General features: G+C 40.2%; 14 protein-coding genes across 18 annotated transcripts in view; 10 read left to right on the forward strand and 4 right to left on the reverse strand.

Moving 5' to 3' along the window:
- The first annotated feature begins 17,445 nt into the window (after positions 1 to 17,445).
- ankrd10b (ankyrin repeat domain 10b) lies at positions 17,446 to 32,359 on the forward strand. The gene is made up of 6 exons (XM_029530264.1): positions 17,446 to 17,881; positions 18,749 to 18,901; positions 19,899 to 19,990; positions 28,730 to 28,995; positions 29,311 to 29,418; positions 31,634 to 32,359. The coding sequence occupies exons 1-6, from the start codon at positions 17,684 to 17,686 to the stop codon at positions 31,858 to 31,860; spliced, it is 1,044 nt and encodes a 347-aa protein (XP_029386124.1). The 5' UTR covers positions 17,446 to 17,683; the 3' UTR covers positions 31,861 to 32,359.
- Positions 32,360 to 33,135: 776 nt separating this feature from the next.
- Positions 33,136 to 37,125, forward strand: ube2al (ubiquitin conjugating enzyme E2 A, like). 2 transcript variants are annotated; one of them, XM_029530638.1, is made up of 6 exons: positions 33,136 to 33,289; positions 34,728 to 34,808; positions 34,892 to 34,917; positions 35,286 to 35,375; positions 35,458 to 35,546; positions 36,335 to 37,125. In XM_029530638.1, exons 1-6 carry the CDS (start codon positions 33,246 to 33,248, stop codon positions 36,461 to 36,463), a joined length of 459 nt encoding a protein of 152 aa, XP_029386498.1. In that variant the 5' UTR covers positions 33,136 to 33,245; the 3' UTR covers positions 36,464 to 37,125. The 2 variants fall into 2 exon arrangements, with proteins under 2 accessions (XP_029386498.1, XP_029386499.1); XM_029530639.1 differs by lacking the exon at positions 35,286 to 35,375.
- Positions 37,126 to 37,135: 10 nt separating this feature from the next.
- ing1 (inhibitor of growth family, member 1) lies at positions 37,136 to 40,465 on the reverse strand. Its single transcript, XM_029530637.1, has 4 exons — positions 40,385 to 40,465; positions 39,237 to 39,416; positions 38,996 to 39,144; positions 37,136 to 38,674 (listed from the first exon to the last, which is right to left on the reverse strand). Exons 2-4 carry the CDS (start codon positions 39,373 to 39,375, stop codon positions 38,042 to 38,044), a joined length of 921 nt encoding a protein of 306 aa, XP_029386497.1. The 5' UTR covers positions 39,376 to 39,416; positions 40,385 to 40,465; the 3' UTR covers positions 37,136 to 38,041.
- A 2,570-nt stretch (positions 40,466 to 43,035) lies between these two features.
- On the forward strand, positions 43,036 to 57,273 carry col28a2a (collagen, type XXVIII, alpha 2a). Its single transcript, XM_029530344.1, has 36 exons — positions 43,036 to 43,187; positions 43,403 to 43,547; positions 43,789 to 44,363; positions 44,881 to 44,901; positions 45,031 to 45,090; positions 46,239 to 46,292; positions 46,978 to 47,022; positions 47,106 to 47,132; positions 47,218 to 47,262; positions 47,367 to 47,411; positions 47,765 to 47,818; positions 48,919 to 48,987; positions 49,106 to 49,174; positions 49,328 to 49,396; positions 50,427 to 50,495; positions 51,192 to 51,260; positions 51,390 to 51,458; positions 51,544 to 51,612; positions 51,730 to 51,801; positions 51,960 to 52,028; positions 52,122 to 52,193; positions 52,423 to 52,491; positions 52,620 to 52,688; positions 52,802 to 52,870; positions 52,966 to 53,034; positions 53,130 to 53,198; positions 53,347 to 53,415; positions 53,672 to 53,740; positions 53,829 to 53,909; positions 54,524 to 54,559; positions 54,637 to 54,673; positions 54,959 to 55,516; positions 55,666 to 55,979; positions 56,066 to 56,318; positions 56,659 to 56,847; positions 56,927 to 57,273. Exons 2-35 carry the CDS (start codon positions 43,415 to 43,417, stop codon positions 56,838 to 56,840), a joined length of 3,699 nt encoding a protein of 1,232 aa, XP_029386204.1. The 5' UTR covers positions 43,036 to 43,187; positions 43,403 to 43,414; the 3' UTR covers positions 56,841 to 56,847; positions 56,927 to 57,273.
- Positions 57,274 to 58,769: 1,496 nt separating this feature from the next.
- Positions 58,770 to 62,239, forward strand: bbs5 (Bardet-Biedl syndrome 5). The gene is made up of 12 exons (XM_029530691.1): positions 58,770 to 58,913; positions 59,023 to 59,105; positions 59,182 to 59,247; positions 59,580 to 59,629; positions 59,806 to 59,933; positions 60,015 to 60,150; positions 60,469 to 60,564; positions 60,936 to 60,998; positions 61,104 to 61,238; positions 61,484 to 61,567; positions 61,826 to 61,849; positions 61,926 to 62,239. The coding sequence occupies exons 1-12, from the start codon at positions 58,852 to 58,854 to the stop codon at positions 62,025 to 62,027; spliced, it is 1,029 nt and encodes a 342-aa protein (XP_029386551.1). The 5' UTR covers positions 58,770 to 58,851; the 3' UTR covers positions 62,028 to 62,239.
- A 697-nt stretch (positions 62,240 to 62,936) lies between these two features.
- Positions 62,937 to 65,948, forward strand: klhl41a (kelch-like family member 41a). The gene is made up of 6 exons (XM_029530607.1): positions 62,937 to 64,076; positions 64,163 to 64,320; positions 64,431 to 64,538; positions 64,629 to 64,814; positions 65,120 to 65,266; positions 65,362 to 65,948. The coding sequence occupies exons 1-6, from the start codon at positions 62,991 to 62,993 to the stop codon at positions 65,471 to 65,473; spliced, it is 1,797 nt and encodes a 598-aa protein (XP_029386467.1). The 5' UTR covers positions 62,937 to 62,990; the 3' UTR covers positions 65,474 to 65,948.
- Positions 65,949 to 66,154: 206 nt separating this feature from the next.
- fastkd1 (FAST kinase domains 1) lies at positions 66,155 to 71,373 on the reverse strand. The gene is made up of 15 exons (XM_029530594.1): positions 71,085 to 71,373; positions 70,594 to 70,987; positions 70,439 to 70,507; positions 69,887 to 70,012; positions 69,411 to 69,809; positions 69,212 to 69,322; positions 68,582 to 68,713; positions 68,017 to 68,503; positions 67,819 to 67,933; positions 67,610 to 67,738; positions 67,333 to 67,464; positions 67,148 to 67,261; positions 66,724 to 66,868; positions 66,510 to 66,624; positions 66,155 to 66,392 (listed from the first exon to the last, which is right to left on the reverse strand). The coding sequence occupies exons 2-15, from the start codon at positions 70,929 to 70,931 to the stop codon at positions 66,297 to 66,299; spliced, it is 2,508 nt and encodes an 835-aa protein (XP_029386454.1). The 5' UTR covers positions 70,932 to 70,987; positions 71,085 to 71,373; the 3' UTR covers positions 66,155 to 66,296.
- Positions 71,374 to 71,794: 421 nt separating this feature from the next.
- ppig (peptidylprolyl isomerase G (cyclophilin G)) lies at positions 71,795 to 76,729 on the forward strand. Its single transcript, XM_029530096.1, has 13 exons — positions 71,795 to 71,906; positions 72,383 to 72,468; positions 72,893 to 72,967; positions 73,053 to 73,160; positions 73,267 to 73,311; positions 73,397 to 73,484; positions 73,606 to 73,635; positions 73,740 to 73,879; positions 73,973 to 74,150; positions 74,227 to 74,412; positions 74,491 to 74,575; positions 74,669 to 74,808; positions 74,985 to 76,729. The coding sequence occupies exons 2-13, from the start codon at positions 72,408 to 72,410 to the stop codon at positions 75,979 to 75,981; spliced, it is 2,133 nt and encodes a 710-aa protein (XP_029385956.1). The 5' UTR covers positions 71,795 to 71,906; positions 72,383 to 72,407; the 3' UTR covers positions 75,982 to 76,729.
- A 1,160-nt stretch (positions 76,730 to 77,889) lies between these two features.
- Positions 77,890 to 80,995, reverse strand: cfap210 (cilia and flagella associated protein 210). The gene is made up of 9 exons (XM_029530784.1): positions 80,947 to 80,995; positions 80,110 to 80,318; positions 79,814 to 79,987; positions 79,521 to 79,726; positions 79,180 to 79,336; positions 78,960 to 79,099; positions 78,701 to 78,893; positions 78,353 to 78,517; positions 77,890 to 78,246 (listed from the first exon to the last, which is right to left on the reverse strand). Exons 1-9 carry the CDS (start codon positions 80,993 to 80,995, stop codon positions 77,890 to 77,892), a joined length of 1,650 nt encoding a protein of 549 aa, XP_029386644.1.
- Positions 80,996 to 84,005: 3,010 nt separating this feature from the next.
- On the forward strand, positions 84,006 to 89,564 carry phgdh (phosphoglycerate dehydrogenase). Of its 2 annotated transcripts, none has more exons than XM_029530626.1 (12): positions 84,006 to 84,269; positions 85,209 to 85,360; positions 85,437 to 85,502; positions 85,600 to 85,654; positions 85,842 to 85,940; positions 86,060 to 86,192; positions 86,329 to 86,477; positions 86,614 to 86,766; positions 87,393 to 87,528; positions 87,807 to 87,955; positions 88,047 to 88,242; positions 89,163 to 89,564. In XM_029530626.1, exons 1-12 carry the CDS (start codon positions 84,132 to 84,134, stop codon positions 89,315 to 89,317), a joined length of 1,581 nt encoding a protein of 526 aa, XP_029386486.1. In that variant the 5' UTR covers positions 84,006 to 84,131; the 3' UTR covers positions 89,318 to 89,564. The 2 variants fall into 2 exon arrangements, with proteins under 2 accessions (XP_029386486.1, XP_029386485.1); XM_029530625.1 differs by having other exon boundaries at positions 84,008 to 84,269; positions 87,807 to 87,934; positions 88,020 to 88,242.
- Positions 89,565 to 90,386: 822 nt separating this feature from the next.
- On the forward strand, positions 90,387 to 93,490 carry klhl23 (kelch-like family member 23). The gene is made up of 4 exons (XM_029530913.1): positions 90,387 to 90,513; positions 90,684 to 91,916; positions 92,497 to 92,649; positions 92,729 to 93,490. The coding sequence occupies exons 2-4, from the start codon at positions 90,692 to 90,694 to the stop codon at positions 93,037 to 93,039; spliced, it is 1,689 nt and encodes a 562-aa protein (XP_029386773.1). The 5' UTR covers positions 90,387 to 90,513; positions 90,684 to 90,691; the 3' UTR covers positions 93,040 to 93,490.
- A 356-nt stretch (positions 93,491 to 93,846) lies between these two features.
- On the forward strand, positions 93,847 to 99,209 carry ssb (small RNA binding exonuclease protection factor La). Its single transcript, XM_029530027.1, has 12 exons — positions 93,847 to 93,982; positions 94,850 to 94,916; positions 95,009 to 95,112; positions 96,177 to 96,351; positions 96,676 to 96,783; positions 96,869 to 96,972; positions 97,314 to 97,385; positions 97,465 to 97,507; positions 97,589 to 97,729; positions 97,810 to 97,996; positions 98,091 to 98,213; positions 98,320 to 99,209. The coding sequence occupies exons 2-12, from the start codon at positions 94,857 to 94,859 to the stop codon at positions 98,397 to 98,399; spliced, it is 1,197 nt and encodes a 398-aa protein (XP_029385887.1). The 5' UTR covers positions 93,847 to 93,982; positions 94,850 to 94,856; the 3' UTR covers positions 98,400 to 99,209.
- Positions 98,366 to 101,254, reverse strand: mettl5 (methyltransferase 5, N6-adenosine). The gene is made up of 8 exons (XM_029530028.1): positions 101,181 to 101,254; positions 100,613 to 100,831; positions 100,416 to 100,530; positions 100,158 to 100,342; positions 99,556 to 99,638; positions 99,060 to 99,111; positions 98,940 to 98,989; positions 98,366 to 98,533 (listed from the first exon to the last, which is right to left on the reverse strand). The coding sequence occupies exons 2-8, from the start codon at positions 100,710 to 100,712 to the stop codon at positions 98,492 to 98,494; spliced, it is 627 nt and encodes a 208-aa protein (XP_029385888.1). The 5' UTR covers positions 100,713 to 100,831; positions 101,181 to 101,254; the 3' UTR covers positions 98,366 to 98,491.
- Positions 101,180 to 110,828, forward strand: part of ubr3 (ubiquitin protein ligase E3 component n-recognin 3) — a 33,948-nt gene continuing 24,299 nt past the window's right edge. For 2 of the 3 annotated variants that reach the window (XM_029530024.1, XM_029530025.1), the window contains exons 1-19: positions 101,180 to 101,815; positions 103,008 to 103,147; positions 103,467 to 103,619; positions 103,805 to 103,960; positions 104,078 to 104,118; positions 104,263 to 104,329; positions 104,404 to 104,534; positions 104,710 to 104,938; positions 105,974 to 106,153; positions 107,040 to 107,173; positions 107,299 to 107,385; positions 107,467 to 107,532; positions 107,634 to 107,723; positions 107,818 to 107,946; positions 108,056 to 108,108; positions 108,216 to 108,349; positions 109,490 to 109,575; positions 109,666 to 109,807; positions 110,518 to 110,614. In XM_029530024.1, coding sequence (XP_029385884.1) covers positions 101,382 to 101,815; positions 103,008 to 103,147; positions 103,467 to 103,619; positions 103,805 to 103,960; positions 104,078 to 104,118; positions 104,263 to 104,329; positions 104,404 to 104,534; positions 104,710 to 104,938; positions 105,974 to 106,153; positions 107,040 to 107,173; positions 107,299 to 107,385; positions 107,467 to 107,532; positions 107,634 to 107,723; positions 107,818 to 107,946; positions 108,056 to 108,108; positions 108,216 to 108,349; positions 109,490 to 109,575; positions 109,666 to 109,807; positions 110,518 to 110,614 — 2,549 coding nt within the window. In that variant the 5' untranslated portion in view covers positions 101,180 to 101,381. The remainder of the gene's footprint in view (positions 101,816 to 103,007; positions 103,148 to 103,466; positions 103,620 to 103,804; positions 103,961 to 104,077; positions 104,119 to 104,262; positions 104,330 to 104,403; positions 104,535 to 104,709; positions 104,939 to 105,973; positions 106,154 to 107,039; positions 107,174 to 107,298; positions 107,386 to 107,466; positions 107,533 to 107,633; positions 107,724 to 107,817; positions 107,947 to 108,055; positions 108,109 to 108,215; positions 108,350 to 109,489; positions 109,576 to 109,665; positions 109,808 to 110,517; positions 110,615 to 110,828) is intronic. The other variant, XM_029530026.1, reaches the window with a different exon arrangement.

The raw sequence follows: 110,828 nt of genomic DNA on the forward strand, positions 1-110,828 counted from the left end.
GACTGCAGCTGCAGCCCTCTCTTCTCTGTCTTCCTTTCAGCTACCAAACTCAGCTGTTTCTGTCAAAGATAACGTTTTGTGTCGGGCTTTAATACAAGCTAGGCTAATGGACGTTAGCATTAGAGCTGCCCAGTTAGCTTACGTTACAAGCTAACTGCGCTGTTTCTTTCCTTGCTCCACGTTTTTTCGTCCCAGCTTCACCATCGCCACCTTTTTTAAATAGTTGTTTCGAAAATTTCTCTTCCTTTTCCTTTCTGATCACCGGACTGATGCATACCGGACATTTTCCTACCGAACTACAGACAAATAGAAAACAGCCTGGCATAGCAACAGTAACCAAGGGGGGCGGGGCTTAGTGAAGGATCGGTGGCCTTTTCTATTTTTCCTCCATAAATATCATCTCAGCGGGTGATTCGTTCTGTTTTTTCCTGGTCCATATTCTCTGGTCCGATCTAGATCTTGGTGGTGGGGGAGGGGGGAGGACGATGAAAGGTTTACAAACACAAAATATGCTCAGCAATCGGGAATTATATTGAAATGTGTGTTGATACTTGTTGATACATGAGATATTGTGCTAAAACAGCTGGTTAATATGCACACAGCTCCACTTTAGGGGATCTGACTCCGGGTCTTCTGTCCTCAGTCTGTCTCTCACTTGTCTCATGGCCGCCGCTCAGTGTGACCGTCCTGAGCATTCCCCTTTAAGCAGGTGGGCTTCTGGGTAATGCGTGACGTAGTCAGCACTTGGCCATGTTGTGTTGTGTTTGTCCCTCTCTGCGGTGAACGGTGTGAGAAATAACTCCAGCTGTAGCCGCTGTAAGCTTTATAGTCGGTGTGATGAAACTCATAAAAGTCCTGTGTTGTGTCGAGCTGAATAAAGTCGGTCCGTGTGTCCAACTACTCCGCCTCTCCGCTTAGCCCGTACTGCTAGTTACCATGGTTACCGGCGTCAACGAGCCAAGCTAAGACGAAACACTTAGCTTTGTAGCTAGCTACATTAGCATAAACTGAGCTAGCTAAAGTGCGCAGTGGCGACTCTAACTCACTAATTCTCGCCCCCTTTTTTGCCGTCATCCTGAATCTATGACATGAAGTACTATCATAAAAGGAGGCAGAGGAGGAACTGGACACGGAGCACACAGGACCGTCTATTGATCGCGGTGAGTAACAGAGACAGCAACAGGTAACACAGCACAACCAGCAGAGACCGGACCCCCACAGACCTCCACGAGTTTGAGACTGTTTGTTGTGTCACAGAAAATATGTTTTGTACATACGAGAAAGTAGAAACTTTTACTAAAGTAATTTTTTAAGCAAATACTTTTGTACTTTTACTGAAGTAATATTTTAATGAAACTACTTTCACTTGTATTGGAGTAATATTTGACAAGGAACTTTTACTCGAGTAGTGAAGTGTGTACTCTGTCCACCTCTGCATTTCAGTGATTACTATTTTCTTGCTCATTCCCTTATTACATTTGATTAAATGTATCTTAATCTCAGCGTATATCTGGCATTAACAAAGACACCATTGACAGACAACCTGGATTTTATTTTCCTCTTCATTTCATTTACCATGTAGTTTGTGTCTTTCTTTTAGGATGTCCAACAGCTTGTGAAAAGCTCCTTTGTCTGATCATTTGGTGTCATTGTGTGTTGTGGAGGACAGGGGAACCATTTTTCTTTGGTAATTAACGCTGGTCTGTCTATGCTTGTTGACTTTAGCAGGCAGCAGATGTCCTCGTGAGTTTGTGCGTCAAGCTATCATCCAGGAGGTCCAGCGCCAACCCTCCTCAAACAAACATTTCAGTGATGAGAGCCTTGCAGATCCCTCGTTCCCATTTACCCACTCATTTCTAAAAGATGTTGTAGTATGTGGCTTGGATTCTGTGTAAATGATGTTGGTGATAAGTCAAAGCATTAATATGTTCCAGCGTCATTGTGTTTAATTTAATTTTAACTGGAAAATCAATCCATATTTGACAGAAAGGTTCAGTGTTGTAATTCAAAAAACATTTTGGTCAGTAGCAGCTCAGCAGTAGAGGACAGGGGAAAACAGGAAAAATTCTCATTGCTTCAATTTAGGCACATTCAAACATTGTTCCCACATGATTACCCCGACTGTGATTCACATCAATTAAATCACGTCATTTAGCCACTCTTTTGTTGTGTTACATGTCCGTGGCTGTGTGATAAAGCATTACTAATTTTGCACAGAGCCAGGCTCACTCTTTCCCTGTTTCCAGTTTTCATACTAAGCTAAGAAGACCAGCAGTTTGTGGTAGACTGTTATCAATCTGCTCACCTATCAGCAATAACACAAATGCTATTTCATCAAAACTCCTTGAAAAGACAGAATTGATGGTTTCATGTCAGTTTTTTATTTTAATTCTGTGTTAAAATGGTTGGTTGCTTTTCCTCAGTTTTGCCACAAGTTTGTTGATATTTCGATACTGAGTCAAAAACAATGCAGAATCATAAATGGGCCCTTTGCGTTTTTCCACCTTGTCAATTACACTGTAATTATGTCAGGCGTTATAAAAAAACACAATAATAAACACAACAGAATATCAAAGTGATTTTATATGTAACACCTTCCTTTACTCTTTGTGGCCACACAATAATCTTTTTTTATCACTATTCATAGAAGTAACAATGGCCTTTGTGCTGAAGAATGTGCACTGTATTGTGATATCGGTAGAGCTGTTGATACAGTAATCCTGTGGTATCAGTTATCTCAAGATGTAAATACCTGGCCACTGCCTGTGTCTGCACACCAGGTTGCATGGAGCCTTTATGAATGCTTGTGTGCGCAAAAGCCCCTCTGGAGACGAAGCTATGTGCGTCATACCACAGATCAGCCTATTATCCTGGGTGGAGGGTAGCAGGCGATGAGGGGGACCCAGAAAGGTGACAGTTAGCCTAACAAGGGGAGACAAAATGAAAAATAGATCAAGCCAACCAGTAGACAGATCAAATGAATGGATAAAATCAAAAAGAATAAAAGGAGGAAGTAGAAGAGAGGATTACACCAAAGCACAAAAACATAGAGGGTAGTGAAGAAGACATTAGAGAGAGGTCAGCTCTGAGTGGAGCAGGATGATATGCACCACTCGTAGTTGTTTTTTTTTTTTTTTTTTTAGTGATGTAATGCTATTATTCGACTGCTCCAAATACATGGAGAGTGAATGAATGTTCGGAAAAAAAAAAAGGTCACCTTTATTTGTCTTTCGCTGTCCATCTGCACGCACACACACAGACTTCAAGTGCAGTGCAGACACACGCACGCACACACACAAATAACGGGGGATTTACTGAATTGAGCTGCTCATGATGAAATGGATTGGATATATGGGACAGTGGAAAATCAACAGAAACACAAGACCTGATTAAAGTCATGTCTAAAACAAATAAAGCCATCAAAGCTCCCCCAGACTTCAGCATGTGGAAGGGTATCAAAGGATACAACGATGGGAGACTTGGGGATTGAAAATACTTAATGTCAACAAACAGAATTAATAGACTTCTTCCTTAATCATATTAACGTGCTGCTATCTGCTCGCTAGCATTACAGTCAATGACAACATAAATGTCTGTACCAGATATCATGCCAATCCATCCAAACCACAAAAATGGCCCTCACAGTGGCACTAAAAGGACAGGTAGGGGTCACTAAAGTTAATAGGATTCATCATCTGGGGACAATGAATGTCTCTCCTGAAGGACAACCTCTACTGTGAGGGTAAATAATTGTTTAAATTGTTTAGTCGGTTGGGTTGTTTAATATTGCTTAAAGATGACACAGGGCTAAAAGCTATTTTCTATAACATGATGTTCTGTCTACAATTTAACTCATTCACAGATAAATACAAATACAAGAGTCCAGATGGGAGGAAAGTTGCAAGTTTTATCCCTCCAGGTGTTGCTGCTACTTGTGCTCCTGATCTCACTACTCAGTGCCCATATGGTCTCTCAGCTGGCCCCTAAGTCTGGATAACTGCTCTTAAGAGGAGAGAACAAGAGAGAGAACTAGAAATACATGAGTTTCCAAGGTAATTTAATGGATGGTGTTTGTAAAAGGAAGATTAGTTCCATGATATGATTTGGATACAGGGGACAGAAATGTTTTTGTTTTGCATCATCCATTACTGGTCCATCATGCACGTACTACTCTGACACATGACCACTCATGTAATATGACTAATGAGCTCTTTGTTGAGCCCAGACAACATTGTAACTCACTTTATTAATTTTCTAATTTTCTTTGTCTAACGCCAACAACTTGACCTCCATCGTCCGTGCGTGCAGCCGTGGGTGCAGAGCAGGCTGGCATCAAGCTGAGAGAAACATAATGTGTTTTTGATTCAGTGGTGGAGAGCTTGTGTGAAGTCTGCAAGAGAAAAGAACAGCTAAGCATGGATTAAGAGACTTAAGCTGGGTGAAGGAAGGTGTTTGAGTGGCAGAAATGACATCCAGGACATCTGTGTGTTTGCCTGATCTAGCCATGTGAGCACTGGACCTGCCAGACTAAAGGAGAGAGGGGAGGAGATCCTTCTCTGCACCAAAGCCAAAAAAGGAAAGCTTTAGCTGGGGTCAAGAGGTCAGTCGTCATCGTTTGTAGGTTGAGTCGCAATCTGGTGTGTTTGAAGTTTAGCAGGAACAGCTCTGAAAAATGTACTTTCTAACCTCTGACTACAGCTAAACAGCTAACCCTAACCCAGCCCAGCTAAGCAAAAGAACATGTAGATACACACAACAGTGTTCAAAGGCAGTTCAGGCACCGACTCAGTTTCAAATTATTGCCACTGATTCAGTTTTTTAAATTCACAAATGAATCAATTCGTCTTTTTTGTCATTACTTGTGTAAGTGTAAAACACTGCACAAAACTTAACGTCTTCCTTATCTTCTGCACACACATGCACACACACACACACACCACAATCACACACAGCTAGTGCAGAACATATTGTTTTTCTTCCTCCCATGTATGCCAATGAATCTGATGTACCAGAACAATAAATCCAGAGAATGTGTTCCAGTTTGCAGTTGCAGGACTGTGAGATCGTTCAGTGTCTGACACAGTTTTCTTCTATTTCCTTTTTCTGCACTTGGCTCCATGAGATTCAGCATTAAACAACACATGCTCTGCAGTACAAATAAGGAAGGACACAGCATTCTGAAAACACTAGCGAATGAAGAGTGCATTTGTGAAGCTCTGAGTAATCCCTGCTTTTAAAAGCAGAAGTCAGAATTTTGACACGATGTGGCGAGAGCGTTATGAGACGTTAAACCATCGTCTCATGGAAGCATACCACTTCACATGCACAGGTGTGAACTGTCAAGGATTTTGTCAGAATCAGAATCAGAAATTCTTTATTAGGTCATGGAGGGAAATTCTGCAGGACACGTGGACTGAAGGAAGCATCAGCCAGTGTCATGTCTGAGCCACAGAGTGTTATGAACTGTGTTTGATTTGGTTGCCAGGGCTGCTGTGAGATCAAAGCAGACAGCAGATAGTTTGACACAGTTCCTCCTCTGTTCTTTGTCCACCATGACCTGCTCTCCTCATCCAGCACTTGGACACCCACTGCTCGCTTTAATGATTAACCTCAGATTAACTGCAGCACAAAGACCCCTCTTGTTTCGGTTGCTTTTCAGCCCCCCTCTCGCTCAATTTATCTCCTTGCTCTACAATCTCTGCAGCCAGTAAATGTCAGCCACTTAGGGAAGGAAAATAAATATCCAAAAGAGCAAAGGAGCCACAGGATTCACCTGCCACACTATGCAGCAGCATCTCCTCATCCAAGCTTGTAGCAAACAATGACGCCAGAATTTATACCATTTCTAGCATCAGAGATAAGAGAGCAGCAAGAATCCAATTCAGCACAGTTGTCTCTTTTGTGTTCTCAGTGACAAAATTGTTATTCTAAATCCAATCCTGATACTTTTGCTTGCATTCTCTTTTAGGAACCACCTCCAGCTATAGCATGTAAGTCTCCACAAAAGTTTGCTTTTCCTTTTCCATCATAGCCATGCCTACTCCACTGTGAGTCAAATATCATTATCTCAGTGTGACATTCTCCACGTATAATTAACGTGAGACGCATGGTAAGGTTTCTGCAGGCCTAATGGTGTGTGGAGATATGAGGAAGAAGGTGGTGAAATTATGGTTCTGCAGGAGTGGCAGTATAAATATCCTGGTCATATGGATCAGGTAGGCAACTGCATACCACATACCACCAGTCATTTTCTGCATATAATGCTCCTTTTTCATTTTCAACTATCCCGCATCCACATTTTAATGCTTTTCCGCTGCAATATATTTGATACAATCTCTCTCTTTTCAAATCGAGCCCCTTCTGTCATAGATGTGTGATTCTGTCATTGTTTCCCTCCTTTTCATTCCTCTCCCCTCCTCCGCGGCACTGAGTGGTGGGCACACTGCCTGGTTGAAAAGACGTATGGGCAATGATGTCAGCAGCCTGCGTCAAAGTCTCAGGGGCACGTTTACAATCCCCTTAGCTGAACTGAGCCCTCCATTGAGATCATTACACACTAATCAAATCTGCACTGCTAGCTGTGCACCTTAGTGTATGCACGTCAATTCCTTCTTCCAGCTCAATCCTTCAATTCATAGACAAGCACAAAAGTGACTCTTACTCTGCAAATGTGCAACACCATGAGATGAACACACACAGGTACACATAAGCTGGGGGCATGTGTGGAAGCTGGAGGAAACACACGCACATAGACACGGTCCTTGGGAAAAAAAAACCAATGTGTAACCTTGAATTGGCTCAATATTTTTTTTTCTTTCTGGTTGATCAGTGGAGGTGAATAAATCACTTCAGATGCACGTCAGTCAATCACAGTTGTCCCTGTGGCATGTTCTGAGAAATAAAACAAATTCAGATCAGATATGAGTTACGTTTCCCGCTGAACGCTTCATGTTCAGGGATTGTTACGCTGATGCTGGATGTGTTGGGCTTTCAGTGAACTGAGTCAGCCGGACTGTGGTTTGCATTTATGCTTAACTGCATCATAAAGTGGCACAAAGCCTGAGCTCAGAACAAGGACATAGGTTTGGTTTCAGAGATGAGGGAGGCAAAGGGTGGAGTGGAATACGTCAGTGAGGCAAGTTAAATCAGATGTTATTTTATGGTTAATTTTATAGTCAAGGCACATTCACATCATTGATGATGTTACAAAGGCAGGGCTTATTTACTTTCTGCTGAAATTACTTGCTCTCCCAACCCATTTTTCTTTTCATCATTGTTTAGATTTGGTTGCTAGATAGTTAGCACAAACAATACAAAACTGAGAGCGCTTGCCTTAAACAGTGGACTCAACAGAAGGATAAACCAACAACAAAGTCTTTTCCAAGCTTGTCATTATAAGCCAAGATGTGGTAAGTGTTGGTACTGAGCCAAAGAATCCTACAAGTCAATCAAGGCCAATGTGTCTGTCAGGCATTATCAGGAAAATTTAACTTAAATAAATCTGCGACAAATATGAAAACAACAGCAACAACAAAAAAGCAAATCCAAACATTCAAAATAGAAGAAACAGTGGCTAAGATATCTTATATTCTAGTCCCATGAATCCTCTCATTCATTAGCTCCTATCCTGACTTACTCATGAACCACAAACTACAAACAATCTACCAGCCAATCTACCTATTTTGAGATATTGCCCAGGAAATGAACAATATTTAACCGGCCAGAGGCACTAGAAAAAATTCAGGGTATCACAGAACTCATTATGATACATTGTCTGGAGATACAGAATACATCCAACAGATTTCAACACAATCTATCATGTCAAGATGCTTGTACTTTGTACAAAAAGGATGGACTGACTGACAGAAATGGGAGTCTTAGCGCAATTTAAAGGCATTAAAGCAACAAAATATACAGCGGTTTTCATTGAACATTGAACTTCAGTGGCAAGGTCTGCTCATAATTGAGGTCCTGTCGTGTGTTGGCTCAGCATCATGCATAGTGACTCTGCACAAAAATCTCAACTAACATCATCATAGACAGATGACCGTCTGTCGCTGTTTTCCACTCAGCGTCACTGGCCAGCATCTGCTCAGGGTCGACCGAACCCTCTGTCCCAAGGTTTACACTGAAGGAGTTAGTTGCAGGGAAGAGGAAGGGTGTGTGAGTTAACCCATTAACTGGTTCGAGCTGTCAGAGAGGCTCTGACCGCACAAACAGGGCATCTGTGCTGCATTTACGTCAGACAGCAGCTGTGGTCCCCCCCCCCCCCCCCCCCCCCGCAATACTATGAGACTCAGCCACACAGGCTGTAGGACTGGGAAAGAAAAACACAGCAAGGAGCCATATGTTTGTTTTTGTGGCAAGCTGATATGCTTCACAATGAGCACACGCAGACACACAATTGAGATTGAAGTGGTTGCCCATGGCATCTCCACGGAGGTGACAGAGGAAGATTTATAGATGTACATACATAAAGCTTTCATAATCCATGACATGACATCTGCTATAATCCTCCTTGGCATTTAGTGCAAAGGGCTGAGCGATTATAACAGGTGTCATGTCATGTTTAAGACTGGATTATTCTGGCTTTTTCCTGCATGTGTCTAGCAGCAAACGTAAGCGAGAGGGTGTGAGATCGCTGCTGCAGACTCATAAATGGCTTTTATTGTTTTAATGAGGGAATCTGTGGTGAGATTTTTACACTTTGGGGGTTTAACTGTCCTCCCTATATTTCAGTGAAAACTTAAGTAAAATACAAAAGGAAAATAAAGCAGATTGTACCGGTACAGCACATGGTTAAAGGTTTGGTTTCAAGGACACTCAAAGTCAAATCTATCAACTGCTGTACTTCACATTTCTCACAATAAAATTGTCTTCCCTTCCTCTCATTGAACTCGAACTAGAATGATGTAAGTGCAGAGAATAGAAAGTGCATTGTGTTAGCTGTCAGAGACACTGACGTGTGTGTGTGTCCTCAACAGGCAATGTAAAAGCTGTTTAGTTACTAGGTCAAACTCTCTGAAACAGTGTGTAGCTCTGCGTGGTTACAGCATAAACAGTCCTACTGAGCTGCATCTTTGTGAATGTATGCTTTTGTTTTTGTGACACAATTTTAGTGACACGAACTCAGAAAAATCGGCCTGCAGAATGGGGACATGATCACAGGAGGTTTATTACAGAGAAAACAAAGCCCATAAAGAGAACAAAACAAACATCCATCCTTCTGTGTTTGTCCCCTTCCAGTATGTTCTTTTAAATGGTGTATGTTATATTGTTATCCTGTAAAATAGCGGAGTTTGGGCCGTTTAACATGATAACGTCAAATGATTCAGGGCCTGGGGGCCTTTGATATAGTATATATATTTAATATGTACACTAAAAGGAGATTGGTGCAACAACAACTTGAAGGTTTATTCTTGTGGTTGACCTGATAATCCAGAGTGTAACAATATCAGCGTGTTTTGGTGTAGGAAGTGATTTCTTCGACCAATGCCAGTTAAAAAGTTTTTTCATTTTAGCATTATCTCATGAAAGCGTATATATTATTAAGTTGTGTTTGTGCCTTGCAGCTATAAAGTGTCCTGCCATTAAACATTTTCCCTACTCCTTAATGACTGCGTTCACATTAACCAAACATGTCTGATGTCTTTAGTGTCCACTGATATACATTGATTTCTCATGTCATTTCTGTTTGCTGACGCTCTGACGTGTCTGGCTGCTCATCAGTGCTGTTATTTGTGTTCATGCATCAGTTGCGTTGCTTGAGTGTGTCATTTTAAACATCGCTTCATGTTAGCATTCGTAAGAGTCATCAGACAGATAAACTTCTCTTCTTAATAAGTAATTCATCTTTTTTTTTTTTTTTTTTACATTTTTTTGTGTTATGGATCATATTTTTCTTGATGCCAGCATCAGCGCATGCCATGTTCAAAAATCTGGTCCTTTCTTGTCCTGATGGATGAAATCATGCTGTGACACAGATTAAGTGCCTGTTTCAGTGGCTCTGTCTTACACACAGTAATAGTAAGTGCAAGATAATATAGCATGTTAGCATGTTAATCTGCTCTGATTGGGGAGACACATACTATGAACATATGCCAACCTCATGGTCGCACTAGCAGCAAAACTAGGGCATCATCAGAGTCAGTGAGATCTATCCTGCTGGTATTATGAATATCTGTATGAAATTATCCGTCTATCCATCCTTTGGTCGCTGGCCAAGTGGATGATGCTAACAGATAAATATCATCTTATTTTTGTGCATATGTCAGTAAGTGATTTGATGTGCCTTAGTGTTTTACTTATAAAATATACTTATATTATGCACAGGCTTGTCATATTCCAAAAGGTGAGCAGGCAGAGAAAAATAAATAAGAGATTAAACAATTATGCTTTGAAGCAAAAACGACAATAGCAAAACCTTTTATATGCAAAAACAAATATTTTACATAAAGACAGACAATATTATACATATATCACTGCTTTGGAAATGATGTATAATATTTAATGTCCATGAACTGCTTAAATGAAAATGAAAAGAGAACATGAGGAGAAAAATAAAGGAATAAAAGCAGGTGTTAATTATAATCTCTGTGTAAGAGCTGGTGCAGTGCTGGCGTCAGAAGCAACTGATGTCACTTCCAAAGCCGCCACCCCACCCCCCTCCCTTCCCTTCACCAGCGTGTCCAGAAACACTGCATCACCGCTGGGGCTAGGTGATGATCGCCTTACAACTCCCCGGAGAAGACCTCACTGAGTGCACAAATGACTAATGACCTCCTCCTACAGGTATGTCTCAGAATTTTTGTGGTGGACGGATACAGGTGCACTTCCTGGTGTGTGGTAACTTGAACATATGCTTCAATTCCAGGTGCTCAGTCTATTGTAGACAAAGACCGTTGTAAAAAATAACAATGAAGTGGAAGAAAAAAGGACATTTCATATCCAAACATGGAGCAGAGCAGAGATGGAGCAGTATTATACAGCATGGGGAAGAATACTTTCAATAATAGATGGTATAACAATGTGTGTGTGCGTGTGCAATGATATCACACGCTTCCTCTCTGGCACAAAAGGTGGAAAACATATTAGTGATTGCAATGCAATCCGTTGCATCTCTGTGTGAGGGGATTAAAGTGTGGGAGGAAATAAAAGTCATCAAAAAGAAGAGGAATCATTCTGATTCTCTTGGAGTATGTTGTCGGTCTAACTTTAGTTTGTGCAGCAAAGGAGACAAAAAAATGTCACAGCAATAGTGTGATGAAGGAAAAGCTTGCAGCGTGAGTATTTAGGTAGAAATCACTTTCAAACTTCAAAAGAACCAAAACAAAATATTTGAAGTAATTATGTTGGTATAATATGTAGATATTCTCTGTTACATGACATATTGTCATTGTACTCATTGGCTTCTAAGGCAAGTTCAATTCCAGTATTAATTCACTCCTATTAAATGCAATAAAACAGGGTTCTATAAAGAAACACTGTCTCTGGGCTCTCTGTGTTTTTTCCTGCTTTTTGTTGTGAAGCTTTCCGTGAAATACTGGATGATCTAGTAAGGTGTTCGATAAATAAACCTTTCTTGCACAAACGAGGGGATTTGTTGTCAGTCTGGCACACACTGCATGAGTAATATGTGGTATATATTGCGTATTAAGATAGAATTGAAGGATTTTTACCTAACTTGTAAAATCTTATTATTATCTAAAATCCAAGAGCACAGAGGTGTCCGTAAATTATTTTCATGCATTCTGAAACAAGCATTTTGTTAGCGCACATATTCCACACTTAAATATAACTAAACGTATTACTGTTTGTTGAGATGAACAGAATATAAACTTTTATAAATATATAACAGCTTTAAATGATGAAACTGCTGAAATCTGGAAATCTGTGAGCAATCATGCTCCGCAAGGTCAGATGGTCAGCAGTATTACAGCACTGCAAGTTTCATGGACTTCCTTTTTCACTGTTTTCTTGTTCATCGTCCCATTTGGCTGTGGCTCCTAAACTTCCAGCTCCCGAACAGTAGAAAGACCTCCCCACTTCAGTCCCCAGAGCAAATCCACTGTTTTTTTCTAATATAGTCCAACAGTGATTTTTCAGTTGCCAAATTACACAGCAAAATGTAAAGTTCACAGTAATATTGGATCTTGAATTTGATATATTGTTAAATATAAATTGCATTTGATATATCACGACTAAAAATATTAACTCTTAAACCCTGTTAAAAATGGAACATCATATATTATGATGATATGAGTTTTACTCTTTGGTTTGGTGCTTTTTCACTCCAAGAGGAAGTAACCCACTGAATTTATGTGAGTATAAACAACAGCAGTGACCTGGTGGTTGTCGAAATAGTTGAAATCTACTCTGAGAGTGATGGTGCAAGTAACGTGTGCAAAGTTCAGGATTTAGAAAAACAAAGTCATCTTTAACCTCCTGTATCCCCCATGAAATAAAAGATTTAACCTTTGAGTTCGTTCCGTTTGGAGTATTACTCTTAATGACGCTGTCATGCGATCAGCCTGGCTGATCTGAGGCTGGGAAAAGATTTACAACAGGAGGAAGCTTTGGTCTCAGGGGTAGGATTTTTACCTTTGACCTAAAATAAAGAAAGGCAGGAAGAGGAAAATTTTGGAGAAAAACATGAACTTGTTGCAGCACACATGCAAAAACATTAAATTATAAAAGATGGTCAGCGTATAGAGGAAAAGTATGTTACTCAACAATGACTTATCCATTTAGTATTTTTTTATCTTAGAGTCAAATTTCAATCCTTTGTGTCACAAACATCTACCTTAAGGGACTTCTACATTGGCAAACCCCAGTAATCACTTTCCTAGTGTACGGTCTCAGTCTCTTGGTTTCTTCATCGATGGAGCGTAGTCTTACATTTTTTAAATTATGGTCCCATTTAGAGGCAATCAGGATAGACTACAGAGCAGATCAGCTCCACTTTCTTCTTCAGATATGGTTTTCTCTGGCAAGAAGGGAAAGGCCAAATTACTCACGGTTCCAAAATATCAGTTCACAAACCAATGGTTGATCTTACTGTGGGGTAACAAGCTAACACTTGATCTAAAGCGTAGGTTCTTTGTGTAATGTTCTAGTCTAGTCTGAAAGACCTTGTGTTAGGTCGAAAGGTAATCCTCTATCAGGATTGTGCAAGTGTCAGTTTTTGTCCACTCTTTTCTGCTAAAAAAGGAAGTTTTTATAGATTGTAGAATCTAACAAGGACGCTAAAATGCATCTTTTCATTCGATCTCAGTGACTTGCTATCACGTCTCTGATGTAGAGGAGTTCAGAGTTGACAGTTCTGATTAAATAAAAAGGGATAACAGTTCATCAGTTCATTTTCTGTGTATACTAATGACTGCAACGACATGAATGACTTTGAGGAAATGCTATTATCCTGTTTTAAATTATTAATCTTCTCTTCCATGACAGCAGGCACATTGTTAGTTTGAAGCATGTCCCCTGCCTTCGCCAGAACACTGACTGGTAGTTTACTCTATATGAAAGGCATTGCCCCAAATATAAATAAGCAAATTCTTCTATGAGCAAGTCATTTTTTGAGAAAGTTTGAACTGATGAACTATTGCATCAGTAAAATCCGGTACTATCCAGTCACATCCTCTTATGTATCTTTGAAATGAAGGGAGCATAGATCTCAAATGGAAATGCAGGTTGCTTAAAAAATTAATGAGTCCATTTTTGCATTAAGGCAAAGAGATGAACTTGTTAGCACAAAACATTACTGGGAAATTGAAAATGTCATAATGTGTGTTTTTGTCTGTGTGAGAGAGGGAGAGTTCAGCAGTGATTTCATACATTTCTATGTCAACCTGCCAGTCTCTTTTGTGTTTACCAAAGTGATACCTAACACTTTTGCGTCATTCCTCTTTCGTCCGTGTGGAGTTGACTCAGAGGAGCATTGTCTGATGTCAGTAAACAATCCTTTGTACTCATGTCACTTTTGTGAAGGAATAGGCAAAGGGAAGGCAGGGAAGTCAAATGGAATATGAGCTATCTCTAAAATGATGAAAAGATACGCTCACTGAATGGATTTGTTGCATAGTCTAATGTGGTTGTCAGAGATGCAGCAGTTTCCTAGTTACTTCAGCAGGATCATTAGTCCCAAAGTAAAGACAGGACTAAGTAGGCTGAAGTGAGCTTGAAGACAGGGGTTGAGGTCAGCATGTCCAATCTGAGCAAACAGACAGTAGTCAGGTGGGATATTGACCCAGGCTGATATGCTATCAGTGAACATTCCTGTGTAGCTGTGTAATCAAGGTCAGCCACAGAGAATCAAGAGACTCAAAACCTGGCAGCAGGTCCTTAAATTCACATTGGAGTGACGCATGACCAGAAGACAGCTCATCAGAATACCATGATGTTCATCATGACTGAATGTGATTTGTCCTTTCTTGTTTGCTTTTTTTTTTTTTTTTTTTTACTAACATACCACTCAGCCCCCTTTTAAAGATCAAGCTCTGTTTGCAAATTCTACCCGATTCTCTTGTTTTTGACTCAAACTGTAAGAAATGCAAACCAAATAGTACATTTGCCCAATTGGCTCAACTTGTATCACACTTGCACAAGACACATTAGGAAAGTGTTGTGCAAATTTGGGTACTTATTGCACTGCAGGTTTATATTACGCCGCAAATAGTCAGAAAGTGGTGAAGCAAAAAAGTGACAGTTAAGCGGTGAGCTGCATTGAGGGTAAAGTGTGTGCATTGTGAGGAACAGCATTGTAAGGAAAAAAATATGACATACCTGGCTCTGCTGCAGCTCAATTCATTTGTTTTTAATTGTCCATCTCTTTGACAATTTTATTCTGTAGACATGCAACCGCACATTACTGGAGTGATCCTTAAGGATGAAACTTAACTGTTCAAAAATTACCATTTTCTAAAATATCAGCTGCCACTAGATAATCTGAAAGCACAATTGGCAGTAATTCTACAGCAATGGCTTTCACTCAATTTTACTCAGAGGAATCATTAAGAATTTTGGTTTCTGAAATTTAATACAATATGAGTGGGATTCTTCAACATGGCAATACATGACATACAGTGTCCTATATTTGGAACCTCTGTCAATCCTTTCTATCCATGTTCGTAAATTATCTACGTATCTTACGCAGAGGATTTCACACAATAGGGAGTAAAGACAAGAGAGGAATGTGCACTGATTTCCTCATACAAAGAAAATGTTTGCATTTTATTGTGTTGTCTCATACTAATTAGTGTCCAAATTCAAACAATACTGACCTACATACCACTTGTCCAAAAGAGTTGAAGGGGGTGACATAGTAAAACTGAATAATGAGGCGCCTCCCACAGCATGCTTAATGGTTTGGTAACAGATTAGAGCATGATATCGTTACAGTGACTTCAGAATAATGCACCTCATAGAGGTTCATTAAAATTCACTTGACTCTGAAACCTTTCCCTGATCTGGAGTTCACCCACTGCATTCTGGGATTGGCTTCTTTTCTGGCCAGCTACTGAATGGAGTGTTTGTTGGCTGTGAAATCATAATAAAGTCTATTTTCTTTGTTTGAGTAGCTGAGGAATTTAACCTACTAATGATGACAATAAAACAAATGTAAAACATACATGGGTTCAAACATTGTGTATTCTTCCCACCTGACAATTTCCAGGACTGACTCAAGGTGATCTGAACTTAAGGGACCCAGATAGATTTTGACAAATTTTTGGTTTTGGGACAATACACCATCTCCCTCCAGTGTACAGACATAATATTTCACCACAAAAGCAAAAAAAAAAAAAAAAAAAAAAAAAAAAGGCGACTAAAATTGAATGGCTTAAACTGAAAATGGCTCATGTGTAATGGTGGGGTTGTACACCAAAAACAAACCTTATGAAAATTTCGCATTGCCAGTAACATAATCCTTAATAGCATTTGACTTCTGAAATGCAGATATTTTGGTGTGACCGTGTGTCTCTCCCCAGGTGCCCTTCTCAGATCCTTTTGTGTGTTTCCAGTTGTATGCTCCCATCTTGTGGTAGGAAAGAAAATAGCATAAGAAGTATGAAAGGGTGTGTTTGTCCCCATGTTCAGTTGCATGTTTACTCCAACACTCTGTGTGACTTAGCATGTGCTAGTTCTTTTCTACAGTGTAACTTTTTTAAATTTGACCATAAAAATGATATAAAAAATGTTATTTGTTGTATTGTTGTTGTATTTTTAGGAGTAGTATATGCTTATGATTAACTTCAACTGTCGCAGTGAGTCTTTTAGACTCTATGACACACAAACACAAATCAGGACTGTCCGAAAATGGATTCAGGGCTGGAGGTGAAGGAGCAACGAGTTTGTACGAAGGCTAGAGCCGAGAGCAGCCGAGTCAAGTCGAGAAAAGTCGATTTTAAACGAACTGAACAGACGATGATGGGAAACTCGATTCCTTTCACTGACTCGAGTTTATATTAATCACTCACCAAAGTGATTCGGTCATTTGAGTCATTTGAGTCACTGAATCAGTCCCGGTCCCCGATTTCAAACTGTTAAAACCACCGATCAGACACGGGAAAGTTATCAACTTCAATAACATGTTTATTTAGCATTCTAATTACAACATAATGGAGGAACTAACATAATGTCCGTTTTTAATCTGAGTGTTTGTGTGAGTCGATGTGCATGTGTGTGTGCGTGTGTGTGTGGATGGTGATGTGACATGGGTGGGGGATATTGTCTTGACTGCTTTTATTTTTTAATGTGTAAAGCTCTTTATAAAGCTCTCTATAAATAAAGTTTAATTAGTTGATTGATATGGTGAATACTAACAAAAGGTGTCAGGATTCATGTGGTTGACAAGTTTCACTCCTCACGACAGCAGCCTCCAGTATGTGGTGTGTGTGTTGGACCGGGCTGAGTGCTGTGGCTGACAGCTCATAAACAAATAAACAAACCAGGGCTGATGCAGTGATCACCCTCAGTCCCTGCACTGACACGCTGTCTGGTCTCTTCTTAGCAGCTGGTTTACGGCAGGATGAGTCAGTGAACGAATTACAGATGACGGATCATGAGTCAGTAAAATGACTCGAGTTCTGAACGATTCGTTCAGGAATCGCACATCAGCAGTGGGAATGGTAGAGCTGGGGTTAATCACGGCCTGTTCTGGTTTAGAAAAGCTCATCTTTGTTACATGTATATCGGTTAATTTGTGCAGTTATTCTGACAACACAACAGCAGATACACAATCACACTGAGCTTCGAAAAGCAGGAGTTGTCACTCAATCGATCCGGTCCCGTCAAACTCCCGGTGACCTCTGATGGACCGGACTGGCTCCACACCCGGTCCGCCGCCGCAGCAGCTGAGCCGTTGGGAACGCTGGATCGTGAAATCCAGCCCGTAGTTTCCGGTTCGCCCGGCGGCTCTCAAGTTTCAGTCCGGCGCGTGCAGCGATCCGTCGGCTTTGTGTTGTCAGGCAGAAAGACACAGCTGCCCGGACGGCGTGTGTCCAGCTCCCCGGACGGCGTGTGTCCAGCTCCCCGGACCCCCCAGCAGCGAGCCCAGCCAGACCTCCGCCACCCCCCTCAACTCCCTCCTTTTCTCTTGTCTTCTGTGAACTACTTAGCTGTCGTCTCTAATTTTTTTTTTTTTTGCTCCGTTTTTTCTTTTGTGTGTGTGTATTTCCTCCTCACGATGTCGGTGGGAGTGGAGTCTGGATTCTCGAGCGAGGAGGTCTTAGCCAGCCGCTTCCCGCTCCACCGGGCGTGCAGGGATGGAGACGTCGGCGCCTTGTGCTCCCTCCTCCAGCGCACCTCAAACCCGGCCGACCTCGCCGTGGAGGACACCTTCTACGGCTGGACGCCCATACACTGGGCGGCCCATTTTGGAAAGGTAGGCCGGCAGCTGACCGTGCTTCCATTCGTGAACATTTTATTCTTGTGAAACTGGATCCAGAACGAGCGCCATCGCTCCTCCGACGTGAGCCTCCTCTCGGCCATTTCCTGATGTTAACCGTTCGCTGGTGAGACAAACGGGCAGCCGAGAGACTGTTAACATTAAATCGATGTCTCTGTCCAGCTGCCGTGTCTTCGCGTATCAAACACACTGTGTGCACTGTGTTTTTGGTCCACAAAGTAAGGTCTTAGTAGGAAGGATCGGGTGAACGTCAGCATTAAGTTAATGACCATTTCGGGAGACGCTGACAAAGAGCCGACGGCGTTAACACAAACAGTAAAAGCTTTATGAACTTAATGGCCTTCACCAAAACCACCTCTCTGTTTGTTCTGTTGGCCAATTCAATAAATACATATCCCCGAGCTTTATGAGCAAAGAGCTCAAGTAAAGACCGATTATTACTTTTTTCCATGCATTTACGTAAGCGTTATTTTGAAAAGGCCACTGATTTAAAGGTGCTTCTCAGTCAACTTTGAACATTGACGAGTGATTTTCTTTTTGAGTTCTACTGATGGCTCCCCTGCAGGAGCACATATTCGTGCCGAGATCTGTTTCCCTATCTCCCCCAGGAAAAGAGTGGGCCTTCAGTTTGCACAGAAATTGGGTGCATGCCCAAAGCAAAGAGCCATAAAGGCCCACACTGCCAGACTGAGCAGTGTTGCTTTTTTTGTTGTTGCCTTCACACAGCCAATGTGCTCCACTTGTCTTTACCTGCCCAGTGACTTATTAAAAAGCAATGAATAAATCACTGTAGCTAAGTCCTAATCTGTCTGACTTTCTATGCATTGTTGTTTGTCTGCCTAGTTGGAGTGTGTGATGCGTTTGGTCCAGGTGGGCTGTGGTGTAAACGCTGTAACCTCCAGGTTTGCACAGACGCCTACTCACATTGCTGCATTTGGGGGCCACCCTGAGTGCTTGTTGTGGCTACTCCAAGCTGGTGCAGATATTAACAGACAGGTATAGTATCAGATGCACACTCAACACGTCATCAGAAAATTAGGCAGTGCAGTATGGTGCTTTGAAAATCACCCAACAAGTGAAGAAAAACTCAGACATCTCAGTTTAACTTTCAACAGTATGTCATTTTTATGTGAAAATTTCAAACATTAACCGGCAGTGGTGCTAATGCCTGAGTAAAAAGAGCAGAGCTGTGTTAGAGGTTAAGCTCAGACTGATCCCATCAAGCAGGATCACTTAGGATCACGACCCCTGCAGTGTATTGCTATTGCTTACCCCTCTACTTGACCTACATTCAGGTTGTCTGTCTCATTTTCAGTGTTATTGCTATGCTCATTACCCACTCACATCATTGCCCTTCATGTATATTCATGCCAAGACTCAGGCCCCAGGGCTGTGTTTTATGCAGCACTGCACTCTTGAGAGAAATTAGTTTAGTAGGTCACTATGACATAATGTGCTGTTGTCGTCATGAGACATAACACTAATAGTTGTTTTTAAATTTTCTTAACATTTGTTGAAATACACACCTGAGGGATTTGTGAAATCTTTTTCATAATATTTATTCATTCATATTACTTCAACCTAGTGGCTGCTGTTGGGACAGTAGAACAATATGATATGCGTGCACAGCCATTATTTTGTTGTGGTTAGAGACAGCTTCCCTGTTGTATGGGTTTTTTCTCTCTCTTCTCTATCTGCACTCTAATTAATGTGTTACTGTAAATGTGTGTGGGTGGTGGTGAAGTCTGGGTCAAAAGTTCATGGTCTGGCTTACAGAGCTACACCATCTTATTGTTCCCTGAGTCTGTTTTCTATCCTTGGAAAATGTAGGAGGAGTCAGAAAGGGAGGTTATATTTGTTTAAAAGAGTAATTGTTTATATATAGTAGATGAATCAGAAGTTTTTTGGCTCCTACATCTGTTCTGCACAGCACAGTCATGTTATTCTGTGTTTCTGTGTGTGTGTGTAACTCTAGTCTTATGTCATCACTCAGGACTATGTGGGTGAGACGCCCATCCACAAGGCTGCTCGTGCGGGCAGTCTGGAGTGTATCAACGCTCTCTTGATTCAGGGAGCGAAAGCTGAGTAAGTCCTGTGATCAGCCCTGTATCCACGTTTCTTTTTCCTCTGTGCTATCCAACTATTCAGTTACACCTTTACAAGGGATCACCACCAAACTCAAGTTAGTACATTGATGTAATTCAAACAAGCAGATTCCAAAATATGGTAAATGAGAAAGGTGGAGAATCTGCAAATTCACTTTACAGGGCTACAATAGTAACTGAACAAGACATGTATATTTTTGCTCCAAAGACCATTTGTCTCATACCCAGTTAAAAAGAAGCTGCAATGTAGGGTAACTTAATCATGAATAAATTCAAGCTGTGTGTTTATCAACCCTCTTGATATTATCAGAAATGGAGCACACATATTGTACATAAAGTACAATAAGATCAAACTGAGGTCAGAATTAGTCTTTTACTGATATATACAGTAAACACCATCTTATCCTGTTGTTTAATTGTCTATTGTGGCTGTAAAATGGCACTCCAAAAATGTGCATTTATATTGCTTTAAATAGTATTAAAAATATGGCGATGATGTAACTTGTTTAAGCAACAAACTGTACCCAGAAAGTTGTGTTTCAGTCAGCTTGTGTTGGTCTATAACAGTTAACTGTTAAAAGAACAAATGAGCAGTCTTTGCCAGCCATCAGCTCAAAACAGTTTGATCCTAAGTTGTGCTGTTAGATTGTAAAAGAATCGATGGTGGTCCCTTGAAAATGTGACACATTTTGTTAATCATTGAAATTGTTGTTTATCATTGCAACAATTCACATTAAGTTGCCCTCTGTGTGTAATAATGTTTTTTGCAGACATATTGAGTTAATATAGAATTATTCACAAATGAATTAAATCTACTTTCAGCAGGCACCTTTATTTTAACTTTGATTTAAGGAAATGTTGCAGTTTAATAAAAGTTAATAATTAACCTGCCATGGTGCCTTTAATCTTAACCAGCTCTTGTCAACACAGCATAATTATTACTCAAACATGAGGACAACCTAATGTAAAGGTTGATAAACTGTTTTTAGCCTAGTATACCATACTGCATGTTCTTTGTTAAATCTAGAGTGTGGTTTTCTTTGTTAACTTTTTTTGTTTGTTTGTTTTTGTTTTTTGTTAGTGTCTTACATATACAGCTTGACTGGATGACCAAATGCACATTGTTTCTCTTTGGCCTTTTTTAACGTTAGTATTGAAAAGACTATATTTCTGTTGCATAGAATGAAACTCAACAAATGCAAAACTTGTTAATTAGTCACATGAACTGCAAGATCAAATTGTGCCCCCCCCCAAAAAGTTATTTTTTATACAAATTTTTTTAATTATTATTACATTAAATTTTACTTGGAGATTTGGTCTTGCAGTTGTACAATGATATAAACCTAAGTAAATTGTGAGAACATTTATGTTAGGTTATGAATTTATACAGACTAGAACATCCTATTTCAGATAGATACTTCAGATATTTTAAGATGTGGAAAAATATTTGGCTCAGTCATAATGTTCCGCCACACCTTTCCAGTTGGCAGCTGCTTTGTTCCTTGCCAAGATTATTCCATTTATAGAAAATATTTTGTTACAGTTGTTGCCAATGATGCTTGTCCAACCCATCTTTCCAGCTTTCTAAATTTATACCCAAGACCTACAAGGAGGTGAATCAATTACTTTTGATCTTTTAACACCCCCCGCCCTCCATGATTTAAAAGATTATTTCCTGAGGGTTATGAAAGTGACTGAGTTCAAAGTGCTTAATTTAGTGATTGCCAGAATCCTTACATCCTTATACAAGTATGTAAACATCACTTTTTGTGCTACTTGTTACTTTTAAGCCATTGTACTTGGCTTAATCGGTTTGAGTATAAGCAGGAGTAAGAAATTTGTACAAGTGCAAGCAGCAATGAGAAGACAAATGTCACAGCATATTATTACAATAGATTTCCAAGTGTAGATGGTGGCTTGACCGCTTTAGTTTATCTGTTAATGCTATCGCTTGGAGTTTCATTTTTTTGCAACAAGCTTTGTCTTTTCTTTCTCAACCAAATTGAAGAAGAGAAACCCAAAACAACCAGGGATTCTGCAGATGCACAGTTTATCATGTGTAGATTTCTTTTGTTTTTATGCTAAAAAGGGCTGTTATGCTAACAAAAGAATCTGGTACATTTTTTGATTGTCAATTGTAACAAAAATAGCCATGCTCGCCATATTGAATCTGAGTTGTAGCTATTAAAGGCACGTTAGCATTAGCTGTGAAAGATATTTGTATTTGGCACTATTAAATATAAAATCAGACTAACACTGTTTCATTGGGGTGTCTGGTATTCAAAAGGAATGCAGCGATGGTAACACGACTTTTAAAAGTGTGTTGTAATGCAAATATTTATTGAAAAATGATTTCAGAGTTTGAGACTGCATGTCCCCTACAGACAACCAACACCAATTGAAAATGACTTACAAATGTTAACCCTTGCAGCACTTGAGGCCATTAAATTAGATATTAGACAAAGGTTATTTGCTTTTTACTCTGATTTGCAAAGCAAAAGAACCCCTGGTTGTGTTGGTTGTTTGACAAAATAAAATGCATTGCATTTGTGCAGACATATTTTTCATTAGGCATTTTTATAAATGCTTTACAACTTCTAATGTGCATTTGGTTATCAGCTGATGAGTAATATTAATGATGAAAATGATATGTGACCTTTTTCCCCTGCAGATTATAGATTTTATATTTAGTTTAGTTTATTATAAAGTAATTTTTTTTAAGTTATGACAAAGAAATGTAGGGGGGCACAACTGGGAGGGACACTAGTGGGAATGAGGCTCATGGCAAAAAAAAAAAAACTACTTTAAATAACTTTAAATTTAGATTTAATGGGTGCAACATTTCTGTTACTATTATTTCAAAATTTCCTCTGTTAAAAAAAAGTATAAAATAATTTAAAAACCAAATGTTCCTTTTTATTTTAATTTTTCAGATTAGATAAAATTTATGCATTTACAAATGCACCATTGAATGCAATTTGATGGTAAATATTTTATTGCTTGTGTAATGAACATGTTGCACATATGCACATACACATTTGATCTATCACCAAAAAATGTACACGTAAAAAAAAAATATATTTTAAATAAAGCTTTTTCTTACATATTGAATCATACATGTAAACAAAAGGCAACTCTATATCTTTAATGTTTTAGGATAAACACAGCATAAAATTTATTGTTTAAATGTTGACAGATGAGCTTTGAACTATTGTAACCGTCCTTTAAATTTCTATAATATTTCAACCACTCAACAATAAATATCAGAAATTAAAATTTATTCCAGCTTCATAAATAGTTTACAAGTATACCTTTTTTCCTGGAAAATCCTCCTTCACTCCAGGTTAGAATCTCCATCACTACTGTTGGAATGATCTTTTTCCAAGGTAACATGAAATGCTACATGGACACCTACGAGCTCTTGTTTTCTGGCCATATGCATATGAGGGTTTATATAATCTTTCAACAGATTTAAACTCCATTGTCACATTTATAAAACAAGTTGTCTGCTGCCGTCCACAACTAAAATTTTAAAATGATTAACAGTTTGCAATGAAACCGATGTAAATATAATAAATTAAAGCTGAAAAAGAAACATGGCTCCCTTTGCCAAAGCCTTTCTCTCTGTGGAAGTATGCCAAGCCAAAGAGCATTCTTGCTTATGCTCTGACAAACAGACACAGATCCAATGTGATGGAGCTTTAACTTGTCCAGTAATTAGAAGGTTAATCCAGAGCCTGACTTTATTAGTTGCATTTTCAAATTAAAATCTGAGTCTGACCTTTAACAGTGGAGTTGTTATATATTTTTTCTTCATATGAACAGCATCACATGAATTATGAAGAAGACTACTTTATCATGACTCTCGAACTTCTTGAATTCACCTCTTCGGATGGTTCATCTTGTTGTACCTTCCTGTTCCTTGAGGATTCATGAGTAAGGGGCCATAGTCTTCTAACTCCCTGCTTTATAGTTGGACTACATTTTAGAGCACTTTGCTGCCAGGCCAGGCCTCCCACCTCTTGACAATCTCAGGCCATAGCTCCAAAAGAAATCAAACTTAATTAAGTCATTAGACAAACCATCGAGTCAACCATCTTGAGTATTGTTATAAAAAAAAACAAACAAACTTGCAGGCCACAGATCCAAATAATGAGCCTGGCAACTAACCTTGTTGAGATCAGGAGCCTGAGTCCTCTCTTTTGAAATGTTTTAATGCACTTCAGTCTGCAATATGAGGTGAAGCTTTCATCTTGAGAAGTTTATATATCGACTTCAGTGAATACATTGTTTTGTTTTTGTTTTTTTTTCCTCTGGCCAATCTTTGAAACCCTTCTGAGGAAATCCCGTCCTTGTGTCCTATGCCTGTTTCACTCACTGAACCTTGAACCGTTCAACGCACAGCCCAGATTCTGGACCAATAGTCCTCATTGTCAAGTGGTCCATATCTTTGTCCCATTTAGATTGTAAGCACAGCTTTTCTTTGGGACAGCAATATAATGTTTGTACTGTGAAAAATTTGTCTCATTAGTCAACTTTCTCTCTTCCACTTTAATAAGAAAGTAGTCTATCTTGAAGCTCCTGTCTCTAGTGTTTGAATTGAAATTGTCCAAAAGCTATATAAAACATTTAAATAACTATTAATATCTGCCGGACAAAAATAAAATTTGCTTTACCTCGTGATAATTTGATACAAATCCATGATATTCAATAAAAATAATGTGTGAAAATATAGTCTAATTATGGCTCTGATAATTTTTTTCCTAACTTCCACAGGACCTACCTCCAAATGTAATCTTTACATCAGTTCAAACAATCTTAGATATTAAACCATAACCTATAGGACATTTCCTGAGCTCTCTATAAATTCAAATATTTCTTAAAACAAACTTACTAAAATCAACTTTTTTTTTCTTTTTGTCATGAGCCTCTAACTGTTAAGATGGTCCATTAGAAAGCTAGCAGCAGGGAGGACAGTGTTTAGAGGCTGCCGGTGATCAGAGTAGTGGAGAGACAGAGGCTTAGAGCAGCTGAGTGAGATGGGTTAGAGTTGCATAGCATCATGTACTGAACTATTAACTGTTTAATGCTAACACTCATCCTGTTGCAATGGTTATTCACTGTCATTTCACTGTATCAAATATTTTACTTCATACACAGAAATGTTTTATTTTGTATGTCACAGTATTAACCCTATACAGTATCTTAGTCTGTTTTGACATCTAATCTTTGTCACCTTTTCCTTTATGAAAGTGACAATAAGTTACAAAAAAAAGTTTTCTATACTGTTAACAGAACCAGAACCGTACGTCTTAATGTTTTGCAGCCATTGAATTGGAAATGACTTGGTTTTTTCAAGTAATCCTAGAAAGGGGGAGAATAGACACTGCTGAGTCTGCCCCGTTCCCTGGGATAGCCGCACTGTTGTGGCATTGAGTGTTCTCACTATCGCTTCCTATCTACACACTGGCAAACTGTTGAGGTATTTCTTGCGGTGATTGGTTTTAATGCTAGGTTTTTTATGAATCACAACTAAAGTTTTAGACCTGCATGCTTTGCTTATTATCCATGATTGTTCCTGTATCTAGTTTTTGTTTTTATTTTCTGATTTGTTTTTGATTTTGTGAACTAACCATAGGAGCCTTTTATATGGAAAGGTTTAATCACGTGAGTCCCATGTCAACATGTAGCATGATAATAGGCTGCCTCTGGAAGGTTAGACGATAGTTAGAGAAGATACATATTGTGTGCTTAGGACGGAAAAGCAAAGCATAACAGGCATTTACAAAGAATTAACGCTTCCTTTTTAAATTCCCACAATAAAGCTGGATTAATTAGTGTGGGCCACAGTTATCCATTTTGTTGGGTCAGTGCATACTGTAGATGCCAGGTCTCACTAAAAGGAATGAAAGCTATTTACTTTATTTTTGTATAATGGGGTGTTTGCATTTCACTTGTGCATGAGTCAGTTGACAAGTAATTACAGTAAATGCTCAAAAAAGAAATCAGTAGTGATGCATATTGAAGATGTTATCTGAAGATATTTCTTTGCTCCAGTTTTCATTTGAATTGAAGTCATAAAGTTGTTAGAGGTGATTTAGACATTTTCTATTGTATTTAAATTGTCTTTAATTGGATTCAAAACACCAATAAATCCCATAACATCTGCTGCTGTTACACTGCAGCTGTTGAAAACTGATATTGATATGACTGCTCTGTGAAGTTATTAGTTATTAAGTTATTTCGAGGAGGCTAATTTGTCAATAAACATGACATATTACTCCCTAAAATGAAGGTGTGGAGGAACTTAATGGTTACTTTAAGTATCAAATTTCCAAGTGTTAAATTGAGTTTAAGCAGAAAAGGGAGAGATGGGAAGACTGTGGTGGGATTTAATCTGAAGTCAGAAAACATGTGGTTTAAGAGCCCGCATGCTGAACCATTGGACTCCCTGTGGGCAACATTTACAACAAAAACATTGTGTAGCAAAACATGTTAAGAATTCTATCAAATAAAGCAGACTGTGTCTGAATATTGCAAAAGAATGAAACAACACGGCAAATTCATTAAAATGGATTTTGCTCAAGATTCAGTTTTTTTTTTTGGGGGGGGGGGATTTATTCCTCTCTGGCCTAAGTTTACTTTTTCTGTTCAAGAGGGGAATTTTAGCTTTATGTGAAGTGATTGGAGGATTAAACACAGAAGCTAATAACATTTAATTCCTTTTAGTGAGACCAATCAGTCTACCTTATCACAATATGGTTTCCAGTATAAATGCGATCTCGTGGAAAATTTCCTTGGAAGCGTTAATTTTGAAGGGGACGGGTATGTGCAAGAAGTTATTGTGTGATTTTTACTTTTTTGTTTTTTAATCTTGAATTCTTTATAAAAATGTTTTCATGTGCACTAGTTCTTGAAATGTTTCTTTTTTGCACAACTGTTTAGAGAAAAAAGCAGAAAAGATTCAAAACAAAATGAATGACCAAACAGCAACAGTGTACCTAAAATGCTGCCTAATAGTGTGGAAGTTAATGCCACAAAGTTCATCAGAATGAAGGACTAGATTAGAATAAAACAATGTTTAATCTTTTGCTTCTTAAGTACCCAAGCATTTTAGGAAATTATTCACTTTCAGTAGGACACTGTTGATACTCTAGTTCATTCTGATGCATTTAAAATGGTCTACAGATAGAGAAGTTTCTAAACATTTTCATTATAGGTAAGAGCTTGGATGTGGGCCAGGGGTTCCAGTTCTTTGACAAAGACATGGCTGTTTGCTTTGGGGACTCATTTGGTAGTGTCATGACATTTAGATTCAGAACAAGTGCTGTATTGTTTTGTAACTAGCCAATGGAAAGAAGGGAGTAATCTCGCCATTAAGAGAACAGCCAACTTTTAGACGGTGGGATATTTTCTACGTCCATCTTGACAACTGACCAGGCGTTTCCTTTTGCATGTGTTCCTGCAATGTTATTTCCCAGCAGCAGGAGACACAATTTATTTACTAAATAACTGCAAAAGCAATACAAGTATAAGATATTATTCTCTTGAAATTTGATAGGACTAGTGTTTTTCTCTGGTTTCATTAGCCAGTGACATTACTTCCATACTGTAGTATCGACAACTGTGAACATTGACAACCTGGTACACAACACTGTTTGCTCATTCATTATTTCACTCAGAAAAACACCTTATTCCTGCTGCAAATGGACATGATTAACACAACTTGGCCTGCACAGACTCTTATTTGAGTTATTGTTTACACAGATGCCTCTGACACTAATATAGATCTTTCTCTTATTTTTCATTGTCTTCTTCATTTTTCTTGAAACAAGATGAGGATTCAGTTGATGGTCCCACTTTCTCAGGAGAAGACACCTGGATTTCTGAAGCTTGAAGACGGCATTTGGTTCCTTTTCCATCTTCCTTAACAACCACTCATTCACACATCGTGCTTCATCTGAAGATAGAAGTCTATGACATCTTTGCTTCTTTTACATCAAGAAGTTCTCTTGCTTGGAAGTACTCTACATTCCTGCCTTGCCAGACTTAGTGCCATCACATGTTTAAAAGAAATACACGTGATTCTTCATTTCAACTCTTCCAACTTGACGCACATCACCTCTTCAGATATATCAAGCATTCATAGGCACAGGTGCTCTCACTCTACATGCAGGGCAAATTTGATTCATGTCACAACGGTTGCATGGAATTTTGATGCAGGACTGGAAAAATTCAGTCAACAGTATCAGCGGGGAAGTGCCAGTGACCTACAATACTTGACTGAAGAATCATCCATGATCCAAGTTTGTCAAGCGTCTCACAACGCCTGCAGTTTTGTTTTGTTTTGTTTTGTTTTTCTTCTTCCAGGCATTCGTTCACAACATTAGTGCATACCCACAGATGTCTTAATCATGTCCTTTTGCAGCATACACGTTTCCCTATTCATTTGGAAACTGTTTCAAGAGTTAAGTTCAATGGAAGATCCAAATGATCCAAAAGGGATCAGTCGTCATCTCTCATGAAGATGACGAAGAGGATATGAGGGGGTAGAGCAGTACAGGCTATTTGTGTACATCTGTTTGTCTGTTTGTGTGTGAATGTTTGCTTAATGAGTCTGTATGTGTGCCTGCGTGAGTGCACTTGTCTTATTTTGTTTTTTATTTGTGTAAATCAAATGCACTGTGTGTGTCTAACACTCCCTCTTCCCATTGTGCAGTATGAGGAATGCCAGTGGGCTGACTGCTGCTGACCTGGCCCACGCCCAGGGATTCCAGGAGTGTGCTGAGATTCTCTCCAATGCCCAGAACTTCCAACAAAACATGGCTCTGTCCCATTTCGGGGCTTTTCTGAATGGCATGACCCAGAATGGGGGCCATGCTCACCCCACCATCCAGGGACGCAGCTTCCTGAATGGCGTGCCCAACAGAAAGAGGTCATTTGATGGAATGGAAGCAAACCCAGTCAAGAAGGCTAGACCTAATGGTAGGTCACTCATCTAATCAACGCTGTGTTTAGTTGTTGTCAGATAATTTTTTTTCCCCCAAACCCTTTTTCATTGGAGGGAAAACAGCTAGTATGGTTAACCTCATACTAGCATTGCTAAGATTGCTATGCAACCTGCAATGCTTATCGAAAAACCTGGAAAAAAAAAACGTATCTGTACATCTGATAAAGCAGCACACAAACTTCCATGAAGACAGAGTTTGTGTTCAGCTTGTTTTTGTGAGATATTCTTCAGAAGAGCAGTTTATTGTACTAGTAAATGTTGCTTCATTTTTGTGTGCATCCCTCTCTAAGGTCTGGGCATGCCACCAGAAATGCTGAATGGGAATGGGCCACTGGGTGGAGCTGGAGAGACCGTGATGGAGAGCATGAACATGGAGTTGGCAGCAACTGTAACCTCAGGTGGGCCAGGACCCTTTGCATTTGGGATGAATGGTTTTACACCACCTCAAGGGCCGGGGCCCATGGATCGGTGTGAGGACCAGGGGGGACGGGACAAATCAAGCCCAGCAGCTAAAGAGCTGGAGGTCATCACTGTGGCATCAATGCAGACCCCTTGTCGCTGCACCAACTCTTATGCCTACTTGTAAAAGGCTTGTGTGTCCAGTGACGCACTCTAATGTTTCCATTTGTGCAGTGTAAATCTTTGGCATCGCTTTGCAATTTTTTGCATAATACATGAGTAATGACATTTGTTTGGATTTATCAGTAAGCTGCATTTGAAAGATGTATAGCTGTGTGTGCGTGTGGTATTTTCTACTTTTCCATGTTGCTCATCATACTTGGGTGGACAAAAGTATTTACATTTCTTTTACAGCAATATTTAATGCATCTGTCCGGTTATACAGATAAATGTTGTGTAATCCTCATATTCTAGATTTATAATTAACAGATATGTTTTGTTTTGCACAATTATACAACATCCTATCTAATACAAAATTATTAACATGGTTGCATCACCAGTGCAAATGTAGGTTTTTCTAGCTCCATAGAAAAATATTGGTTAGATGATGGTATTTTCATTAGCCTTGTGCTGAAAAAATAAGATAAAACAGTCATATGCTCGTGTAGCTGTTTTGAGAAGTGTCATGGTTTTTTTTTTTTTTGTTTGTTTTTTTTTTTTGCAACTCTTAAGATAGATGACTACAAAAGAGTGCTATTAGTATGCACATGAAATGTAATATCTCTCTATATCTTAATTGGATTTTCCCCCTGATTTAAAAAAAAAAAAAAAAAAAAAAAAGTTTCGCCTCCAGTTTCACTGAATAAGTCAAATATTCTTTTAAATATTATTCAATGAAGAAATTGCGGAATCAATGGTGTTTGCCTGAGCGCTCTTAAAACACACTGAAGAAATGAATCCATCCGTGTGCTGAGGCTGTTTTATATTCAAGAGTTAGCTAATGCCAAAGCATATCCCAATATGAATGTAGCTTGTAAAACATAAATGTTTTATTGTGCAGCTTTTTTGTCGTCTATAGATGTCACATTAAGACATAGTGGTCCATGGGCTTGAAATGTTGTTCTTTCTCTCCACTTCTTTTGTGTTCATTTTGGCGGTGTGTTAAAATGATTCTCAAGTATGGTGAGTGTTCACTGGGTGCGTGCTAGCAAAGATTTTTTAAAGCAATTAGCAGGGCCCTCACATCTCTGCTATATATTATTACCCAGTCAAATTTTTTTAAATTGATATTTGACCATTTTACAATCAGTGATCATGAATAAATTGTACTGCTCAAGAAAATTTGCATAGATTTCTGCACTGCAAAAAGCCTTATTTCTTGAGCTGTATTGAATAGTTAGAACAACAACTTTATGTATATTATTTTAAACTTTTATAGCTAATGCAAAGGGAATGTCTTTCTGTATTTTGTAGTACTATATCATGTTCAAGGTGGAGTTTGATTATTTTGTTTAACATGCAAGGAGTTTTGAGTGTATAGCCATTGAATTTGGAGCATTTAGTGCTTAGTACTGAGCAAATTTAGCTTTGTACTTGTTTGTGTGAAATCATTAAATGTTGATAAATTTTATAAATGTTACTGTGGTGGCCTTTGTTTTATTCATGTATTCTTATGTATCTGTCAAGCCATGCCTCATGCTGCATTTTTTTAACAAGAGACATAGTTTTCATATTAGTATTTAAGAATGGTAATAAACATGAAAACAATTTCTCTAGGCTCCCCTTATGTAAGTCATCCCTGCTTGCTATGTTGGGTTGTGGATTCTGGCATGCCAAGCTGTCTTAAGATTTTCTTGTGTCAAAGCTTGAATGCAACTGTGGAAACAGTACTAGGTCACTGTGTCAAACACTAACTCAGATCAGGATGTGACCCACTTAAAACAAGGTCTGGGTCAGTACTTGTTGGATTACATATGACTGTGCAGCGTATTTTGAAATGTACTGATAAACTTTGTGTGTTGCAGAAAATGTTATTTCCAGTGTGTTTAATGCAGTCACAATTTTTTTTTAAAGCCTGCTACACTGATGTAGCAGCCTGTTGGCAGTTGTGCAAAACAAAATCTTGACACTTGTGTGTTTTTAAGCTCTTTCTGAAGAGCAGAAATGTGCTGATAAATCATTTACAAGCCATTTGACTGTCTGTCTCGTTCTCAGTCGCAGGTGAGAGACACTGTGAGGATCTTTGCTCAAATGGTCACAATCAGCAGCTTCCATTTGGTTATGACCCAGCCCCAGAAACCTACCATGACCAACACACCTGCAGTGACTCACCTGAGATCAACACGGCAGGCAGCCAGGTGGAGCACCAGAAGTCAGTGAAAGCAGAGCAGTTGTATGACCATGCCCTTCACAGCACCATGCTTCTTTACCATGGATCTTAAAATATCAAGGCTCTGGTCAACAGGCTTCCTCTCTGCCTGAATCTTATGTACGCTTAAGCAAGCATCCATTTGCCTTAATGCCATTGAGTGGTGCTGTTTTTTGTTTACTCGTTTATTTGTCATTATAAAGGGCAGGCCCATTGCTGAGAATGGATCTGAAATGTGTATGGTTAAGGAGTGCATTTTTTCCTTTGTTCCTTTGAAACTTTGTTTTTTTTTTAGTTTAATGAAGCCGAAAATAAGCCTGAACTGTTTCACACTAAACAAGTGGTTTGTAATGAAGCACTGCCAATACTTTCAATTTTGTTTGTTTCAGCTAAAAATGTTAATGAACGTGAAGGCTAGCATATCGCATGTTACTCATTAATTAAAAACATTTCGCAAAAGTTAAAGCTTGGCTCATTCTACGTTTTATTTTCCGCTGTTTCACTTATACATTTTATCTGGGCAATAAACCCGTATCTTGGCTAATCAACTTTGTAAGACAATAAAAGGTGATGTGTCGTTCATTTTGAGCTGATCTTTTGTATGACTCGGGAGTAAGAAGTCATGTCGGTGGGTGGTGTCTGTCGGGGGTTCCGGTCTAGTTTCTGGTCTCGGGGCGGGGGGGGCACACTGCTTCCAGTGAAGGAAATTAAGTAAGGAAAAAAGATTCGTTCATTTTCCTGGCTTTACTGATTTTACTGAAAAAGATCCGAACGTCCCTAATCATTAATAAAATGTCTGTTTGTCTGGCTGAGGTGGAAATCAACGTATTTCCAAAGACTGAGTCTAATCCACTTTTTACTCATGCCAACCACAGTTATTTATTTTTTGGAGGGGGGGCGGGGTGCCAACCCGTGTGGTGGATGAGCCGGTTTTATCCTGCCCACTCCTGTCTCACGTTTAGGGGGCCAGCTGAGACGGTGTACCGGGCCACCGGTCACCTGTCACCGGGGACGACCTTCATCATGGAGGAGCCGCACAAACATTACGTCACTGCCATCACGCCCCGTGATGCACGACGGAGGGGGAGGGGTTGGTAAAAAAAAAACTGATACTATTAAATAAATCAAGATAGTACTGATATATATTGTATTGCCATGTACTTAAATCTCTCCGTGTGGTATGTCGGGGAAGCGGAAGTGTAAGATTGTAATAATTTTCCCGTTTATAGTTTTGTTTTGTGTAACGTGGCACTTAGAAATTCACCCCCCCCCTCACCTCATGTGTAATGGTATCGTCCAGTAAACCTAGCTGGGCTAACCAGAGAGGCAGGATTATCGAAAGAAAGAGTCCGGCTGCTGGAGAGGTGTCAGATAACGTCACACACAGTTTAAGTTGTTCATAAGAGGAAGATCTGTGAACACACAAGTGTTTTCAGGACACCTTTCACGAGTTAGACCATGTCAACCCCAGCCAGAAGGAGACTTATGAGAGATTTTAAACGGTGAGTTTAAAAAAAATGAGCCGGTGATGTTGGTAAGATATGATTTGTCAAAAACAGCTAGCATTAGCTCATCTCGCGTTAGCTTAGTATAGCGAGTCATAATGTCTTTTATAAAATATTATTGAATATATTCACCGACACCCGCGGTTAAATGTATTCTTAACACAAAGACCACCCTGTTAACATTTGTCTCGGCGAACCCGGAACGTTAACGTGTAATAACGTTCATTTAGTAGAAGCGCTTCGTCCGTAGCTAGAAGCTAACAGTGCTAACTAGCATCTAACTCCGGCTCTTTTCAGCCGCTAACTGCTTAAACCGGCTCTCATTTAAATGTTCACGACAAAGTTTGTTCTTGGTGGTACAAATATGTTTGACTGGTTTCACTCTAAATTAAACGCTCCTGTGCGTTTGACGTCGTCTGATTGTGAGCCTTGTTAACCAGCTTTAACGGTAGCCATGTGAAATTGTCACAGTAAATAATTAAAGTTTGGAGGACGGATTGACAGACGCGCCGTGAAACGACGACACGCCGAACAACAGATGCTTTTCGTGGCGTTGAATGTGGAAAGCACAACATGAGAATAACACGGAAATCGGCGGACACTTTTATTTTTCATTTGAAGTTGCAGTCAACTGGCATTGTTTTCACGACAACAGAACAAAGTGTCGACGGGGGGGTTGGCTTTTGACCAGAAGTAAAACTTCATTGTACTCCACATTTAAATGAGTGTTTTACTTCAGCGGGTACTAAGTCTGTAATAGGTTTTATTTAAGGTGTTAACGTTGCTCTGACCTGGAAAACTTTGGACAAGTACAGTGAGCAAGTGCTCTGACGTCACCTTTGGTTTTAGACACAATGGGGAAAGTTTGGAGAATGATCATAATTTTATTTATTGTTAGTAACTCCTTAGTAACCTTTCACAAGCTTTTACAACCCAGAAGAACTATGAAGGGGGTAAAATACCACTGAATGGAGTAGAATTGTGCTCTGAGATTGTTTTGAAGGGTTGCTGAGTTTAGTTTATGTTTCAACTATCAACAAAAGTCTGAACACTTTGGGGTCAGTATGGGGACAATCTTCATTTTACTTATGTTAATGTTGATTGTTGTGCCAAGTTATCCATAAAAGCAAGATGTTATACATATGTGACAATAGTCAGAAACATTTTTTATTTTTCTATCTCACTTAAATCAAAGTTGGACAGGAGGATATTAATGATATCTAAAAGGTTTTTTTATTTTTATTTTTTTATGCGGGAATATTGTTTGTTTATCCAAAGTTCACTGTTCCTGCTGTCAATTATTTTAGCAGGTAGTTGTATTTGGAATTGGACTTTGGATAAATGTTAAAGAGGTCATTCAGTTATGGGATTCACCTGACTTAGTCTGTTGCCTGTTCGTAAGTCCTGTTATAATGGTTTCTTTTTTGTCTTGAAGACTACAAGAGGATCCTCCAGCTGGTGTTAGCGGTGCCCCATCTGAAAACAACATCATGGTGTGGAATGCAGTCATATTTGGGTAAGACATTTCTACACGGTTAAAATGTTATTGCAAATGTATGTATAAAATCAAGTAATTTTTTTTTTTCTTAAACCTCTCAGCCCCGAAGGAACACCCTTTGAAGATGGCAAGTAACTCAGTATTTTTTATCTCATTATTTTTTTGTAGCTAGAAAGACATTCTGTTTGTATTTCAGTCTAGCAATAGTAACTTCACAACATCTAATCCCTCTGTCCCTCCCTGGTTAGGATATACTTACACTGTTGCCAGTTGCAAAATCCCATCATCATTTGTTGACAGCTACCTCTATTTTTTGCCCAGTCAAGCAGTTTTCTCTTTCTACTTTGAAATGATTTTGTTATTAGTTTTGCATTATACATCTTTTCATTTTAGTATAACAGAGGGTGTTTTTTCAGACCTGCCTTAAAATACCGCTCAACAGAAGCAGTAAATCATGTTTAATCTATCATGAAATATTTTTTTTGTCTGTTACAGGTACATTTAAACTAATTGTAGAGTTCACAGAAGAATACCCAAACAAACCCCCCACAGTACGATTTGTGTCAAAGATGTTTCATCCGAATGGTAGGAATACTGTCTTAAACACTGACAATTTAAAGTGTTGTTGATGTTTGTGGTTAGTGCATAAATGTATTTTTCTCTCTAGTTTATGCAGATGGCAGTATATGTTTGGATATCCTACAGAACCGTTGGAGTCCCACCTATGATGTTTCCTCTATTCTTACATCTATCCAGGTAAAAAGGGTCAATTATTAACTACTATTTTCATTTAATAAACTAATGTGAATAAAACACAAAGGTATTCACTGTACAATGATATACAATAGGAAAAAAATGAAGTACATTTTCAGCTATTAAATTCTAAATCCAAAACTGACTAATCAATTTAATGCACAGAAGAAATTGATTAAAGGAAAAAGATTTAATTGCAAAATTTACTGATAAAAATGTGAGACTTCCATGTTAGTGCTAGGGTGTAGCTGTGAGTTTATGTGACAAGTTATTTGTTAAGTCTTGATTAATCAATAAGTCATTTGGTCCACAATATATCAGAGAATGGTCAAAGTGTCCTATGGTCGTGATCTTCAGCTGTAAAAAAAAAAATTTGTGTTAAGACTTTTTCTTCAAAAGAAACTCAAACTGATGAAAAAGATTACCAAAATGCATATTCCAAATGACCTGTCACTGCAGCTCCACTATAGTGTAAAACAAATACTGCATAGATGGTGAGACAGTTGCACACAAATTATTCTGTCTTATATATATTTATTTAGAAATTCTAATGGCAAAAAAAGTAAAATCATAAACTGCATGACTTTGGAAAATGATAATTCAGAGTCAGACTTTGGGACCAGATTTTGGTGGTTGCATAAGTTGGATGACAAAATATTCTACTCTTATTGCATAATGTACCTGAAGGCGTGGTCAAAATGAACTTCCATTAAAGGTGTAGACATGTAACCAAGTAGATGAATACAGATTGGTTATTTTCTGGCATTCTGAATATATTTTCTGTTACACAGTCTCTGCTTGATGAACCAAACCCCAACAGTCCAGCCAACAGTCAGGCAGCCCAGCTCTACCAGGAGAACAAGCGGGAGTATGAGAAGCGTGTGTCTGCCATTGTAGAACAAAGCTGGAGAGACAGTTGACCTGACAATCCTGATAGCTGCTCTCTCCATTGTAAAGCTGTGTGTGCTGCAAGTTTTAGTGGAGTACCTCTTAATTTTTGCCCCACCCCCCAAAAACCCTTTTTGATTTTAAGCTTTTATGCACTTTACCTTCAACTTCTCATTTTTTTCTTAACCACCAGGAGGGATTTATTTTTTCTATATTATCCCCCTTTTCCAGTTCATCAGGGGAAATGTGCTGAATCTTGCCTTGATGTTTTGTTGATATGGACTTGTGGGCCATTACCCAAAATTTCTGGTGTGTTCTAACTTGCTGTGATAACGCCCCGTGACTGATTATGTTAAATGTCTTGGACGGTGTATCAATGAAGTCATGGGCCCTCTTCTGTTGTGCCCCTGATCTGTTCTTCTAAGTTTGTCTGAGCTCCAGTGTGATCACCCCACTTTTCCTCAGGAGAATGAGAAGCCTGAGCATCATCGACTACAACTAAGTCGGACATCTTTATACCGTGTCTTTTGCTGTGTTGTAAACTCTGTTACATGCATGACAGTAAGAGTATATTCACATATTCGTTCAGTACTCATGTATATAAGAAACCTGCAACTGAATTTATGTACAGATTTTGCACTGGTTGTCTCCCATGTCATTTTTTCAGCACTTGTAAATAAAAAAGGCAAATAAATCTGTTTGTGGTAAATTTGTGTTTAATTGCGACAATTGTTTGCAGATTCAACATTTAATCCAAAATTGACTTCTTTGTTTTGATAGAAGTCAATGCTCATGCTCTGTCCCAGTTTTTGTCTACAACTCAATCTGGTGTCAGCCTACAAGATAAACAGTTATTTTTGTATATATGCTGTCGACTGAATAATGCCACCTAAATATAACAAAGGGCTGGTGAAGCCAAAACAATGATACATGGCAGTAGGATGTACTCTCTGTAAACAAACAAGTCTATGTTGAGCAGGAACATTCATTTCTTAACATTTAAGGTAAAGCCCACGAGTTTACATCGCCCATTTTTTTATTTTTAATTTAGAACCTGCATTTGTATTTTTCTTATCTTCTGGATTTTTTCTTTGTTCATATTGTCAACAATGCGCATACAGTGAAGGTGCTAAAGTCTGTTTATCTATGAAAAAAAAAAAAAAAAAAAATATTGCCAGGAAGAGCAAATGATACTTCAACAGTTTCACTGACATTTGCACCTCCTTATGCACCAATATTGTTCACTGAAATACAAATTAAATGTAATTTCATATTAAAAATCAATTGGATTCTTCACTTCGTCCTCTCAGATGGAAGACATCAAACATGTTTGTCTAGAAACGCTTTATTCATTAATTGAGCACGAGGGAGCGGCTGATATTGCATGCACAATGAAAATGGGGAGTAAACATGCAGGTTGTGCTGTAGGGTTAGAGTTAGCGAGATGGAGTGATCTTGTTTCTCAGCTACACTGCAGTTACAAAAATAACTATGTACAAGATCCCTCTTGTCAATTTGTTACTGTTTAAAACAGTGTTATCAGTAAATGGAAACAATGTCATAAAATTACAATTTTATTCAGCAGTCTTCATTAGACCAGGCAAGGTGAGCTACCTGTTGTATGCCCTCTCCTTCTTGGCCCTTTCCAAGGCCTTGTCCATAGTCTTCTCATTCTCACCTCTACACTTGGGGCAGTACCACTTTCCTTTTGGCTTGTGATGGAGCCCCACACAGGAGAAGTGAAACCACTCAATGGGACATTCATCGTTATCACAGCCGATCATCTCGCCATAGGACACCTGCTCACACAGGCAGTATGTTGGCTCGTCTGGATCAATGGGCAGGTCTGGAGGTGATACTTCTCTCTCAGACTTTCCTTTTGATCGCTTCTTCTTTTTAGAAGATGTTTTGGCACGTTTTTCCCGTGAGGCACCCACTCCTATTTCCTCAGCGTGATCCATACCCCCGTAGCTTTCCCGATTTTCCCCATTCTTCTGACGCCGTGAACGTTTCCCACCAGTCTTGTCTGCACCACCTGAGCCAGGGGTGACTTCATCACGCTTCTTATCATGGTGGCCAGGTTTGCCTGGTGTGATGGTGGCTGATGATGAAGACATCATGGATGCTGCAATGGTTGTCATGGACGTTGCTGTGGAAACATGGCTCTCTGGGACTTCTTGAGAGGAAAGGAGAAGCTCTGAATGCCAGTCTATTTGTCGTGTCCGGTTCTCAACTAATTCCACCTGAAACAAAGAATGTTCATTCAAAGTATGAGACTGAAGTTTTACAAAGTGCAAATCTATATGTTGACTGTCCTACAATACATTCGTTTCATACATCCACCAATTTTCTGCAGATAGCTAAATAAAATAATAATAATTAAAAAATGAAAACTAAAAACACAATACTATACATTTTAATATTTCATTTCAACTTTAACATACCAAACGCTTAATAACACTATCATGTAATAAGCCACTGTGCTGTTGACCACAGCAGTTCTTTTTCTGATTTCAGTAAAATGCCAGGTTAAAAATCTACATAAGTGTATAATCTACACATACCATTTGACCAGCAATCTGGATCTTTTCATCTCCGAGCTCTTGACTGCGGATAAGCGCCCTCTGAATTGATAATTGAAGTTTGCGCCTCTGAAGTGAATCAGATTCCCGGCGATATCGCTCGTAAGCATCGTCGAGCTCCTTCAGAACATCTGTCAAAGAGGATGGAAATAAATTCAGCTGAAAGTAGACTACTAAAACTCCACATATAATTACACCCTACGTACCTTACTATTTTCCTTACCTTGATACTTGGCATCAATTTCCTTCATGAGAGACACACTCCTCTGCAGGTCAAAGGGTAGTGATTCCACCAGGTCCAAATACTCCTCCACATAATTCACAACCACGTGACCTGGGTCACCATTGGTCGGATTCAACATTGTTGATTTGTCTTTACCACAAGACACTCCAACACCTGGACCTGTTAAATAGAAGTCCTTGTTAAAAAGAGCGTTGATGATGAAAAGCCATTCTGCTGTTGACACATGCAATGTTCAACAGTAATAATAATAGTGATAATAGCAGGCTTATTGGCAAGTGTAACTTCATCCACATGTATCAGAGAGCTCCGGTTTTACATACACTCTTTTCTAAGATCAAGCATGTTGCAGGACCCACAAAAAAAGGTGTGTCGTGTTTTCCAGAAGGCCGATCTGAGATTAGTCCAGAGACACAGACTGTGTGATCTGAATGTGAAAGGGGGAGGGGGCAACTGATCTGTGGTCAGCCATCCTGAAAGCTGCTACGTGTAATAAAAACACGAGTCCGACGGGAGCAAAAGAAGGAGAATAAACAAAGTGCCGATGACTTCGGCCGAACAACAAAGTACACGGAGCTGTTACTCCGGCGCACCTCAGGTCGGAGAAGACCACGAAGCTCGACAGTTACGGCGGCTGTCTGTGAGCTGAACGTGGAAAGTCCCGTTACAATGTTTATTCCTCCACAAGCAGACCGAGCTCAGGTCACAGTGCTGGCGCTAACAGCGGCTCTCACAGCCTGCCGGCGACTTCACGTTAACCTTCCCCAACTCTCTCCTCGTCGCGAGTTCCGGGGCTGTAAAACCCGCTAAAATTAGACAAAAAAAACGTGATTTAATGTGCGTGTGTCGGTGTGACGGCGCCCAAACGGTTCACCTCTCCATTCGCTTCCAAGGTAAACTATTGCTCCCACACTTAACTTTGATTCATCGTCAACAATACGAACAACCGCTCCGAAAGTGAACGGGGCCGTGTTTGTTTTATGTTTAAATGTTAGCCGAGTTAGCTTCTGTTAGCCTTTAAGGTCCAGCGTTGCTGCACGGACCGTGGCGTTAAACACGACACAACCAGCCTCCGGACAACACGTCTCACTTGTGTAGTTTGTAAGAAAGCAGACCGAAGTGGTACTCGCCTGTGTGTGTTTCAGTCTTTCGGCAGCTAACGTGTAGCTGCCGTTTCTCACTCCGGGATGCTGCTCTTGTTGCTAACGCTCCGGCGCTGAGTGGGACGTGCTAATACGGCTTCAGACTCCTCAGTAAGGAACGCCGCGATTGGCTGTCCTAAAAGCCTCTGCGTGACGTCATCACACACGTTGCATAATTTCCTCGGTTCATTTTATCCACATATTTGTTGATCTAAGTTTTGTGTTGTTTTTTTTTTTTTTTTTTCAAACTGCTTAAAATCTTTCAGATAATTGTTGTAATTAATTCGTTCAGAGTTTCTGACGTAGAGTCAGACAGGCAGAGCCGTGAATGGCTCCAATAAACAAGTTTAATTCATTGAGAGCTTGGAGAGAGCTGGATGTCCCGGCTGTCCTGTCTGATGCTGAGGAGAGACGGACCGCACGCACACGCACACACACGCACACACGAAGCCCTCACTGACCGCAGGAGGGCAGCACCCACCCGTCTGTAGCCCCGCCCCCTGCCCCTCAGCCACCATGCTGCAATACTACAGTTCAATATCACATTCCAAGACATTTCAATACAATCATTAAAACAACAGTCCACACCTCTATGTATACATTGGTAGTATACAAAAACAGCATTGTACAGTGCATCTGCACTTAATTTCTACTTTTGTCAGTGCAGCTTTATGCTAAAATGAAAATGTGTGAGTAAGGATTCACAAGGAAAACTGAAATGTCACATTGGAGTAAGTGTTCAAAGATATTTTTTCAGGATGTTTCTACAGCATGATTAGTTTGTTAGAGCTGACATTGCATATCGATGCAAATGGCTAGCCGTGGCACCACCTTCAGAATTGTACTGAAGTGCAGCTCTTGTATTTACATTTTAGTGCTGAAAAGAAGAGCATCATTCATATGCTCATTTTATCCATCGCTTCTAATTGTGTTCAAGACAAACCTTACACAACAACATTATACCTGGTGACCAAACCTGGTACTAAAATGTCTAACGGCCATGCTGGGGAACATACAGATAACAAGCGGTGCCCAGCCTTGGTGTGTGAGGCCTGGACTCTATATGAGAGAGCTCCCAGTGTCTGGGGAGGATGCTGTGGACGGCACCTGCGAGCAGGAAAACATGGCTGAAAAGCTGAGGGTCACCCTGGGCCAGTTGGGTGCAAAAGACTTATAGGGTTGTCTACTACCAGAGAGTTTAAAGACACAGGATCAGAGGCCAGCTCTAAGGTCAAGCCGTCAAACCCTATCGAGTATCATTGACACCTAGACTCCAAAACAACAGAATGATGTCAAAGTGGGTGAATGCAGGGCACAAAGACCCTCAGGCAGCATTGACCTTCCCATTCACTACAATAAGCTCTTGAGTTATGTGCAAACTAGGGATTGTATTACCCAATCATAAATAGAGTCAAGTTCATAAATCTGCCTGTTTTGCACCTTCTTATTTTATATGGCCTGTAAAACTGTCATTGGTTGGTGAAGTCGCTGGTGTTTGGTGAAACCTCTGCTGCTTTTACACCTCTAAGAGAAGGTGAATAATATGCGAATGTCAACTTTCCAGTCACTTTTACTGCTTAGAAATGTTGCTGTAATATGTAGGAACACTATGATAGGTTGTCATTTATCATCAAACAAAGTAACAGGTTGTATTTTGCCAAGCCATCATTAAATGCAACATTCCTTTGTGTCAGGGAGTCTCCTTTAATCACTTCTTGCCTGGAGCTTTGGAATAGAAAGATTCTTCTCGTCAAATAGGCGAAACACTCCATGAATCTTAAGCCCGTCTGTACAGGACCAGCCATATCTCGTATACACACAGCAGGAGTCAGCTAAAAGGTTATCTCCACTGGTGAACGGTCAGATGGTCATCTTTGAGGGTCTCTGAGATGAAGTACCTTCTGCAGCTTTCAGTAGTATATTTTATGAAAGATTGAATGTCATTTGCCAAGTCAGTGCAAACTTCTTTTTATGAAAATATCATTAAAGGCAAGATATCAGAGAGCTAACACGACCTAAATGATAGTGATGTATTTAGACTCTTCAGAACTGTTGATATGTAATCATATAATTCTGTGGACATTTTAGAGCGTTTATCCTTTTCTAACTGCAGTCAAGTTCAGAGATTGTTCCAGTTGATGTTTGTTGAGAACACTGTGCTCCTTGATCCAATTGTAATTTTCTGGTATCTCTAAAATAGCTGTAAGTTTGGTTATTTGGTTATTGACTTGGAAAATCTTGAAACCTTTAACCTTTTATCCTTAGGCAGTCCTAAAACTGTTGTGGTCAGTCCAAATTCCATGGAGAAGACCAAAGGTGACCAGATGTGTATCATCAGGATCTCTTGTCTTGAAAGCACCATACCTGTGGAATTTATGATGGCATCCACATTTTTTGTGGATGATTCATCCAACTATCAAAGTATGTGTGTCAAAAAAGTACCTTTACTGACCTCTTCAGCCGTTTCTACATGTGTTGATTGAAACACTAAATGCATACACAGTGTTTTTTCACTCTTGCAAACTTATCCCAGCAGCCTTCCCCTGCCCTGAGGGCAGAGCTAAAGTTTTGGCATGACTTTACAGGATCAGCTGCCTTATAAAGGAGGAGTGAGTGTCTCGGGGTCTCTCATTCTTGGCTCCCCAGAATGACTTGCACCACTGCTGCTGCTGTCGAATCCAAGAGCAGACTGAAGCCCACTGTGCACTCTGGTCCTCTGCTGCTCCTGCTGCCTTTTCCAAGTCTGCATTTTTGAAATAATAGATTTGCAGCATTTCTACAGGAAGTCACTGTGAGTCAGGATGACAAACATAGCTCAGTTATTTTGACAATGTGTGCCACTTACAAAGCAAATTAATATTCAGCAATTGAGTTTGGTGTGTTTGATGTTAGAGCATACTGTTATTCAGCTGTTACATACATTTTTTAAACAAGCTAATCAGATGCACAAACTATTTTTGTGAAACATCACGCCGATTAATTTTGAATTGTTATTTTTCTCCATAGCTGGGGCTGAGGATGTTCCCCTACTGGACGTCAGTGCTGCTAGTTATAGCACTAACTGGTGTCTGGACCCAAGACTTCTATGAGGAGAGGAAATCTCACAAGAAAGCGGCCAAACTGCTGGCTGCAAGCATTCAAAGTGGCCAAGGTAAGAATTCCAACTTCTGAAATGATAATATTTTACTCTATTCAGTCATGAAGCGGTTCATGTGTGCACGTTTTCCTTGACTTTTTACATTTGACTTAATAATGTCTAATTGTAAAAATATTTGGAATACATTTTAGCTTTTGATGTCTATCATTTAATCAGTGAAAGACTCGAATGAGACTTATAAAATGTGTTATCATGGCAACTGAGACTCTCTTCATCCTGTTCTGTGTGCACGCAGCCATCATAGATGAGGACTGTAGCTTGGAACTTTCCTTTTTATTGGACAGTTCTGAGAGTGCAAAGGATAATCATGAGGAGGAAAAGCAGTTTGCTATGAACGTGGTGGACAGATTCCAAGGGCTTCGGCTGCAGTCCGGCCGCAGTTTAGGCTTGAGGGTGGCTTTGCTGCAGTACAGCAGCCATGTCATTACAGAACAAACCTTCAATGACTGGAGAGGAGCAGAAAACTTCAAAAACCAGATACGCCCCATTGTCTACATTGGCCACGGGACCTTCACCACCTATGCCATCAGTAACATAACCAAGATCTACCTAGAGGAGTCCTTTCAGGGCGGCATCAGGGTGGCTGTGCTGCTTACTGATGGGACTTCCAACCCAAGGAACCCTGACATTTTTTCTGCTGTTGCTGATGCCAAGAATCAGGGCATCCAATTTTTTGCGGTGGGCATCACCCGTGCAGCCAATGAGCCAACCAAACTAGCCCAGCTCCGTCTACTCGGCAGTTCCCCTTCCAGCAGATTCCTCCATAACTTACAGGATGAAGACATAGTGAAGAAAGTCGTCACTGAGATTGTGAGTCTAATACCCTGTCTTTCAGCAGACAGCCCTGACAAAGAGAACTGATGCATGTGCTTTGAATAAGAAGGTACTCAGAGTTGAAACATGGACAGGCTAGCTCAACTATTTGCATAGAAATGGAATGATGACATTGTGACATCATGACAAATGAAAGAATGTGTGTGACTGATGTGGATTTGCATTGAAGCGTCACATCACATTCCTTTAAGTAGAAACACCTTTAAAGACCAATTTCACTTTCACAATAGTAGGTCATCTGTTGCTAGATGTAACTTGTTCTTCCCATATAAGTTTAAAAGCTGCTCTTATTGTTGAAGTATCTAGGAATGTAATCTGTCATTATCAATTTTCCTTCTTTCGGTTTTACTGCTGTTTTTGTTCTGCTGAATAATCTTGCAATGCCTACATCTCTCAGCAATAAAAAGAGAAACATGATAAGGGTCCTCAATAGCTTGCTGCAATCAATGTCCCGTCAATTACTGATATTTGTTCATTTTTGTTTTCTTTACAGACTGCCTTAGCTGACGAAGGAGTAAGTGTTATTTAATTCAGATGACTCATTTGCAGAATTTTATATTTAATAATGTGTAATTAGGCTTTAACTGTTTAGAATTAAATCCATGACTACCTCACAGAAATATCTCTTCCTTTCTTTTTGAAGTGCCCTCTGGCTCAGAAATGTGGTTGTGAGAAAGGAGAGAGGGGGCTCACTGGGCCTTCGGTGAGTATTTAGCTTCAATCTTTTTAAAATATCTCAAAATCAAAGGAAGTTTCATGTGGGAACAAAGTATCCCAGAAGTCTGTCAGAGGAAGGGGTAACTGAAACCTAGCACACAAACTCTGACGTGAGTTTGTTATTCAAAGTATGGTAAATTTATATTGTTGAGCAATTGGATAATTGTTTGCTTTTTGCCTGTCAGTGCAGCTTGCAGTGATTTGCAAAAGCAAAGTGGATAGGTGGTCCTGTCTCTGTTCGAAAAGCATCCCTACAGCATCAGGGAAAGCAGACGAGAGACTGGTCTGATAATCCCTGAGAGAAATGTCTGTAGTGTGCCCTTTCTCAGCTGGTTACTGTGCCTTTCTCATGCCACACAAGATGTTTCCCATGGAAACCCGAGGCATCGCACTCAGAGCCCTTCACTCTTTAAAACTGGATCTTTGACCACTATAAATCTCACAAATATCCCCTTCTGCTGCCCACATCAATGAGACTGCAGGAGAGAGCATCAGATATTATGTACATCTTCTGTGTGATGCATGAAGATATTCCCAGCCGCTTCTTTTATGTGTCATCAAGCTTTCATTCATTCAATTCTCCATCTCAGACGTCAGGCAGCATAGGCAGTGTGACGCTTTCCAACAACCTGGCAGATTAACATGTTGCTGACGGACAGCTGCATAGTCATTAACCAGGTGCCTTCTCCACAGAGAGATTCTTAAAATTCTTACACTCCAACTAAAAGGCTCTCATAATTACACTCATTAGTTTTAATGGTCAAAAACTAGCATTATCTGGTGGACAGCAACTGCCACACACTGTCCAGGTGCATCTCAAGAAAACAACCCCTGGCTCTTTAGACAAGACACTTCACGCCCATTAATGCTGTCAGTGTTGTGCAGCCCTCGAATCCATAAGCACGCAAGTAAGACATATTGCGACACCCTCCCAGTGTCGCTTTCTTCTCTGTTAGTCTCAAACAATGTCTGTCTAGAGAGGAAAAACTTCCCCTTTGGCATTGCAAAGAAAATGGTAGTTAACCTTTAAAATGCAGGCTTTGAATATAGGCTCATCTGTTTGTCAGGAGAGTCTCAGTGTATGCTGAAACCTCAGGAACAGAAACTAATCAAATCTTTACACTTTGGTTTCAGGGGAAGAAAGGTCGACCCGGAGACGATGGAGCCCCAGGACTTAAAGGGCAAAAGGTGTGTCTTTCTCCCTGGTGTGATCTGTAAAGTGTAAAACTATTAACTTCCAACTTAAAAAAAATGTAATTGATAAATATAATTAGATCAGGTTTTTGTCTATATATATGTGAAACGAACTATTTATGTGTTTTTCTGCCTCAGTTTCTGTGTGTGTTGCATTCTATTTTATATTTGTTGTTCCTAAAATATGCTCCATATGGTCAATATTATTGACTTGCCATGATATAAAAATCTTTTAGTAATTATTAGACTGTGACTAAAAATGATGGACAATCATATTACCTGGTTATAGTTCTGATTATGATGTGTTTATAGTTAGTTACTTATTAGTATTATTATTATTTACTGGCAGAAACTGAATATAATATCCACAATAAAATTTCTGTTAGTGTATAATCACCTGAAAATGGAAATCATTTTGCTTTCATCAGTTAAGAATGAGCACATGAGGCCAGTTTTTCTACACCTCCATTTTTCTACTGTATCCGAGAACATACTAACTTGAAAGTGGCTATAGAGAGATTCTTCCACAAATTTGTTCAGAGATGAGTGACAGGAGTCTTAAGTTGGTTCAGTCTGCAACGTCACCACTAGAGGCCACTCGATTTACACGATCAGCTTTTTACAGTACAATGGATAAAAATTATATTGATAATGAAGCTGTGCAATCCTGCCATATCAGGGTGAAGCAGGATTAAGTGGCCTCCCTGGACAAGAGGGCACTGAGGTAAATACTGCTAAATATGAACCCAAATAAAGAGAACATGCATTATGCTCACATTGTCAACATTTCATTCCTATCAATTGCAGGGAAAGCCAGGTTACAAAGGAGAGAAGGTATGCAGCTAACGTGAATTACTATTAGATATCTTATTTTCCTGGATGGAGTTTGATCCCGTGCATCGCTTTGGTCTCTATACAGGGCGAGAGGGGTGAGTGTGGCACTCCAGGAATCAAAGGAGACAGGGTACGACGGAAAGCCTGCCACTTCAGATCCATGTATCTGTTTACATTATGAGCCCACTTTATTTTGTCTTATTGTCTTTGTCTTTCTTATGCGATGTGCTCCAGGGTCTTGAGGGTGCAGCTGGAGGAAGAGGGCTCAGAGGACTGCAGGCATGTAATAATTCATGAGTTTATAGAGCTTGTTTTTGACAGTTAAGCCTTTATCTATTATATATTTTGCTTATATTTCTTACACAGTTAGACCAGTGAAAGCGATCAGAGCAGAAAGATGTCTTAACTTATCTTCAATTGAGGCTCGAGGAACACTTAAAACCTTTCACTGTATATTAGTGATGCTGTGTGTGCATTCAGAAACTGCAGGAAAATCATATGATAGCTGCAAAACTCCTGACACATTTCCAAATGCTTCCTGCCCCTGACATACCAGCACACATAATATTCACTTAACCATCTGTTCCATCTGGGTGTTTCGGCAATAATGAATGTGTGTTGTCTCTGCCCAGGGGTTACCAGGACCACATGGAGACATTGGACCAGAGGGCCCTCAGGGGAAGCAGGTCAGCCACTTTCCAACAACTCTCACTTTGCTTTGCACATCTGCTGTGACCTTTATATTTTCTCTTAATTATTAGTTTAAACAAGAGGTTGCAGCTTTACCACCCAGTCTTAACCATGCACAAGAATAGTCTGTTTGTCTGGTAATAGACCCCTGTGTGGAGATTTGGCAGTGGCCCAAAAGTCTTCCCCATCATTACTGTAATTTGCTAGCAAAATCTCACTACATATCCTCCTGATGGCTTGTATCCTGTTTCTTAATACAGATTAGGAAGTGCCTACAGCAATATCAGTTTCTCAAATCCTGCAGCTCTTAACATACATGGAAAATTAGAGTCGTCTCAGTGTCTTGACATGTGAAGACATGTAGCTGGCATTTGAAAACACTGACAGGAGTCTTGGTGGTCTCGATGTGGAGTCATTTGGATTAGAGCCCAAAAAAGACATCAAGGGACAAAGACAAAGACAAGGCATTGTATGTCTTCACTGTGTGTTATTTCTTATTTATATCCGTTAAATGGCCAATAGAGATCATGATACTCTGTCTAAATAATGGCATCGCATGTCTTTATGTTGGGCTGTTTACTTTTGTATTCCATTTAATCTATAGCCAAAATTTACTTCAACTCCAAACAAATAGCTCATCCAGACTTTGATGTAGTCGTCAGCTCTTTGTGATTTCGAGGCTCAGTTGTTTGGGGTTTCTTTAACTCTGAGACATTCCTGGAGCTTAGATTGGGCTCATGTTTGTCATGAACTTCTCCCCCACTGCCATCAACGGGAGATGGCACTGGGAGAAGTTACATAACAATGTACTGATTTTCAACATTATCATCACTTTCAGGGGGGCGTCTTCTCTTCTGCATATCTGCATGTCTATTTATGTAACAGTTACTTCTATTTTTGAATTTGATCTTAGAGACTAACCCTAACTCTAACCCTAACCCCTAGTTATGATTAAGAGGCTAAAAACCAAAAAAATTCTAAAGAACAACACAAAATAATGATTTAGGATCAACTTATTTTAATGTTATATCCTGGTTTAAGCTCCCGTGTACAACAGTGATAAGTGCTATTGTGAGTGGTATGTTTGTGCTCACAGGGCGAACGTGGCCTACCCGGCCCTCCAGGAATTCAGGGGGAAACTGGTATTGGACTTCCTGGACCAAAGGTAATTCACATTATAGATAATCCTGTGACTACTTTTGTATTTAGAATTTGTTTTGGCTTTTGTTTGGTCTGCTTCTGTACTTGTCGTTACAATGCTAAGTTACTATATCCATCTGCAGGGTGACATGGGGTTCCAGGGCAGACCGGGTCCTCCAGGTCCGCTGGGAGTGGGTGAACCTGGACTTCCTGTAAGTACTTTTGTCTGTGCCATGGCAAAGTCTGGAGTAGTTTTATAACTCTAACATTTGTGTCAGTGGCAAATCTGATATGTTGAGAGAGTCCTAAAGATACTTCTGAACACCATCTGTGTGGCACATTGTACACCATGGCTCTGTTAACAGGGACCTCAAGGACCACAAGGGGTTCAAGGGGAAAAAGGACCCCATGGTGAAGGATTTCCTGGACCAAAGGTATTATTTTCAGTCTATCATTGAAAAACTTACCAAAGCAACAGAAACCTTATTTCTGGAATAGATAAAAAACTAAAGAAATAAATCATAATCATTCCCCTTCCACTATGAATTACTTCAATATCACAAATATTACATGAATCCGTTCTTTGATACTAATGTCACATAGGATATTAATGAGTGTGGCCAGCATATCATTAAAGCACACTGACCTGCAGGCTTGTGAGAGTTTATGTTTCAGCCTGGTTGAATGTAACAGGGTGTTCTGCAGTTCATGGCCTGCATCCATCAAAAGCAAATCTTACTCCATTTCAACTCACTGACTCACAGCTCAGGTGTTCACTCAAGCGTTACTATTTACGGTGATGTTGATCCTGTAAAAACAGTTTTGTTTTTTTTCTTACGATGCTGCAACATATTGCATGGAAATGCCAATGCTCCATCTTTTGGGTTCAACCGAGGGGTTTAACGTGGCACGCAAGATTGGGAGAACTAGTATATGGCTTTCAGTGAGTGCATGGAGATTATAAATAACAGCAGGATGTCTCACTGGATAGCTACACAGAAAAACAAGATCTGACAACAAGTGAAGTGATTTTTTGGTGTATGTAAGACTCTCACTCCACTGCTGAAATTCAACTTCTCGTAAAAGAAGATGGAGCATAATTCAACCATCACACGCTCCCTCCACTCACATGCAAAGTTAATTTGATCAAGCCTCCTGCTGTGCATTTAATTTCACTTGAATATTGTTCAGCACCTTCCTCATTTCATTATTCCCCGGTCGTGAAAAGGGTTAAAGAATCATGCAGCCATGAGTTGCTATCAAAAAAGGTGAAAAAAAAAAACAACTTCTATACACAACATTCCTTGTGTGTAGGATCATTTTGTATCAAACACAAGAACCCAACAGGACCCAACATGCTCTCCTTCCATGTTAGCTTTACTGAGAACAATGCAGATTTGGCTGTGATACAATCTGTACTGGTTGTGATGTTACTGACAAATATGAATTCATTTTGCTCCTCAGGGTGAACGGGGGCTTCCAGGGCCGAGGGGGCCAAGAGGACAGCAGGGTGCAGGAATCAAAGGAGAAAGGGTAGGCTATAAAGTTTCCATTTAACAAAGAGAATTAAATACACAAGTACTACACCATTGAAATCCACAGTTATACAGAGTGCACTACGTGCGATAAAAAGTGTGCAATAAATTTAGTGCATGAAATATAAAAGTGACTTTGATTATTGTATGTTGGAAAAGTGTGATTAATTCCATTCAAATTTGATATGACAGCTCTCACACATCTTTTAGTAGCTAATTCAAGTTCTTCTGCATTGAATCATGATGGTGATGTATCAGCCATGTCAGGGTCATGTCATTGGTGTTACTACACCTGCTCACTGTCGTCCTTGGTTTTTCTAATCTGCCAAACTGAGTGCCCTCTAAACATAGGTTACTCTTGAGTGAAGCATCTGTATGTGCAATCCTGTTAGAGTAGGAAGGTGCAAAGGCGGTCGACTTGATCGTTTTAAATAAACAAAGTCAGTAGCTAGTAGGTTTTCACTTATGGCAGACCAATCCAAACCCAGCGAGCCGACCAGAAGAAATAAAACAAACTGACAGGCCATTATCAGGTAGGAAGACAGAATGGAGGGTCTAATGTCTGTGGGGCAGACAGGTTGACTTGTATATGGCTAGAGGAGCTAATGTTTTTTTCTGTTCTGAGTCTGTTGACACATATTAAATAAATAGGAAGCATACCTTTACTGACTTTTCAGTGCGGTTTCAATCTTAGGGTGAAATGGGGCCTCCAGGTCTTCCAGGTTTTCCAGGACCAACGGGGTTGGGCATACAGGGAGAAAAGGTCAGCAAAATATCATTGTCTACATGTTAAGAAAGTTGTATATCTCCTTTCTCTATCACACACTTTGTCAGATAAACATGCAATAGTGTGTTCTGTATTGATAGTCCTCTAATCGTACTTATTGAACAGGGAATTGAGGGCCCAAGAGGTCCACCAGGAGTCAGAGGGCTTCCAGGGGAAGGTTTACCTGGACCCAAGGTTTGTTCACACAGCTATAAAGTTGTGCGTCAGAGAGCTGGCACAGTTTGCACTTTGATGAGTAGCAAGTTTCTTCCATTTCTAGGGAGACCAGGGATTACCAGGAGAACAGGGAGCTACAGGAGAGAGGGGCATAGGTGAACCTGGTCCAAAGGTAAATCATCTTTTTTGAACCACATTTAAACACACACAGTTTAAATGATGGAGTATATTATTAGTGCCAATACACTCAATCCACCAACAGTCAAATAAAACTATTGTAATATCACAGGGAGAGCCTGGAGCAGCTGGTCTGGGAGGCTTACCTGGCCTTCCAGGAGAGGATGGAGCTCCAGGGCAGAAGGTACGGTTCATGATGCCATCTCTGCAGAAAACATCCCATTTCTGTTGTCCACTGACTTCCAATAGAAATATATTTGATTATTTACAAAAAAAAATGTTTGTTACTGCAGTGGAATTGAAAGGATTGTTTCTTTGTCTTATTGGACTTTCCTTTCTTAGGGTGAGGCTGGCTTAGCTGGTTTAAGAGGTCCTGAGGGACCACAAGGTATTGGCACACAAGGTGAAAAGGTATGTTTTTGCTTATTTGCTTTTATAGTTCATATTTTTACCAGAAAAATGTTAATCATATGATATATCTTTGTGTTTTGTATTTCCATCCAGGGTGACCAGGGTCTGAGGGGCATCCGTGGATTACATGGACCTCCAGGAATTTCAGGACCCTCAGGACCAAAGGTAAGAACCAAGGCAGTATAACAGTGATTGTTAGATAAGCCCCTCCTGTTCCCTTATTCTATTTATTCTTTAATGACAATTTTACAGTTGAAGATCTATAGCACACTAACCCAGCCTCTGAGCTGAGCCAAAAACAAGTCCTCCACAGTGTTTTGTGGGCCAGAGTATTGTTAGGACAGAAAATACCTTGAAATGGATCTCATGTCTCTTCCTGACTCTTCTTTGCCAGGGTGAACGTGGTGTACCTGGTCAGCAGGGCATGCCAGGGCAGCCAGGACGGTCAATGTCAGGTCCAAAGGTGAATCAATGCTTGCGGACAGACATGTAGTATGAAGCCAGACTTGCTTCGTAGAGCCAAATTCATCGTAACATGTTAAAACCTTGTTGCTGCTCCTAATCCCTGTGACTTCATTGCCCTGTCTCCAGGGGGATGTGGGTCCTGCTGGGCCCCCTGGTCCTGCTGGGGAAACAGGCCATGGATTACCTGGTCCAAAAGTAAACACTGCCATTTTCATTTTTGATTTTTTTTTTTTTTTTTGGGTGTATTTTATTGAATTTATGCAAAGAATCATGTTGTTGCTCTTCATCACTGAATTTTGTTTAACTAGGGTGATCGTGGTCATCCAGGTTTACCAGGTCCATTTGGCCCAAAGGGTGAAGGCATTCCTGGGCCTGTGGTTTGTCTTATCAGTCAATAAGTTACAAATCATAACATTTTGTACCTTCAATAATAAGCACACACACCTTGAACAAATATATGGACCTTTTTTAGGGTCCCCCAGGCATGCCAGGCTTACCCGGAGAACCAGGTCCAGAGGGAATAGGAATTCCTGGTCCTAAGGTTAGCGTCTGCATGTTTCTTTGGAAGTTTCTGTCTGTGTGTGTACACATGTGGTGGAGCCCATAATCCATTTGATAATGTTAAACCTCTGCCAGGGTGACATTGGCTTCAGAGGATTGCCAGGTTTGCCTGGCCCACCCGGAGAGGGCTTACAGGGACCATCGGTAAGGAACATCATCCACCACACAGCTTGATCTAAAAATGAAAATCTGAATCAGAGTTAACTAAGCAATTCAGCCATGAACCATCCACCTTAAAGAAGATTTTTCTCCTAAACTAGTGATCTGATTACTTTGTAAAATTTACTTTAAGGGAAATATTGGGAGACCAGGACCTCCAGGTCCAACTGGACCAGCAGGACAAGGCATTCAAGGCCCAAAGGTAAATGTTACCATAATTTGGACAACATATATTTACTTCCCAAGATCTTCATTGTCATTCATTGTTATTCACATTTGTACTTTTGTCTTCACCAAATAAAGACTGAAGCAATACGACAGCATTAATTGCTGCTGTGCTATTACACTGCACAGGACTGCCTTGCTGCAGGACATATCATAACAATAATTTATGATCTGTCAAGAGTTTGGATGCATCTCCACTGCATGTTTCAAGTAAAAAGAGAGTCTAATTTCAGGGAGAGCCAGGATCTCAAGGTATGACTGGGCCTAGAGGGCCTCAAGGAGATGGCTTTCCTGGTGCTAAGGTGAAGCTTTTAGATTTATTTTCCCAACATTTTATTGACATGTGATCATCTGGTCTCTGAGGGATGATACACTCTCTCCTTGCTGCAGGGTGATCGGGGATTACAGGGTGAGAAGGGAATGAAAGGCTCCAAAGGAGACATGGGAGATACTGGTGTCGCCGGGGAAGCAGTAAGTAAAACTGAGCTCGTTCATCGTGTCCTTCACGTGGATATTGAACCTTCCAATGTCAGTTTGTGATGGTTAAAGCCAGCTTTAATTTTACTGCCTGCACAAAGAACATTCATTTGCAATATAAGATCTCCAATTAATACCAAAATGCGGGAGCTGGTATTTAGTGGAAAGTGGTCTTGACATACTGCCAGGCAGACTTAACTATACTTGAAATAAAATTCTTGAGTAGGCTTAATATTTTTCAATCTGACGATAATAATGTGTATAACATACCCTATATAAGCAAATATATTGCCAAAACAGATTGGCTGTTGGTTACACTAACAATAAAAGGCATTAGGCACTTTATTTATTTATTTACTTTATTTAGTTATACTTACTAGTTACTTCTCTCAAAACATAGCTGATTTACTAATTGTCTTACAGCATTATAAAAAGTATCTAGTTACTGGGGATTTTTTTTACTGTAGCAGTCTTTTTAAAAATTTGTTTTTTTTCCCTTTAATAGAACTTTGAATTATGTTATTGTTAATAACACTGTTTACTTTAATGTTGTTATTCCCATTATTGGAAATAAATAGCGATATTGTTGAACTTTTCTGAAATCCTAGGGGAGGCCAGGAGTAAAAGGAGAACCAGGTCTCACAGTAAGTTTCTTACTTTTACAAAAAATGGTTGATCACTCATAGTATACATACTGATGTAATCGCTCCATATTTTTCAGAGAGAAGACGTAATTAAGTTGATCAAAGAAATCTGTGGTAAGGCCACCAGTCGCATTGAGTTTATTTATTGATTTCATTCTTAACTGCTATGAATGTAAGATTGATCATCTTAGTTGATTAACATGGTTATTGTGAGCGCCTTCGCTTGCTGACATTAGTATTTAGCTCAGTGCATCTCTGTGCCACAAAAGGGCCGTCCTTTTGCCTGTAGATATTCCCTAAACTGGCTACTTACATTGAATGAGTAGCTCCCAGTTGTCCACTGTTTACAAAGAAATGCTCTGTACTAATCCTAAAAACTATATATCTTGTTGTTTTCAGGATGTGGCATCAAGTGCAAGGAAATGCCCATGGAACTTGTGTTTGTCATTGATAGCTCAGAAAGTGTTGGCCCTGAAAACTTTGAAATTGTCAAAGATTTTGTCACACGGTTGGTGGACCGGACCACAGTCGGCCGCAACGCTACCAGAATTGGACTGGTCCTCTACAGTTTGGAAGTCCGTTTGCAGTTCGACTTGACTCAGTACATGAACAAACAGGACGTCAAGCAGACAATCAGAAAAATGCCTTACATGGGTGAGGGCACGTACACTGGCACCGCCATCCGAAAAGCAACTCAGGAGGCTTTTTTCAGTGCTCGGCCTGGAGTCAGAAAAGTAGCCATCGTCATCACTGACGGTCAGACCGACAAACGAGAGCCTGTCAAACTTGACATAGCTGTGAGGGAGGCTCATGCTGCAAACATTGAGATGTATGCCCTGGGGATTGTCAATTCATCCGATCCTACTCAGACTGAGTTCTTGAGGGAGCTCAACCTCATTGCCTCTGACCCTGACAGTGAACACATGTACCTGATTGATGACTTCAACACACTAACAGGTGATAATCTTAGCCAGAAGTTGTAAATTGCAGCGCTTCAGCAGCATATTCCTAGTGTTAGTGGAAATGTAGAGCTAGTAGTTCTCAATTTACAGGCTGTAAAGTTCCTAAAATGAACTGATAGTTTGATTTGATTTGATTTTTTTCAGCACTGGAGTCTAAACTCGTCAGTCAGTTATGTGAAGATGATAACGGCGCCCTTATTTACAATCACCTCAAAAATGGACAATGGAATGGCAACAATGGGCATGGGCATGGAAACAATGGACATAGAGAGAATACCAACCGATATAATGCCTATGGTAATAATGGTTATGCATATGGTTATGGCAACAATGGAAATGAGAACACTGGGAATAGTTACAATTACCAAGAGGAGATCCAAACTCAGAGACACACCAACATTCGAGGCCGTGGAGACACTTTCACTCTTCCCATCAGTGCTGATCCTCTCCCTATTCAGGTCTTTGCTTAAAACCATTTGGTTCATTTATTTTAAATATACGTTTTTCTTTACTCACACCTTTTGATGTTGTTATCTTTTCCCAGGTGGTGGAAGATGACGATGGTGAAGATTTAGACATCAGAGTGCACATTGGGGGCGGTAGCACTCTGGCTGTAGTTAACAAAACAATATCATTATCACCTGTAGGGGTAAACTCTGTCTCCAATGAGGCAGTCTTATTGCCATCATCTTCTTCATCTTCAACTTCATCTGCAACGTCTTCGTCAAACCTCGGTTCAGTTTCCACCTTCAACTCTAATCAGCTACAGCAAGCTGTGAATCCAGTCCTGCGTGAAAGTGAGTGCTAGGCATGTACCAGGATAACCATATGAACAGAAACCTTTCTGAAACCTGTTTCATCACTGTGGACAATTTATGTGAATCTTTCCTCCTTTGTACTTTGCACATTGTATTTAATCCTAAAAACCTGCTTGTCAGTTTATTAGATATTTATTAGAATTAGCTCAAATAAAAGCAGTTTTATGCAGCACTCTTACAGTAAATCGTGCTACTGCTAAAGCTAAAATGATCTTCTGGAGGTTGCAGGTTTGATTCTACGATTTGTTGCCCTTTTTTCATTGACTGTATCCTGCACTTATTATGCAAATGTTCACTTCTCACATCATCTCTCTTTCAGATGCCCCTCTTGAACCTCAATGCAAGCTCAATCTGGACCAAGGCAGCTGCAGAGACTATATTATCCGCTGGTACTATGACAAGGAGGCTAATGCCTGTGCACAGTTTTGGTATGGAGGCTGTGGTGGAAATGAAAACCGTTTTGAAACAGAAGATGAGTGCAAGAAAACTTGTGTTCTATAGAGAAAAGGTAAGTTTGGGAGTTTCTTAAAGCAGATTTTTTCACATTTTATTTTGATCCTCTGATTATTTTATTTTTCCATCCCCAGCCGAATAAAAGAGAAGAAGTGAGGCAGAATGTGGACTTTTCTACTCTATCATGTGCTAATTTGTTATTTAATGTGATACATTCTGTCACTTTTGCTCAGAGAATATCATCACTTTTCTAACTCTTTAATTCTCAGTTAAATAATCACTATAATTGTGTCAGATCTGCCAAAATGTTGCTGTGTAAGTCATCTGAATGACTTATTAACTTCCACAGAACTTGATTACCTCAAAGAAATTGCATTTTGCTTAATTAACTAGTAGGAACCTTTAAACCGTGGCTTGGCTGTCAACTTCAGGGGACTCGTTACAACTAAATAATTAACCTATAAAACCTCTTACCTCTTATACCTCTCTGTGCTATGTGCTTCACATACACTGAATATATTTCTAGCCAGAAAGCAATGAAATGTTTGTTTACATTGTGTTGATGCCATTTACTGAAATATGCTCTGAGTATCTTTGTTTTGGGGTTGTTGTTGTTTTTTTTTTGTTTGTTTGTTTGTTTGTCTGAATTTGTCCTCATAGTTTAACACCATAAGGTGTGTCAACTTTTTATGAGATTGATGCACTTTTAGTCTTTTCCTGCCACCTCACTCAGGACTATGAGAGTCCAGAGAGTTTCTGTGTAGATCTCTGGAGAGAGAGGAGTCCAGATAGGTGATGGTGTCCCAGCAGAAAACTGAGTTCAGGATTGGGTACATCCTGCCCATTTTTGGCAGGATTCATCAGTTTTTCGTGATGTGACCCAACACAAACTGGCAAGTGAAACCACACATGCATTTGGGCATTCCCTAAATAAGAGAGAGACCCTCACAAGGGGCCCAGGCACCCCGGTCCCACCACCCTATGGGCAGGAGCACAAGAGGTGCCAAACCCAGAGAGCCACCACAGCCATACTGTGTGGTGCAGCCCCCAGAGATCCAGGGGCCAACGGTCAGCACCACTGAACCCCCCAAGCCAGCACACATAGGACCATGACAGGAGGGCCCCAGCACCACCCCATCCACCACTGACAGCACACATCCCAAACCACAGCCAAAGAGACCCACCGGGGGGCCTCAACAATGCCCCTGTGGGTGGGCACAGGCCAAGTGCCCATTGGGGGGAAGAGCTGCAGGGGCAGGGGGCTGTGGTGCCCCGAGGTACTCGCCCCACTCCCCAAATACTTCTGTGTGCACCCTGTTATTATCATGTGTCCAGGTTATTCCTGGTTATTCCTGACAGCTGTATTAATGGGCCATGTCGGCTGTGAATGTTACCATGTGATGAAGACTGAAGTATTCTGCAGTCTATCCATGATAGATCCTTATATTGGTGCAGTGTGTGTATATCTGAAAGCATTTTTTAAATGTTTTTTAATAATAAAATACAAAATAACAGTGGTTGTGTTTTGTATTGTATATACTAAGCACAGTGACCAGTATCACTATTATCATTATAGTAATCATCTCTGTCCACAATTTTTACGTCCTTCGTCCTGACATAATATCAGGTTTTAGTGTCATTTTTGATTGATAAAAATTGAGGGTTGCTACCCAACGTTGCACATGTAATAATCATATCAATAATCAATGTAATCATATGATAAAGTATGGTCGCCTAATGAAACGTCACAAATACTGCAGTGAGATATCATTATAAAGTAAATGTTAGCATTCAAAATAACACCAGCTTGTTTATAACAGTCCTTGGTCATTAAAAAGTCGCAATTCTATTTCCTCTTGCGGTTTTATTTCCGAAACAAATAATAAATAAATAAACTTACTTTTGTCCTTTGGATTTGCCGTCCGTTGCCATGGTGATCGTGACGCCAGGCTTCTTCGGATTAGCCAGCGCTGTAGCGCTAAAGCTAAAGCTAGTAGCTAACGCAGCAGCCTGCTGTAAACACTGCGGGACAAACCGGCCGAGCTGACAAACTCAGAGAATGGCGTCTGTTTTAGATGCTCTGTGGGAAGACAGGGACGTGAGGTTCGACATTACAGCCCAGTAAGTGACCGCCGAATGAGGTTATTTCACCGCTAACGAGAATAATGGAGGTCCACTCTGGGTTCATTGGTGTCGATGGTGTGGATCAATGTGACGATGTTTTTTACAGACAGATGAAAACCCGTCCCGGAGAGGTGCTAATAGACTGTCTGGACTCCATAGAAGACACGAAGGGGAACAACGGAGACAGAGGTCAATGTCCTGGAGGTTCACACTATATGTGGCTGGTCACACAGAAAATAACTGGTGTCCGTTTTTCTTTCAATAGGACGACTGTTAGTCACAAACCTGAGGATCATTTGGCACTCTCTTGCCCTGCCAAGAGTCAATCTGTGTGAGTGTACCTGCATGGTTAAATCCATTCCTACTGCCTGCACATGTTCGTCCTGTCTTGGAAAAGTATGGTATTAAATTACCTTGTTAAACGGTATTAAGGGACATATTTAAGGACTCCTCTGATTGAATACTGTGCTGTGCACTTTTACTCTAGTTATTTACATTTAAAACCGCATATTAAGTGATCTGACTTTGGCCTGTTGTAAGGATTGTACTTAAGTGCCAGTAAAACCGGTGAAAGTAAAAAAATAAAAAAAAAACAGTCATGATGACTGCAAGAAGTGTAAACAGAATAAAAAAACACAACTCATCTAATTTCTTATTTTTCAGCTGTGGGTTACAACTCAATCATTAATATTACAACACGGACAGCTAACTCAGTGAGTAAACCTTTTTATTTGTTTGTGCTTATTTAATCTCATTAGGAAATGAAGCCTATCAATGGTGACCTTGGTTCAATGTGCCAACTTAATATCAAACAATATATGAACTTATACTGTAAGTGGTCATAAGACAGATATACATGCTGAAATTGAATTTTAACGTTCTTTTATAGAAATTGCGAGGCCAAACAGAAGCACTCTATATCCTGACAAAGTCCAACAACACAAGATTTGAATTCATTTTCACAAATGTGGTTCCAGGAAGCCCGCGGCTCTTTACTTCTGTCATTGCTGTACACAGGTAAAACAACGTTGAGGGCATATTTTCTTCTTATGTGGCACATAAAATGTGTACCCCAACAGTAAATGTGTTTTGTTGCAGGGCGTATGAGACTTCTAAGATGTACAGGGACTTGAAACTACGAGCAGCTCTTATTCAAAACAAGCAGCTGAGGCTTTTGCCCCGTGAGCAAGTGTATGATAAAATTAATGGAGTGTGGAATCTATCCAGTGACCAGGTACTTTATAAAAATATTTATAGAAAGTCTGTCTGTTTTTTTCAGAATTTCAATGTTTACATAACCTGGAGGTGGTTAAAGATAACATCAAAGTAGTTTTAAAAATGAAAAGCATCTTTACAATTAATGTATATCAGAAAGTCAAAATGTATTGAGGTGTGTGTTTTAGTTGTCATAGCAACAAGTAAAGCAGCATATCAATTTGTCTCAGCAAAGCTATTTTTTTGACACATAATTGCATTTATTTTGATTTGTTGAAATCACTGGAATTTAGTTTAATAATTTGGAGCATTTATTGTTGCTCTTTTTTCTGTGTAGGGCAATCTTGGGACTTTCTTTATCACCAATGTGCGGATTGTGTGGCATGCCAATATGAATGAGAGCTTCAATGTCAGCATTCCTTTCCTCCAGATTGTAAGCCTCTTTCAGTACATAGCACTGAAGATCTAGCCCTCAGACTTTCTACTCAACCTAATTAAAATATTATGTCATAACCGAATTGGCCCTTTTGGTTGGTTATAATTAAACCATTCAGTGTGCTGCTTATTTGTAGCTAAAATATTTTGAAGCAAACAGGGGCCTGGTACTGTAATGTAGGAAAATTTTGTAGTAACCACATATCATAACAAACATAAAACCTTCTGTTATACAATTGTGCACATGTAACAGTTGTTATCAGGTGACATTTATAAATGTGAGGCCCTTTTCATTCAGTCTCAGACACCACTGTCACCACAAGCTTCTACTAATCATGTTTCTTTTTTAAAATACTTTTTCCTCCAAAGTGGTCTATCAGAATAAGAGACTCAAAGTTTGGCTTGGCTTTGGTTATCGAGAGTTCACGTCAGGTAACTCGTTGTTCTCTGAACTGGTTACAGTATAATGTGCAAAGATTTCCTTTTCTCATTTATTTACCGGTAATCCAGAAATACTCTTGATCTTTTGGGTTTTAGAGTGGCGGCTATGTGCTTGGATTTAAGATTGACCCTGTGGATAAGCTTCAAGATGCACTTAAGGAAATCAATTCATTGCATAAGGTGTACTCTGCCAATCCTATCTTCGGAGTGGACTATGAAATGGAAGAAAAGGTATGAATATCAGATTTATTTGTTTATTATTTATTTTATGACTTAGTGAGAATAGATCATCAGTGGGAATTGCAACCAATTAAACCATCTTTAGAAATAGTGCAACATGTAATACTGTCATTGTAAGAGCTGATTCCTGCCACTTAGAGTCCCATTAATGTTTCAGAGCCTCACCACCGCTGTCCTTTCCATCAGTTCATCTGATCCTGTTGTCATAGTACTGTTTGTCCTAACAATGGTTGCAGCCACAGCCGCTGGAAGAACTCACAGTGGAACAGCCTCCTGATGATGTGGAAATTGAGCCCGATGAGCAGACTGATGCTTTCACTGTGAGTATTTCCATTGGCCACACTTCCACTTCTCTGGTGTTAAGGGTTTAGTTTTCAGACTCTCAGAATAGCTGTTGGCTTATAACTTTCAGCATAATGAGCAAACATGAGTTGATGTTGCCTGGTGCTCATGTTTGTGAGGAGAGGTGCTCCTCAAAAACGCAGTCGGTGGCAGTGACGGTGAGTGAAAGTGGTTGCCTTGATTAGCTTGAATAAATGCATCAATTAACTGTCTTGTTTATATTTGCTTGCTTTCAGGCCTACTTTGCTGATGGCAATAAGGTAAATTCTTAAACTAATAATTCAAACCATAAAGTATTTTGAAAATAAATGACACATATTTATTGTTGTTCCAAAGCAACAAGACCGGGAGCCAGTGTTCTCTGAGGAGCTGGGCCTCGCCATTGAAAAACTCAAGGATGGCTTCACGCTTAATGGACTGTGGGAAGTCATGGGCTGAAATAGTGTACATTTATGTGGGATAAATTTTCAGGAAATAATTTATGTATTTATAGCTCAGGTTGAAAATTGTACAGCTTATTATAGATACTTTTCAAGAAAATACTATATTACCTCTGTCACAGAGTAATTTCTATTAGGTTTATTTCCTTCTAGCTGATGGTATTTGAAATATAGTGCAGTTTGTATTGTTACAAGTTGCAAATAAATGTATTAAATGTACCTAATTAAATAGTGCATTTTTTTTTTCAAATAATCAATTTAAATGTAAGTATCTATTTATCAAATCTCTGATAGGCAAAAAAAAAAAGGTGCTGAAGTATGTGAAAAATGTTAAAGGGGGACAAACTGTCACCTGCTGTGACAGCAGCTGTTCACTGACCCTTTCAGCTTGTTAGGTAATTCTCCTTTGAATGTACCAACATGCTAATATATGATACTGAATCACACACTGCGGGGAAATGGTCATTACTATCAGTGTATGGTGAGTCACCAGGCATGTAGATGTCACTAGAAGAGACACAACCGTAGTACATGCCAACAAAATCTGTTAACACAATTTCAGAACCATTTGTTCCATTGTGCGATGCATTATAGTGTGAAGTATTATCAGTTTTCATAATGTGCTTTGTTGGGTTTCTTATAAGAATTTGCTTTCATCATATTAGATAGATTGGAGTCAAAAAAATGAAAAGATCACAAGTTATCTATGGCCATATAACAATGTTGTTACTAATCGCAGGGTGACAAGGCAGTCATAGTTGTTTTTACTCTGTGACAGCTGTGTGAGCTCTCCGACTCGGCCAACCTGAATTCTTCACAGATGGGGTGGATGGCTATATTTAGAGGGACACAGTTATATTGAAGTGGCCTCAACCCTGACTCCCTATAGTTCTCCGTCTTCACCAGCTAGGACAGTCGACCGCGACCTGCCTCACCTTCATTCATTTCCTGTTTGAACAAAATGGATCCCCAAGGTTTGAGAGAAGATCTTCGTCTTTTTCAGAGCACTTTGCTGCAGGATGGACTCAAAGAGCTTCTGAATGAGAATAAGTTAATTGATTGTACCCTCAAGATTGGAGACCGAAGCATCCCTTGCCATCGGCTCATTCTGGCAGCATGCAGCCCTTATTTCCGGGAGATTTACTTCTCAGAGGATGGCAAGGAAGTGAACAAATCAGAGGTTGTTCTGGAGAATCTGGATCCCAATGTTATGGAGCTGATTGTGAATTACATGTACTCAGCTGAGATTGACATCAATGAAGACAATGTGCAGGACATTCTGACTGTCGCCAATCGCTTCCAGATCCCCTCAGTGTTCACAGTTTGTGTGAATTACCTACAGAAACAGCTGTCAAAGAAAAACTGTCTCGCCATCTACAGGCTTGGGCTGATGCTGAACTGTCCCAGACTGGCAATTGCAGCGCGAGATTACATTGCAGACAGATTTGAGATCATAGCCAAGGATGCCGAATTTTTAGAGCTTGCTCCACCTGAACTCTTTGCTATTATTGGAGCGGACGCACTGAATGTAGAGAAAGAAGAGATGGTGTTTGAGACGCTGATGAGGTGGATCAAGAAGGACAAAGAGAAGCGCATAAAATCACTAGAGGAGGCTTTCGAGTGCATTCGCTTCCGTTTGCTCTCAGAGAAGTACTTTAAGGAAAAGGTAGAGAAAGATGACCTCATCAAGGCCAACCCTGAACTCCTCAAGAAACTCAAAGTCATCAAGGATGCCTTTGCAGGGAAGGTGCCAGAGAGGAAAAAGGGACAAGATGGTGAAGAAGGAGAAGAGGGGAAGTTGCCTGGCTTCCTGAATGATAACCGCAGATTTGGCATGTATGCTAAAGACCTGCTGTTGATGATCAATGACACTGCTGCCGTGTCCTATGACGTCCAGGAGAACGAATGTTTTCTTGCTGCAATGGCAGAGCAGATCCCCCGAAACCACGTCAGTCTGATATCAAAGAAGAACAACTTGTTTGTATTGGGAGGACTCTTTGTTGATGAAGAGGACAAAGAAAACCCGTTGCAATGTTATTTCTACCAGGTAGGAAAACTAGTTTAATTTGCAATGAGATTAAATTTCAGAAAATGAATCTTCTCACTTATTTTTTGAACTTCTGTGTCTTTCAGCTGGACAGCATTGGTGCTGAGTGGATTGCTCTGCCACCAATGCCATCCCCAAGGTGTCTCTTTGCTATGGGAGAATTTGAAAATCTTATCTTTGCTATAGCAGGAAAAGACTTACAGTCCGATGAGTCACATGACACTGTTATGTGCTATGACACTGAGTAAGTTCAACCCCTCAGCCTTTGGGATTTTAAATCAGTGACCTCTAATTATAGCATTTATTTGTATTCCCTGCTGAGCATATTCGCTCTAACTTTGTTTGCTGCTGCAGAAAAATGAAGTGGACAGAGGCAAAAAAGTTGCCATTGAAAATCCACGGCCAAAGTGTGGTCTCTGAGAACGGACTGGTCTACTGTATCGGAGGCAAAACGGATGACAAGTAAGACTGAAACCAGAAGACTGATTATGATGATTTTTGTTATTTAAGTGTTAACTCAGCTTGGGAATCATTTTGTCTCATTGGTAAAAGTAAACCAACCAACAAGATGTTTGCGTACAACCACAAGAAGTCAGAGTGGAAGGAGGTGGCATCCATGAAGACTCCCAGATCGATGTTTGGAGCTGTGATACACAAAGGGAAGATTATTGTGGCTGGAGGCGTCAATGAGGACGGTCTCATATCTGCATGTGAGACCTATGACTTTGGAACCAACAAGTATGTGTCTTTTTTTTACTACAACCAGCATAGATCCTTTAAAACTTCTCTGTCTATTGAAGTTTACGTTTTTCACTTTTCCATAGTGACAGTGTATGTCAGACATAGTTTTCTTTCTTTAAAATATTGAGTGACTCCTCTGATTGATGGTGTTTTTTTGCGGTCCTGCTCCCCATAATATGAACTGCTGCTTTAAATCAAAAAATTAAGCCCACTAGTTGAGAAGCTCTTGCTGTGATTTTTTTAAAGACCAGATGAAAAATCTGAGATGTCACGTTAATCGAGCTGAGTGTACTTTGTTGCAGATGGTCACCCTTCACAGAGTTTCCCCAGGAGAGGAGTTCAATCAACCTGGTGAGCTGTGGCGGGCAGCTCTACGCTGTGGGGGGCTTCGCCATGGTGGAGAACGACAACAAAGAGTGTGCACCCAGCGAAATCATTGACATTTGGCAGTATGTGTTAAAACTGGTGCCGCTTTTACAGTTTATTTCCTAACATAAGATCTTGGTGACTTTCTTTTACAATGACAACTCTCTTGCACCTTCAGGTATGAAGATGACAAGAAGCAGTGGAGTGGCATGATCAGAGAGATGCGTTATGCAGCTGGAGCCACCTGTGTGTCCATGCGTCTGAATACAGCCAAAATGCCTAAACTGTAGCTGTGTACAGCCCAGTGGCTGCTAGTCTACTGCTTTAGGAGAGTTTTATATACGCATGCTCTTATTTTGGGGAGCATTGTCGTCATTTATCACATATCACTTTTGCTTGTTGTTTAATAAAATATATCAGAATTTTACATGATCAACAATTTTATTTGGACTAGAAATGATTGTTTCTTTAATTCTGACATATCACATATGCACTGGCAATTGGTAATAACTTGCCTAGCTTTCCTCCTCTAAATCTCAAAATGTTTAATTTCCTCATCACCTAAACTCTGTGGTTTGCAGCTCTTCAGTATAAAAATATAATTGCCCGCAGCTCATAAAATATTAAAATACAATACTAAAGATTGGTGGCCCATTGCATATACCTGAAGAAATGAGTGTGAATTTGTTTCACACCAAAAGAACTATTGCCCTCACACCTTGCATATTGAAAGTCATACCACAAACCTTTAAAAATAATGATATACTACTATTCAAAGGTTTGGACACACTTTCCTATTCAACTGAATTTGAGAGACTGTGTCCAAACTGTTCACTCTATATATATATATATATATATATATAAATATAAATAATCTTCAACAAAATATCAAGTTAATCCACTAACCCTAACACCTGCGGTACAGAGTCTAATAAAATATTTTACAGAAAAATACTTAGTACAAAAGCATATTTATTGCAATATAAACACAGTTAACATGAACATGGGAGATTCATGTCAGTTCTAATGTCAAAATATAAGTAGCACTTGAATTTTTGTTCTTTCCATTCTCCAACATGTAACATTACCTTCTTTATTCAGTAAATCATGCCTTTAGGAGGAAAGATCTCGAAATATTTTCTTCTTTAGATATTCCTTCCAGGCATCCGGTGTTGAAAGCTCCATAGAGTTCCATTCAAAGTGAGGGATCTGTATTAGTTACAACGAGGAAAAAACTAAATTATTTTACTTATTTCATAAAATAAGAATCAGTGCAAGTACTGAAAAATACTACAGACCAGCTCAACTCAAATGGTGTCCTCTTACCTGAATAACACGATATCCCAGAATCTCAAGGTGTCTTTTTCTCATCAGAGCTTCACCTTTCATATGATGAGAATTTTTGCAGAAAGACTTTGAATCAAGAAAGTCCACAGAAACTCTGGTGTACAAAGCAAAAACAAAATGTCAATTATATTTCATCTCTGCACAGTCTAATGGATCATCTTCAGTATTCAGAGGGTTCTTTTTGCATTGTTACCTCTGAGCTCCAGGTGGTAGCTCATCCTTGACTTTTTCCAGCGAGCCTGTGGCCCAGTGTGCCTTCTCTCCATCTGAGATCTGCAGCGAGCTTTGTGTGGCGTAAGCCAGCGGCTGTCGGTGTGAGTCCAGCATGCATTCAAAGTCTGGAATTGCAAAACATGCTCTAGTTACTGTGCTATCCATTTCTCATTCATTTCTACTTAAGTATGAACTGTGTTGCCAAGATTGGACAATTACTGCTAAACAGAAAAGGAATGAAAGCTTCCCACTTATATATTAAAACTGATGCATGTAAATTGACTTCATCCACTGAAAGCATATTCGCTAACCAGAGAATGAGCTTTTTCTTTTCTCAGGTTTGAATGCTTTCAGAATACGAAGACATCATATACATATCATAGACTGGGTTAACTGCTACTCACCCACAGTGTAAAAATATGGCGTGACAACTGAGAGTCTGACAAAGTTGATGCCACCTAGAACTTCCCCCAGCATTTTGTGGATTTGCTGCTGCATGGGACTAATGCTACCATGTCCTGAAAGAAAAATGGGTAGGTCATGAATTGCATGAATTGGGTTGAATTTTAACCAATACCAAAAGACTTACCTTTCTTTTGCAGCTGCTGGCAGTAGCGCTCATGAAACCACGGCACCTGAAACTCAGGACACTCGAGACACACAGCTCGGTTGAGGTCCATGAGGCGCAGTCTGGTCCGCATGTTGAGCGCATCAGGTAAGGCTGTAACAAACAATGTGGGCAGTTCAATTAGTCCTATTCAACGAGTAGGGAGGGCCCACATCTCAAGATGAATATTGTGCTACACATAGAAAGGGACATGCATTCATTTTTTAAAAACACAATTCTAAACATAATGGGAACAGACTTTCAAGTTGCGAATCCAATTTTCCCAGAAAGTCGATGCTGAAGATTCTTCTGACCAGTTCCTCGGGAAAGCAGTCAGCTACAGCCAAGGCATATGCCAGGAGAACCAGCAGGTGTGGGTCAAAGGAGGCTACAAATACATGATGTTATGTATGAATGTGTGTTTGAAATGATAGAGGGGAAAAAAGGGGCTATAAACTATTCACTTACTGATGTGAGGAGTGAAGCGCTGAACACAAGCATCGTACAACTCGTCTGCTTGTGCAGAATCATAATTCAGGACAGAAAAGGGTAGCAGGGTTGCATAAGTTGCGGAGTAGTGAATCTTTAAAATGATGGAGGAAAAGTACAGTTAATATAGAATTCATTATTCCAGACTGGACGGTGTTGAGTTGTCTCCTAAAGCACCTTATCAATGTCTTTAATGGCCACACGGGCAATATGGTCCATTAGAAGAGGGCAGAGGCAATTCATCTTGGTTAAGAAGAGGGACAGCTCTGGCACATTGGTCCAGTTTATTTGGTCCATCATCCTCTGCAGCATGGCCATTGTTTCCTCGAGCAGCATTTCTTCAAACCACTCTCCCGAAACAAACTTTAGCTCCTCAAGCACCAAGTCCAGCCGGTCTGCCGTTTGTAGTCTCTGGTGGCCGCAGCGGTTCAGAGTCTGCAACAGCCGGACATACTTACTGGGAGTGCTGTGGCGGTAGGACGGATCATTCCGTACCCACTTGGCGATGGTGAGGGAAATGGTGTTGAGGTCGTTGAGATTACACTGCATCACCACCGCCTCTACCCGTGAAGTCAAAGCCTCGTCGGGCCGCGGGCAGGGCAGCATGGACAGAACACGGGTCAGCATGATCACCTCGTAGGGGAAGACGCTGTGTTGCAAAAATCTGCATGACAAAGTGGAATTAGTCTGGATTCAAGTTTGGAATGAAAAATGGTCTGGTTGAGCACAAATAAACGCTTACTTCATTAAAATACTTCTTAGTTTGGTGAAGAGTTCAGGGTTCTGGTACTGCAACAGATAAAGGGCTTGGGTGACTCGGGCCACCTCTACTGGTTTATACACATGAAGGTTCCTCTGGATGAGTGACGCAATCCTGTAATGATATATAGGTTACGATATTTGGTAGATTTCTGTGAGTTTTTATGTGATAATTATATATCAGTTTCTTTTGAACTTGTTTTTTTTTTTTTTTTCGGGGGGGGGGGGGGGCGTAAAAGTTTCTCCAATTTCTCCACTTAGATATCAACAAAACAGATCCACCTGTTGAAATCGTGTGGCTCCTAAATGGCCCTGTATCCAAACCCTCACAAATATTTTTCTACTGCAGGTTCTTCAGCTGCCATAAATGTGATTGCTAGTATAACTGAAATTTTTGATACAGTTGTTGGTCTCTGTCTGTCTCTGTGTGTTGGCCCTGTGGTGGATTGGTGACCCGTCCAGGGTGTACCCCGCCCTCACCCAGTGTGAGCTGGGATTGGCTCCAGCACCCCCCGTAACCCGAAAATGGATAAGCGATAGAAGATGACTGAATCAATGAACCAATAAATTGATACAGTAGCACTTCTGCTACATGGCAGAGATACAAACTCACTTGCTCAGTAAACTGAGATTCCTGCTGTTAATCTCTTCGAGTGCTTCTGCTAAAGCCAGAGCCTGGTGTGCACTGAGCTCATCTGCTAACATGAAGGCAGTGTTCTCCAACCTGAAAATAATGACACCACCAGTGAGACTCGTGGACTGCTGCTAGACTTCTACTGGTATTTTCCTCCAGGGATAATAATGATACAAACCGTTCTCTGATGTCTGGGCTGGCCAAGGGAGCCAGAGCAACAAACAGTTTAGTGAAGGAGAAAGGATCAGTGCTTGAATCAATCAGTTCAATCAGCCGCTCTTTAACAGCCAGCCTGAAGTCACAGTTGTTGAACTGCAGGGACTGATACAGCCCCATGATGATGCCGATATTCTCCGCATCCAGCCTCGGCACATTGCACAAGAGGATTTGGTTGCACTTCTCCAGCAGAGGCCGGTGGCTGTACTTCACATTACGCAAAAACTGCACCACTCTCCGAGGGTTGTTGTACTGTGAGGGATCCATGGCGTCCAGAAGGTGATCTGCCCGGCTAATTAAGGCATCGCGCAGCCGAGTAGACACCAGTGATGACATGCTTATCATCAGTGTAGTTAGAATCCTGTGAGAACAACACCAGAGAGTAAATACACACTATATAAAATGTTTAAATGTAATCATATTTAAATGACAACCAACCTGGCATCATCAATACAGGACAGTCTCTGATCCACAATACTGGTGATGCGGCCCATTAGAGGACTGTGCTGGAGGTGCTGATCATTTAGACAAATTGCAAACTTGGAAAGCGACGCCATTGGAAATCTGGGGGGGGAGCAAACACATTTGTATAAAATTTCATTAGTGTTTACACAACTAGATGATTTATCCAGTTATTGATTTCATCTAGTTGACAAAGAGTTTCATGACAGTTTTAGCTCAGTATCATCTGTTCAGTCATCTATCAAGCAAAAATGCTAAACACACACTGGTTCCAGCTTCTGTTGGCAGGATTAGCTGTGTTTATGTGTTAACCAGATCACTGAATGTAATCATTTGGGGTTACCTCTAGCATGTTGAAAGACAGCGAGTGTGTCGCTTTTTCACTTTTTTCTGCCATCTCGTTCATAAAACAATTTCTGACTGGAATGATTTTTCCCTGCATGACTCAATAATGCAGTTGCAGCAGAATCGTAAATTTCAGTACCGAAAACAAGCGAAAAAGAACCCAAAAGAAGTACGTAATCATACCTGTCTATTCTTAGCCATGCTTCTGAAACCAGCTGTTGAACAAGAGAGTCGTGTGGATCCACATTCAGCCTAAAGATGGACAGCCAATATGCACATTCTGTTACAATTTTACAACTCAAACACATTCTGAAGGGGTGTGTCACTTTTTTCTGTACCTGAGAAAACTGTAAAGCATGTCCACCAACATGAGATCATCCATGAGAGAAATTTTATTTTCAGCCAGAACCCGGAGAGTCAGGAACTGAGGGTGACTCCTGATGAGCTCCACAGTCCTGAGCAGCTGAGGCTTCTCCCTCTGAAACTGCCACAGCATCCCCACAGCACAGCCCACATGGCCCACTGTCAGCTTGGCCTTGTTCCTCCCCACCACGTCAAACACCTGATCCTCCGCCGAGCAGACCCGCAGCTGCTCCAGCACCTGGTCTCGGTTCACCGTCCCTCCGTGAAGGAGCCTCCGAAAGCAGACGTTCACACACCGAAGCCGAAGCATCATCACAGACCGGGGGTCGGGTTAAACAGACACCGGGAACTCCATCGTCTCCGCAGGACCTTGATCAACACAAAAAGACACGTTTTTCACACAATCCTGTCCCCTGACAGCTGACCCTGACGTGGTTATGGACGCAGCTCGGTGTGACCTCCTGACCTCGGGTTCTCAGGGTCTCATCTCTCAGGAAAGTTGTGCAGAATCGGCATCACTCAGCTTTCGTGCAGCTCTCCTTCAGTCAGCGGGACAGTTTCCTAACACCAAGCTCACGTGGATGAAGAAAGAGTCACTTTAAAAGGCTGAGGTGACCGGACTATTGCTGTTTGTCCTTTTTTGGGTAGACTTCTGTAGATTAGAACAATCGAAACGTTCCATATATCACGATTATAAAAAACTGTCATTAAAATCGCTCATTCAAAGTCAAAATTGCCTAGCATGTGTGCTATTGTGTTTCACTTCCGCAGCCAGTGACGTAATGAAGGTGTAACCCTGAGTTTAGTTCTTCAGGCAGCGGCTTATTTAAACTGGGGAGTGAAAGCAGCTGGATGGTCTGAGGGGTTCTTGTTTCGTTAACGTAAATACATTTCTAAAAACGTCGTATTAAAAAAAAAAAAAAAAACAAGCTCTGTAGCGTAAAATTGTGTGCTGTAGAGCTGGAAAAAGGCTGTAATTAAGCTATTCAAGACCAGATATTAATAGTTATAGTATCTGTTGCATTTATGTAAATATGAAGAGTTATAATGAGGTTCTTCATATGAATGATGTAGGCTGGGTGGTGAGAAAATTTTTGCCTTTCAGACATAGCTGAGGGATAAACGATCCCAATGCGCCGCTGCGTTCAACGGCGCACGAGCCTCGACAGACGTTGACGTCCTTGCCGCGCCATCTTTGGAAACAGTGAGCTCAACACTGAATGAAACTTAATTTCCGTCGTTTGTTACGAACTGCTCGCTTTATGGAATAAAACCTCCGCCTTTCCAGGTAATGTTGAGTCGCATTATCGGCGTTTTAGCGACGCTTGTTTGTATTTGATGCACGGAAGCGGCTCATGTCGCGCAGGAGGATTCCTCTGTTGTGTTGTGTGACTGAGGCTAGCTGAGCTTGCTAATGCTAACAGCAGGCCCAACGATGAGATTGGTACTGCTGCAGTTTAATCCAGACAGCGGCCGTGTAAACGGAGACAGCTCAGAGCCGTTTAACGTGTTACTGATAAAATACTATTATCTGACATTTAGTTGAATAAACTGGCCTGAGCTCGATTGTTGGTGATCACGCTCGTTTGTATCGGTACGTTCATCTGCGACGATTGATCAACACCACGTTAAACCATTTATTGTTACTTTAAATGCTTTTCAGTTGCTCTTCTAAGGAAGCCTTCAGGTGACAGCTCCGGTTGATTTACATCTCTCTGTGGATACGTCCTTCTGACCTTCATGTTTTATCTCACTAACCTACAGGTGTGTTGGATTGCTTGAGGTTATCATGGGGATCAAGGTTCAGCGACCTCGATGCTTCCTCGACATTGGGATCAGTAATGTGCTCGGTAAGAGTCAAGCTAATCACCCATACCGGATCCCAAAGAATCCCACTGGGAAACTTTTGCTATAGTGGCTAACCTCGCCAACTGTCGTTGTTGTGTGTTGTAGTTTGTGACTTTGTTAAATAGGATATTTTGTGTGTTGTATTGTGGCATGAACATGTTCTTTTAAAATACTGTAAATAAGTAGAACAACCACGACCTTCTATAAATTGGATCAGCAACCTGCTTATAAACCCGATTAATACAATCCCTGTGAAAGTATTTTTAATTTTTTTATTTTTTTTTGAAGAGATATTATATTAGATTACAAATGGTTTAGCTCCATATACCCCATACACTTACAACTTGAGTTGTAAGGAGGTGTTGAGTTTTGTCACAAATGTTCTTAAATATTGAAAAATTATGCTAACTCAGCGTCTCTTCACAGTTGGCAGAATCGTGGTGGAGTTGTTTTCAGACATCTGTCCCAAAACATGTGAAAATTTTAGATGCCTCTGCACAGGTGTGTGATGGATTTCACTCTCAGTAATATGCCAGTAGACTTCTCTTGTATGCACAATCGTGATAATTACTATTGTTTCATCTAGGTGAAAAGGGCATCGGCAAAGGAACTCAGAAACCTCTTCACTACAAAGGGTGTCTGTTCCATCGAATTGTAAAAGACTTTATGATTCAAGGAGGAGACTTCAGTGAGGGTGAGGATATTGAATCTGTTTGCATAACCAGTAGTCAACATGGGTACAATAAAGCCAAGGTCTCTTTTCATGCTGTGACTCTGTTTCTTTTTATTTATTTTCTTAGGCAATGGAAGAGGAGGTGAATCCATCTATGGAGGTTTTTTTGAAGGTAGGGAAGCCAGTGTTAGAAATGTCAATTTTTATCCAAACCGATGTCTCAAAAATGGTATAACAATCTCATCCTTCTCCCCCAGATGAAAGCTTTGCTGTTAAACACAACAAAGAGTACCTTCTGTCTATGGCCAATAGAGGAAAAGATACAAATGGTTCCCAGTTTTTCATGTAAGCAAAACATTTATATGTTCACCTTTTTATTGATTTAGTCTTTGTGTAGTTCTTTTTGTCTTCTTTTTTTATAAATCTATGCTTTTTCCCACTTGAATGCCTTGCTGTGACCCCTCAGAACAACAAAACCTTCACCACATCTGGATGGGTAACTGCTACTTGATTTCATCTGAAAATATATTTGATTCCAGAGCACTCAATGTACTCAATGTGTTTCATGGCTAACGCTTAACCCCCCCTTTATTCTCTCAGTGTCCATGTGGTGTTTGGTCATGTCATCTCTGGCCAAGAGGTTGTTCAAACCATGGAGAGCCAGAAAACAGACCCTAACAGCAGACCATATGCAGACATTAAAGTTTTGAACTGTGGGGAACTGGTTCCTAAATCCAAAGGTTTGTTCATTCAACCCATTTTTTATGTTTTCTTAATTTTTATTTTTATTATTTTATCAATTTGTGATTGTAACAGTCTTAACAAATTTGCAGCAAAGAAGGAAGGAAAAAAGAGAGAGCAGGCCTCCTCCAGTTCCAGCAGTAGCTCCAGCGATTCTGAAAGCTCATCAGATTCCTCTTCTGATTCTGAAGAATCTGAGAAAGAATCCAAGAAGCGAAAAAAGAAGGCAAAAAAGCTGAAAAAGAAACAGAAGAAGAAGGAGAAGAAAAGGTACCTAATGTATTTTCAGTGTCTCCAGTTTCAACAGTATGAAGTGCCTTAATAATGAGCCATAATGCTTTACTAGGTCAGAGCCTGAAAGTGCTGAAGAGAAAGAACAAGAGGAGTTGGTAACATCTACTGTACGTCCTGAAGAAATTCCACCCATCCCAGAGAATCGATTCCTCATGAGGAGAAGCCCCCAGGCTGTCCAGAAGTCAAAGGAGGAGGTTGAGAAGGATCAGAGAAATAAAGATGAAAGGCAGAGAGAGAGGTTGGTCAGTTTCAGAAGCTCTATTTAATTAGCTTTTTGTCAATGTGAATTAATTGTAGCTACTTTTTTGCTCTCCAGCACGACATATAATTCTCAGTCAGCATATCATAGAAGACTGGTGATGACGCGATCTGGCAGGAAAATAAAGGGCAGAGGTCCAAGGGTAGGTGCTGCAATGTGTAGCCCAAATTCTCACTTCAGTTTTATCTTGTCCAATGTGAACAGAAATAAATTGTTTATCATTTCCTCTATCCAGAGGTACCGGACTCCATCACGCTCTCGTTCAAGGTCCAGGGATCGTTTTCGGCGCAGTGAAACTCCTCCACATTGGCGTCAGGAGCTGCAGCGTCAGAGGATGAGGGCTTTCACTGGGGAACGCTGGATTAAGGGTGACAAGTAAGATACCTCAATTTACCAAAATACAATTGTACTTTAATTTTCATTTCTTAATCACAATGCAATTTAATAGAAATACATAATACAAGACAACACTAGTGTTGTCTGATGGCAAGTTCATTTTCTCTAAGTAATATTTTCAATTGACTTTCTTTGATTTTTCTTTTTCTTTACAGAGGTGACATGAACGATGATGCTAAAGACGAAGATGCTAAAGCTTCAAGAAGGGAGAGACGGGGCTCCAGTGTGAAGCATGATAAAACAGCTGAGGGTAAAAAAGACAGGAAAACACGGTCACATAGATCCAAAAGCAAGGAAGAGGATGCTGTAGAGAAGGATGAGAAACATGGCAAACACAAGGAAAAGAAACGTGATAAGTCTCAAAGTCGCAGTAAAAGCAGGGAAAAGAGTAAAAGGTCCAAAAGCAGAGATAGGGGGCACAAACACAGAAGTGCTGACAGGAGAGGTCACTCAAGGAGCAAAGAACTAAATGCTAACAAGAAAGAAAAGGAATCAGAGTCTGATCCCAATAAAGATAGAAATAAGCACCACGAGTCTGAGAAAAAACATAAAGAGGACACAAAAGGAAGAAATGGTGAAAGAACTAGAACAAAGTCCAAAAGCAAAGAAAGAACAACTTCAAAAGATGGACGCAGATCGAGCAGCAGAAACAGAGATAGAGGTGGGACTGCAGCATCAAAAGATAAGGAAGAAAAACGAGAAAGAGACAGGGAACGAGGCAGGGAGCGTAGCAGGAGTCGGGGAAGGCGAAGCAACAGTGAAAGGGAGAATAGGAGGCGAGGAACATCCAGGGATAAGGAACATCGTTCAAGTCCAGATCGAAATAAGACCAGGGACTCTAACAGAAGCAGACGCTCCCGAAGTAAGAGTAACAGAACAGACCACAGCAAAGATCGGTCATCTCATAGAAAAGACAAAGACAGAGAAGCTGGCCACCAAAGGAGAAGACGTAGTAGCAGCTCTGACAGCGATAGAAGTGAGAAAGGGAAGGGTAAAAGGAGTCCAGATTACAAAAGAAGACATAATAGTACCTCTAAATCCAAAGACAGGAGAAGTCCAACTAAGTCAAGACCAGATAATACAAAAAGCAAAGACAAAAATGACAGCAAGAGGAATAAATCTAGCTCTAGCTCAATTTCTGACAGTGACTGAGCCTGTGATGGAGTCCTAAAGGAACAGGTTGGGATCTTTGAAGTGAGTTCCTCTTTTATAACTATTACACATGTAGTATGCAGCACCAGCTATCTATTAGTATGAGACATTCACATTTCTCATTCACTATATAAAAAAAACAAACAAACAAAAAAGCATTTTGCAGTATTGCCAAAGTGAGTGTGCCAAAGTCCGTCAGAGGTAATTTCCGAAATGGTTTCCAACAGTGACAACCCTGATGAGAAATTACAGCAGAGGAGAGATGTGGTTGACGGCTGCAAAAGCTGCAAAGCAGTAAATAAGGGAGTAGAGTAGTACACAAAAACAGCTGCAAATATTTCACTCAATGCTGCCATTTCAAACTGTGAAAGATGAGCTTTGGCCTACATTTGGGCTCTGAATGGGGATTTTGGATTTGATCTTTTTTAACTGTCACATTGTTGATGGGTAGCTGAGGCTGCATAGCCAGATTATAGAAAACAATGCGTGACTGTAAAAGACATTTGCCGACAGTGGCAGTTAGTATGAAAGTACAGGTTCTTTGTTTTAATTGTAAATGACCAGAAGAAGTCAGATGAAGACAGTTTTTTTTTTTTTTTTTTTTCCCCCCCTCATTGTGGATTCTCTTGATAAATTCCTTTCTGAGTTTCACAGTTTCAGACTGTTTAATAAAATCGGTGAACAAAAAAAAAAAAAAAACAAAGGTAAGAAACAGATCCTCTCTTTTTTAAAATCCCCTGAGGAGGTTTTCTACTGAAGTTTGTTTTAATATTATTTAACACAGTTGGTCTTAGAGGATAATGACCCTACAAAGTGGTGTTCATTTAGTAAAAAAAGTAATTTTATTTTTACTGCAGTCATAAATCTGGAGGAAAATACCCATCATTTATTTCATGCATGCAAATCCTTGGCCTTGTTAGATTAAATATGTACATCGTGACTTTTTGTACATCAACAAATTTACTGTAATCCTGTCTGTTTTGAGATACCTCTGGACTGTTTTATGTTTTGTTTATTTGAAAGAGGGAATGACACTGTCATACTGTAAGTACAACATAAAATCAATTTGTATAAATTGTGTTTTGTGGATGTTTTGAAAAGATCTCAACAACAGTGTTGAATTAAAATGCTCAATTTGGATTTTAATCACTTGTTTTAATATTCTGTAAATGCTTTTACAATCATAACACAAAACAATAGATTTATTGTCAGGGAATAACATTATTAGCATCTAAAATCCCAGCAATAGCCAATGATTACATTTTTATAAGAAGTCTGAACCATCAACTGTGGAGGTAATGAGTTGTTTACTAGAGTCCATTTTCTTGCTCCGATCTGGTTGAGACAGCTGATGTAAAATCTTCACAGGAAACTGTGGTGAAAAAGAAACTTAAATATTTTTGCAAAAGTCAGATTGTTGCGCAGGGCACATACATTGTGTAATTAATGAACTCTTGCAGGATCATCTCTGAAGGTTGCTGTGTCTCTGAAATGTATTGTGTATAGTGCACTGTTTCTGTGAGTTGCTCAGTTGCTTGACACACAAAAGTACGCTTACATCATGAGTCCATCGCTCACGACTTGAGCCTCACAGCAAGTTAACCTTCAGAGCTAGAGCGAAATGGTTCTTTGTAACTTTCTTTAGTTTTGCCTTCCTTTGTGCAATGCCTTGTGGGAGAACGGTATCCACACAAAAATCAGTTGAATTTAGTCACAACATGCAGTCTGATATAGTTCTGTTGCCTAAACCCTTTTTGATGTTTTATGTATTCTGTGCCTCCAGTAAAGAGACAGAAGAGAGATGTGTTTAACAGCCATCAACAGATTCCCACTGAACTCAGACCAGAAGACGATGGTTCAGGGTCAGTGCCTGTCACACCACGGCCAACAAGATTGGAACCTAAATGGTCATTGCCAAGTAAACCCAAGTCGTCTCTTTGCTTCTTGAATATCTACAGCTTCATGAAGCTTTTTAATGTCCTGGGTGACACCAGAGACATATTTGGGCATCTGAGCACCACTACAGTCTTGAACAAGGTAGCTAGGCCTGACTCCACTGAAAACGGGACCATGCCCTCCTCCGATGCCCTCCCTGGCTGCTTTACGAAGTGGAAAGATGTTTCTTTGAGCGTCCGATGCTGCGTTGATGACTTGCTGTGAATACTGGTGAAACTTGTTTTCTTCCTCAGCAACAATGCAGCCGATCTTTGCTTCAAACTCGTGTTCCTCTTTCCTCACCTGCTGATGTCTTGCCATTTTTGCAACCTGTGTATGGAAAAATTAAAGTTAACTTTAAAAACACTACCGTTGGAGGAAAATGGCTATAACTATCACGCCCCTCACAACATGGTTGAAACAGCTGTGGCCTTACCATTTGCGTGGCATTAAAATCTTGGACAGTCTTTTCTTGCTCTAAGGTCCTTTGAGCTTTCAGTTGTTGCTTCTCAGAAAATATCCTGTCCGCCTCTTTCTTGGCCAGAAGCACATCTCGCATCGTCTGTTGCTCTACTTTGTCCTTCTGCTCCTTCTCTTGTCTCTGGTGAAAGAGTTTTGCAGGTTTGATAACAGTTTGGTAGCTGCAGCTGGACAAACCACACCAACTGGATTTCACCAAAACATTGTATGACTCTGCTTCGAAAACTAATATAAAATGGAGAGGAAATGTATTCATGAACAATTTACAATATTAATTTGGTTGCGGAATCCGAAGTTGCGTTACCTTGAATTGTCTATGTGCTGCGATCGCCTTCAGCATTGCAGCCCTCTTCGCCGCCTCCTCCTTTTGTTGTTGTGCCTGCTTTGCATCTCGTTCAGCGACAGCCTTGGCAATCCTCTGCTCATCGCTGACAGCCTGCTCCTGCTGTGTTACTGCAAGTTTGTTCATGATCTTCTCTCTGTGCATCTGGGCTTCCCTGAAAAATAACACAAGTGTTGTTCTGTGTCTGCAAGGAGTTGTATGAAAATAAGCCGGATCTTACCTAAGAAGCTCAGCTTCTCTGGCTTTCCTTAACGTCATCATTTTTTGTTTGGTAGAGAGGAAAAGTTTCCTTTGCTCCTCGTCAGCCTCTTGTTTTCGTGCCTCTGCAGCTCTTATGAAGTCTTTGTCGTCGAGATGTTTCTGTAAATAGAGGGTGTGGAACATTAAACTTACTTTAGAAAGTAAGGATACAAATCCCACAAGCGTTGCTATCATCCTACCAGGTGAGCTTGCATCAGGTTTCTCTTCTGCTCTACTTGTCGTTCTTCCTCCATTCTCTGCTCCCACTGATAGATTTCATGAAGGTCCTGGATTTTTTCTCTGTCCTTCTTATTTTCTGCCTTTTCCTGCTCTCTTGCCAACTCGTGTTCCTTAATTCTAAAGGAGAGATTTAATTTTCTCATGTGAAACAAAGTATTCACATCCAGGCTGCGTTATTAGACTTTACTATGGTACCATCACTGCACTTGTAAAAACAGGATGTAAATTTTTCCCATTACAAACATTCCATGATGAAAACATTGCAACAGCCTGATCAAACCTTGTCTGATGTGAGACTCACTGTTTTTTCAGGTCCTCTGCCACAGCCAGTCTCTTAATCTTCTTCTGATGTGCTTTCTCCTGCTCCTCTCTTAGAGCTGCATCCTTTCTGGTCTTTACCGTCTCCATGAAGTGTTTGTCCATATCTTTTTGTGCATTTTTTATTCTTTGCTTTAGCTCAATCTGGGCCTCCCTCTCCTTCAGCACTTCTGTCAGCAAGAGTGCACGCTGCAGAAAAAGTGAAAATCATTCATTATCCACAAAATCTGAATGCACAGATAGCCTTGGGGACAGTGATGCTGAAGCAATACTAACATGTAATCCTTTGACCCGGTCGGTTTGATAATACAGCTGAGTCTTTGCTTTTTCAATGGCCTCTTTACGCGTTTGTTCCTGGTATTTGGCTTCCTCTATATCAATCAGTTTTCTTTTCTCCTCTTCAATCTGCTCTCGAATCTTCTTTGCCTCCAGCTTCTTTTGCCTTTGACCCTTTCAGTATGAACACGTAAACAACATAAGATAGCTTCCGAGTCACTTGAGGATATTCTGCTTTTTAATACCTCAGAAGCACATCTAGTACTATTTACAAAAACCCTCCATAGGCAACTCACAGCGATGGTATTGGACCACAGTTTCACTGCCTCTTTTGATTGCAAGTGCAGGGCTTCTCTTTGGTTTGCTGCCTCTCTCATTCTCTCCTTATCTCTATTAACTCGGTTCAGTTCATCTTGAATTCGCCGCCATTCAGCCTTGCTTAAAACTGTCACTTGTCGGAGATCAGGTGGCTGGATCATCCTGCTGGCTCCCTCTGCTGAAGACGCTATTAAAAAGGGAGAAAATCACCCCAGGAAGACCTCCTGAATATTAATTGCTGCGATGAAACACAGTCCGCCATCAACAGTTTTCATAATCCAGGTAGCTGAGGACTGTCCAGATAATAAACTAATAACAGACACTTATGAAATTATATAGAAGTTAATTCCTTATTTGCATATGATATGCATGCATATGATATGTGCTCAGAATTAAATGAAAAAGTTTTTTCCATTATTATACATTTGCATTTAGCTGATATGCGGCCAAAAGCTTGACCAAGTTACTGACAAGAAAAAGTGCTGGACCAGTCTTCCTTGTTATAGTTAAATATTGTTAAATTCACTGTCCCCTAATTATGTGATGCTGTGATTTTAAACATATTCTTGAGTTTTAATATATATGCATGCATCCAAAACTGTCCATTGAAAACTGAATCATGATCATGATCATGGAACATATCCTGAAATGCACAATCGTTACGTGTCTGACGGAAAATTAAATGCAGCGTTTGATTTAAACATGACAATAAGTGGTGACAGCAGCCCAACATGACTGTGTCGGAAGTTTGTTTTCTTTTAAAAGCAGTCGACATGTTGTCTGTCCCTCCGTTCAGCTCGACCCAAAGCTCTCACCACTTTTACTGCAGCCTCTCCGTCGGCCGTGCTGAACCACCGATGTCATGTCAGTTTGATGTTTCTACTTTAACTAAACAAAAACAAGCAGAAATAATAAACCGCTCCTGAAACTTCGACTCCACCTGACGCGGTACGCGGAGTTTGTTGCGCTGTTACCAAGCAACGGCTGGACCAATCGGAGGCCGGTACGCTGTGTGTTTATTATTACTGCAGGTTAAAGACCACTTTGAATCAATGTTCATAAAAATAATATAGGAACTTCAAAATATATTGGTAAACACACTAATTGGGCCTCTAGAGTCGTTTTTGTGAGAAAATTTGACTTCGCATCCGAAAAAGCTAAAACGGAAGTGACGTAGCCAGAGGGCGCGCAGTTAACCTGGACAATAGGAAAACAAACAACAACAAAAAAAAGACAATAGGAAAACAATGGATCCTGATTTCAGTTTAGACGCAGAAGAAACGTTACATGTGTACCATTACACACATGAGGGACCGCAGCCCGAAAACTAGAGTCTGTTATCCGCCCCAGAGAGCAGGACAGGAGGTGTTAGCTTGTGTAATGTTGCGCAGATTAGCAACTGCAGAAAAAAATCAGCATCCTCAGCATCCTCCGTCTGTAGTTTTCATTTACACCCTGAACTAGGAAACAGAAATATTGTTTGTTTGTTTTTTTATTACAAATATGATATATATCTACTTTATTTATCCTGAGGGAAATTGACATACATCCATCATTCGTATTTTCCATATATGAATTAGGATAGTAAAGTACATAATAATGCTGATTGTTCAGCAGATTTGTAAAACTCAACCGGAGCCTGCTTCGGACAGCTGAGCTGAGGAGGCTGTGTGCACCGAAGGGTCTTACTTTGGCATCCCAAATTGAGCTCCATCAGATTGCTTGGGTGATAATCCTCCGTTATAAAGGGTCTTTTGTTTTAGCTAATACAACTGTGAAGTCTCTTCGGCTGCACAAAACGCACCCAAGCACGGAAGATAGCGGTGTTTTTGTTTTTTTGTTTCGTTTTTTTTTTAGCTTTTAGGAAGCCGGTGGACTCGATGTCCTGACAGGCTAGAGTTTGTGCAACCTCCACAAATGGAATAATTTACTACCATAATGATAAATGAATCCAATACAACACCACTGAAAACATCCTGACTCCATAAGATGGCCGCTCAGACTGATAACTGCTCCCACACCGAGCCCAGCATACAGCTCCCTCTGCCTACGTCATATGACGCGGTGTTTTTAGAGGCTTAGCTCAAAACTCACTTTTTGGACTAAATTTGCACTCTTATCTATTGAAAAAAAAAGCAAATTCATTTTTAAATCATGATAATTGTGGGTTTTTTTTTAAATTATAAATCATTCTTAAAAAATATTTTCCCTACTTCTTCCCTCCTGTTCAAATGATCATCGAAACTGACTAACCTGAGCAGAATAGGCACGAAGTTCGCTCATAGCACAGAGAGGGGGAGACATTTAGACTCATTTAGCCAGGCCCGTTTTACTCATCAACATGTTTCTACAGGTTCTTATTAAAAGCCTGTGCTTTTGTTTTGTCCTCCTACTCTTAATTAGGTCAACCTGAGTCCATCACATCTGGTTTAGAGTGACATATAGACACCGTCATTGCATAGATTTTACAGTCTAAAGTTCAAACAGATATGATTTCACTGTGATAGGCAGGTTAACATGCTTAGCCAACCTGTCATGTGCAGCCTAATGAGTGAGATAATGAACAACATCTATTGAATTAAGACTCAGTTGAGAAATGAAAACGAACTCACCTGACCTGATAACTGTTAAATGCAAAAAACAAAAAGAGTTGTTGGCCATTTTGACTGTGCACTGAAGTGCTTTGGTGACCATCAGATGATTGACACAAGTGTCCCTAAATGAGGCTTACTAAGTTAAACAAAACTAAGCATAATGGCAAAGAAAACCCAAAATGCAATGTCTCCATATGAGGATGCAGGGTCTTAAGAGGTCAAGGGATTAACTCATATTTGATCAAAAACACATCAAAAGCTTCATACTAGTTAATTGTGAGTCACACCAGACGTCTGGTTTCAGCATAGCATTACTTTTGTCTTGAATGCTGAAAGCCTACTTATCCTACAATGAGCAAAAAGCACTTTGAGTTTCCTTATGTAGGTCCTGTACTTAATGATTTTGATGCTTGTAGTCCTCGTGCTGATAAAACCATCGTGCATTTAGTTAAGTGCCTTTTTAAATGGAGAGCTTGTGCTTGGAGTCAGTGTGCTTTTTGTAAGATTTCTAGTTGTCTGCAGTAAACTTAGCTGAACTCTTCCCCCATGTGTTCATCATCTTTTTTTCTTTTTTTTTCAAAGTTTTACTGAAAAACGTTATCAATTACAATCATCAACAACTGACATACTGGCAGTGCAGAACAAATTCGCCTTCTTAGCTAAAAAAAAAAAGTACTAAACAAATAATAGGCAAACAAAGATGGTTACATAAGTACATAAATAAATGTTTTTAGTTTAGAATAAAAATGCAGTGAAGATCACAATTCTCTAAATAGTTCTTGAATTATAGTCATATTGTGAATACATTTCTTATTGTCAATTATTTTATACATTCGAGGTAGTTCTTAAAGTCAAGCTGGAAAACTGGAAAGGAAGGTCGACATTTTGTAGATGTTAAATTTCGCTAAAATCCTCAGATTAATGAGATGCTGATTTTTTTTTTTTATTATCATTACACAATAACACATCTTTCGCTTCCAATTTAATTGAAACGTTGGTTTGTGGGGTGATGTTCTCAAATTCTTTCCAAAACTTTAGGGAAAACCGACATTAGAAAAAAGAAGTGCGATTTATTCTTCCTCAGCGTTACAGAATTCACCTTCAACATCAATACTGACAGACTGACTTGGCAGATCTATGTTAGTGGGATAAATATTATGTACGACTTTATGTTGAACTGAGTTTTTTTCCAGTTTTGTCAGAGATGGGAGGTCCACCGGCCCAGCTGAGGCCGAGGCAGCGTCAGAGCAGGCGGGCTCAGTGCTGAGAGAGGAGGGGGGGGGGCGGCCCAAAGCCGGGACAACCATTCAAAACCAGCAGAGGGAAAAGCAGCTCCCGGTGTCCATCACCACCTCACCAAGGCACCAGCCACTCAACACGACTTATCCGCCCGCACCAACTCCAAGATGGCCCCGATCTCCATCCGAAGCGTCCTGATCAGTGAGAGCGTGGACCCCCGCTGCAGGACCATCCTGGAGGAGAACGGCATCCGAGTGTCCGAGAGGCACAACATGAGAAACGACGAGCTGATCGCCGAGATAAAGGTCAGCTCGGCGCACTGCATTGATATTAAGCACGTTTACTGGCCCGGAGGTGTCGTCGCGTTAGCTCCGGCCGTTTTCCAGCCTGGTGTCGCTTCACTTGTCTTGGGGGAAGTGTTTGAACAGAGAAGCCGAGCTTCCCTTTTCGTCTGTAGACGGTTTGATGGAGGGCGTCCACGCTTGGATTTGACCCTCCGATCTCTCGCTGTTTGCTCGCATTTGACCGCACATGTCAAGGTGTTTGATTTGAAGTTAGCACCGCCCCGCCGGGAAGCTGATGCAACTCATCCCTGAATTTGCTAGTTCTGCCATCACTGCCACATGTTTACCAAAGTCTGACTGCCACAGAGGCAAACATTTGCTTTCAACAAAACGAATTTGGCGGATTGGAAAAAACGGGGGAGCATTTCTGATGTCTTCATACAAACTGAGTGGATAGAGTCACTCCCACGTTCATTGTTTGACTCTGGACAAAAATGAGATGTGGCCCCGTTTAAGCTCCATCCTTCCTCTATTTCCTCTCCTTGTTGTTGTTGTTGTTGTTGTTGTTGTTTTCTTTGAATTTTTCACAATGTTTGACAATGAAACATAATTAATGTTAGCACATCTTATTTACAGGCTGGTCAAATGTGAATGTTGCTAACAGTCTGACTGAGTGATCAGGTTACAGCCCTGATTAGTCATAACAATGTCACACCTTTTTGCTGATGGGCCAAGTATTACATTTCCCTCACTGCTCAAAACCTATGCTTTTGCAACTAGAGTAACTGAATTTCTTTATACCAAACTGGCATATTTCATTGAACAAAGTAAAGTGTGCTGAGGGATCCTACAAGATTTGTTCGTTTGCTGCTTTTTATTGTTGCTAATTCAGCCTTGATGAGATCAACCTCAGACACAAATCACCTTGACATCAACAATGTATCTTTCTCTCTCTCCTAGGACTATGATGGCTTGGTTGTTAGGTCTGCAACCAAAGTAACGGCTGACATTATTAATGCTGCTAATAATCTCAAAATCATTGGCAGAGCTGGAACCGGTGTGGACAATGTGGATGTTGATGCTGCTACCAAAAAGGGTATTATTGTCATGAAGTAAGTCCCTTGTTTTGTCTTTGCACAAATTTGAATAATGCCGTATTGTCCGCTAACTGTAGATTGTTTTCTGCAGCACGCCAAGTGGTAACACGATCAGCGCTGCAGAGCTGACATGTGCCCTGCTGATGAGCCTCTCGAGGCAAGACGAATCATGTCCTCATGAGCTGTTGTCATTATGCTCAGTCTTTTGGTTTGTGCATAAACAGGATAAAATGAACAAGTCTGTGTGTTTTCAGAAATGTGCCTCAAGCTGCAATGTCAATGAAGCAAGGGAAGTGGGATCGCAAAAAGGTTAGTGGGCATTTTGGTCTTCTCCTAGCTGCTGTTTGAATGAGTGTTTGTGGTTGGCACACAAAGCAAATGTTAGTTTTGCATGGCTGACTCCACTGTTCATCCAGTTGGGAATAATCAGCTGTGACACTTGTATCTGTGCAGCTTTGGATATTGTCATTTGTATGTTTTGTTTTGAATTTTGCAGTTCATGGGTGCAGAGCTGTTTGGAAAAGTGCTTGGAATAGTTGGACTTGGAAGAATAGGAAAAGAAGTTGCCTCAAGAATGCAATCATTTGGCATGAAGGCAAGTAAAAAAGATTAGAAGGTGACAGATGTTCTGTCTTATCAGACTTCTCAGTGTTTGATTGTTCTGTAACATTTAGATGGAGCAAACAGGTTGAGATAAATGTTTTTTCCTGTCAGACTATTGGTTATGATCCAATCACTCCACCAGAGGTGTCAGCCAGCTGGGGAGTAGAGCAGATGGCTCTGGAGCAGCTGTGGCCTCAATGTGACTATATTACTGTCCACACTCCCCTAATGCCCTCTACTGTGGGTATGTTTTACTGAGGCCCTCCTCACTGTGCAGCCGTGTAAAAACATGCCTAAATAGCACGCTATACCACAATATACTTGTACTAGCTTGTGGAATTAGCTTTTTATTTGTGTGTGTATATGTGTGTCTTTTCAAGGTCTGCTTAATGATGAAACATTTGCTAAATGCAAGAAAGGAGTGAAGGTTGTGAACTGTGCGCGAGGGGGTATCATTGACGAGGCTGCGCTCCTCAGAGCTTTGGAGTCTGGACAGTGTGGAGGCGCAGGACTGGACGTCTTTGTTGAGGCAAGATAACCACACTGTCTTGTCACCACAGCAAACTGCAGTAACAGCAGTTTGTTTTTACAAATCAAATTGCAGCCTTAAATCGGTCTTGAGTTATGATTGTTTTTGCTGTATTCATGCTTATATCCGGCGATAGGAGCCCCCTAAGGACCATGCACTGGTGGATCATCCCAATGTGATCAGTTGTCCTCACCTGGGAGCCAGCACCAAGGAGGCTCAGGCACGCTGTGGGGAGGACATTGCCAAGCAGATTGTTGACATGATCAAGGGCAAAAACCTATTTGGAGCAGTACGTTCTCCTCAATGTTCTCACCATGTGTTTTGTTGTTTCTTTAAATTAAATGCTTAGTCCAGCATGTATTGCACTTCCATGAAGTTTCACAGACTTGCATATAACATTTAAAAATGCTCAAAATGGGTGAAGCACAGCCTGTGGAAGTCCTGAAAATAGCTAAAGGATGAAAAATATTTCAGCAAATGAAATGTTTACTCGTGTGGATGTACAAGGGACTTATTACAAGCCTGCTATGAACACTTACACATTTATATTATCATGTGTAAAATCAATTTAATTAATATTCTTTCATGATATTTCTATAAAAGCAACTGTCTATGTACGATGATTCAGTATCATCACATTCTCCTCAAGACATCATGGCCATCTGAGCCAGCTCATTGTCAGTAACCTGAACTTTGCAAGGCTTGGCTTCAGGGACTATTGCTTATGCAAAAATTCCAGATAGACTTTAAACCATCTTTTAAAAACCAAAAAAATCTAGATAAATGTCAAAGCATTGTCAATCTAATATGGATAACTCTGGTAAAGACCTTCAAGGGGGGGAAAAAAAAAATTCCATTGTGAGTGGTGCTAAAACAAATTGTGTGATTCCATTCTGAACGTAAATGTCTTTGCAGGTGAATGCACAGGTTCTGGCGAGCACCTTCTCCCTGGAATCTCACAAGCTTATTAAACTTGCAGAAGCTGTTGGAGCTGTGCTGCAGTCATGCACAGCTAAACAAGAATACAGTCAAATCCAAGTTAATACTGAAGGTAAAGAAAATAAACCGGTTTGTTTTATCCCTGTGCTTAATTTGGAATCATGGGAAGAAATTATTACAATGATTATGTTTTCTGCCAAGTGCTTTGAAGCTGAAAGCGAAATAGGTCTTATACACACCCTTGGCATTACCATTATATTTGCTAATTTCCCCACTTAGGGATTAATTAAATGTAATTTAATCTGATTTCCATTTATGTTTCAGAATTTCCCTTCAGTGATTAATACAGTATTTCTGATTATGTCTTAACTGCATTCCCCATGAAAATAGGTGATTGCATGAAGTCCTCCACTGGTTACATGACCTCAGCAGTGCTGGTTGGATTGTTAAATGGGGAATTTGGCTGCTGCCCGAACCTCATCAATGCACTGAGCCTGGCCAAGGAGTCTGGAATCATGGTACAACGCTTTCACCTCTCTGTGACAAATGCCACCTGATGACCAGGAGCGTCTGAGGGTAATTTCATATCATCTGAATCTTCAGGTAAACCAGGCCCACTGTGAATCTGAGGGGGCTAAGGACGGTGTGTGTAGGGTGGAGGTTGTGACCAATACGTGCACCGTCAAAGCCACCGGTGCAGTTCAAGGTGGTGTGCCAGTGCTGCTGGAACTGGACGACAGTGTGTTCAGACAACCCGTCTCTCTTACTGGGAATCTCCTGTTCTTCAAAGCCCCTGCAAGTCCTCAGCTCCTGTCCTCAGTGGCCGGTGAGAAACTTTAGCCTAGTGCAGCTTTATTAAAGGGGAAAACCTCATAAAACTGAAGGTATTAAATCAATGCCACAGCAAATGGATGCCGCTCTGTCTCAACACACATGATTTTTTTAAAGAAAATCTTTCTTGTTCCCCCCCATCTGTGATTTATACCTGCAGGGAAATGCTAATGCTTCATTTCAAGTGCGAAGACATTTTTCAAGCGTGTTGCATTGAAAAGCTACCAAACAAATGTGCAGCGTAACGATCAGTTTCACCACCACCAACAGCATTTTTTTTTTTTTTTTTTAAAGACCTGTTCAGAAATCAGTTCAGCACAATGGTGCAACCTCATGGTGAACATCTGTCTCTGCATTTGTCTCCATGTCATTTATATATTTCTAATAATGTTACAATTAATGTACAACATAAAATTTTAGGCTCAATTTTGTGCTCGTTTTAACACATTGAAACCATGTCATTCCAGACGTTCATGATTTGACTTCGTATTTCTCCAACATCACTCACCTCACATGCTCCATTCTTACCCATTCATCAATGGGCAGAAAGGAATACAGTGTGTCTAATCCATCTGTTTCGGGATCATTAAATTATTATTGTTAGCTGTTGTTAGCTCCTCAAATATTGAATGAGACAAATAATAATTAATTATTTTATTTAACAGACAAACCACTGAAGTGATCTTTGGAGTTAAGGCAAAATGGTCTGACTATCTTAAGAGTTACTGTTGGAATCTATTTTTAAAAGGAACACTTTTTTTTTTTTTTTTTGGTTTGGTTCTTTTTGTTTTTCATCTTAACTAGGATTTCAGTTTAAAATGCAGATGATACCAATGATACCGTTATGACTGAGTCAGTAACTTTATGCCTGCGTTAAATTCACACATTTTCTCCTTCCCATTGTTCACTGTATAGGACTTCTGGCCGCAGAGGGAGCGGAGATTGAGTGTTTCAGCGCTCCCTCAGACCACACTGAGGATCGCTGGTATTGTGTGGGGGTGTCTTCTCTCCTACCAGACCTGGGTGCCTTGAAGCCTTTGGCTAAGGAAGCTGCACAGCTCACCATTTAAGAGATGTGCACACACACAATGTGCAGAGATAATATTCAGTATGTTAACCATCTCATGCAACTGATCTTTGTCTTTGTCTCACGACTAGTTTAAAAATTGAAGGTTCATAGTTTGAAAACTTGGATTTTTATAAAATTCCAGTGTTTAGATGGTTTGAAGTGGAACTAAATGAAATATTAGAATTTGCTCAGGTTGTCTAACCCTTTCAAAGCAGAAATGTAAAATAAAATACTCTCCCAAAAATAAATAATAGAAGTATTTGTTTTTGTTTTTTGTTTTTTTTTTTATTCTGTGACATTTCAGAGAGTAATTTCTAAAATATCATGTTGTGGGACTCAATTTTCAATGTTGCATCACGTTACATTGTACAGGGGAACAAACTTAAAAAGGGAACATGATAATGTAACTGACAGCTAGTTCCTTTGCAGATTTTTTTATGCAAAACAGGATCATATAATATTATTCATCACTCAACAAAAGAAACTAGAAAGGCCTGATATTACCCAATAACAAATTTCAACATGTTTAGGTGCTAATATGCTAGTATTAGCACCTAAATATATTTGAAGTATCAAACATGGTACTTTTATTTTAAAAGCTCAATCATGTTTTCAACCAGGTGCAGCTGATAGAGCAGAGGTGAAGCATCAAAAAACAAACAACTAGATCAATGACCTCTCCGTGAGTGAAAACAACAGCAGGTCAGCTGCTGTGGAGATATCTGTGAGGTGATCATGTGCAGGAGTGAATATTGTGCACCAGGCTCTTAATCCTTGTTGGGATTAGGCGAAGCCTTGACCACACTTCAAAACACCATGGCAACCACAAGAAATGAGGAGAGGGGGTGCACAGTGAATGGTGAACGGTGCAAAGGCTTCTTGTGCTGCACTGGGGACGATGCTCATTTGTATGGGGTTCGTATTGTGTCGGTTGTGCACACTAATGCGCACCACGAGACTGTGGATGGAGGAGGGTCTATATTTAGAGTCAGAGGGGGGTTTATCAAGGACCTGCTGGTGGAGACTTGAGCACAGAGGAGGAGGGGGGTGGTGGGTGGCCGCCTCACACACAAATACCAAAATAGGACAGAGACACAGAGACTGTCCTGCAGCAGCTAAATTGAGGCTCGTGTGTTTTGGAGACGAGCTGGAAGAGAAAGGACGTGGAGCTGCGGATTCATGGCTGCAGGATCAGAGGTGAGTGTGCTATTGCTCCGGGCTAGTTTGAATTATAAAGGATTAAGACTTTGATGAATTATGAATGGGAACGTGACGCCTTTTGTTTGTTTGTTTTTTGAACCAGCCTTTCCAAAGGACGGTCCGCGTGGATAACTGACGTGTTTCTGTGTGTGTGTGCGCCTTTACAGCTCCCATCATGTCACATCAGGAAAGCGACATGTACACATATGACTTCAGTGATGGAGAGCACGCAGCGGAGCTCCTCGATGCTCTCAGACGTTTCTACATCAGCGGCCTGTTCACGGACGTTTCTCTCCAGTGCGGGGAGTCCGGGCAGGTGTTTCACTGCCACAGGGCGCTGCTGTCCGCCCGAAGCTCCTACTTTAAAGTCATGTTCACGGCAGACATGAGGGAGCGCTCCGACAGGGTCGTCACACTGGCCGGGGTGGACTGCGCGGTGCTGGGAGCTCTGCTGGAGTATGTGTACACGGCGCAGGTGCGCATCACGCAGAGCAACGTGCAGAGCCTGCTGGAGGCTGCAGACCTCCTGCAGTTCAGCGCCGTCAAACGGGCCTGTGAGGAGTTTCTCACCCGCTTCCTGGACGTCGACAACTGCCTGGGGATGCACGCCTTTGCCCAGCTGCACCTTTGTCCCGGGCTGGAGAGGGAGGCCCGGCGGGTGATGCTGAGCAGGTTCGCGGAGCTCATCCTGCAGGAGGAGTTCCTGGCGCTGGACCATGACAGAGTGAGATCGGTCCTGGCCGCCCAGAGCCTCACTGTGCAGAGGGACGATGTGCTGATAGATGCTGTGGCCAAATGGGTGATACATGACTTGGATAGTCGTGTACAGCATGCTGTGGACTTGCTGCACTCCATCCACCTGGACCTGGATGACAGTTACTTTAAGGCTACATTGGAGGTGCACAGGCAATGCTTGCTGAAGAGTGAGGGGAAATTTAAATCTATGATCATGCAGGCTTTAAGGTCCAATGGCAAGGAGATGTCTGCAAGCAGAAAATTGTCTTCCAGCATGTATATCGTTGGTGGATACTACTGGCATCCACTTTGTGAAGTTCATATCTGGGATCCAATCAGTGACACATGGGTGCAAGGAAAAGACATGCCTGATCCTGCAAGGGAGAGTTACAGTGTCAGTTTACTTGGAGCAAATATCTATGTGACTGGAGGTTACAGGACAAACACAGTTGAGGCCCTGGACACTGTTTCAATTTATAACTGTGACTATGATGAATGGACCGAGGGTTGCTCCATGATTACAGCGAGGTACTACCATTGCTCGGTGGCTCTGCATGGCTGTATTTACGCTATTGGTGGCTACAGAGGAGGAGCTCCAGAGCGAGAGACAGAATTTTATGATCCACTGAAAAAGAAATGGTTTCCTGTGGCCAAAATGATTCAAGGTATGCAAAAATTAGGTGACATATTTGGGGACTGGCTTAAAAATGGGGTGGGGGAGGAGAGTCACACCACATGAGCCTCACTGATAAGCAGAGGTTGCTCCGACAGAGAAACTCCCAAGCTGCATCTAAACAAACCCCCTGTTTCATCATTTGCATGTCTCCAAGGCCAAAAAGAAGCTTTTCAATTAACTATAGTTAGACTGAAGGTCAAAATCTTTACATGCAGTTAATTGAAAGGACAAAGATATTGATAAACTTCACTGTTCCACTAAGGGGAACAATGAGCCTCTGAGCTTCTTAGTGCCTTATAGCTCCTAATACTGTAGATGGTGAACCGATCAGAGTATCATGCAGGTAAACCCAGATTTCAACAGGCAACAAGGCAGAGCTGGGACAGGGTGAACAAATTCCCAAAATGTTAGGGTTGCTTTGTGTTTGTTGAATGTGTAACTTATAAACGTGACAGTGATTATTGTTCTTCTCCCAAGAGATAAAAAAATCAATGAATCAATGATTAAATCTGTAACATTTATTAGTGTGAGATATTGATAAAATGACACATTTAACATTTTTTTTAAAGGTGTGGGAAATGCCACTGCCTGTGTAATGGGAGATAATATCTATGTGACCGGAGGCCACTATGGGTACAGAGGAAGCTGCACCTATGAAAAAATCCAGGTCTACAGGCCAGATGTCAATGAATGGAGTATTGGTACAATAAGTCCCCATCCAGGTATGAGAAAAAGAAAAACAGGAATATGAGCAACAATAACCTGAAAACTGTTTTCTAATCTGAAATTCTCTGTTTTCAGAGTACGGGCTGTGCTCAGTGCCCCTCAACAACAAGCTGTATTTGGTGGGTGGACAGACTACTATTGCAGACTGCTATGACACAGAGAGGGACGAGTGGAGACCAATATCAGTGATGAAAGAGAGACGTATGGAGTGTGGGGCTGTGATAATAAATGGATGTATTTATGTTACAGGGGGATACTCCTACTCAAAAGGGACCTATTTGCAGAGTATTGAGAAGTATGACCCTGAGCTGGACTCATGGGAGATAGTGGGGACTCTTCCGAGCCCACTTAGATCGCATGGATGTGTTTGTGTTCATAGTGTTTAATGTCAACCCTTTATCACAAAGTGAACTGCCAAGTTAGTCCAGGGTTTGCTCTAGTAACCGTCTTTGTCAAATGTGCATATGCTGGAAATGTGCAATATGACATGCCAATGAAAAAAAAGACATTTTTGGTAAAGGTACTACATCAGGCTGCTGATGACTGAAAAATCTGAAAAACACTGCTGTGACTCCCACCTTTCTAACTTTCAAATAAATTCATTCATTAGTTAAATCCATAAAAGGCTAAGTTTGTATAAGATTTGCTTGTATACACAGGGACATAAACCAGCAAGTTTATTAGTTTAAACTAGAGTAATACAACAGTGTAACAATGAATCATGTATTTTACAATTAGAAAGAGACAAATTACTTATTTCGAATAATTGGATAGACTCCAGGTAGAGGCAGACTAAATAGATGAATCGATGAATGATGTAAAATGTGATTTTTTTTCTTTTTTTTGTTCAAACTCAATAAGCCAATTAGTAGAATCGGGGAATAAAAATTACAACAAGCGACTTGTACTATATTCATTTGATTAATTTCTATTCTTTGTTTCATTATTTAAATAATGCCCGACTGAATCCTCGGCTCACAATCTGGAAGAGTTGGTGGCGGTAATGAATCAAAAAGGATTTTTCACGCTCTCCGCTCAAACCAGGAAGAAGACAAAGAGGACCAAACATATTTATTGTCTAGTTCACACTCCGGGGCAGACAGTGGCGCTAATGCTGCAACAAGCCCGAAGAAACAGCGAGAACAAGTGCTGCAGTCAGGGGATTCAAATACATCCACGAATGTCAACGACTGCGCGTTTCTCCGGGAGAGCTCCTTTTTGGTCCTCGGTGCTGTCCGTAGCACGCAGTTCCACAACGTGCGAGCAGCGAAGTGAAGACTTTTTATCTGGTAAACTGTAAAACTGCTGTTAGCGCCGAGTCCACAGACTGTAAGTCCAAGTTTTCAAATAGGATGCCACAGGGCTTTTGTGGTTTCTTTTTGTATGCTGGTAAATGTGATGTAGCTTTTCGAAGGACCACAGCAGGTCATTTCTCGTGTGTGGCGTGTTTGAATGGCATGCTGGGGCAAGAAAAGAGCTCAGTAGAATGGAGACAATACAATAAATTTAACATGCTAATGTAATTTATGGTTAACTAAGTGTCACACTGAATTATATGTTTATTCCCGACCTGTCTATAACCCAAAGACAGTCTCTGAGTGTACAGCTGCTGCTGCATATAAGCTAGCTGAGCTAGCACTTTAACCATTTAGCTAGCTGCAGCAGCAGCAGCAGCATGACATCAGGATAAATGAACAATGTCGACTTTTCATCACGTAAATGTGCTAATTTTCATATTTAATTTCACTTTGTCAGTGTTAAATTGTCTTATTAGGTTTTATTCATTTATCAACAACATCAAAGGTGTTGACCGGTTTATTTTTTTTTTTTACTATTCATCTGTTCTCACATATTAAATATAAATTACCTTTGTACAGAATACTCCATTGAATACATCCTAAAGCTATTGAGTAGCTGAACATGGTAAAATGAGGGCTCTAAAGATTACTGAAAGGGCTTTCTTACTAAACATTGTTTGTGTGTGTGTGTGTGTGTGTGTGTGTGTGTGTGTGTGTGTGTGGCCTCCAAACATATTTGAGCCATCTTCCCCCATAAAGTAAAAAAAAAAAACCTGTAACCCTGAGAGTTATCCATTGTCAGGGTTACACTGTCTGATTCATTGATATTTTTTCTTGACAATTCCTAAATTATGCAGAAAAATTGTAGAGAAGTATCAAATCTAAATTTTCTTGACAGGACAATCATGGCAGAAAATCAAGAAGAGATGTCACCAATTGAAATGAAAGTAGCACGACAAGTAGAGGTAATTCAAATTTTTTTGCTTTTAAAAAAATTAAAAAAAATTGTCGGTCATGTTGCATTAATCTCAGAGGTATATTTCATTGTTGTCTCTAGTACTACTTTGGAGATCACAATCTTCCAAGGGACAAGTTTCTCAAAGAACAGCTGCAGCAAGATGATGGCTGGGTGACTTTGGAAACAATGCTTAAATTCAACAGGTTTGTTATTCCTATCTTTACTTCTCTCTATCGAACTACCATAAAGCAATTACTTGTCCTGTTGTAGTCATCAAACTATTCAATAATATGTATCCTCAACACACTCAAGAGATGAGTTCATTTTCTTTGCAAAGATTGCCATTTAAAATTAGTCACTCTTGCAAGACAGTGCCGTCTGCTTAGTATGTTACCAATATTTTCTGCCCAATAATTTGTTATCTTAATTGTTTACTTGTGGTCAGTCAGCTGTTATTTTTGTGTAGTTGCCTCTCTCTTGTCATCTTCAGCTTCAGGGGAGGGAAGAGTCAGCATTACACTTTACCTCATTGTGGTAAATGGTGTCACCAAACAAAATATTTTATGTATCTTACAGCAATCAGCCCCTAACAACAAAACTGCCAGGTAGCGTTGGTGGTTGAGTGGTTAGTATGCATGCCATGTGAACACCGCGTCCCAGTTGTCGTTTCAGCCTGGTAACTATGATGAAGGGCCCTTCCCTCCTCCCCCTGTTTTCTGATAGCCTCTCTGCCACCTACTTGTCAAAATAAAGGCATAAAACCCCCCAAAGTGTACTTTAAAAAGAGTTGGCACATGATTAGAAACATCTAACAGACTGCATTTGCATGCTCTGCTCTTGAAGGATAAAGATAATTTTGCTTTGACATCACTGATTCTCCTGACACTGACAAAACATTCATAAATCTAATAGTGAAGTGTCAGTAAGATATGGTTGAAAGCTGTGGGCTGCAAAAAGAGAGAAACCGGCGTCACTCAGCTGGCATGAGGACAGGAAAACTGGAGGTTGTGTGACTGAGCAAGAAAAGACGGACTGTAATGAATAATCAGCTTGTAGACCTGATACAAGACTCATGATGGGTTGGGCAAAATCAGTGTATGACCTCACCCTGTCCCCACAGTGAAATGTCACAAGCAATTTGCTCTTTCATTGCACTGGAGATTCACATAGTTCACAAGTTTTATAAATACATACTTGCAGCATCATCCTGCTTAAATTATCTCTTTCCTGGTTGGAGCATTGGATGATATGCTATCTCTCTTTTCAGGCTGAAGTCTTTGACCACAGACAGCAGTGTCATCGTTGCAGCTCTCCAGAAATCAAAGACTGGCCTCTTGGAAATCAGTGAAGACAAGACAAAAATCAGGAGGTCTCCAGATAAACCCTTACCTGAACTGAATGATGAATACAAAGATGCTGTCAAACACAAATCTGTGTTTGTTGTAAGTTTCTGAAGTCATCTTAATTTACAATGTTGTTAGCACTTTGTTGTTATTCAGAGTATATTAGTCTACAGTTTGTCTCATATTCTCTGAATGTATTCATTTTTTTCATATTGTATGGAGAAAAAAAAAGTTTAAGTTTTTATATTGCATACCTTCTAATTCCTGTTCTACTCTTAATTTCATTCAGGTATATTTGTTATCCTATTATTTATACATTTTCATTTACCTTTATCTTACTGTTTCCTCTGTCAGGGAGCTTTACATTTATTTATTTATTTATGTTTTTCTTTTTTCTTTTTTTTTTTATCTCTTCTCATCCAGAAAGGATTTCCTCTTGATACAACCCTCGATGAGATTCAGGACTGGTTGCATGGGAAAGGCACCATAGAAAACATTCAAATGAGGAAAAACTTGCAAAGGCAGTTCAAGGTATAAATTATGTATTCCCTAACATTAAAATGAACGTTTTCACTGAGTGTTTGGGGAGATTTCTTAATGTTTTCTGTCTTAACAGGGATCAGTGTTCATCTGTTTTGACACGGAAGAGACATCCAAACAGTTCCTTGAACGTACAGACATTAAATCTTTCAAAGAAAATGAGATGATTGTGTTATCAAGGTAAGTTGTATGGTGGGAAAATGTTCTGCCACACTGTCACAAATATGCATTTGAGATGATCACTGCAGTCAGACAGTACTGTATATATGTCTTGGATACAATACAAATCACTTCAGACTTCATATCATCTGAATTCAGGTATGATGCATATAAATGTTCAAGAATATTTAAAATCTGGAAGAGAAGACTAGACAAGACTTTTGGCAGACTATAAGGAGCATCTTGAGTATATGGTATCAGATGAATTTAACCATGCTATAGTGCTAAATATTAAGACTTAGTCTGACTGTAAAAGTGTCTCAATTATTACCGCACACAATAATAGTTTGCTCTGTTTTTAGGGAAGACTACCATGCAAAGAAAGCAGAGGAGCGGAAGCAGTTCAAAGCAGAGTCAAAAGCCAAAGCTAAACAGTGAGTACATAATCATATTTTTTTTCTGATGGCGTAGTTTGTACAACAAATTAAAATAATGAAAAATATGTATTTTTAGAGACAAGGAACAACAGCAGAAACATGCAGAAGAGAAAGAAATGGTAAATTCTCCATAAGAGTTAGCACTTTTTGTTCACTTGCTGGCATATGTGTGTGCTAATTATTTTCACTTTGTATTGTAGGGTTTGCTTTTGGATGAACAGACGGGTTGTTTGTTGAAGTTCTCAGGAGAGCTGGAAGATGTTTCAAGAGAGGACTTTCATGAATTGTTCTCTGGACATGGAAAGATTAAATGGGTTGACTTCACAAGGGGAGCTAAAGAGGTAAACATTCGCCTTCTTCAAGTTGCATAACTCAGTGGGAGGAGAGTGAGTTCAAAGTTTGTATTTTTACCTCAAAAAAGGGCACTCTCCTTTTTGACGGAAATGCTAAAGAGGCGTTCGACAAGGCCAAGGAGGCAAATGAAGGGGAGTTGAAAATCAAGAACAACAATGTTACATGGCAACTGCTTGAAGGAGATGAGGAGAAAGAAGTTCTGAAGAAGATCATTGAAGCTCAGCAAGAATCTTACAGCAGGTCCAAAGGCAGAGGTAATTGAACTCATTGATTGATCAGTAAATCAAGGAAGATTATCACTCAACAGTATTTATTAGTTGGTATTGATGTATCTTGTTTGCCTTAAAGGTGGCAGAGGAAGATCAGGTGGAAGAGGAAGAGGAGGACGAAGAGGGCGAGGTGGCAGAGATCAGGGAAGAACTCAGTACCAAGGCAAAAAGACGAAATTCGAAAGTGATGATGAGGATAATGGTAAGTTCAGTGTCTTTGGAGCTTCTTAATTTGATGCGATGACAAGATGATTATTATTATTATTTTTTTTAAATGATTTCTTTTCTATTATGTGCTGCTTCTCCAGCACCTGCTGCACCAAAAAGAGAACTAGAAGATGCTGATGGCCCAGCAGCCAAGGTTGCCAAAACTGAAAACGGATCTTAGTGACAAGGTCATACCAGTTTTTCTTTTTTGTGAAAACATTTATTATATACAGTAAAAAATGCAGAGACATTAAATCCATTCCAGTGAAAACTTCAGGCGCTGGAGAATCGTAGGAAGTCCACCTGGATGTCAACCTAGAAAACAAGTTGCATCAATGCTTGGCATCAGTTTTCAGCCTTTTAAGTCCCTGTATAATATTGTGCCTCCCACATTAACTGTGTATCTATGTTTCTCTTAAGATTTTTTTGATTTTATCATTCAAAAATAAGGACAGTAATTTAATTTCACTGGGACATTTTAGTTTTCTAAGACCTGTGTGACATCTAGAATCTGTCTGCCACTGTGTTCCCTTATTTTTTTTTTTTTCATTGTAGAACTCCTACATAAGTGATGAGAATAACTGCTTTTCTGATTTATTTTTTAAAGTTTGAATATGTGAATAGCAAATAAAACATTTATAAAAATTATTTGATCTGTCTTAATTTGAGTTGTTGAGACATTTGCTGGAAAATTGTCTGATGTTACAGTTTATAAGCTTACCGATTTCTTCTTGTGAAATTTGTAAGAGGCTGGCAAATCATATCGTAGTTCTGTAAAGAAAGCACATGGTCAGGTGTAAATAGTATATTTTAACAGTAGGGAACATGTTTTCTGTCTTACCTGCTATTACTTCCATCTTTGCTCCCCAGTCTTTAGCCTTCTTTTGTATGTGCTGTAATCAGATAAGAGATCACATGTCAGAAAAGTAGTGATGGGTCATTTGTGAATGACTGGTTCATTTTGAACGAATCTTCTGTATGACAAGTCTTTTTTTTTTTTTTTTTTTTTTTCCTCTCTCCCTTGGTCTGTGCATGTGTGCCACAGGCCCAGATTCATTCATGAACGGGTCTTTCTGTCACATATTCTCCATAGGAATGTTTGCTTCGTTCACAACTCCTTGAGTCTGAGTCACTTGTCTCATGGCAGCAGTAACGGACATGCTGTCTGTGGGGGAGTTCAGTCTCGTCTCTAGTCTATGGGGACGGGCTGGCTGTCCCATCTCTGGAAGGGTTCTGGTGTAGTCTCTAGTCTCTGGAGGGGTCTTATCTCTGGTCTGATCCTGTCCTGCCCGCTCACTGAAAGGATAAGTTCCCCTTTGTGAGGGAACTTCACTTACATCTCGTGTTGATGTTTTATGGAGTGAGTACACTGCTGTCTCTGCCATTGTCAAAGCTGCCTTTAGGAACTTCATGTCCATCCCTGGAACAAAGAATAAAAGCCTTGTAAATCAACATGCAACTTGACCATCTTTTGAGGGGTCTAAAGGGAACTTTCTAATGTCTTGTTCATGTCCTGTAATAATACGTGTTGTCTGAAAGAAATCCAACTTCTATGTCTCACCTCAGAGTCCATTGTTCACGGAATTATTTTAAGCATATATGCATATATATAATCCAAATGAAGATTACGAAAACAGACCTTTCAGATTTTTTTTTTTTTTTAATCATGAAGTAGTCATGAAGTTGTGAACTGAAGAATTTGGTCAATCTCCATCCGTCCAATATTACCTGAGTGCAGCACCATGTCTGGGAACATAAGCTCTGACGTTGGAGTGCAGTTTTATAACTGAAAGCCTCTGTTACATGTCAGAAGTATCAATCAGATTTATGAAAGATGGTACACAATTACAATAATGGAATGTAGCAGTACCAAAGATTCACAAATCTTCAGACGTAACATGGCTTATAAATGGTCAAAAAATCTCAGCATCTTACCTACCTTGATTGTGTTTGGTCCCAAACGGGGGATTCATGATAACGGTGTCAAACTTTTGGGCATAAACATCTGGCTCCAGCGAGCACAGGTCACACTGGAGCAGATCCAAGTTTGAAATCTCAAATTCCTCTGCATTTCTCCTGAAGATACCCAGTGCATCGTCGTCGATGTCAAAGCCAACACACAAACTGCAGATAAGAGAGCGGGGGGTAAAAACACATGTGCACTGTTTTGATGAGGGCACAATGACGGTGCTCTTACCCAGCATCAAGCATCGCGGCCCCGATGCTGAGGACGCCACAGCCACAACCCAGATCAGCCACCAATTTACCCTCAATGTCATCGAACGTATTGTGGATCGTGTACAGCATGCATGCTGTGGAGGAGAAGCAGAGAGTTAAAGTCGGTGTGTGCTGACCGGACAAACTGTCACACAACGGCGTGTTGTCTCCTCACACCTGCTATGTGAGGGCTGGTTGGATATTGCTCAAGAAGGATTTTCGGCTCTTCAAATACGTCCACTTGCTGAAGGCAACTCTCTAACTCCTTCAGCTTCATCACCAGCGTCTGTGATAGCAGAGATCTATATTTTGAGCATGGTCGAAGGCGACTTCCGCAGTGATGTGTGCACCAGCCAAAACATTCCGACTCGGTGGGCTGCGCAGTTCCTCTCTACACTAAAAAAACAAACATACAAACAAACAAACAAACAACAAAAAAACACCAACACAAACAAACAGTAAAGTTATGATTTTTTTTTTATCACAATTTGATAAATAATAATTAATCATCTGAAATTACATAATCAGATTCACAATTTAATCATGGCACGATCATCTTGGCAACATTGTGTTGAGTATGTTTTCTAATGTAACATTTATTAGATTTAATGATGATGGTGACGGTGCTGGGACATGCCAATAGGCAGAATATAAAAATGAACGCCTCAAATAGTTGCCTAGACACAACTAAACCAAATAGTTCCGGCGGAGACGACTGTTTGAGCCGAGATCTTTAAACACGAACCACCAGAGACTCTGCTGATGAAATAACCGTGCTGGGCTCAGCTGGATCAAATACTTGAGCTGGATTTATTTGGTTTGCAGCCCAAGTGAATATTGGAAATCCGCCAGGCAGCGACGACGTAGCGAGCGAATATCGCGAGAAAAGCCGAGATCATGGCAACAAGACAACAAAAATAAATTTGTGGACAACAAGCCAGAGTGCATGATGGCGGCGTCGCTGCTGCGCCGGGACAAGAAAACCACTGCCGCCCACTTGAAGGCAGACTTAAACCGGACTGACAATAGCACCGGGCTCCGACAACTTCAGGAGCTGCTCGACGCTGTGCTAAATCCCGAAAAACCAGCGGCGGACACGGAGGCTCTTGACTGGTGTAAATGTCTGATTGCAGGAGGCGAAGGTTTCGAGGAGTTCTGCAAAACGGTCCGGTCCTATGACAACGCGACTCTGTGCGGCTTGGTTTGGACCGCTAATTTCGTGGCATATCGGTGCCGGACCTGTGGCATCTCTCCGTGCATGTCACTGTGTGCTGAGTGTTTCAACAACGGAGACCACACGGGCCATGATTTCAACATGTTCAGGAGCCAGGCCGGCGGGGCCTGTGACTGTGGAGACAGTAATGTCATGCGAGAGAGTGGGTAAGTCCAAGCTAGCTGCGAGCTAAGATGCTATGCTATTAGCCTGTATCGTTTTGACAGCTCTCGGTGGGGAAACGATCTAACATGGCAAATCGACTGCACCTATCTATGTGACTGTCAGGTAATCCTGTCCCAGATGCTCTTTTACAGCACTGCCGCCCTGCCACTGCTTTGAGTTTTACGGTGCTCGGGTCACTTGTGAGATGAAAAGCCCTGATATTAGCTTCTGTGGTTGTAGGGTTAGCCAGCTTAGCTAACCACAACAGTAATTGTGATGCTGGCGGCAGGTTGGTGTTTTTGCGACATCAGACAGAGTAGATTTGCATTAGGACTTAGTTTTATCTCCATATCGTGAGATAAGGATCGACCTCAATGTTGTGTGGTCTCAAATGTTTATATCACCCTTACAGCTGTGGCCACAACTGTGATCATTGTTTTCACAAGTTATTCCCATTGGTGTTGGTGTTGTTGTTGTTGTTGTTGGGCTAATTCAAATATACGTATCGCTGCCTGCTTGTATCTCCATTCCCGATGACAGCTCTTTCCTCTTTTACATGTTTTATGGAGCTGGGCATAATTAAAGATAAGATAAAATAACCCTTCATTAGTTCCTCAGCGGGGACATTTGCACATTAGTCACATATTTTACATTTGTATATTTCTGAGAACCACAACAGTGTGGCATCTGATACGGTCGGCATCAGAATGTCAGTAGCTCACATGGGCTGACTCACTTGTCTGTCTCACATAGTTTTGTGCAATAACAGTCTGTGATGTAGTAGTTTTGTATGTTGCAATGAGTCTTCGTGTGTGCAAAGATGTAAAAGGCCTGCATATCTTAACCCCTGAAATATTCAGCAAATTGGAACAATTTTTAATCTTAACACTATTCAGCTATACACAGTCACAAAGTCTCTACCATAATTGTACCTAGTTTCTAGTTTTTGCTGTTGGAATTATTTTAAAAATGTCGTTCTTTTGCTAGAAATCTTGATTAGTCTGTGTGTCTCTGTCTTCATTTGTTCGTTATTGTGGTGACTTTTAACCTGTGGTGCCATTGCTATTTTAAATCACGTCTCTGAATTTATACTTCTGAATGATTCTAAATAAACTTTACTTGCCAACTCAATGAAAAATTCAAATAAAAACTAATAGAAAAAGGAAGAGAAATTTTTGTTTATTTTTCTTACAGATTTTGCAGACGACATCGGTTGAGAACAGGGGAAAATGTCCCCTCAATACCTCGAGATCTTCTGTTGATGTCTGAAATGGTTCTTCCCCGCTTTATCCTCTGTATCATACAGTATCTGAGGGATGGATACATTGAATCAGGTAAAATCATCTGCAACAGCAGTCTTTTCTGTATAAATACATGGGATACTATGCTCATTCACTAATTTAAAGTTTTAATGACAAACATAGCTTGAATCATGTTGGTGCCAGAAACTTAGTACCAAAGTATTAAGCCACATGTCCTTGATAACTGAGATTGTGATGTTATACATAAGGTGTGACTTTCCTGTTGCATATCAAATGCCTACAAGGGCTTCTGTCTAGGCTGGATATTGGTGTTATACAAGTGTTTACATACGCATTTATGTTAACAAAGTGTGGCGTCTCAAGGCTCCTATCTGTTATCTGGTTTTACCAGACATTTCAACTGAGAGAGATCTACAGAAAGTTCTGCAGCAGCTGGAGCCTCAAATCTCTTTCCTTGAAGAGCTCACGAAGATGGGAGGAGCAATGAGGACTGTATTGACAAAGATTTTGACCAATCAGCAAACGTTCAAAGATTTGAGCATGGGTAGATATTGACACTTTTGTGAACCACATAGTTTGATAGCTATTTGGATTATCAAACCACAAAACGTATGTTCTTATGCACTATTCTTTCTTCTGTTGCAATACAACAACTACTCACGAATAATAAGTGTACATCTTATTCCAAGCCATGCTCTAGTTGTCTTAAACTTTAATTCACTTTTGCAGGTCAAGAGGAGAATTTGTATGCTCAAAAGAACTATGACAAGTATTTGTCAGCATTGAAGAATTCGGGTCTGGTACCTGTGGAGGAGAAAGCCCAAGGTGCCACTGCTGATGTCACTGTTGGTGCTGAAGGAGGTGCCGGAGCAATGGTGCTCTTGGGTAATATAACCATATATCAATTATATAATCCAAATTCTTGTCATGAACTGTCATACCTGCAAACTCAGACATGAGTCAGACCTTTTTTTTTTTTCTTTTTTTTTTACTTGTTTTTAGGAACCATTGCACCAGGTAGCCCAGATGAGTCCAGTAAAGAGGTTTGTGCCAGTGCAAAACACAGGAAACCTCTGTAACCCATTTTCAATTTAGAATTCAGCACAAAATAGTATTTTGTCTAATAATTTTCTCTAATAAATGTGAAAAATATTAATACATTTTGTTATTTTCTCTTTTCCACCCAGGAAGACCAAGATGCAGGGCAGTCTGTTGGTCAGAGAAAGAGGGTTAAGCTGAGTAGCAGTACCAAAGGTAAATGTAAAGAAAATGTAATGCTACGTTGCATGATCTACGATTTTTACTATGTGTCTTTTTTTTCCTCACAGATCCAAGTATTATTGAATCTCTGAAGCATAAGTGCTTTCTGGAGGAGCTGCTGTTTTGGACAATAAAATATGAGTTTCCTCAGAAGATGGTCACCTTCTTACTTAACATGTTGCCAGATCAAGATTATAAGGTTTGTCTTTTCTTTGTTTATTAAATCTATTGAATCCTGTAGATGCTAATATAATTTCTTAACATTGTTATGGGTTTGGCTCTTAACCAACATGATGTTTGATGTATGTGTTTTTGTTTTGAAAGTTTATTGAATGCCATAAAAAAGGAGAGACATTTCTCTTTCTCTCTGGCAGATCACTTTCACAAAAACATTTGTTCAGCATTATGCATTCATAATGAAGACACTGATGAAGAGTCATGAGTCGGATACCATGTCCAACCGTATTGTACATATAAGTGTGCAGCTGTTCAGCAACGAGGAGCTAGCTCGACATGTGACAGAGGAGTGCCAGCTTCTGGACATTATGGTCACAGTCCTCCTCTACATGATGGAGAGTTGCCTTATTAAAAGTGAACTTCAAGGTAAGCTGTTTGAATGTGTGTGATTCAACACACCTCATCACACCTTAAAAAGTTTTTATGAAGAATGAATCAACAATTGACAATTATCACATTTGCAGCGATAGACCTTTTTTTTTCTGCAGTTTGCTTGGTGAAATAATTTTTTTGACAAACTGCAAATTTGCTTCTATGCCAAATCTTTAAAGGTAAATTTGTATGCTCTTGCTGAAAAGATCATATATATATATATATTTTTTTTTTTTTTGGTCAAGTTGGAATGGCATCATAGAAGGGGGGTCATTGTTTTTGTCTGCAAGTGCTATTTTTAATAGACTATAAATTGGCACACAAAGACTTAAATGTTGAAAGAACCAAAAAAATGGGATGTACTTGAAAAGATCATATTGCTACTATTCCTTTTGCTTGCATTAATCATTAATAACTGTGTCCAGAAAAAACGTGGATAGATGTTTAATCACTTTCTGACTATCACTGGTGCTGCTACATTGGGAACTGTCAAGCTTGGATGTGTCTTAGTCTATCCCATTCATGTGAGCGTGATATCTCAAACCTTCACTTGCCCTGTATAATGAATTGATTATATTTTGTGAGGTCAAAGGACATTTTGACCTCACAAAATAGATTTTTGACCATAATTCCTAAATTCATGCACTAATCCCGAGACAATAGGATAAATGATGAAGTGTTCACTGTAACGTAAATAAGTAAATGTGAGATGAGCTGAAGGGGCAGTACAGGGGATGGAGGTTAGCGCTGTTACATGGGTTTCCTCCCACCATCCAAAGACATGTATGTTTAGGTTGATTGGTGAATCTAAATTGTCCATCGGTGTGAGTGTGAGTGGTTGTTTGTCTCTGTGTGTTGGCCCTGTGATGGACTAGCAACCTGTCCAGGGTGAACTCCACACTTGCCCAATGTGTGCTGGGATTGGCTCCCGCGTCCCCTGCAACCTGCAAACTGATATGTGGTAGAAGATGAATGAAAGATGAGCGGAAATATTAACTTGACATGCATGCTTTCCCCCTTTCTTTTTAGATGAAGAGAATAGTCGTCACGTTGTGGTGAACTGTAGTGAGGCACTGTTGAAGAACAACACTTACTGGCCGTTAGTTAGCGACTTTATTAACATCCTCTCACACCAAAGTGTAGCAAAGAAGTTCCTTGAGGACCATTCCTTGTTGATGCTGTGGATGAGCTTTGTGTCATTTTTTCAGGGTAAGTTCTGACTTAATGTGTTGATGGTAAATTAACTGCAACTAAGTGCAGGTTTTGTTTTTGTTTTTTTTTTTAAAGCCTGAGCATGACAAAGTATTTCACAATACATTTCAATTATGTAATTTCATTCATACATTGATGGTAAGAGAGTTGGAGTTTATTATGCATATTGGAAGTCGGTCAGATAAGTGTATTACTTGGGATAGGTGACGATGAAAGAAGCATTGCTCTTTTTCCCCACAGCATCTCTTTTTTTGCGACCCCCTATTTGGTTCATTTACCTTTGATTAGCGACTGCTTGTACTGTCTGTTCAAGCTGTCACAGTTTCACCACTATACTCAAATGTCATGTGTGATGAAAACACGCTTTATTTAAACATAACTCATACATGAACAGATTTTCAGTTAGACTTCATATACCAAGAATGTATTTAATCAATACAAAGCAGACCTCATTTGTCCCCTGCTATAAATAACACCTGATAGTGAGTTTGTGAACTGTATGACACTTTGTCACTGAATTAGAATTGTTGCAGGTGCTGCTCATTTGCCATGTGTGCTCGACCACCTTCCTAAAAATAAAACTCAGCCGTGCACAGTGGGCTTGAGTATCCTCTTGCAGAAGCTATTTGCACAGTGTAACCATTAGATTACATGGATGCAATGACTGTTTTTGGCAGAGATGTATATTCTTATTGGTGAATATCTATTCATGCATACAAATGTTTTAATATATGTAAATAAAACAAAATCAAGGTTAAGCATGAATTAAAAAAAAAAAACAAACAAACAAAAAAAAAACAGCTATCCTACTATATGTTAGTATTAGGAAGCCATCCAACACTGTTGTTGTTTTTCTAACATTGAACTATTTTTGCTGTGACAGGTATGAACCTAAATAAGAGGGAGTTGAATGAGCATGTGGAGTTTGAGTCTCAGACATACTATGCTGCATTTGCAGCAGAGCTTGAGGCCTGTGCACAACCAATGTGGGGTCTCCTAACGCACTGCAAAGTCAAAGTAAGTCCCACCCTTGCACACATCTTCCTGATGATCTTAATCAAAAGAATGTCAATCTCCATGTGATGCATGGATTTGCTGTATGACACTGCATAATTTTAACATGTTAAATTGTCTGTTATCAGGAGACACAGGAATATACTAAAACTGTGGTGCGCTATTGTTTGGAGACCCTCCAGATCTGGTTTGATGCCATTGGCTTCATTGATGAGGTAAATTGTCTTGAAGGGGTAAAAAGTCCTGAACGTTCAAACAAGCACTCCCCTGTTTCTCATGACATATTTTTCTCATAGCCTGCTCCAAATCAAGTGACATTTCACCTGCCACTGCACCGCTACTATGCCATGTTCCTCAGCAAGGTATGAAAGAAGCACTCATCTCTAATGCCATTACTTGCAGTGCACTATTGTGTTTACTTTTTATTTGTTTTAAATGTAATCGTTTGGTTGACAATTTTCAGGCTATAAAATGCCAGGGCCTTGACCTGGACAGCCTCCTGCCTGACCAAGAGATGCTGATGAAGATCATGGTACATCCTCTCCAAATCCAGGTATAGAGAGCCAATACACAAGTGTGCAATTTGTGCTCATGTACATAACCCTTCAGCCATGTACTAATGACAACTTTACTTTGTGTGGCTGTAGGCATGCCTGTCAGAGATCCACAGCAACATGTGGGTCAGGAATGGCCTGCAGATCAAAGGGCAGGCTATGACTTATGTGCAGTCACATTTTTGCAACTCCATGATTGACCCAGACATCTATTTGCTGCAGGTTAGGATTATGTTTTTTTTATTTTATTTAAGAATAGACAAAGTCCATAAATTCACAAGATAACTCAGTTTTGGCCATCATTTAAATTCTTTTATTAATAACTTTTCAGGTTTGTGCATCAAGACTAGATCCTGACTACTTTATCTCCAGTGTTTTTGAGAGGTAGGATGTGTCACAAAAGAGATTTTCTCGTTGCTACATTATGCATGTTGATTCACATACAATTATGGAAAGTGCATGTATTTCATACACCACTTTCTGCCACACAGGTTCAAAGTGGTTGACCTGTTGACCATGGCATCTCAGCATCAGAATGCTGTGTTGGACTCAGAGCAGGAGAGACCAATGCTTGAAGGAGCACTGACCTTCCTGGTTATACTAACAAGCCTGCGCATACATTTGGGTAAGTGGTATGATAAAGAGTGCATTCTTTATTACCCTTAAGTAGCCCTACAATGAAGCTAATAATGTATTTTGAAATATAATAGTGCAGTGCCATTATTTTAACCTTGTCTGGACCACAGACTGGTCTACCAATGCCCGAATTTTTAAATTGGCCACATTGAAAACTATGAAATGGTTTCAAAAGTTACGTTGACATATGTAAAATTTTATTCCAAGGAAAGGCAAGTATGTGAAACTATATCAAAAGCATTGAAATAGACAGTGCTCAGCAGACTCTAGGTTCAGGTAAATTGTTTTCAGAGAGAATCCTCTTTTTAAATTGCAAGAGCTGTAACATGCTTATCCTTTAACACAAAGAGGAGAATAAATTATTGGTGGACTGCTGCTGTTACCAGCCACTCTGGACAAGTGAATGTAGTTGAAGTTAATTCTTGGAGTTAAGTCTTGGAGTGGAGTTGTTATCTGTGTATTGAGGTTTGTAAAAAATAAAATGAGCCCAAGCTATGAGTCCAGAAAGAGACCTTTTCATGTAAATATGTATATAAATGTAGCACAGTAGTGAGTCTTTTACATTTTAATTAAATTATATTCAGCTGACTGGATGCTGAAATTTCCAGATGATGCCAGGTAATATTAGGGGGAGATAAAGATGGGTACAGTGTTGGCTGGTCATCTGTCTATCACAAGACTGTGCACGAATGGTTGGTTTTCTTTATGCATCATTCACACCTATGGCCAATTCAGAGTCACCAGTTACCCGGAATTATTTTGGATTGTGAGGGGGGAAAAAAAGTATGATGTATGAGTATGATGATAAAACATGTGGAGATGTAGAGAACATGCAAACATCCAGACACACAGGCCCTTGCTCACTGGAAACTTCTTGCTGTGAGGAGACATTAGTTTTAACTACCAAGCTGCCTCGTAGGTATTTCAAAGCAGTCCTAGTTAAAATGACACTGGCCTACCCTTAGTTTATAATCTGTCTGCAAAAGACATAATATAACATTGCTGAAGGAACAGTCAGATGGATTTAAAACAGTTGACATGGCATCTGTTTAAACAAAAACTTCACTCTGAGTTCTGCTATTAATATTTGATGTAAGGCTGTTGTCTTTGTTCTCGTGTTCTCCATCAGGGATGACGGACGATGAGATCCTTCGGGCTGAGATGGTCTCACAGTTGTGTATGAATGACCGTACACACAGCACGCTGTTAGATCTTGTATCCTGCAATACATGACAAATACAATGAACAGCAAAAATACATAGTCCTCCAGGACACTCCTTGTTTCCTTAAGTGTTTTTTTTTAAGATTCCTGAGAATCCCAACCCAAAGAGTGGCATTATACCAGGGAGCTGTAGCTTTGAGGAGATGCTCTCTGCTGTGGCTGACTTCAAAGCACCAGTGTTCGAACCTGGAGGTTCTATGCAGCAGGGCATGTACACACCTAAAGGTAAGATGTCAGTCTTTTTGACATTATCTGTAGGTCTGTGGGAGTGTGTATGTTGGCCCTCCAGTGTGCACCAATTATTTATTGAGAGTGGGACATTTAATTGCACACAGATAAGACTTTGATTGCATGGTGTTGAAATTACCACAGCGATTTCCAACAAAATGAAGCAAATTTGTGATAAAATTTTATATTGTGTCAAAAGTTTTAATGATTCTCCAGTAATAAGAAAAGTGCATTTTTATAAATATCTTGGCATATTCAACAAAAATTCCTGCAATGTTCATATTCTGAATAAGTCATAGCCCTCACCCTAACCCCATCATATTAGGCTCACATAAATGACATAAACTAGCAGGTATTAGAAGGAAATTTCTGGTCAAAACCAGAAAAACTAAGTGATGGTAAAATATATCTAATACACCCACTATGAGAAATATCATGTTTTCAAATTAATATCTAAATTATAGCTAATATATTGTGTCTCAAACGACCATTTTATTATAAGTTGTGGGTAGAAAAGAGTAAAAAATTAACATAAAGCCTAGATAGGCTCAAAGTATTCAGCATCAGGTCTGTATCATTAGCTCAGCCAACCACTTGGGGTCAGGCTTACACAGAGAATAACAAAATAGAACAAAGGGGAATCAATGTCACTTTGTATATTGCGGTTACAAAGCATTTCTCTCTCTTTTTTTTTTTCTCTTAAATAGCTGAGGTGTGGGAAAAGGAGTTTGACCCCATCATGGTCGTTCTCAGAACAGTCTATCGGCGTGATGTCCAGTCAGCAATGGACAGATACTCCGCATTGTAAGTTAACATTAGCATTTTCTTTTGTGTGTGTGTGTAGAGCAACACAGCAGGTGGTTTTTTTTTTTTTTTTTTTTTTTTTAAATATATATATATATATCTTGTTCAGTTATTCCCCTTTTATCAGCATTCTGCTCTTTTATTGTGGGTCTCAGTGTTCAGTCATCCCTGACAAAGCCAACTAGAATCATGCTGTGTTCAGTGCCGTGCTCAG

Source organism: Echeneis naucrates, chromosome 21 (assembly GCF_900963305.1).
Source record: "Echeneis naucrates chromosome 21, fEcheNa1.1, whole genome shotgun sequence".
Classification (NCBI taxonomy): domain Eukaryota; kingdom Metazoa; phylum Chordata; class Actinopteri; order Carangiformes; family Echeneidae; genus Echeneis; species Echeneis naucrates.

Excerpts from the sequence above, each read along its gene's own strand:
- ankrd10b (XM_029530264.1), top strand. The coding sequence starts at position 17,684 with ATGTCGGTGGGAGTGGAGTCTGGATTCTCGAGCGAGGAGGTCTTAGCC. Across the intron at positions 19,991-28,729 it reads ATTCAGGGAGCGAAAGCTGA|TATGAGGAATGCCAGTGGGC; the intron begins GTAAGTCCTGTG and ends CCCATTGTGCAG. Across the intron at positions 28,996-29,310 it reads CAAGAAGGCTAGACCTAATG|GTCTGGGCATGCCACCAGAA; the intron begins GTAGGTCACTCA and ends TCCCTCTCTAAG.
- ube2al (XM_029530638.1), top strand. The coding sequence starts at position 33,246 with ATGTCAACCCCAGCCAGAAGGAGACTTATGAGAGATTTTAAACG. Across the intron at positions 33,290-34,727 it reads CTTATGAGAGATTTTAAACG|ACTACAAGAGGATCCTCCAG; the intron begins GTGAGTTTAAAA and ends TTTGTCTTGAAG. Across the intron at positions 34,809-34,891 it reads TGGAATGCAGTCATATTTGG|CCCCGAAGGAACACCCTTTG; the intron begins GTAAGACATTTC and ends TAAACCTCTCAG.
- ing1 (XM_029530637.1), bottom strand. The coding sequence starts at position 39,375 with ATGTTGAATCCGACCAATGGTGACCCAGGTCACGTGGTTGTGAATTAT. Across the intron at positions 39,145-39,236 it reads AATTGATGCCAAGTATCAAG|ATGTTCTGAAGGAGCTCGAC; the intron begins GTAAGGAAAATA and ends CCTCTTTGACAG. Across the intron at positions 38,675-38,995 it reads TCCAGATTGCTGGTCAAATG|GTGGAATTAGTTGAGAACCG; the intron begins GTATGTGTAGAT and ends TCTTTGTTTCAG.
- col28a2a (XM_029530344.1), top strand. The coding sequence starts at position 43,415 with ATGTTCCCCTACTGGACGTCAGTGCTGCTAGTTATAGCACTAACTGGT. Across the intron at positions 53,416-53,671 it reads AAGGCATTCAAGGCCCAAAG|GGAGAGCCAGGATCTCAAGG; the intron begins GTAAATGTTACC and ends GTCTAATTTCAG. Across the intron at positions 55,980-56,065 it reads CTGATCCTCTCCCTATTCAG|GTGGTGGAAGATGACGATGG; the intron begins GTCTTTGCTTAA and ends ATCTTTTCCCAG.
- bbs5 (XM_029530691.1), top strand. The coding sequence starts at position 58,852 with ATGGCGTCTGTTTTAGATGCTCTGTGGGAAGACAGGGACGTGAGGTTC. Across the intron at positions 59,934-60,014 it reads TCTGTCATTGCTGTACACAG|GGCGTATGAGACTTCTAAGA; the intron begins GTAAAACAACGT and ends GTTTTGTTGCAG. Across the intron at positions 60,999-61,103 it reads TTATCGAGAGTTCACGTCAG|AGTGGCGGCTATGTGCTTGG; the intron begins GTAACTCGTTGT and ends TTTGGGTTTTAG.
- klhl41a (XM_029530607.1), top strand. The coding sequence starts at position 62,991 with ATGGATCCCCAAGGTTTGAGAGAAGATCTTCGTCTTTTTCAGAGCACT. Across the intron at positions 64,077-64,162 it reads TGCAATGTTATTTCTACCAG|CTGGACAGCATTGGTGCTGA; the intron begins GTAGGAAAACTA and ends TGTGTCTTTCAG. Across the intron at positions 65,267-65,361 it reads GAAATCATTGACATTTGGCA|GTATGAAGATGACAAGAAGC; the intron begins GTATGTGTTAAA and ends TTGCACCTTCAG.
- fastkd1 (XM_029530594.1), bottom strand. The coding sequence starts at position 70,931 with ATGATGCTTCGGCTTCGGTGTGTGAACGTCTGCTTTCGGAGGCTCCTT. Across the intron at positions 68,714-69,211 it reads AATCTCAGTTTACTGAGCAA|GATTGCGTCACTCATCCAGA; the intron begins GTGAGTTTGTAT and ends ATATCATTACAG. Across the intron at positions 67,465-67,609 it reads ATTGGATTCGCAACTTGAAA|CCTTACCTGATGCGCTCAAC; the intron begins GTCTGTTCCCAT and ends TGTTTGTTACAG.
- ppig (XM_029530096.1), top strand. The coding sequence starts at position 72,408 with ATGGGGATCAAGGTTCAGCGACCTCGATGCTTCCTCGACATTGGGATC. Across the intron at positions 73,485-73,605 it reads AATGGTTCCCAGTTTTTCAT|AACAACAAAACCTTCACCAC; the intron begins GTAAGCAAAACA and ends GTGACCCCTCAG. Across the intron at positions 74,576-74,668 it reads TAAAGGGCAGAGGTCCAAGG|AGGTACCGGACTCCATCACG; the intron begins GTAGGTGCTGCA and ends TCCTCTATCCAG.
- cfap210 (XM_029530784.1), bottom strand. The coding sequence starts at position 80,995 with ATGACATCGGTGGTTCAGCACGGCCGACGGAGAGGCTGCAGTAAAAGT. Across the intron at positions 79,727-79,813 it reads ACCGGGTCAAAGGATTACAT|CGTGCACTCTTGCTGACAGA; the intron begins GTTAGTATTGCT and ends CTTTTTCTGCAG. Across the intron at positions 78,247-78,352 it reads ATTTTAATGCCACGCAAATG|GTTGCAAAAATGGCAAGACA; the intron begins GTAAGGCCACAG and ends TTCCATACACAG.
- phgdh (XM_029530625.1), top strand. The coding sequence starts at position 84,132 with ATGGCCCCGATCTCCATCCGAAGCGTCCTGATCAGTGAGAGCGTGGAC. Across the intron at positions 86,478-86,613 it reads GACTGGACGTCTTTGTTGAG|GAGCCCCCTAAGGACCATGC; the intron begins GCAAGATAACCA and ends ATCCGGCGATAG. Across the intron at positions 87,529-87,806 it reads AATCCAAGTTAATACTGAAG|GTGATTGCATGAAGTCCTCC; the intron begins GTAAAGAAAATA and ends CCATGAAAATAG.
- klhl23 (XM_029530913.1), top strand. The coding sequence starts at position 90,692 with ATGTCACATCAGGAAAGCGACATGTACACATATGACTTCAGTGATGGA. Across the intron at positions 91,917-92,496 it reads TGTGGCCAAAATGATTCAAG|GTGTGGGAAATGCCACTGCC; the intron begins GTATGCAAAAAT and ends TTTTTTTTAAAG. Across the intron at positions 92,650-92,728 it reads TACAATAAGTCCCCATCCAG|AGTACGGGCTGTGCTCAGTG; the intron begins GTATGAGAAAAA and ends CTCTGTTTTCAG.
- ssb (XM_029530027.1), top strand. The coding sequence starts at position 94,857 with ATGGCAGAAAATCAAGAAGAGATGTCACCAATTGAAATGAAAGTAGCA. Across the intron at positions 96,784-96,868 it reads ACTTGCAAAGGCAGTTCAAG|GGATCAGTGTTCATCTGTTT; the intron begins GTATAAATTATG and ends CTGTCTTAACAG. Across the intron at positions 98,214-98,319 it reads AAGTGATGATGAGGATAATG|CACCTGCTGCACCAAAAAGA; the intron begins GTAAGTTCAGTG and ends CTGCTTCTCCAG.
- mettl5 (XM_029530028.1), bottom strand. The coding sequence starts at position 100,712 with ATGAAGCTGAAGGAGTTAGAGAGTTGCCTTCAGCAAGTGGACGTATTT. Across the intron at positions 100,531-100,612 it reads AACCAGCCCTCACATAGCAG|CATGCATGCTGTACACGATC; the intron begins GTGTGAGGAGAC and ends TCTCCTCCACAG. Across the intron at positions 100,343-100,415 it reads GCCGCGATGCTTGATGCTGG|TTTGTGTGTTGGCTTTGACA; the intron begins GTAAGAGCACCG and ends TCTTATCTGCAG.